At 38.2% G+C, this 144,179-nt stretch overlaps 5 protein-coding genes and 1 pseudogene across 6 annotated transcripts; 3 read left to right on the top strand and 3 right to left on the bottom strand.

The window, feature by feature from the left end:
- Nucleotides 1-3,646: 3,646 nt before the first annotated feature.
- LOC128031103 (uncharacterized protein KIAA0408-like) lies at nt 3,647-14,930 on the bottom strand (annotated as a pseudogene).
- Nucleotides 13,616-21,413, bottom strand: LOC128031101 (protein SOGA3-like). Its single transcript, XM_052619336.1, has 7 exons — nt 20,775-21,413; nt 19,755-19,979; nt 19,421-19,579; nt 19,030-19,098; nt 16,480-17,667; nt 15,323-15,656; nt 13,616-13,644 (listed from the first exon to the last, which is right to left on the bottom strand). Exons 1-6 carry the CDS (start codon nt 21,381-21,383, stop codon nt 15,546-15,548), a joined length of 2,361 nt encoding a protein of 786 aa, XP_052475296.1. The 5' UTR covers nt 21,384-21,413; the 3' UTR covers nt 13,616-13,644; nt 15,323-15,545.
- Nucleotides 21,414-26,720: 5,307 nt separating this feature from the next.
- Nucleotides 26,721-36,779, bottom strand: LOC128031102 (elongation of very long chain fatty acids protein 4). The gene is made up of 7 exons (XM_052619337.1): nt 36,562-36,779; nt 35,874-35,964; nt 34,147-34,334; nt 30,606-30,686; nt 29,439-29,610; nt 29,092-29,219; nt 26,721-28,458 (listed from the first exon to the last, which is right to left on the bottom strand). The coding sequence occupies exons 2-7, from the start codon at nt 35,938-35,940 to the stop codon at nt 28,156-28,158; spliced, it is 939 nt and encodes a 312-aa protein (XP_052475297.1). The 5' UTR covers nt 35,941-35,964; nt 36,562-36,779; the 3' UTR covers nt 26,721-28,155.
- Nucleotides 36,780-41,560: 4,781 nt separating this feature from the next.
- On the top strand, nt 41,561-42,236 carry LOC128030596 (dynactin subunit 3-like). Its single transcript, XM_052618352.1, has 4 exons — nt 41,561-41,720; nt 41,796-41,854; nt 41,981-42,061; nt 42,135-42,236. Exons 1-4 carry the CDS (start codon nt 41,561-41,563, stop codon nt 42,234-42,236), a joined length of 402 nt encoding a protein of 133 aa, XP_052474312.1.
- A 1,583-nt stretch (nt 42,237-43,819) lies between these two features.
- On the top strand, nt 43,820-55,469 carry LOC128031198 (dual specificity protein kinase Ttk). Of its 2 annotated transcripts, none has more exons than XM_052619465.1 (24): nt 43,820-43,940; nt 44,129-44,224; nt 44,983-45,205; nt 45,488-45,594; nt 45,690-45,833; nt 46,933-47,029; nt 47,529-47,607; nt 47,707-47,907; nt 48,001-48,109; nt 48,236-48,455; nt 48,529-48,635; nt 48,946-49,089; nt 49,919-50,058; nt 50,139-50,269; nt 50,347-50,476; nt 51,768-51,860; nt 51,945-52,102; nt 52,186-52,337; nt 52,960-53,084; nt 53,173-53,244; nt 53,322-53,498; nt 53,578-53,662; nt 54,848-54,930; nt 55,150-55,469. In XM_052619465.1, the coding sequence occupies exons 1-24, from the start codon at nt 43,853-43,855 to the stop codon at nt 55,225-55,227; spliced, it is 3,039 nt and encodes a 1,012-aa protein (XP_052475425.1). In that variant the 5' UTR covers nt 43,820-43,852; the 3' UTR covers nt 55,228-55,469. The 2 variants fall into 2 exon arrangements, with proteins under 2 accessions (XP_052475425.1, XP_052475424.1); XM_052619464.1 differs by having other exon boundaries at nt 54,845-54,930.
- A 1,335-nt stretch (nt 55,470-56,804) lies between these two features.
- Nucleotides 56,805-107,093, top strand: LOC128030913 (2-oxoisovalerate dehydrogenase subunit beta, mitochondrial). Its single transcript, XM_052618995.1, has 11 exons — nt 56,805-57,038; nt 57,894-57,971; nt 58,042-58,110; nt 60,082-60,215; nt 61,668-61,823; nt 62,396-62,504; nt 68,664-68,761; nt 68,837-68,947; nt 98,339-98,425; nt 105,355-105,502; nt 106,713-107,093. Exons 1-10 carry the CDS (start codon nt 56,846-56,848, stop codon nt 105,493-105,495), a joined length of 1,176 nt encoding a protein of 391 aa, XP_052474955.1. The 5' UTR covers nt 56,805-56,845; the 3' UTR covers nt 105,496-105,502; nt 106,713-107,093.
- Nucleotides 107,094-144,179: the final 37,086 nt, after the last annotated feature.

Genomic DNA, 144,179 nt, shown 5'->3' with positions numbered 1-144,179 from the left:
AAAAGAAGAAAAAAAAAGAACTATTATTCTGGTTCACTATAAAGATGTTAATATCATGGTATATCATGTTGCAGTTCTGGAGGTTATCTAGATAGATATTCCGATCATTTATAACCGTATCTTCTGGGCATATTAATAGCCTAAAATTGAATGTCATGCCATCTGTCTGTTATATTCAATATGTGAGATTAGAACTAGATAAAAAAAAAAAAAAAACTTTGTAGACAAACTTTTAAGTTGGCTTGAAAAAGCCTAACCAGAAAGTTTGAAGTAGTTTTAAAGGCATAAGTGTGGAGGTTTTCAGTTTTAACCAGCTTGGAATTTAACCCTTGTGTATTGTTCAAATTCACTACCCTTTTGTTATGTTCGGGATAAAAACATCCACTGAATTAAACTGCTGTAAAAAGGTATTAGATACATTTTTTTTTGCATAAATCTATTAATCAACCTCAGTCCTGATCAAACCAACTAATTGTTTGAAAAAATATCCAAGAATTTTACTCTTTAAATTGCCAAGTTCATAAATGATGTCACTGATTTGGGAAAAAAACAAACAAAATGACTTATTTTCAATATAAAAAGTGATTGTGGACTGGACAGTTTTTTACATTTTATCATAGTCTTGGGCATGTCAAAGATTAGTAACAACATTGGCTTTGATGCATTGTTAGTTTTTGTGCAGCGTCAGTTGTAATTTTTTCTCCCTCATTTACTGTTCGTGGCTGTTTTTGCCCCATTGACTTCCATTTTAATGACATTTTTTGATTGCAATGCCATGACACCATAAAATCATGCATTCTTAATGGTTGGTGGTTTTCCCTTTTGGGAAGAGGTTTTATTTGTTATTTTTACAGTTGATCACTAGGTGGGACCATTAACCCTTTAGATAGGCCTGTGAAAAAAAAAAAAGCTTAGTTTCTGGCTTGTATATTGTGTTATATGGAGTATAACAGCAAATTATAGTGTGTGTGTGTGTGTGTGAGAGAGAGAGAGAGTGTGTGTATGAGAGAGACCTTTGTGCACTTACCTTGATGTATCTGAAAAAATCTAAATATGCACCTCATGCTCTCAGAATTACACGGAGTAAACAATAACAAAGTGAGTGTATTTATGCACCTGCTGCCTTTTGATGGTGAGAAGTACAAAAACAAAAACAAGTGGATTTAAAGACTTGCATGCCTCCTGCTGGTCATTTGATGGTGAGAAGAGCAGCAAGCAACACGAGAAAGGGCTTGACTTGTACCAAAGTTTTAGAAATTATAATGTAGCTTGGCCCCTCCAGCGAGCTGCAGGATGTATTGGCTTCTTCCTCTGACACCACAGACTCAGGAGTATGTATGTCATATATATATATACATGATACATTTTTACAGCAGTTTAAAGGGGGGGTGAAATGCTCGTTTTCACTCAATATCCTGTTAATCTTGAGTACCTATAGAGTAGTACTGCATCCTTCATAACTCCAAAAAGTCTTTATTTTTATTATATTTAAATATAAATATAAACTCCATCCACTGGTCCCTTCATGCTGTTTATCTTTTGGTAATCTGTGCAGGGTTGTCTTGCCCTGGCAACCAAAAACACACTTCTTTTGTGACTTTTCGCGACGCTCTCGCTCTGATCAGTGAATGTCCGGCAGAAGTGCCCTTATAAGGAAATTCCACTCCATCTAACGTCACACAGAGCCATACGCGAGAAAAACAAGGGGCAAGGAACTCGACCGGAAGTTGAGGTCGGGTGGGGGCTGCCATCTTGTAGCAGAACTTCACTTGCGTTAGCATTCCCATTGACTCCCATTCATTTTGGCGTCACTTTGACAGCGAATAACTTTACATCCGAGGCGTTTAAAGACTCTGTTTGTCCATTATTTATTTCTAAAGATACACAACAATGTATAAAGGGCTCCATTACCTTCTATGTTACATTATGGCCCCGTATAAACAGTTTTTGTAAAAAATAGGCTAACGATTGCGTCATAACCACTTGGCTCTCTGTCGCATTACCGTACAGACAGGAGGAGAAGCTCGCAGGCAATTAACTTAATATGGCGTACTGGCGTTACATTTTAAAATACTATACAAAATAATTAATCAGAATACTTACTCCTGCTCACTCACGACAAAGAACTCCCCGCTCAAGCTCGCCGTCTCTGCAAGATTAACGATGGCAGTTTGCACGCACAGCTACTAGAAGATTTACATCTGTCAGACAGGTTGCTGACGTCGTCAAGCTTCGTTTGAGTCTGCGCCTCAGAAACTGAAGTGCTAAAAAACACTAAAACTGGGCTTCATTTGTCTCAATTGAGTTCCAATGGGGTCGCTGTGTCCATTTCTTTTACTGTCTATGGAGAAAAACTTTCCGAAGCTTGTGACAAACCGGAAGAGGTTTTTTTGGAACAAAAATACTCCTTCAAACGTACAACTTAATTTATGAAACTTTGTCCATGTTTAGCATGGGAATCCGACTCTTTAACAGTTTAAAAAACTCAGTATACATGAAATAGCATTTCACCCCCCCCCCCCCCCCCCCCTTTAATTTAGTGGATGTTTTCATCCAGGAACATAACGAAAGAGTAGTGAATTTGGCATTTTCCCAAAATATGTATCAAAATAAGATTTGTCACCAAAAATCATTCCATTTGCTGAAACAAGGAGAAAGTTGTGGCCAGACTAAGACTCAACGTTACCCCCTAGTGGCCGCAAACACCTCCAACAACGCATAAGGGTTAAAGTAGTTTTAAAGTTTGTACGTTTTGAAGGAAATACAGAAAAACTGATCATTCTGTGCAGAATCATTCTGTATTCTGTACAGTTCTACATCTCAGCCTGGTTGGCATTACGGAAGATATACAGACCACAGTCCTCTGCACGTGTATCTTTATCTGGCCCAAATATAAGTTCTTTGTCTGAGGAGGAAACAGTAAGCTGTCATTATTAATTACTTCATTTCATGGTTACACGTCTTTAAAAAAGCTGGTGTTTGGTTATAAAGATTACGTGTTTTCAATGACATTGTAGTATCTCCACAGATTGTCCATGGGTTACACTTAAAATATAATTCATGGCAAGGCGAGTGTTTAAGGAACTTAGCATGAAGGTAGCCTACATAAGATTTGATATATCAAGAAACAATGATACAAACCCAAAAGAGTGCAGGAATAAACACGTGGAGCTTTTAGATGACAGTCAAGCGTGGTCAGATTTCAGATTTCTCAGTGACAGGTCGACAGATGCTCCATCTTTCTGTAACACGCCCATGTTGGGCCTCTGGCTTCCTGTTGGGAAAGATGTTTGAGTGAAGCGGGATGAATGTGGAGAAGGATGAGCTGATCTGCGCCTGGGGAAGGTGATCTTTGTCCTGGTATGCCAGCTAAGGTTTTCTGACAGGATGCTGCAGCTGCGAAAACATTATAATTCTGTATGCCACTAAAGAGAGCAAGGTTGAATGTCTAAATGTCTACCCTAGCTGACTAAAAGCTCATGTTTTTGATGTGTTATTGGGTATCGCATAGATGTAAGGTGAAATACAGCCAGGGTTTAATGCTGTAAGTCTTCATTCATTCTCTCTCTCTCTATATATATATATACATACTTTGATTATTACCATCTATAGTAGCTCCAGACATATGAATAAACACATAGACATCTAGAAATGTGACATTATTTTATTCTATAAATGCTGAATACAGTTTCATTTGTGATATTAATTATCAAGAAAAGGGATTGCGAAGGCAGTGTCTAATGATATGTCTTGCATCAGATAAGCACGTAAACTGAGCGCAGAATCCATTCGTTTCTGTAATTACACGAGTCAATCCTTTTGGTTAAAGTTGGTGAAAGTATAAGAAAGAGTTAGATGTGAAACAGCTTTTGGTATTCTCAATCAGACAGCAGACATCACACACACACACACACACACGAGAACGCAGACAGGAAACAGGTCTACATTGGCAGCGATAAAATATAAGGATGACAGATTGAAACTGGTTTATGGAAACAGAAAGCATAATATGCACTTGTAAATCACATTGGTAGAAAAGAAATATACATGTAAACCAGTCTTTGAGAAAAAATAACAAAAAAGGCATTGGTTATAGAAATGTAAACAACAAAATCATCACTTGGACAGTCATTGTTGGTGTTGCACTGGTAATCAGGCAACATGTACAGCTTTAAAGGCATTGTGCGTGACCTAAGGGCGTTTAGATGACGGTCTCTGTGTGGAAGGTGGAGTAGGTGAGTGTTTGTCTCTGGGTGAAGACTGTGGGTGGTGGTGGTGAAGGAGTTGATGCAGATGATACGGACGAACGGCTAGCCCAACGAGAGGGCAAACGTCTCTTTGCTGGACATGCAGGTCGTGAAAAGCTCTTCTTGATCATTACAGAAGACTCTTTGCATTGCTGTTGAGACAAATATTTTAATGAAACCTCAGTGGATTTAAATTTTCCTGTCAACAGCACAATAACCTACATTAGCTCGTGTGCTTTCATGTACAGATCTATCGCCGAACATGTGAATGAATCTAACCTGACTGACAGGATGTTTCCATCAAATCACTTATACTTTGCATTAAAAAAAGAGGAGCCTTATTTTAATTATTCTCATTAATGTACTTAATGCAAACCTATAGTGTAAGATACAAAGAAATTATACATTATTTAATTTGTGGAGTAAGCTGATAAATCTTATTTTCATACAACAAGATGATTTTTATAACTGCAATACAGTTCCTTGTACTTTTATTTCGATGCCATTGCATTTAACGGCAATGGCTGAACTTTTGTCTCCTGCACATGTTCTCCATTTTAGAACTAAGTAAAAATAAAAGAACTGATTCAATCTCTCTAATGCTTTTCTGACTCATCTGACAATCATTTTGAGCCATTTTGTTGTGCAATTTACAAAAGCAGGCCGTCCGTGCAGAGGACTAGTTTCACTAGACTCCTGGCCACGCTACATGTTTCTGTAATTACACCACATACCTTGGCCTCCTGTATTAAAAACTGTTAATTTAAGTTTTCTAAAGAGCTAGACATGAAAGATGTCAATTAAACTTGGTGCCACTAATTCTTTTTATGTCAAGCCTTGAAGGAAATGTCCCAGTTTCAACAATAAGAAGCTTCTGGGCTCCTTGCTTTGAGCTATCTGCCAATTCTTTCTAACAGAAATTCAATTTAAGGAATTTTAATGGTGCTGCTTAGATGGTTTTGTGGGAATGAGGTATTTTAACAATAAATACTAAATATTTCCAGACTTGAACAACAACAAAATATATCTATTTTTTTTAATAATCTTTCTAATCTGTCATTTGACGCTGAGAACAAACTCTGATCGCACACATTCACCAGTTACTGTGTGTATGACTATACAGCCCTCATAGAGAAACCTATAAAACCACCTATTATGTCTGAAATAAAATGTTTTAATGAAAATTTGTGTTCTTAATATTTTTATTATACAATAAGGATTTTTACCTGTATTTCACATCTGAAAAGAGTTTGCAGGTGCTCCAGCACTGTTTAACCAGGTGTATATTCACAATAAAACTGACATTTTCGCAAACGCATTGTGAGCAAAGAATAAATAAATACTACTTAATGGGACTGTTCACCCAAATATTCTGTTATAATTTACTAACCCTCCACCTGAAGGTAGCCACTGACTTCCATAAAATGGGGGAAAAATACTATGGAGGTCAGTGGCTACCGTCAACTGTTTGGTTACCAGAATTATTCCAAATATCTGTTATTGTGTTCAACAGCTGAAAGAAATTCATTCAGGTTTAGACCAACTTGAGGTTGTGTAAATAATTGCACCATGATTCCAGTTCGAAGCAAACATATATAGTATGTTCCATTCAAAGTGCATTGAAGAGTGTGAGGATTGGAATTGAGAACCGCTGCTTCAACACACTGTAGTTATCTACACTTGTACCTCATACACTTCTCCGGCTGAGACATTTAGCATGTATTTGAATTAGGGCTGTCGCGATACACTGGTATTGACGATAACCGCGATATTCAAATAAACAATTATCGATATCGTGTTAATTTAGTGTATGAGGATATACCGGTATTAGTGATAACCGAAAGATTTAAAATGAACAGTTCTCTTTTGATGACACCACATGTAAATAGTTGGTAGCAGTACCTGGTTGAGTGCCCAGGTGGCAGTATCGTGCCTTAACTCTGACACCTGTCACACAAGAAGAAGACGCAGCACTCATAGCTACTCTGAGGAGAGCTGTGTTCATCCGAGTAAGTTATTATTATTTTACTAGTCATAGACTGGGAAATATTATATTACCTATTAACAGCGGTTTTCTGTGTTCATATACTTAAGTAAAGGGTGATTATTTTAATAAGTACCGCGTTTTCTTTACTCGTCTTATTTTTGTATTTGCTATCAATACGGCTTGTGCGTAGTAGCACTTCATTTCTTTCTTTGTTCAAATCTATGAACAGTTACACGATTAAAACGGATCGTGAAAAACTGAGCGACCACATTGCTACATTAAACTCTATAAAATGTTAAGTTGGTCACAGTGCCATGCACTTAATGCCTCATCTGTGGTCATTCTTCAATAAGGTTCATTAGTTAACGTTAGTATCATTAGTTCATTGTTCATTCATGTTCGTTAATACATTAATGTTAAATAATGGCATCTTATTGTAAAGTGTTACCATTAATATTTATTCATCATACTGTTGAACTTGACAGTATTTTCTCTCTTGTTATTTCATAAGAGCTTCAAAGAAGACGGAGAAAGCCAGAGTCTTGTGCTCTGCGTTTATCAGTGTCAATATTATGCTCGTTGGGTGAAAAAGAAAAACTCAATAAACCAGTAAAAAATAATTTGACTGATATCTTCCCCACCCCAAGATTTCTAAAGATATGACGATATATCAACATTGTGAATTATTATGGCCACAATAACTGTGATAGGAAAAATCTAATATCGTGACAGCCCTAATTTGAATGTTTGCAGTTCAGGTGAAAGTGTGTGCTTTTGTGGCTTGAATGGCGTGGGTCTATGTTTGGGAGTGTCCGCAGTACTGACCTGCACCGTTACATGTGTCTCTTTGTGGGCTATGGCCTGGTGGTGCGGTGTGTGTGTTAGTTTCTGACTGGATCTGGGCTCATGTTGCATGTCCAAGATTTCCAAGAGGTCCACGAGGTCTTCCTTCTTCCCTGGACTGTGCTGTGACTGCTGATGCTGCTCCTGAGATCTCTCCCATTCCTCGTAAATTTTGAGAATCCTCTCAACAGCTCCATAGTTGGACCTAGACTCCATCGGACGAGGATAGGCCGCTAGCGTAGAAGGCTTCCATGGATTCTCATCTAGAATCCGAGACCTGATGTCTTTTTTTGCATGTTTGGGTTTTTTGTCTGCTCGTTGTTGGTCTGTACCAACATCCAGAACTTTGCTGGACCTTTCCATCTGGGTTTGCCGTTGTGGTGGACTTAAACTTAGTTCAAAGCGTTTTTCTCCAACAGTTGGGACAAGCTGGTCAGCTGAAGTTGGTGCAGTCTGTAAAGGCTTAACCTCACTGTCTTGATTTAGACTAAGTTCCTGCTGCAGAGATGAAGAGATAGTGACAAGGTTCTTTGTTTCCTTCCTTCTCCCATCATCTCTTGGACACTGTGCCACAAGATCCGATAAGAAATCCTTCGGATTGTCTTCAACATGCTTTGAAGGACTGTCTATAAGCTTGTCCTTTGATATGACCTCTGGAAGACTGTCAGAAGAATCAGTGGATACAGTCATGGAAATATCCTCATCACACCTAACGCCCATCCCTGCCTGGAAGAGTGCACGGTTGAACTCTGCAGTTTTCTGCTCAAGTCTCTCATTTCTGGGAGTAGCTGTAGTCCTGGGATATGTCGAAATAAAGTCTAGCGATGCAACAGACTCTGTAGACATGCTCATGGGATGAGCATCATTTTGCTCATCTATTTGGTTTAGACTGCGATCTGAGGATGCTTCTGCAATGTCCACATTGGAGGGGCAGTGCTTAGCGGGTACATATCTGGATGACTTGTTGCTGCCAAACCTACTTCCATTGCAGGACCAGCGGCTCTGGCAGCAGATGATATTGCACTGGGAATCGACAGGCACGGTGCATGCTACATTCACAGAGTCTGTCAGAACTTTCCCCTCATTTTCTTGAAGCATTGCTTCAAATTTTCGTATGACTGCGGGGCTGGTGTACTTTCTGTCTGGGAGGGTTCCTGGCCGTTGACACTCTTGCTCTGTTCCACTGGTCTCTGTTTCTGAAGCTGAAGGACTGCTTAGGTACCAAGATGTGCTACGGGTCGGTACGGGTGGAGCTTGTTGTCTTATGTTGTATTGTGGCTTAGCCTCACTTTGCTGCGATTTCATGTTACAACCTTCCCAATTCGTCCAGTATTGCTCATCGAGGGATTTAAGGTCTTCACCCATGTTTTTCAAGTACAAAACTGTGTTCTCCATTTCCGAATTATCCTTTACCTTCTTCACCAACTCAGCCTCACTTTGAAAAAACTTAGACTCACTGCGGCTTCTACGAAGCAAAACCAAACAAAGCGAGGTCATTATATAGTTGATCTGATTTCTTAGTGATATATGCAGCACCTGTGTGGACTAAAGTTTACCTTTTAATATCAGGCCACTTCCTTGTTTCATCCTGGTAACTACAGAGTTCTGCACTCGCACGGGCGATTTCCTGAAGTGCCTACAAGATGTTGATGAATAAGAGGACTTAGACCTTAAACCTTAGACCTTGCACCACACAATATAAAATAGCACATCTCTAGCACCACATAGCAGCATCCTAACATGGAACATAATGGATTATTAGTAAATGAACAGTAAATTAACAATTTAGGCTACAGCCCCGTAGGTTTTGTGTTAAGGTGGTTTAGCGTGAATTCATAGCAAGATAGTAATGCTAAATCCTGAGAAATGAACTGTTTGTACCACCATTAGAGTGGTATGAGCAACAAAGTCTCACCGCATTTAGAGCAGTACTGTACTTCTTTCTGTCACTTCCACTGGTTATTTCCATGCTCTGAAATCGTTTGAAAGGGTTAAGGAGGTCATCTTGTCCAGTGAAGCAGGACTTGGTCCCCATTTTCTTTTCCAAACAGCTTTCCAGGATTTCTTCCAGCTCTGCAGTGTCTATAGCCTGTTGTTCAGCAGCACCTTGCTGATTTAATAGTTCACTTTGATCGCTGTTGCACTGGTCACTGGATTCACTGGTGTTGTGACTGAGTTGACTTGGTTGGGAGTCGATGCTGGCATTGCTTCGCTGGGTTAAAGACTCATAATATTCAATGCTCTGGGCATCTGACGGATAGGTTACTACACTCGACAAAGTGCTGGCAGAATACGAGCTGAGCCTCAGTGCATTTTGTCCATCAGTAACTGGTCTCAGAGAACTTCCTGCACGGTTGGACCTCACTTCATTGTACAACTGGAAAAGACAAAACAATTATGTAGTCCTTGGTACATCTTCCAAAACTCGGACATTTATCACTTATAGCTTACCAATACCAATAGCTGGTTTGTTCAGTCCTGCAGAGTTTAGCTCCAGCACACTTGCCTGAAAGTTTCTAGCGAGTCTGAAGACCTTGACAAGCTGGTTTAGATGTGTTTAATTTAGCTTGGAGCTAAACTCTGCAGTACAGTAGCACAGCAGGAGATGGTTGGGACACCCCTGCAGTACAGCATGGCCTCGCAATCACAATATTGTGGGTTTGATTCCCAGGTAATTAGGGATGCACCGATCTGTTCCTCATTCAGACGAGACTGATCCGAATCCTATATTATGCCAATACTATTCTGTGTTATTGTTAAGCCCCGTGAAGGCCACAAAACATCATAAAGCACCATAAAGTTTTGTGCAATATATTCCAAGTGATCTGAAGTTGTTTTATAATTTAATGTGAGGTACAAATGAATATTTAAATCATTAAATTCAAGTTCTCGTAAACTCTTCTCTCCGCTGTCTCCGCTCTGAGTCTGTCCTCCTCCATTCAGCATTAAAACTGTGCGTCGTGTTCGGTTACGACAGTCAAGACCATGAAACTCTCTCTAAGAGTATTCAGTGTTCCTATTATTAAACTTGATCTGTAGATGAAGCATAAAATGACTTTATCTAGCTGGAGTTTAGTGCTGATTCTAAAGCATGTTACTTTCACTTTTATTTGTTTCCCACTAATAAATGTTTCTTACTTCATGTTTTGATTTTATAAAATGACTGTGCACTCTCTAGAGTAACCTTTCCTGCTGAATTATCCACTATCCTAGTTTATAACAGTATTTTTGTCATTGAATATGATTTCTTTTTTTCATTTGTTATTTTTCTGTATAACGAAGTTGTCTATATTAAGTAGATTGTGTTTAACACACAAAACAGTTGTGTTCAGGTCAACACACAGAGGTATGGAAAATCTACATTGATAAAAAAAAATAAAAAACTGTGCTAGTATCAAAAATGGTATCGATGCATCCCTACAGATAATGCATGACCTGATAAAATATATACCTTTAAAATGGCATAAGTCACTTGTTTGCCAAAATGTTTATTTAACGACACACCAAAGTCTGAGTCATGGTTTAGTCTGTTGTCCCTCAAATGCTTTCCTTGATGCCCCCCCCCCACTCCCCCCCACCCCAATAATCCAACAAAGCTTACTTGCAGAGCTTTCATTTAGCATGCAAGTAATCAGGAATACTTAGGGAATGGGTTTGAAACAAGATCCCGTTCTCTCCGCTGAGCTGTGGGGAGTGGCGCACATCTGCAGACTCACCTCCTCAATCCTCCGCTGCATGTCCATTAGCTGGTTCTCCCACTCCTTCCTCTCAGCCTCAAAGTGTTCCAGCAGCTCAGATTTCTCCTTCACCCAGCCCTTCTCACTGTTCTCCAGCCTGCAGCGGAGGTCCATCGCCTCGCTGTGAGTGTCTGCCAGCAGCTTCTTTTGTTCTGCTCTCTCCCGTTTGAGAGTTTCCCTTCGATCTGTGACTCCTCACAGTCTCCACCACCAGACTACATGCTCTGGCTTCTAGCTGTTGGAGGAAAAGGGGCAAGGATTTGCTGACCACCAAAGAGGAAATGGGTGTATGGGACAGTTGAACAGAAAAAAAGAAAACATTAAGCATTTAGGGGAAACCTATCTCCAACAGGAAGTAATGGACCTTGAGTCCTCGCCAAGGCCTCATCGAACGCCCAGCCTAAGCCTACTCACACAAACAGCTCAGACTAGTGCTGAGAGTCTGGCATGTAATGGAGAGGCCACATGGGTATTCTGACCCCCCGATGACAGCAGACACTAAAACCATTTTTGTCACTACTGAACTCTGCAGCTGACAGATGCTGTTGATGTCAGTGAGACCTATACGCTACATGAATCATTACATGTTATTGTGCTCGTTGCTTTTCTACAGATTTCTTAATGCAAGTTTTTTTTTTTTTTAAGAATGCTTTTTAGCAACAATGCATGTAATTGATCAAAATGGACAGTTAAGACATTTGTTATAAACTATTTTTTATTTTATTTATTTTTTTACAAATTAATGCTGTTCTTTTGATCATTCTATTCATCTGTGAATCCTGAAAAATATATTTGCATGTATCACCTTTTCCACAAAAACATTCAGTAGCTGTAAATCATCATATTTTCATGATTTCTGAAGATCATGTGACACTGAAGACTGGAGGAACGATGCTGAAAATACAGCTGTGCATCACAGAAATAAATTACTGTTTACAAATATATTCACACATGAAACAGTTATTTTGAATAGTAATAATATTTCACAATTTTACTGTTTTTAATGTATTTTTAATCAAATAAATGCCGCCTTGGTGAGCAGAAGAGATATTGAAAAAAACAGTAAGACAAAACAACTTTTGAATGGAAGTGTTTATCAAAAATCTCTTCTGAACATATGAAGATTCCACTATTCCACTAAGCCTAAAAATAAGTCTAGCATGTCAAATCAACATCTTAAAATAGCTGAAAAATCCTGTCTTGCTTTGGAATAAACCTGCATGCTCCACTATCTGTGCCACGGCCAAGAGAAAAATAGGTGAATCTTGTTAATGCTTCTCATAACAAGGGTGGTAGGTTGCTGCTGTAGTTTTAAGACTAAAATATAATGACCGCAGTTGGTGTGTGCTCTGTGTCTGGGTAACAATGTCACAGAAACAGCTCTCTATTTATAGACAGCAAGACCAATCCTTTAGCATCTCACATTCCTGAGGGTGGGGCCTGGAGAAACTCATCTCTGTTTTAAAGATCACAAATATGCTCAGAAATATGCTGGCACATACCCTGCTGTGAATGCCTAGTGGGAAAAACTGGGACAAAAATATGTGCTGTGGTAGGATGTGGACGGCAAAGAAAACAACTTTTTACAGTTCAGTTTGACCCCTCCCTGATTTCTGTTCTCTCTGTACCAACGAATACATTGGGTGGATCTGTGCGGGTAAACCTGAATCGTTTTCTGAATTCAAACAAGTGCAGTTGTGGCGAAGCAACACACGAGTCCATAGAGTCACTGTTATAAGGCTATTCTTCTGTATGTTTCTGAAGTATTTCAACTTGGACCACAGCATAACGGAGTAATGTCCAGAGGTGCAGTCAGTCACAAGACACAGCATCACACAGCCAGTCAAAGCTCCTCTTCTCTTCATCTCTGTGATAACATTAGGATAACATATGTATAAAACCCTAGAGAAGACTGAAAACTCACCATGATGATTTGGACTGTGTCTTTATAAGGATGTTATAAACAGAGGGACAATTCAATAAGATGAAAACTAATTAATAGTAGATGCTATTTTTAATTTGGTAACATAGTTTCCACATATCGCTCTTATATTACTGTGAAATGGCCTTTTTTTAATTCTTTGTAGCTATTATCTGATACTGCAAAAGCGCTGGTCTTCTGTCGCAGCTTACCCACAAAGCTCCTGTTGACAGCATATATTTGTGCTTGATAGTGCAAAGCAGTTTCTGAACTATGCTCAATTACTTTTTATTTATTTTTTTTGCTGTCATTTTATTAATTTAATAATTTATTATAGGGGTGGGGTAGTTTGATATTTTTGCATTTAACTTTTTTTCTAAATTGGTTTGTGCCTCATAATTGTACTTTTTTTTCTGAAAAGACGTTAAATATTGTATAATACACCCTTTATTTTATTTATTTATTTATTAATTTATTTATTTTTTACTTTAGCCTACATTTCATTCAATATCTCTTTTTCAAAAGCCAAAAGTCATTCTTCTTAATTCCCTTCTAATCAAGTTGACACTGTGACAACTTGCCCCAAATAGTGTGAGTATGTGTATATTTGACTATATACTACCGTGCGAACGAACTGAATAGGTCTTTTTAGTCAACACTTTAAGTAGTTTTGTTTCTAAACAGTGAAAAAATAAAAACGCCCCAGTCACTGGAGTATAAAGAGATGTGTATTTCTCATACCTGACCAATGCGACTTTCCAGCTCTGACCTCTCCAGAGTCCGCGCGCATCGATCCTCCGTGTACTGCAGCTCCAGTTCACCCCGTTTACTCTCTTCACGCTTCACCCCCGACTGCACCTCCTCTAAAACACACTTCAGATCCAACAACATCCTCCTGTTCTCTCCACCCTGCAAATGCAACGCAGAATAAGAGGAAAGACGTCGGCATTGCACGCTGCTGTTTGGTCAAATCAAATCCCCTCAGGTCGCATGCTTCTGTTTGTACTTGTATATCAACCACTTGTCTCAAAAGCATTTGCTTCTCCACTCTCCACTCCTCCTTCTCCTGGTCGAAGCGCTTCTTTAATTCGTCGAGTTTATTTTTCGTGCGCGTGTGTGGCTCGTGACTCGGAGTTTGTCCGCCTGTCGCATCGGATGCAGCGGTGATCGCGCACGCGACAGCTCCAGGTGAAAGACCGAACCCCGGCGGGACTCTGGAGCTTCTTACCGGGCCTCTCCAGACGCGAGCACGGGATGAACTCCCAGCATTGCGCCTTGCTCACACAGACGCTCGATCCATTTCCAAACGCATTCCACATCTTTCAAACAAAAACCACAGCCTCTTTTAACTATTTGCAGTTGCAGTCCCCATATGACGCACTAGGCGGATTATTAACCGAACCCAGCCGTCTCTGCCCTCTCCTCCTCTGCGCCGCGCGCGTCTGTTGCTTCCATGTCAATAAAAGACAAGCTCAGTCTGTCATTCTCTGGAGCCGACTTCACAGTGAAAATTGATTGACAAACAACAAACTAAAACCTTTTAAAATGACCATGGACTTTTGTAATCTATGTATTTTTAAACAGCAATATTACACTCAGTGTTTGTTTCTAATCAGAATGAACATGTAATTTAATAGCCGTACAGATGGCAGCGGTGACTTTGCTTTATTTTAAAATGTGGCCTACATTCCCCTTTTCATAAGTAAAAACTGTCTTATAAATACATATGAATTATGCCATTTCTGCACCACTGGTGCCACTGGGTAATGCAAACATATTTATAATAATTTATTGTTCCAAAACAGCTTTATGAATAAGCTCCTCCCCCAACTCACATCATTTGTCGAATCGGATTAGATGGGTAGCTACAAGCAAATATGAAAACTCTCAGAAAATTAGACAATCAAAGCCTTACTCATTGTTTTTAAAGCTGCATAGGAGAAAATATTTGACACCAACAAGCTTTATTAACAAGTCTGTTTACATATCAACCTAGGGTGCGTTTCCCAAAAGCAACTATGGTTGTAAGCACTATATGGACGGAACTCGTGACCATAGTTGGTTTTGGGAAACACACCCCTGATTGGGTCACACTAACAAAGTTCAGTTTCAAAGTTTAGGTTAAGTAGAACAGATCCTAAAAATGAAAACTTTAGAGTGTATTTTACCACTTTTCACAAGATTGCTGCAGCCGAAAGAAAAATAGACAACCTACTTCTTAAAGTATTTTTAAGGGTGGTAATGAAATGAAGACAATGAAACAGCTACCCATATTCATTGTTTACAATGTAAAGCAGATCATCAACCTTTAAAACTAAATTATATCACACATTTAATATTCTGAAAGTGTAAGGTTTCAAATGGGTTCTTGATGTCAAATGGTTTTATGTTTTTTTTTTTTTTTTAGAAAAATCATCTAAGAAGTGGAGCGTCAGAGAAGGGCTTCACTTTGTCCTCTGTTAACAGATTATACAATTATCACCTAAAATGCAACATCAAGAACTTAAATTGTATCAACATGTTTGGAAAACACAATTTAAACTCTTTTAATTGTAATATGTTAATTAGACGCACAAACAATACTCACCAATCATACTGTGCAAGCAGTGAAGCGCAGCTGTCATCTGTTTTTGAGAGGAAGCTTGTGTTTGGTTGAATGACTGTAGTCTGTGCCTGAAACGATGACCACTTCCTGTACCGTGCGTAACCTTAATGACATGTCCAAAATCAATATAATAACTTAAGATAACAGAAAAAAAGAAAAGGAACAAAGTAGAAAACCTATAGATGAAATAAATGAAAAATGAAGTCTACAGAACAAAGAAAAGAGTGAAAAGAAAGACTAGCTTGAAAATAGTGGCATATGATAAAGATGAAAATAAGACAAGGATGAGAATAAGCAAAATAATCGGTTGAAACATCTGGGTTGAGATCAAAATGGAGGAGGAAATAGAGAGAGAGTGAAATATTTGTTACACGTCTTCAAGATTATTGAGAAAAAAAGAACACTTCTAATTCATCCATGCAACAAACCATAATATATAAGAAATTAGAGGAAAAGTCTGATTTACAATTTTCCATATTCACTCACGCTTGTTCCAAACTCATGTGCTGTTTAGGAAGCAGTTCTCACTATTAGCTAGTTGCTTATTAGCATGCATGTAACAAGCGTATTGGTTGTTTATAAAGCACATATAAATGCCTCATTCTCCATAACCATATTTTATATCCCTAAATCATTGTAATCCATACCTAAACTGAAGAAATAATTATTAATACGCAGCACATTAGTAGTTTATTGAAGGAAAAATCATAGGTAATATTTAGTTAACAGTGGTAATTGGTCCCCAAACTAAAGTTTGACCAGTTTTGACTGATTTATTTTTAAATGTTAACAAATACTTATGCAGTTTTCTTAATCATGCATCTTATACCAAGACTTTTGATGTCGTACGATTGCCTTGTGTGACAAACAGACCAAAACTGAAGTCATTATTTTCTAAAAATCCTGTTCTCCACCACAACTGTCAAATCAAAATGCCAGATTTGATCTGCAAACATCATCTAAACAATATCGAGGTCAACCCTGGTGCTATATTTTATTTGACGTCAGAATGCAAAGTGGTGAACATTTTTGGTGCAAACAGGGCTTTGAACAACATTATGAGAAGTATTAAATAATGGTTGAATGTTCATATCAGGTCAACTATTTCTTGGGTAAGTCTTGCGTTTATTTGCACTTACTGACAGAGGCTCTTCAGTTTCTCGGTCTTCTGGTTTTGGGACATCCAGGCGGTCGATGAAGTTCTGCAGCTCCTTCCTGAAGGCTTTCATCTGTGCATTGATGCGGTAGAGCAGCTCGTGCTCTCGTATCCGACCGCCCTCGTCATCCTCATCCATTCTTCCGAACAGCTCTCCGTTGGTGGCGTAAACACGAGCCTCTGCGATGATGGTGCTGGTGTCAGCGATGAGTCTGTCGATGGTCCTGCTCAATCTCTCCGCCTCCATGCGGATATCCATCATCTGCTGGCGGTCTCTGAAACCTCTGGATAAATAACGTCCCTCTGGGGTGTAAAGAGAGCGAGTGGGAGTCAGGCACCGGATGTTGCGGACCTCATCGGGGTCACTTTCTCCGCCGACGGGACCCTCACGTTTGCGGTGCGGCGTGAGACGAGAGCAGTCGTCGTCGCTTTCCCTGCGGCCGCAGTCGCTCTCTGCGTCGCTGTCTCTCGGGCTGCTGCGGATGCCGAGGTGAGACGCCAGATCATAGCGCTGCATGTTGGAGAGCAGCACGCGGTTCTCATACTGCAGCTGCATCACTTTCCCACTCAGTTCGTTGATCTGTAGCCTAGCGGCTTTCAGCTCTTCCTGCATGGCTTCAACTTTTGCCCCATCGACTGCTCCACTGCTGAAGCGCGATCCCTCGTGTGACCCGGCCTTGTATTTGAGCTTGTTGAGCTCGTTGGTCATCTTCTTATTCTGCTCTTCCACGTCAGCCAAGCTGCGGCGCAGGAGCTCAGCCTCGTCCTCCACTAACTGAAGCTGCTGCCGGAGTTCGGAGAGCGCTGCGCTCTGCTCTCTGGACGAGGGGTCCATCGTTCCTCCAGACAGCTCATCCCCGCGCATATCCTCCAGCTCCGCCTTCAGCCCACGGTTTTCCACTTCCAGCTCCACGATTTTGCGGCCTAATATATTGGCTTCTTCTTCCACCAGCCGCAGACGCAGCTTCAGCTCGGACTCTCTGGTGGTTGGAGGACCTCCGGCCTCACCTTTGGGGAGAGGACTGTCTACATCACCGTAAAAGGAGCGGTACTTGTGCAGCTCCTGCTCTAAACGGTCCTTCTCTTTGTCTATCTTAGCCATTTTCTTCCGCATTAAGATGGCCTCTTCTTTTATGAAGGCCAACTGGCATTTCAGATCTTCATTTTCCTCCTGTAGAAGATAACATGGTTTTGAAATGGATGTTTAATATGCTTTCAAATTGTTCATGCATTAATATGCATGAAAGAGTTCTATGCTCATTTACGTTCATGCATTTGGCAGCCACATTTATCCAAAGCTACACACACTGCATTCAAAGTCAGCATTGCCAGATTGTCTTTTTTGTATTTCATTGTGCTGGTCAAAATTGCTTAGACGTGTGGACAAAGGTGTAAAAGGGCCTTTACAGATGCATCTGTATCATTATGAAAAAAAAAACAACTAAGCAAGCCCAGGCAAAAAAAAAAGTAACGCAAAGTAAAAAATAAAAGTAACGTCAAAGTAACATAAATGCATTACTTTCCATAAAAAAATTATACAGTTAGTTTATGGAGGACCACAATATTGTAATGCATTACTTTTAAAAGTAACTTTCCCCAACTCTGGTTTTATCATTTAGAATGTATTGGTAAATTGGTTAACAAACGAAGCCTTGGTGTTCATGTACACCATCCAAAGCCATTAATAAAGCTTGTAGCTGTATAGTCAAGTGATGGCTATGCCAAAGTGGCATAAATATTAGTTGTATACATTGGGAGAGTGAACCCAGCTTTTGTTCTGTTTGCACATTATAATATTATATATAATTTTTTGAACACGAATGACATATTTTCCGCTTTTTTGGTGTGTGCATGACCCAAAACACGAGCTGCACTAATTATATTGCTTATCACATGCGATCACATACTTGGCTTTTTTGTCTTGACTTGAATTGGCTTGTTTTTGCTGTTTGTCATTGAAAAAGATGCGTGTGTTCCCTGGACTCCATTTCCCATAATCCTTTGCCAAGACTCATCAATTGCAATCACCTGTCTCTCATCACTCTCGCACTATAAAGGTTGCACACATCCACACACACTTGGCTGATTATTGTTTACCCTGTTTCCTTTGCATCCATGTTTCTTTGCTTTGCCTTGCCTCGCCTCCTTGTTTTTGACCTTGGACTGTTTATCTGGTTTATCTGGTTTGCTGCCTGCCCTGACCTCTGCCTTGGACTGTTTCTGTTTTCGATTTTGGATATCCTTTGACATACTTGACGCCGTTCTTTGATTACTGCCTGTTTGCCAATTCTCTATAATGAAGCCTGCATTTGGATCCTCAACTCTATTGTCACGACATCTCCAATGTAACAGTTAAATGGTTTTGGCTGAAACTGAAATTCAGAAGATGAAATTCTATCGCATTATTTTGGCAGTGAACGTTTTGAGCTGGAAATCATCAACCTGGTCTGGCAACACTGTTCAAGTTACACATGCACAGCTTGCTCTTCTGCTGGAACTACAGGATGGCTCTGGATGAAAACATTGCTCCTACCACTGCTGGGGTTTGTGGAGTCCTCTTCTCTGATTTCTGTACATCTTTTCCTCTTCGTTTCAGAGAGAGCTAAAAGAAATATCATTACGTATTCATAATTTGCAATAAATTGGAAATAAATATAATGGAACTTCATTATCTATAGAGAAAGTATCTGTATTCTCAAAACAAATAATGCTTGATGTGTCTGTGCATATATATATATATATAATATTATTTTCATCTTTCTACTTAAACATTTCATATTTAATTCAATGCCTTTTTTTTGTAATTTGTGAAATTTATTAGCAATTTCTGCGTGAAATGGTTTAAAAAGGTTAATTATATACCTTTTTTGTCCATTGCACTGAAAGTGGCTGTTTGTCATCTGTATACTTCCAGACGTTCTCACCTCTTTGGTCTTTTCCAGCTCATTTTGTAAGGCCTGTTTGGTCACCTCCACTTCAATCAGCTGTTGCCTCAGTCTTTCATTCTCTTCTTCTGTTTTCGTTCGTTTCTCCTCCTCATTCTCCAGTTCGTTGTGCAGACGCACAGACACATCCTTGGCCACCTGGTCAAGGAACATTTTAGAGATGTTGTCTTTTAACTGTCACTGTGTCGTTCACTGTTGTTTTGTGATTGCGGTTTTTAGACTTTTTTGACACTAGTTTGACTGAAGAATGTCACATGACCTGTGCATTACTTGTTTTCGTGCATTATAGTTTGCCTTGAGGATCTGACTCTACCTTTAGGTCTTGCTCCAGGCTCCTCAGCAGTTCTCCGTCAAATTCACCGGTTTCTGCGTATCGCATTCTCTTCCTCTCTGCCTTTCGGAGGCGATACTGAAGGATTCGGCAGTTCTTATGGGCTCTCTCCAGTTCACGCCGCATGTCCTGCAACTGACAGGCGTCTTCCTCGTAGAACGTGTCCCTGATTTCATCCATCTCTGCTCGCATTTCTTCAATTTCATGCTAACAAATCACAAGTTCATATGTCAGTCATGTTTGCTTACAATATGTTACTATATTTAATATGTTAATAAAACCGATTTCCTCCAGCCACATTTCTCATCCTACACTGTAAGAAATTGCCAGGAATTTACAGTATAAAGAGTATTATATTACATTTTACATTTTACATTTATTCATTTAGCTAATGCTTTTATCCAAAGCCACTTACAATAGCTATATATACAGTTTTACCTTAATTTTACAGTTTAATACCGTAATTTAATTGTAATGATATAATATTAATATGCCAGCTTATTGAGGTACTGAAATTTGTTTTGTACCTTTGTATTAAACTGGTAGCCACCAAAAATAGGTGGTGATGAGAAAGTCACGTGATGAAACAAAGCCCATCACAAGCAGCTTTTATATAATAAGAAACATAGAAGGTGCAGAGTGTAATTCACACAGACACTAAACTGAAATATGCAATAAACAGTAATTTAACAACATTATATGTAACATACCACCCTAATAAACATAACAGATAAGAAAAAAATAAATAAGAAGAAACAGTTATTTCAAAGAAAAAATGTCAAATTCAACCAAAATTTGAAATGCAACAGAATTCTGGGAATTTACCTAAGTTTACGGTTTTTCTCTGTAAAGTTTACAGGAAATTAACGTTAACCATTTAACAGGTTTGTAGTGTAGCACATCGTTTTTTTAACGTTAAGATCACTTATTTTTACAGTGCACTGTGAAAGTCATGCAATTATTACCCTGGAACAATTTGACACTAATGTTTTAACGGTGTACCGTCAGGTATTCGTTTTCTTCCTCCAGTCTCTCGATCTCCTCCTGCAGCTCCCGGTTCGGCGGAGGCGAGGCCTCTGAGGGAGGCGGCTGTGGATCCGCTGGCATGCCGCTTTCTTTCTTCAAGCTTTTGTTCATGTGAAACTGTATGAGTTCAGACTGCAAGCACCCCTCCCTCCAGAAGCCCGGCCCGCATCCTACAGCGCTCTTGGCCGCCTGCTTCCCTCCGTCGGCTCTCGCGGTCTCTCTTTTCCCCTGAGAGGATTTCGAGGAGCTCGGCTGATCGGACACCACCCGAGCAGCACCGGAGCCCGGGCCCAACTCGTCTGCGGCGTGGGGTTCCTCAGAGGAGCTGCTGCGCTCCTCGATGCTCTTGTTCTTCTCCGCCCTTCTCAGAGTCGGGCTTTCAGCACCAGTGGCGTGGACAGCTGCCGCGCCTTTAGCCGCGTGTCGCTCTTTGCCGGTGAGGACAGTGACCGGAGAATTACTGCGGCTGCTCTTACCGCCGCCCCGCGACGCGCCGGGTTTTCCAGACGCGCTTCTGGACGCCGCTTTGGACGGCGAGGACGCGCGCTGCTGCTGCTTCATGCTGCTGTTTTCCACAGAGTCCATTCTGTCATCTGTGCGAGTTCACGTGCGCGTTATCCATTTTATCCTGCATGCAGCTGAAAGGGAAGAAGATTCAATAAAAAATGAGCTTAAAACCCATCTAGCAGCTGGTTTGTTGCTGGTCTAACAGAAACAATGACCAGCATGTTAAAAAATTGATTTTTTCCAGCAGTGGGCCCAACCCATCACCAAACTGTCCACTTCAATGCGGACATAAATGGGAAAATATATTTCTGTCGTATTATTTTGGTCGTGTAACAGGTTTGAAAATGTGAGTGCATTCGTAAGGGTGTGTTATAAAGGCAGATCAGATGTTGTCAGGCCTCTTTTTCACGTAGACATTTACAGTAAGTCTCTAGTGATAAAATCAAGACCGACACCGACTATTATCTCAGACTCGTGTCTTTTCAGTTTGCATTTTCTTTCACTTTACCGATTATTTTCTATATAGGCCCGACTGATATTCACTGAGTTGGTCGGGAAAACAAATATAAAATAACAAAGAGACCCATCATAACAGCAGCTGAGACTCAAATCTAGAAGCATCATACATTATTCCCAACTCTATTCAGAGACACTGCTAAAGCACAGACTCGTTCTGTTAGATTCATGTTAGCCTAAGGCTACTGTTAAAATGTCCATCTTAGATTCTACAGTAAACCATCTCCATGTAAACCAAGACTTTATTTCTGTCATCGGGTCGCGGTGAGGTGTTTTCTTATAACGTTTCCAAGGTGAACGAATCTTTCTTTGTGTCCATCCGAGCAACAGACGCATAGACAACATACTTCAACATCCCATAATAACAGACGAACACAGTCCTTACCTTTTCACGTCTCATCTTCTCATCTTCATAGTGCGGGCGAAAAATAATGGCAGTGTAGAGCGTCCAAAACCACCATTAAACTGATCAATATTCACACGTCACCGAGGGGCGGAGTCTCGAGCATCAGAGGCGTCTATCTATCTATCTATCTATCTATCTATCTATCTATCTATCTATCTATCTATCTATCTATCTATCTATCTATCTATCTATCTATCTATCTATCTATCTATCTATCTATCTATCTATCTGTCTGTCTGTCTGTCTGTCTGTCTGTCTGTCTGTAAATATTTGTATTTAGCTCAATTTGTTCAAAACAGGAAATACAACACAGTTTGTTATTATTTATAAATAGTAAATGTAAAAAAAGGAATATTGTTAAGAAAGATAAAAAGAAAGCATACAATTTTATTTTTGCAATTTTACAAAACACACATAAGTTCTTGATTTTTACATCCAGTGAATCCAGTGAGTCAGTTTCAACTTTCTTCTTCGTCTTCTGGTGTTTGGGTGTGGTTTAGTAGTTGTCAGATGATGTCAGCGCTGTGGGTGAGCTGAGGTGAGACTGACAGATCAATACAGCTGAGTCTCCATCATCACACACCATCACTAACACTCACTCCTGCTCTGCTCTCAGTCACACCACCCTACAGAGCATTATTTTTATGAATTTGATATGAATTTTTAGTTTTCTCTGACTCTGGATACAGCAGAGTCAAACCCGTCTATCACAGGACAGATCATAAGACCTGCTTTCAGTCATTGACTTATTATTAACATGCATTAATATGATGTACTGTCAAAATCATTAACATGAGCACATTTGTTTTATGCATGATGTAAGACTGATTTGCCTTAATGGTGGCAGAGTTTGATTGACATATTCACACAGTGTGTGTGTGTGTCTCTCTCTCTCTCTCTGTGTGTGTGTGTGTGTGTGTAGAGGGCGGGGGTGGACAGACGTGACCCTCTCTGTCCAGCTGGTGTCTTAAGGCAAGGTTTCTGATTGCTGCCATTAGCAGAAGGCACCAGCAATGAGTCTATTCAGTGCAATGGACTGGTGTTTCACAGCGGGAGAGTTTATAATAATGAAGTGTGCAACCATAAGACTGAATAAGAGAATGGTGTTTGTAATTCGGGCATAAACCAACTATATGGACTAGAAAAAAAAAAAACAGCCTTAAAGGGACAGTTCACCCAAATATTCAAACTCTGTCATCATTAACTCCCCCACATGTTGTTCCAAACCTTCATGAGTTTCTTTCTTCTGTTGAACACAAAATAAGATATTTTTAAGAATGCTAGTAACTGTAACCAAAGTATGGAGAAATATATATATATATATATATATATATATATATATATATATATATATATATATATATATATATATATATATATATATATATATATTATTGAAGTGAATGGGGACCAGAAGCTATATTTACAAAATATCTTCTATTGTGTTCATCGCAGGATATAAATCCATACAGTTTGGAACAAACTGAGGTAAGTGAGTAAATGAATGAATTTTCATTTTGGGTTGAACTATTCCTTTAAGAAACTCCTCCTGCATCGTTTCTACTGCAGACATGAATGGTTTCTCAAACAATGCATGAGCAATTCACACCAATTGACAGCAACACACTGAGTTGTGTGTACGCTCAAAATCTGAGGTCAGTAAGGCTGCATTTATTTGACCAAAAATAAAGTAAAAACAGTAATGTTAAGGTACTATTAAAAACACAAATATTATTATAATGTAAAACAGCTGTTTTCTGAGTGAATCTCTGTTAAAGTGTCATTTATTTCTGTGATGCTCCGCTGTATTTTCAGCATCATTCCTCCTGTCTTCAGTGTCACATGATCTTCAGAAATCATGAAAATATGATGATTTACTGCTCAAGAAACATTTCTGATTATTATCAATGTTGAACAGAGTTGTGCTGCACAATATCTTTCTGGAAACTGTGATGCATTTCATTAATATTCTTTACTGTCAGTTTTGATCAATTTAATGAATCCTTGTTAAATAAAAGTAATAATTTCACGCTGACCCCACACTTTATTTGTTTTCAGCATACTGCAGGAGTTTGCTGCTATTTGTGGCTGAACTGAACAACGCCTTCGTGATGGGAGGAACAATAATAATAAAAAAATAAAAGAAGATAATTTGTCCGACAGGCAGGAAGAGGATCACATTACTGTGGCATCCGTGGAGAATCAGAGCGAGAGCTGTAGAGAACAGAGACGGCCGTCTGCTTCCACAGTCACATGATCTCTGATTGAGTTTGGACGGTCAGACTCTGTGTGTGGCTTGCCTCCTGGAAACCAGTGTGTGTGTGTGTGTGTGTGTGTGTGTGTTCAAATATTCATTGTGTGTGTTTTGTACACTTCATCAAAAGAGAAGTCATTAATACTAGAATTGTCACGTGTCATTACCCTTCTTCTGATAGCAGCTGAATAAAACACGTCACATTAAAGTAGCAGACACTCGTTAGGAAGAACAGATGGTGAATCCCATCAGTCAGAGAGCAGGCGTGTAACGTTACCATGGAAACATTTGTCTTTGCTGAGGAGGAAGAGAGGAGGAGCTCTGATTGGTCCTCTGAGGATGAAAGAGTGAGGGTTTGGAGCGGAAGCAGAGCAGGAGAGGAGAGAGCTCTGCGCTGCTGCGGCTCGACAGAAGAGGCCTGCACTGGAAGAGCCCACGGAACACAGTCACAAAGAAGAACAGACATAATTGAAATGCACTGATCTTTCTACGGTTACGTTTTTTTTTTTTTTTTTTTTTATGAGCATCATATGTGGGATTACAAATAGCCTTGTTTTGAAAATATTTTTACATGCATTTATTGGCCTGTATTTATATTATACTCTAGCTACCAGAATATGATTTTTAAAATGTTTTTGAAAGAGTCTATTCTGCTCACCAAGGCTGTATTTATTTGATCAAAAACACAGTGAAAACAGTAATATTGTGAAATATTATGACTTAATATTAGTATTTAAAAACCATTGTCTATGTGAATATATTGTAAAATGTAAGTTATTACCGTGATCATAGAAAACAGGAACTGTTCTTTAAATACTAAACATATTTAACAATATTAGTGTTTTTTTTCTGTATTTTATATATATAAATATATATATATATATATATATATATATATATATATATATATATATATATATATATATATATATATATATATATATATATATATATATATATAAACTGACAAAATATTCAGATTTATTTTCTTTATATTGGTTGTCCTTAACCAGGCTAATATGTACTGATAAATTAAATACATTTTCAAAATATGAGTACAAAATATGTAAGTACACAACGGTACATTGTGTCAAATTATTAATTAATAATTATTAATTAAGTAATAATTAAAAACACTCATGGGGGTTCAATTATTTTATAACAACACATATTCCATGTATTGTCTCAAATATTAAGTGTTCATAATAATAACATTTACACACAAAAGTCTTATATTTTTAATTCCCACATATGTGACCATACAGCACAAATATCGAGCATCGCGTTAGTTCAGTCAGGTCACGTGAGTCACGCTTGCATCAGCTGACAGTCAGCTGTTCCTGACGTGTACCAATCCAGTCTTGACACCTATCTCCTGCGGTCTATTTAAATTCCCATTATTCAGTGTCTCTCCATCACATTGCTGCTTGCAATTAACTCCCTCCTCCAACCCCAACTCCACCAACTGAACCTGTAATCTGATCTAACTTGTTCTTTCTTTACAGTGTCTTCATTGGAAGCAGTCTCCATGACATTTTGTTTACAACTCATGTAATTGAGACTTGTAATTATGTATGCTTATGGTTCTGTTCTGTACCCCAGGGGGGTTTGTCTTGCTGCTTTCCCCGCTCTGTCCAAGCATGGCTGCATGGACAGGTGTGTGGAGTGTTGCCCAGAACATAACCATACCGCCAACACTAACTGTATGCAATTATAATTGTCATTAAAAATACTTGACGGAAGTGGTCCTGATTGAACCAGCCTTAAGGTTCAATCTCTCCATTGATGTCTGGTTTGTTAGGAGGACAATATTTTGTATACAACTATTTGTAAATCTGGAATCTGAGGGAGCAAACAAATAAAAATAGTGAGAAAATCATCTTTGAAGTTGTCCAAATGAATTCTTAGCAATGCATATTACCAATCAAAAATTAAGTTTTTATATATTTACGGTAGGAAATTTACAAAATATTTTCATGGAACATGATCTTTACATAATATCATGATGATTTTTGCCATAAAATTAAAATCGATCATTTTTGTAATTTGTAACCCATGCTATGTATTGCTGGCTATTGCTACAAATACACCCCAGAGACTTCAGACTGGTTTTGTGCTCCAGGGTCATATATTACCAGGCAAGATGCTGCTTGAAATGTCATGCTGACCATACATTTCCTGGCTCATGATTCACCGGGAGAATGAGAGGCTTTCTGGGAAATGAAGTGTCTGATAACAGTGACTACGCATTGGCTTTTAATTTATTTTTTACATACAGCAATGTTTATCTGTCATTTGAAAAGAAAACGAACAGTTGATGATCATTGCAGGGTTTTTTTAAAGCACAATGTACAAAATTGCACCGAATATACAACATTACAAAAATTCAAGACAAAACACATGATGTACTTCAGGAACTACTCGTAATGAAAAACAATGAGGTGGAGCTTAAGACTTTATTTATGCCAATGCAGTAATAATGCAGCTACAAACATTTCCCAAACCTGTTTCGTTCAGATGATGTGATGTTGTCATTATCCCAATAAAACTAAAAGCTATTTTATCCCATGAGACACTTCAGATGCTGATGCATGATGCATCCGTCCTAGCCATATCAGTTTCTTAAAGATCAGCTTTGGTCTGATGTTTGATCCATTTCAAAGCCAGGATGCAGAAGCACTGAACTGATATTTATCTTTCCTGTCATTCATGTTGGAGCTTTGACTGATTCTGGACACGTTTAAAAAACAAACAAAACAGTATAGATGTATGTTCTCAGTCACTGGCCTCGGTAAGCTGCATGCTTATTTCTGAGAGAAGCTGAAGCTGCACGATATCTGTTTAAAGGACAGGACCGATGGTAATATATCCTACCAGCAGCTAAACAACTGACATGAAACATGAACGCTTTAAATAAACAGACACTTACATATGCTTTACAGATAACCGATATACAGAGAGGTCCAAAAGTCTGTAAAATGAAGATGAAACATTTCAGACTGAGCTCAACGTGGCTAATCAAATGTACTGTAAGTAAATGCCTGCCACTGATCATGTGACTCAGATGGGTTTTTCTATATCCATTGAAGCCTAAGATGCTTTTTGGATCTCAATCATGCTGGAGACATTCAACTACAGAAGAAACCCCACTAGTGGACGTGTGGACCTCGATATGATAAATGATGGAAATCATAAGTTTGACATCTTAAAGTCTTTCTTATAATTGATGTACACTGGTGAGACATGGGTCTTCTCTGGCATTAGGACAGCAATGTAAAAAAGGCAGATACATAAAACAATGTGCCAAACTAAATGGGATAGATCACCAAAAAAATAATAAAAAACATTCTGTCATCATTTACTCACCTCAACCAGTTGCCGGTAGCCATTGACTTGCATAGTATTGTAGCAAGTCAGTGGCTTCCGTCAATTGTTTGGTTACTAACATTTTTCAAAATATCTTCTTTTGTGTTTAACATAAGAAAGAAACTCATATCAGCTTAGAAAACGTGAGGGTGAGTAAATGATTTTTGGGTGAACTGTCCCTTTAAGGAGGACGGTGAGGAAGGATATTGTTCAGTCTTTCTACATCTAGGCTCATTTTTTCCCTTGTTTGTTCATAACAATTAGTGACTGACTGCAGGCGTGTGATGACCTTTAACCTGTCGGATGTTTTAATCACGCTTGGCTCTGCCCTTCCTCCTCCTCCTGCCGCTCTCGGATGCGGCCGGCTTCTCGTCCGTCTTTCCGTTGCTGGAGCTCAGGGCTCCGTTGGAGGCTCCGTTATGAAGGGCTTTGCTGGGTTTGGCCGTGGTCTCGCGCCGGGGCTGACGACGGTACGTCTGGTAATAGAAATTCCCGAAGAGGATGATGAAGGTGAGGGCGTATCCGATCAGACACCAGTGCATCCACTTAGGGAACGGACAGTCGGAGTACAGAGACAGAGCCGTGTGGCCGATGGTGACGTGAAACTGGATCTGAGGAGGACAATACCACACAACTGATGAGACTGATCACTGGATTAGTCATTAGTCACCTGTGTGGGATAGTAAAAATAAAGCTTCTTTCACATACACTACCGTTCAAAAGTTTGCCGTCGGTATGCATTTTAATGCTCACCAAGACTGCATTTATCTGATAAAAACTAACAGTAATTTTGTGAAATATTATTGCACTTTAAAATAGCTGTTTTCTGTGTGAATATCTGTTCAGCTGTAATTTATTTCACTTTGCTTAAATGTTTTGGGAAAACTGAATTGTTTTATACAATGCTTTATAATATGATGGTAATGGCAGCAGTATTGACAATAGGTGATCTTAGTTTTTTTTTTTTATTATTGTTATAAATACTATTTATACTGTAAATTCCAAACAAATGGAAAATATGCAATGTATGGTGTGCAAAGAAGAACCATTTTAATAAATATATTACATAAGGAAATGTTATCTGGTTATAAGAAAAGCAAAAAAAAATAGTCAAATGCTGGAAATGTGAAATGTATAAAAATGTGGATAATTAATTAAAGAGACACTTTGATATAAAATACTACTACTATCTATCCGTCATTGAGTTGTTTTTTCACAATTGCTTGCAAAACATCACAATTTACCATTTGAATGATGGTCAGATACTTTTTCCACCACAGATACTTCTGTATTTTTGGACCGAAAGCGGCCAGCCCATAATACAAGTACATCAGGACATGGATGGCTGCATTCATATGAGCCCCGAAGAACGCTGCGGAAGAGAGACATACACATTCACTCACAAGTTACATTACCATCTGCTGTCATACAGTATGGACCACTGTTTGTTGTTCTATTTCGAGCTTGATAGATCTGTGGCAGAATTGTTGTTGTGTGGACAGATACTTCAGTATTTCTCCGTTGCATAAAATGCACAGTATGTTTCTGTAATGATTTGAGGGTGTGTAGATGTACGGTGTATGATACTCACACTGTCCACCGGCGACCCATTTGATGCCGATCCACCACAGAGTGAACATGGTGCAGTGGTGATAGACGTGCAGGAAGCTGATTTGGTTGAACTTCTTGCGTAAGATGAAGAACACAGTGTCGAGGTACTCCACACCTTTAGAAATGAAGTACCACCACAGAGCTGCTGCCACCTGCAAAGCAGAATCTTCACTTATGATAAAACTTAAAACATTTTATACAAATTATTTGATTTAGTTGACTTACTATACATAAAGACAACTATGAAACACCTTAACAGTTTATTGTGACGTCTTTATAAAATATGCAATAGTTTCTGTTATATAGCTACTAACAAAAAAAAAAAAAATGCATTCATTAATAAAAGCCAGTGTTTTATGTTTCTATGGGGAGTGTTATTTGCTATCAGACAAACTGAACAAAACAGGTTTAAACTGAAAAACATGATTTTTGATTAGAGCAATCAATAAATGCACTTTAAACAAATGATAGTCATTTCACTTCTTTCAGTGCATATGGCTAAATATTCAGCTCTTTGCAATCATTTATGTCCTCACTCAACTGTGATTTAATACTTGCGCATTGAAAATCATAGTTGGACAAAATCAGATCTCTCAGTTCATGATTGTGACAATTGAAATGACAGCAAGAACTCAAAGAAATGATACAATTGAATCAAACTAAACAAAAAATTGTTCCATTATGATTTTAAGCTAATTATGCCTATTTTTCCAGTGATATATATTTTCTTAGTTGATTACACATATTGATCTAAACTAAGTTTTTTACTGCTGAAAGTATCAACAGACATCAGTCATCCCCCCTGCAATACAGCACAACAGATTAATTAATATAATCATCTCATGTTTCTGAAAATACTTAATATGTTGTGTGATAATATCATGATGGGTAATTCATGCTGAATATGCATTTTTAAAAAGTACTGTTTCAAAGCCGAATTACAATTCTGCATCTGAACTCAGGAACTGTAAATGGTGCTGAAATGAATCTGCTAGTATTTGAGTGTGAAAGTCAGATGGTGTGTGTGAGTGGAACCCAACTCCCTGGCTTTCCCTCTCCAGTGACATGCTTTGGGCCAGTAACTGGAGAGCAGAAGTGCGTGTCTGGTTTCAGAGCACAGTCTGGGACAGAGACTCAGCACACTCACCCTCACTTCATTGGGATCGTCTGAGTAGTCCACAGGCTGGCAGATGTAGCTGTAGTTGGCCGCTCGCGCAGCAAGGAAGAGCTGAAATACAAGACGTTTGGACTCTTTCATTTGACTGCTGTAAAGGGCAATTCCTCATTGTTACCTTCTTCTCTTAATGCTTAAGAAACAAAAACTGGCAAAAGAAAAAAAAAAAGAAAAAATGTGTACAGGTGCATCTCAATAAATTAGAATGTTGTGGAAAAGTTCATTAATTTATTAACTCAAATTGTGCAACTCGTGTGTTAAATAAATTCAGTGCACACAGACTGAAGTAGTTTAAGTTCTTTTAATTGTGATGATTTTGGCTCACATTTAACAAAAACCCACCATTTCATGATCTCAACAAGTTAGATTATGGTGACATGCCAATCAGCTAATCAACTCAAAACACCTGCAAAGGTTTCCTGAGCCTTCAAAACAGTCTCTCAGTTTGGTTCACTAGGCTACACAATCATGAGGAAGACTTCTGATCTGACAGTTGTCCTGAAGACAATCATTGACACCCTTCACAAGGAGGGTAAGCCACAAACATTCACAGAACGCTGTTCACAGAGTGCTGTATCCAAGCATGTTAACAGAAGGTTGACCGGAAGGAAAAAGTGTGGAAGAAAAAGATGCACAACCAACCGAGAGAACCGCAGCCTTAGGAGGATTGTCAAACAAAATAGATTCAAGAATTTGAGTGAACTTCACAAGGAATGGACTGAGGCTGGGGTCAAGGCATCAAGAGCCTCCACACACAGACGTGTCAAGAGATTTACTGAACCACATACAACGTTAGAGGCGTCTTACCTGGGCTAAGGAGAAGAAGAACTGGACTGTTGCCCAGTGGTCCAAAGTCCTCTTTTCAGATGAGAGCAAGTGTTGTATTTCATTTGGAAACCAATGTCCTAGAGTCTGGAGGAAGTGTGGAGAAGCTCATAGCCCAAGTATCTTGAAGTCCAGTGTTAAGTTTCCACAGTCTGTGATGATTTGGGGTGCAATGACATCTGCTGGTGTTGGTCCTGTTACGTCCCAGGCCCTAGAATTTCTAGTAGTCCTCTTGTGGTAGGATTTATTCAGCCCAAACATGAGTTATTTTTTGTTGTTGTTAGAACCAAGGTTTATTTTTGTTTTATTTTGTTTTCATGGGAAGCTGTACCCTTACGAAAGGAAAATATATTTACCAATATATTTCTTAAAATATATTGTGATATATTGTATTATATATTTTTCCCTTTTTATTTTCTAATATTTTATATATTTGAATACATTTAATAATACATTGATGATAAATATATTATATAATATATTGCAAAATATACAAATGATTGCCGCTTTCAATATATTGCAATTTATTGGAAAAAATAAATATATATAAGAATATATGCCTACTGTAATATATTACATGATATTTTCCGATATACTGCAATATATTTTTGTTTCATAAGGGTAAAGAGGTGGTTGCCATTTATTTTGATTATACTCCTGTTTAAGATCAGTTAGGGAGTTAGGGTAATCTCTTGTATTTTGTTTTCTTTTTATTTTGTAGGTTAGTTAGGTTGTTTTTGGGAGTTAGTATGTTCTGTTTGTTATGTTGGCCTGGACCCCTCCTGAAGTTATGTTTGCTTCCTTGTGTTTAATAAATTCTATTCTGTTTCCACATTACTTGTGGTGTTGTGTGAGTCAGAAGAAGGGAAAAACTCCCTCCATTTTTCCACCACTTTCTTTATTACTCCTTCCCATGTCTAGACTGGGGAGGTATGTAATAGTCCATTGTGTTTTTTGAAAACCAAAGTCACTGCACCCATTTACCAAGAAATTATGAAGCACTTCATGCTTCCTTCTCTTGACCATCTTTCTGAAGATCCTGATTTCATTTTCCAGCAGGATTTGGCTCGTGCACACACTGCCAAAAGCACCAAAAGTTGGTTAAATGACCATGGTGTTGGTGTGATTGACTGACCAACAAACTCCTCAGACCTGAACCCCAGAGAGAATCTATGGGCTAATGTTAAGAGGAAGATGAGAAAGAAGAGCCCAAACGATGCAGATGAGCTGAAGACCACTGTTAAAGAAACCTGGGCTTCAGACCACCTCAGCAGTGCCACAAACTGATCCCCTCCATGACACGCCGAACTGAGGCAGTGTTTAAAGCAAAAGGAGCCCCTACCAAGTATTGAGTACATGTACAGTGAATAAACATACTTTCCAGAAGGCCAACAATTCACTAAATGCCTTTTGTAAAAATTTTTACATTTGTCTTATGAAGTACTCTAATTTGTTAAGATAGTAAATTGGTGTGTTTTTGCTAAATGTGAGCCAAAATCATCATGATTAAAAGAACCAAAGACTTAAACTACTTCAGTCTGTGTGCACTAGATTTATTTAATACCCAAGTTTCACAATTTGAGTTGATTTACTGAAATAAATTAACTTTTTCACGACATTCTACTTTATTGAGATGCACCTGTATGTTGAAGGATGTTGAATGGATGCTCTCCAGTGAATGGGTGCCGTCAGAATGAGAGTCCAAACAACTGATAAAAACATCACAATAATCCACAGCACTCCAGTCCATCAGTCAATGTGTTGTGAAGCTAAAAGCTGCATGTTTGTGAGAATAAATCCATCATTAAGATGTTTTTAACTTCAAACTGTTGTTCATAATCCATAATAACGCTTCCTCCAGTGAAAATCTCCTGTTGTTTCTCACATTAAAATCAAGTCACAGATTCGTATTGAACTGTTTTTGCTTGTAGACGTTGCTTGATCTGTGCAGATTTCTCTCCTGATTCAAACCAGACTTTTCCACTGGAAAGAGCAATATTATGCATTATGGATTATTTTATCTGAAAGCAATGATTTGAAGTTAAAAACGTCTTAATGCTGGATGTTTCAGCTTTTGTCTTCTCCAGGTGATAACTGATGGACTGGAGTGCTGTGGATTATTGTGATGTTTTTATCAGCTGTTTGGACTCTCATTCTGACGGCACCCATTCACTGCAGAGCATCCATTGATGAGACACTGATGCAATGCTACATTTCTCCAAATCTGTTTCCATGAAGAAACTAATTCATCTAAATCATGCACATTTTCAGCAACTTTTAACTTTTGGCTGAATTATTCCTTTAATGAAAATAGAAATGGGAGTTATTAAAAGAATGAGCAAGAAACCAAAACTATGAATGTGCATTACAAATATATCAAAATAAGATTAAACCAGAAAACATTACTAAACATTACTAGCTGGTCTGATTTCATTCATTTCTCCAGTCTGACTTGGCTGGATCATAAATACCCAGAGTGATGGAAGCAGCAGTGGGACATGTATAGCTCTTTTAATGTATGGCAGTGTCCTGGTGTTGATCAATATCTCGTTTCTTATAAACTTCTAAAAATAATCTTTGTCAAAAAATGATCAAAGAAATAACTTTAATATTTATGAACGGTTAAAACGTAGCAAACCAGTGACATTTGAGTAAAGCAGTAAACTCGTTGCAGTTTGTGTGAGCTCACCTCCTTGAATATGAAGAAGTTGAGGACAACCATGCTGAAGTTGTAGAGGATGAGGGTCTTCCTCAGCTGGAGGGGCTCTCGGCCCTGCATGAACCGGGGCCCCAGCCAGAGGAAGAGCAGGTACGAGGAGCTGATGGCCAGCGTGGGCAGCGGAGAGTCCATCAACGGCCATTTCTCCACACGCTTGTCTACAAACACACATCAGGAACTATAATGATAACCTCAACTATAAAGTCTAAATGATCGTCCTATATGAGTACACATCAGAGCTATACTGATAATGACACAGAGGAACGACTATCAGAATGTGTTTTTCCCACCAGATGAACGTTAAAAACACTGCCAGCCAATCAGTGTGCTTTAAACAGTTTGTGCATTTAAACCAGCAGACAACAAAACTGTACGCTAATAATAAACAGAACGCCACATCTGTTGATGTAGATGCTAAAATAGTTATCACTATGAGTTTATTTGAAATTAAAGTAACAATACAGCTGCTTTTCAACTTCTTTGTCAAGGATAACATAATAAAATTGCATTAACTTATTTCCAGTGTGGTCCTTAATTTTAGAAATTAAGTCTGATGCAGACGGGTTTGTTGGCATGTATCATCACACTACACATACAACCAATTCACACAAAATAACTTCACAATCACACACATACACAGACAAAATGTAAATCAATTCTATTATGACAACCCATCTAAAAATGATCTTCTTATCCTAAGACCAAAATTAAATATAGTCATTATATATAGTAATTGTTACCATCCTTAGTGTGAACAGGCCTTAAGATTAGCATTGAAAAACACTGCTAATAAACTCAAGTACATTTCCAAAATTCTACATGGTTTTCTTGATAGCTGTGCAGAATAATAACAAATAAATAAATAAAAAATGAAAAAATAAAGACAAATATGTCCAAAACTAAGTGTTCAGTAGTGTGTATGTGTGTGTGTGTGTGTGTGTGTGTGTATATATATATATACACACACAGTTTTGGTGGTCATTGCTTGGAAATTGTGCCTAGGGTCTGGGGACCTTACTATAATTCCTCACTATAATTAACTATTAATTATGACTTTTGCCCCAATAAACTCCTTATTTGCTGATAATTAACAATTAGTACGGTATCTGTTAAGTTTGGTTATGGGGTTTAATGATTAAGGAATCTAAACTATGCTCGCGCAGAATAAGGCATTAATATGTGCTTTATAAGCACTTATAAACAGCCAATATGCTAATAACATGCATGCTAATAAGTAACTAGTTAATAATGAGAACTGGTCCATAAACTAAAGTGTTACCAAGATTTTTTTTCTTTTTTCTTTTTGCATTGATGCCATAGAAGAACCATTTGGGTTCCCTAAAGAACCTTTCAGTGGACAGTCCTTACAAGAAAGATTATTTTTTCTAAGTGTTAAGAGAACCCTTTTCCGCTATAAACAACTGTTTGTGGAATGGAAAGGTTCTGTGAATGTGAAAGGTTCTTCGTGGAACCATCGGTGCCAATAGAGGACCTTTATGGTTAAGTCTAATCGATGATGGCATTACACAGTTCCATCATTTACATTTCCTTAGATCTTAATATCTGCTCTTGTTCACCAAAAGTGAAGCCGGCAGTATCTTCCTCATGGGAAACCTAATAACACGCCAGAGCTGGAGACTTCTGCTTCAGGTTTATTAATGAATCACATTCAGGTCACAGGAGTAAAGACCAGTTACCTGCGATGGTGAGACTCCATTTGTAGAACTGGACTGTGTCGTTGATTATATGCTTTATAATATCCATCGCTGAGACTCAAATCCTAATGTTCTGAGAACACATGAGAAAGATAAATGGTAAAAACACAATGGAAAGCCATGTGGTGATGCTTTATTAATACCATGATGATGAGGAGGGGCTGGGAAGGATTTCATTACGATGGGGAGGTTGAGGAGGTGGGGTGTAATTCAGCACAAAGACCAGAAGAGCACGTGTCAGCACATATCTGCTCCACAGCATCTGAATTATAAAGGCAATCCCCGTATTACTGATGAAGAGACGCACTTGCATCTCTTAAGCGTAACTGTATGATAGATTCGGGCAAATATGTCGTTGAATATCAAACGCCATCTCTATTTGGTAGACCCCCATCACAGCCTCTCCCAAACCCACAATTAGAAGAGCCAAGACTGGTTTTATTAGTTCAACTGATCGACGGCAGGGTATAAGAGATGCGATGCGACGATCAGGGATCAATCGCGCAAACGCGCCGATGCGGCAAAAGACGCCGAATACTCCTGCGGATAGCTATATTCCTCCTCCTCTTACACCCCGAAACACATCTCATCCGGCCAATATCATAGATTTAGCCTTGAACTGACATTTAGTGTCGTAAATCCGTGCGGTAATGATGATTTCCGTTCTTACCGTAGCGAGATTAAAGCCCCTTTCTAAATGACATTCAGCGCAAGGTCGCGCGATCCCGTTATCCCGTGGCGTTGAAAACACCTTTTTACAAACACCAGATTTAACCGGATCCGCTTAAAGACATGTGGCTGAAACAGACGGTGATCAGGCCATCCGTGTGTCGAGCATCCTAGAGGGTTACTGGCATCACTGCGGCGCTCGGGTCGCGAGCAATGAGGGCTGCTCGACTGCGCATGCGCAGAAACAGGTGCAATTCACTACTCAGCCCTTAATGTTTGGGATTTGTAAGTCACTTTGAATAAAAGCGTCTGCTAGATGAGTTGGAAATATACAGGTGTATCTCAATAAATTAGAATGTCCTAGAAATGTATATTCGTCAAGCAAATCCACATAAAACAGACAAAAGCGTAATTATTTAGCAGTTATTTATCTTAAAATATGTTATGACATTTTAAATATTATTTTTTAATGTTTATAGTAGTTATTTATTCTTAGATGCTTATGAACCTTGATAATAGAGAGAACAGAAAAGTACAATGATAAGATTTTCAATTCAATTCAATTCAATTCAAAAGCTGTATTGAGAAATTTAAAACATAAAGCCAAAAAGTCAAACATTTTCCTAATGCAAATAAAATAAGCAACAATAAAATCTGTTGATAAAATATAAATATGTAGTAATGAACAGGTACCATTTAATCCATAATTATTCAAATCAATGTGATCAATAATTACTGAAAAAGCGATAGATCTCTCTCTCCTACTGACTTACAGTTTAGATTCGGTACAGAACGATATTACTATTCTTATGATATGAACATCGATCCTGTTCTTTAACAGTACACTTTTTTATATTCTGAAATGTAAAAAAAAAGTAAATAAAGCAAATAAATGGAATGTTTGAACAAATTACTATTATAAAAAACAAATTAATATAAAACATATTTTTATAAATGCACACATCTAAAAGCATTTTTAGTGTTTAAGATGTATATATAAAAAGTTAATATACAATATGGATACAAAATTAAAAACACCAAGGTCTAACAGTATTCAGGTAAATAATAGCCTACAAAAGAAATTGAATAAATTAATAAAATGTAAATAGCACTGCATAGTGTACACTGCATAAACTGATTTATTGATGCTTAGTCAAGAGCAAAGATTGAAGTTTGCTTGATTATCATTAATGATATGGATGTCTACAGTTTTATTAGCCTGCTGTCTCTTTAAGAACTAATGCGTTGATCATATATATTTGACATATCAAATTTTCTCCAATATATCGCTTTACACCAAACATCTTGTTTTCATAATCCATGGAAGACAAACTCAAAACCAGAAATAAAATTAGACTAGTCCCGCAACAAAAATGTATCATTAGCCCCTTTCACATTGCACGTTGGTCCTGGAAAATTTGCTGGAACATTGCTGGATTGCCTTTGTGTGAACGCAAACATGTCCCTGGATTGATTCTGGGATCAATCCCAGTTTGGGGACCAAGTAGTCTCAGCCTCAGACATCACACGCACGGACTAAATGTCAGATGCATCCATTTGAGGTGATCACAGACCAAAAAAACTAGTAAGAACCTCCAAGAATCCTAGGCAGGCCGGCTGGGCTCTGTTCTTTACCCACTTCCACTTTGTGGTCACTTCTGGGGAGTAAGAACATCAAAGTGGAAGCTCTCTCCACCTACACCAGCCTGATCCAACCCTGAAGATACCAGACTCCATCCTACCACCTTCAGTCTTCATGTCTCCCATCCAGTGGTCACTCGATGACCAAATCCATGGCGCCACTCTCACGGAACTTTCTCCACTAGAAGGGAAAGGTTACGTCCCGTCCACCATGCGTCAGGCCCTCATGGATTCAGTCCACACCTCTCCGGGATCCGGGCACCCAGTCAGCCACCGAATTCTCTTGTTCCTCCAGGACCACTACTGGTGGCCCAACATGGTCCAAGATGTCACCTGCTACGTCAAAGGATGTTCGGTCTGTGCCGTCTCCACCACGCTACATCGTCTGCCTGAGGGAAGCTGGTTCCATTAGCCATCCATTGCTGGCCCTGGTCCCACCTGGGGTGGAATATGCCAGCGACCTCCCTCCTTCAAACAGATTCACCATCATCCTAATAGTTGTTGACCGATTCTCCAAATCCTGCAAATGAATCTCACTCAAAGATTACCTACCGCCCTGGAAATCGCCGAAACCCTCTCCCAACACGCATTCAGGGGCACAGCAGGGGCCCCCAGTAATGTCACAGAATCACCTGCCTGACCAGCCAAAACAGCCTCCTACACCCGTTCACAATCACCTGATTAATCCACACCATTCAAATACACACTCACCACAGTCACTCATTGGCTGGTTTCAAGGTGACAGGCTTCTCAGCGGATCCCTTGCCTATCTGTCAGCCCGTCGATCCTGGAATCCTCTGCTCTCTGTTGAAGGACTAGAGGTTTCAGTTCAGATAAGACTGTTTACTCTGCTTCCATTGCTCACCTCAGTTTTGATTCTTCTACGTTGGAAGCTTCTCCTCAGTTGCCTTAATAAACTTACCTGCTTGTATGAATCTGCCTGTTTGACTCCTTGACCAGCTGTGACACTTTGATGGAAAAACTCTTTCCACACAATGTCCATGTGTTCTTTACAGTGTGCTGATAGCATGAAACTCTTCCCACATTAATCACATGGGTACTGGTTTCTCTCCATTATGGACTCAATATGGACTCAATGGACTCAAGACCACATTTGTTTTTCAAACTCTTTCCACACTGAGTGCAGGTGAAACATTTATCGGCTCGTCTTTGCTTTAAATCTTTCAGTTTTCTTTGGGAGCAGGTAAAATGTTTTTCTCCAGTTTTTAAATGATTTTTCTCTTCAGCTTCAATCGAAATTTTAATTCTCTTGGTTTTCTTCAATCAACAATCGAAATATAAATAAAAATGGTTAATTTTTAGTAACTCTGAGTAACCCTGATGTAACAGTGGAAAGCAGACAGTTGCATAACAAAAGTATGGTCATTTTGATGCATTTTTATAAAGTATATGTCCCTAAAACTTTCCATGAATGAGGTACAATGATCTTCAAATAATTATTTGTAAAACATTATAATCGCAAATCCCTTGTTTGTAATATGTCTGATCAACTACACAAATATATAATATACATTTTCATTAAGAAAAAAAACAACAGAGATTTAGAGATATTTCCTATTACAACTAACAAAAACTGCTTAAAACCTAAAAGTCAGCATTATTTATAATGAATGAAGAATAAACACCAACCTGTTTGACCTCTCATCTTCTCTCTGTCCTCTTCAATGAACTCAGCTTTCCTGATGATTTGATATTCATCTCCACTTGTAAACTGATGGGAATATTCCAGCATTTATTGCTGAACTGCTGAATGTGAGATTGTTGTGTAATGAGATTCACTGAACATCTGTCTGGCTAGAAAAGCAGATTTGCCAAAATTAGTAAATCAGTTTACTTGATTTCAAAAAAAAAATTTATTTACACATTTAAGCATTTTTTTATGTAAGTGAAGCAAATGTCCTCCAAATTCTATTTTAGATGAGACCAGAGCCTTATATAAAGTGTTGGCTCTTTGTAGATCACTATATTATATTAAAAGTAACAGCATCAACACAAAGAGCAGATCAAATTAAAATCTTTATTCAGTAACACTGCACTCACATCTGTGCTAATTTACACAATCTATGCATTTCTGTTTTGTCTTGTTAACATTGACATTTAGTCATTTAGCAGATGCTTTTAGCCAATTAGGATTTTTTTAAAAAATTTCTAAGAAAACAAGTAGATAGACTAGAAAAAAGAAAGTTAGTGTTAGTTTCTAAGGACTCAGCTGCTGGGTCTGAGTTGGGCAGGTCATTCCACCAGGAAACATTTAATTTAAAAGTTCGTAAGAGTGATTTTGTGATTTTGTGCAGAGCCAGTGGTGGTTTTGTAGGCAAACATCAATGCCTTGAATTTTATGTGAACAGCTATTGGTAATGCATACTGATGAACAGAAGTGTGATTTATTTTTGGCTTATTGAAGAATTATCTTGCAGTGGCATTTTGGATAAATTGCAGAATTAATTGCAAATTAATTAATTCATTTCTAGACACATTTATTTTTCATTCTGCCCCAGTATTAACACATAAGAAGATATCGGTCTAGAAATATAGAACGGAATACAATGTAAATTCTTCTAAATTTAATCAAAAGTAAAATTGAAAAATTAAAGCATAAACAGACATTTGATGAAATCCATCTTCATTATAATGAAGTTTATTTAGCTTATATAGTTTATTTTCTAACAGCTGCATTCAGAGGAATTATAGTATGTATAACTACATTATTAACTACTAACTAATTATTAACATGTTATAGTTTTATATGTGCAGTAATCGACAGTGATCATACAATCTTTTGTAGTAGCCTAAGTGATGCTAAAAGACATGCATGAGGCCAGAATATTAACACAACTTCTTTAATTCTTAAGAAAGAATTTAAAGGTAATATTTTGGGTTCATGATTTATTAGTGCGTACAGAATTTGGTCCTTTGTTACTGTCTCGGTACATTAACATTACATCATCACGGTCTTGGTGGAAATTAAAATAAAACATCTTAGTAACGTCGTGAATACCTGCATCTGCACGTGAGAAGAAACGCGGACAGTACAAGAACCAGGATAAATCTTATATGGCACGTCCTGTGTAAATAAATGAATAAATCATTGCATACAAAAATAAATAACGTAATCAGTAAGAATATTTAATAACTTATAATTATAATAATAATGTTTGAATGACACTTCATGCTTCAAAAGCGAGTCAGTGATGCAGACTGCTGCAGTGTGAGCATTTCAATATCCCTAAAATATTTTAGACAAAACTGTCACGCAATTTTTAGAGATCACAGTTCATGATATCGGCTGCTTTCTCTCTCGGTCTTTCTTCTTAATCACGCTCCAGCTCAGTAGGGTCATGGTTCACCAGTTGAGAAACACTAAAGCATGTGGTGTTTATGAAGCAGTCGATCCTCTTTCTTTATCTACAGAGGAGGAGTGTCTGCGATCTCAGGCCACGTTATTGGAGCAGGTGCACAATCTGCAGCCACATCAAAGGTCAGACCCTGACTACTGCTGTACTAGTCACATATAAAAGGACTTCAGTATGATTGAGGTCATTTTTATCACTGTGTGTTCTTTTGGCATCACAGCGCTTCCAGAGCTGACCAAGAAAGTGCAGCGCTTGTCACAAGTCCACATTAAACAACAGGTAACAGCACATTATTTCAAAGTTTTTAAGTATGTGTTAGCATCCATCACTAAATGAGACCATATAGTGAAACATGCTGATTCCCTCTCCTGTGTATAATACACCATGTGTGATTGACTTCCAAAGGACCAGAATGAAGACTTGTCTGCTGAAGTGAAGACGCTGTTTGAAGATTACAACAGACTCAGATTGGATTATTGTGCAGAAGTCCCTGCAGCTAGAAACAGCACACAGTAAGCTCTTTCTCATCATGCCTCACTGTCCTTAACGTCCTCCACAGATCTTTCTCTTATCAAAGCAGTTTTCACAGTGGGATGAAGCTCTTCGGGAGCTGGAAGGACCCAAACGAGGCCAGCAGATGGACACGGATGCTAATGCTTAGATTGATGGACCGTTGTAAAATCTAGCATTTTTCACAATTCATCACTGATATGATTAATAAAACAGCACTGTCATTCCTAAAGACATACCTTGTTATAAGAAAGTGTTGTTTAAGGTCTTTGACCTCCCCTTAATCTAAATCTTAATTCATTACAAACATGGTCATCTTACTGTGTTATAAAGTATTATATGCTCATAAAATTTGGGTTTACAGAAGCATTTCTTGGCTTGGAAAAGACCATTATCCTCCAGTTAAACATATTTTGCTCTTTCATTTATTTATTTGTAAGGATTGTATTGCAATTGTAAGGATGATGTGTGTGTATGAGGGTGGTTTATTTAAATGAAAGGAAGTGGCACTGTAGTATTTGTCCTTTTGTAAATACATCTAGTGTTTACCTTTTTCTGTGTGACTCAATAACACACGCTCACCTTCTTTAACATCTTAAAACATCACAGTGTTACAGGAGACATTGATTCATTCTTGCTAATTGAATGACACAAGTAAATGAACAGTGCACTGTTTTGAACTTTTAACACTAGATTTAGTAAGTCATTCTAACAACAGCTGATGTTTACATGAAATATGGCTAATAATCAGTTGTGATTTTAGCATGGTTTTTTTAGGAGTTTTATTGCATGTAAAGTAATCAGTATAAATAAAAAAAGATGTCTGCGAATATCCACCTCCTTGAACAATGTTTTATTTGCAGTGATGTGCATAGGCTTGCACAGAAATATGATCATGTATTGACTGCGGGTTTTTAGAGAAAATCTGGGTGATGCTTTAAACAGCTTGCAGTTATTGACAACGTAAATCGTCATTTGCATTGAACTAAACTGATTTTTTTATTTTTCCGCGATCATGTTGCTGATTTTTTTTTCTTTTTAAGACTACAAAAAATGTTTTTATCATGAGCAACTTTTATTTTTTAAACCAGTTTTTATGGTTAACAATAAAGGTTGGTAAACAATAAATGTTTAAAAAGTACATTTATACAAAAAGCTAATTTAATTATATGCATGTGTGGATAATAATAATAATATAAGACATGCTTTGCATCAGGGCTATTCAATTGCAGCCAGCCAATCATCTTAATCAAAAACACACAAGTATGCCCAAACAATAAAAAACAATTTATTCTTTATGTGAAGATTATTTTCAGTTCACTTAAAGTAGCTGTATCGGTATAAAAAATGCTTAGAAAAGAGATTAAACATATTTAAAATGTTTTTTTTTTCACATTAGTATGGAGGTTCAACGTGTAATCATGACAATATATTAATATGCAATTAATATGATTATAGATGTTGATTGATTTTACTGCTGAATATGCATTAAAATGTAATTTATTATATAATTATATCATTAATATCAATTATTCATAGTTGCAAGTTGTTTATGTTTATATATTGCATATTATATATCAGTTCTACACATCTTTACATCTACACCGGATGTGTTGAACTAATAGTTAAAAAAATTTTCTAGTTCATATTTTCCAGCATGAATTCTTCACATGTAAACCGGAGAGTGAAAGTATGACGCGGCAGCCCCGCCCCTCCGGTGAGAACTGATCACGTGGAATACAAACGCACCAATAGGAACGCGCGTTTATGGGCACGTCGCGAATTTTGAAACGGTCGCCCAACAAAACATTCGATCAATCCTACCGTCAAATTTACCTCCTTTCTCTGTCTCAGTGTAAGTATACTACCCTAAAATACTCTGTTAGATCGGTCCGGAATGAGAACACTGCGATTTAGTGCGTCAACATGTTGACGGTCAATAACTAAATCAATAACAAACGATTTTCAACGAGAAATAGAGAGCGTTTAGCCGGATAGCTAAAGTAGTAGGTGTGTTGTGTTGATGTGTCTCGTGTTGTTCAGTGTCAGAGATGGATGAAGAAGAGAGCACCGAGAGACAGATGCAGATCGCCATGCTGTGCCAGCGGCTGGCCAAGATCAAGAAGTTATACACTGATGGTAAGAACCTCAGATCAGGGGCATTCATTTGCCCAAACATTAACCTGTTAACTGCCACCCGGCTCCTCGGTGGGACACCTACGTTTACTTCACTATATTACAATTAAATCCTAATCTTATCATGACAAACTATATATTATTGGAAAGGACTCCTAAATAGATATTTTCATTTTATTATTTATTTATTAGGTAGGAAACATAATACATTAATTTATGACAATAGTGCACCTCAAAAATCTACATCATAACAGGAGTTCTGACCTTTGTCAAAAAAAAGTCTTCTTTGTTGCCTTTTTCTCGATCACATTTAGAAATCATCAGAAATTATGTATCTCTTGAAAACATTAAATCCTTTGAAACCCATTTTAAATGTCAAACATTGCATTACCATGAAAATGGTACATTAAAATCATGTTACAAAATGTTTTCAGTCATGAATTATAAAAATTTAGGTTTGTATCATGCACTTTCAAATCTGTTCAAAAATGGTTAACAGGTTTTTAACCCATATATATATATTTGGGAATCCTAGGTCTGTGAATGTTATGAAGATGAATACAGTCTTGAAAAGTCATGAACATTCCTGTAGTTCCAGTATGAATGTTTGTAAATATGACCAGCTCTTCTTTCAGAAAGACATCTCTGAAATGTTTAGTAATGATTCTGGTCCAGTAATCCTGAAAGAATGTAAAGGTCAAGGAAATTCACAGGATCAAGAATCCCGGGAGGTAGTGAAGCAGAGCTTTTCTTCTGTACAGATGACACGGATCACATCAACCAGGCCATCAGCTCTCACTCTCCGGACGCCTGCCGGACGCTTCTGACCAGTCTGGAGAGGAAGGGCAATCCTCAGACAGACCCCGGCCTGCTCTCTAAACTCATCGACGGCTACACACGTGTCTTCTCCAGCATGCCGCTGGGCAGGTACAGCCAGATTGAGAGCTACGCCCAGATGCTGGTCAGATTCGCAGAGTTAAAGGCGTAAGTCATCTCCAGTTTTTGACTTGCAATTATAATTTCATTATTATGGATGTTCTGTACATAACGATTCAGGAGTAGTTCACCCAGATGAGTAACTTGTCATTATTTACTCTTATGTGGATCACTAAACAAAACTTTTTACATCATGAGATATACTTGAGAAAATAAAGACAGGTTTTTAGTTTTGGGTGAACTATTTTTTTGTTTTAAATCAACAGATCTGCTATGAACGGCCAAACATTTCAGTGCATTTTTATTAATTTAGTCTCTCTTTGTCAACAGCATCCAAGATGTAAATGATGCGCAGGCTAGTTTTGACATAGCGAGATCGCACTGTAAGGATTTCGCCTTTGTTCACATTGCTTATGCTCAGTTTGAGCTTTTGCAAGGTAAGGGAACTTTAAAATCCAAACAGGCATGTAGTGAGTTTCTGCCTCTGTCAGAAATGAGAACATGGCCATTAAGTTGCGTTCGTTCTCCCCAGGTAACTTTAAGAAGTGCACTTTGATTCTTCAGAAGGCTTTTGAGATGAACGCTAAACCCAGGCGTGTTCTGGAGGCTGCGCTGAGGAACCTCAACGCAGGCAAACACCAGCTCCTCTCGCATGAAGATAAGGAGAACATCTCTGGTTCGTTCACTTCATCTCAACCACTTTTTACTGTGCTTTTTATGGAAGCCTATTCCCGCTATAGAATAAAAAAAATAAAGAACAAGAATTGCAAGATATAAACACACACCTGTGATTAAAAAATGTCAAATGTGAAAGAAAAAGTTGAAATGTTTTTGAAAATGTAGGTGTAAATTCCCCTTTAGATGGCTCTTATCAAGGGGAATTTTTAATTTGGGAGGGGAGTTTGGGTATTTTTTTTTTTTTTTTGACATTTTTATACCACAATCATCCAACTGAATCCGTGTATCATTCGTTCTTTCGTTTTTCTAATTGAAACCAAAAATAAAAAAAATCTGTTTCCAAAACCAAAAAAAAAAAAACGGATAACGAGTGTGTGTGTTAATGACGGTTGTTCTTGAACGATTCGGTCATTTTAAACAAATCTTTAATGTGACTCGGGAAGAACGAGTCGTCCCGGGGAGTGATCCATTTAGTCGTGCTCGCGCAAAATTATATAGTTTCTGTAGAGGAATTAATCTAGTGAATGTGCTTTCATCCAGCGCCTTCATCCACACTCACGTCTTTCAAGCAGCATACAACGATGGTCTGCATTTTGACCAGTTGATGAGAAAATTAATCTTAAAATGCACTCCAAATTCTGAATAGTTTGTAATATATAATTATTCACGGTATTTAGAAGTGCCCACGATAACAATATTGTGCATATTAATTATCGTGTCATTAACATGTCTAGATCTAATTAACTTTATAGTAATACTGTTTAGTCTTCAATGTATAAACATTAATGACAGACGGCAGCAGGTTTATTTAGGTTGCTGTCTCTTTAAGACCTCAAGCGTTTATCTAACTGCTACACAAAAGTTTTTTTACATTCACTTAATAGCCTATATACCTACTATGTTTGACTGTTTACATGAATACTCTTCAAGATGGGTTTTTTGACATCATTTCGTATGTTTACGCTAATAAGGCTCAACACAAATTAATTCTGTAGTCACACGCTCTCAGATCTGTGATGTGATGTGAATCCTGTAATCAATACTTTTGCTTTCTTTGAATCAAGTGTGTATTTTAAAAGCCTGGTGAATGTCTCTAGTGTCTGCACATGAGGATGCACACGAGTCTGTGAGGAGCAGCTCCAGAAGATCAGACGAATCGTGCGACCTGCAGACCAGCAGCACTCTTCACCAGGGGTATGAAAACTTCTGCTCTTTCAGGAGAATCCGTGAGAACTGTGCAGACCTTATCGAATCAAGAAACATATCAAATATTATTAAAAGTCTATGAATCTATAATAACCAGAAATGTTTCTTGAGCAGTAAATCATCATGTTTTCATGATTTCTGAAGATCATGTGACACTGAAGACTGGAGGAATGATGCTGAAAATACAGCGGAGCATCACAGAAATACATTGTTTTAATAGAGATTCACATAGCAGTTTTTTCAACTTTAATAATATTTCACAATATTAATGTTTTTGATTGAATAAACCCAGTCTCGGTGAACAGAAGAGACATTAAAAAAACTTTCTGACCCCAAACATTTGAAAGATTTAATTGGTGTATGTATCTAGTAATCCACATTACTCACAGTTTACTTCCAGTTTTTGTTAAGGAACAGGTGTTTGTCATGACTCATGACAGGGTTTTTACCATGAAAGAGTTGATGTTGACACACAGTCTGTGTTCAGGAGCGATCAGAGGTTCAGTCCACAAGATGAGAACATGCCTGTGTGGAGAGCAGCGTCACAACACAGAAGAACAGCCATGGTACGATGTGACAAGACCTCCGGCCGTCAGCTAACTGCACTGCAAACTGGAAATAACTGGATATTCTTCCCTTCCTCCTTTCCTGTGTTCCTCCTGTAGGCAGAAAGAGTTCCCATGGTGCCTCTCTCTGTCCCTGAAAACGAGAGCAGTGACTGTGACGGTGCTCAGAAACCAGAAGCTCCTGCTGCACACCTTTTCTCCAGGCAGACGAGCGCTTCAAATATCCGCTCCACGTTCCCCATGTGTTCCTCAAAGAAAGGCACTCCAGATGGAGACTCCTACAGTCTGTTGAACCTGAAGGTATGAGAGGCTTCCTCAAAACAGGCAGATGACTAAAGTAAACGTTCAGTATGTGTGTGTGCAGTCCTGAACAGTGCTGTTCTGTTTGAGCAGCCTCCTGTGATCAGTCCAGATCATCATCTGAGGAGAAACAGTGAAGAGGGCGACACCATCACAGCACTCCTGCAGAGAGCCGAGAGAAGAGAAACCGCTCGGACCGAAGGTAGATCTTCACTAATATCATGTCAGTTACATGGGTGTCCAGAAAACTTGAGTTTTTACCCAGGATGGTGGCTTTGCTCGAGCAATGTTTTTGTTGCAGTGTACTCTTTTCTTCTTTCTTTGACAGAAACCACTGATATCCACCAGCTCATCAGCACCAACTCTCCTGAAAGCTGTCAGATCTTCCTGGAAAACCTGGAGAAGAGAGGAGACCCTGCTTCAGACGCGGCGTTTCTCTCCAAGCTCCTGGACTGCTACTCTAAGGTGTTCGCCCGGTTTCCTTTGGCCAAGCACTGCAGAAAAGAAAGCTATGCTCGAATGCTGGTGCGATATGCAGAGCTGAAGGGGTGAGTGGACTGCACAGAGTCTCATGTGCGCAGCTGATAATCCACAGTCATTTATTCTTGGTCTCCTCTACAGGATCGAAGATCCAGAAGACGCTCCAGATCATTTCAGTATTGCCAGATCGCACTGTAAAGCTTTTGCGTTTGTGCATATCGCACACGCTCAGTTTGAGCTCTCACAAGGTAAAACGTGTCTTGGTTTAGTAAGAATGTAAAAATGCATTTCTATGCCTTTTTGTCCATTTTCATTAGCTTTGCATACAAGTGTTTGTTTGGAATAATCACTTTCTGCATTTACATGCTGAATTTAGCATCAGATAAGATGGACTAAATATATTGATAACTTCTATTCTGTTGTATTTCTGGGTGTTTTTACATTGGGAAGATCTTTTGACACGCGTGGACTAAACCTGGATCATTTCTGTGGGTCTTTGAGAGTAAAGCTGCATGCTATTGCAGTGTGTTTAAAGCCAGTCTTCTTGTAATCTGTCAGGTAACTCTAGGAAGAGTAATCTGATTCTTCAGAAAGCGCTGAGCTCAAACGCACGGCCGGTCGAACTGCTGCGGACCGCCGTCAGAAACCTCAGCTCTGGTCAAACTCACCTGCTTCCCTCGGAGCATGAAGAGAGCGCTGCAGGTCCGTCTCACACTCTTCTGTGTTACAGCTTTAGTGTATTAGTGTATCTGCAGGTGTTTCACACTGACGGCTCTCGCTGGAGACCTGTCTGTCTCTGATCTTCAGTCCAGCTGTCCGTGTGTTTGAGGAGGACTTCAGCCTTGTTCAGACTCTGTTCTGTGTCCTGTCATCAGAACAGATTTACATAGAAATCTATGAGCTCCAAAATACTTAAAGATCATTCTTACATTGAAAACTTTTATGTCAAGGTACAAGACTGAATGTATTGCTGTCGAGTTAAAATGAACTCATTTGTGTATTTCAAACTAATGCACAGAATTATACTTCCACACCTTCAATAATTTCCTGAAAGCATATTATAGTGTTACATTGTGTTACCGTAATGTCTACATGAGCCATTGCTTGTGCCCTGTTCATTACGGTTAACAGCTACATTTAATAATTCATTAGTATGATTATTAAAAAAGATTTATTTAGTCTATGTATGTACACATGCAGTCTGACATCTCTGGTCCCTGCATCGTATTTTCAGGATCTTACAGCAGATTTAAATTTCTAATTGATTTAAAATCAAACATTAATTTGTCTGCTCTGTTAATTATTACGTATAAACCTAAACATGAGCATATTTAATATTGTGTATGGTTAGTTATTAAGGAAGCTGTCATTTTTCGATGCTTAAAGTGATTAACAGTGTACTTGTTACACTAACATGTTTAGGAGAACTTGACTGAGACATTTCATACTTTTCTTATTGAGTATGTTTTAAGGTAAACATGAAAAAAGCTTGTTCAGAGAAGAATGATCCGAATGTTTTGGGGTTTTGCAGGAAGTGTGGAAGCAGTGCGTGACAGAAAGGAAGAAGAAGCTCCAGCGAAGGCTCCTGAGGAGCAGCGAAAGCCTCATGTCAAGGAGACTTCTTCAGACTGGAAGATCCCTGCTGTCATCGACAGACATGAGTCTCCAGAGGTCTGCACACAGCTCACCTGTTTGTGTCTGATACTTGAGCTCAGAGAGATTCATGATCAGTGTGTTTGTGACTCATTCAGGATCGTAAAGCTCCCACAATCCCTGGTTCCTCTTCATCCTCACTTCAAGCTTTGAGAACACCTGCTCCTCCCAGAGTACAGCCCTCGTTCAGCTGTCAGACGCCCAACTACAGAGACCCCAGTGCAAACAGGTGAAGCCCAGCACCAGACGTGTCCTTCACCTCTTCACCTCTTCCTCCTAACACACCCTCCGTCTCTTCCTCACTAGTTTTGTGACTCCTGTGGTGAAGCAGCGGCCCGTGGTTGTGTCTGTTCCCTCCACGGCTCAGAAGATGGGTCACGCTCCGTTACCCTGCACCCCTCAGAGCCGGGTGTCCAGCGTCCCGCAGCCGTCACAGGTGAAGACATCACACACATCAGGAACATGAGATGATATAGACACAACTACAACAGAGAAACCTAATTCTATTATTGGATAGAAAAAGAGCATAGTTTGCTTTTCTTCACATATGTGATCATTCAGATTTTGTTAATTTTTTCACAAAGCAGAGTTATTATTAACTTAACTAAAACCATTAATTTATTATTTATTATTATAATTTTTTTTTACGAAAAATAAAAACTAATATTTACCAGGCATTATTTGTTCAATTAATTTAACTTGAAGTACAAATAAACTAGAACAAATAAATAAATAATGCACCAGTTAAAGTAAAAACATTTTAACTAAGATGAAAATGAAAAAATAATCAAAAACCTTAATCAATATATTAGTGAAACCTATATTAGTGTATCAGTGATACTCAAATCACACTTAAAGTAAGTCAGTGTGATATGACTTGAGTAAATGGTAATCACATTTCTTGATGAGCTGTTCCTTTAAGAGACCTCCATAAATCTGCTTTTTATTTATTTATTTTTATTATTATTTTTTTTGGGGGGGGGGGGGGGGTGTAATTTTGAAGGAAACTGATAATTCAGTTAAAAACAATGTAGTGGAGACTATGGCAAGCCATGTTAACATTCATTAATCTGCAGAATATGAAGTTACACAGAAATCCAGTTCAAAATGAAAGAATGTATTTCAACTTTTATTCTTGATATCTTTAATTGCATTTTCAGTAATAAATTTAGCAAAGTGTCATATCCTTGTAAGCCCATTTGACTTTGCAAGCCTATTTGTCTTAATATTTTTTATGTGAATAGTTCAGTCTTCACTAGTTAAATCAACTGAATCTTTACTTGGATGGATAAAATGGCTTCTTTACTGAATTTTTTGTGTGTTTGTACTAGTAACTGGGAACAGGGCCTGATACTGTGCTCCTGTTCTCATTAAGATGCTCTGATACAAGCAGCCAACAGCAAACAGTGTGTGAACCGTGCTGTGTCCAGAACAACAACAGAACATGAGGGGTCAGAGGTTAAGGATGTCTATCAAGTGCATGTAATATAATGTTCATTCAGTAGTCTTACTGTCAGAGCTGAACTGCTCGAGCTGATCAGCAGATCACGTTGAGTGGATTAAACATGAGCTTATCGAGCTTTAGAGACCTGAATTGATCCATCCAGGATTGATCTGGGTCATGAAATGTGGCTGTGTACCAGATAAAGGGCTTGTGTGGATATTATGTTGCCTCCTTTTGTGTGAAATGTTGATTAATGTAACAATCTGTGATCTTTGACTCTCAGACCCCCGCCTCTGCTTTCTCAAACGAGTCCATCACAATCAAGGGCAAACAGTTCTTCATCTTCAAGATGATCGGCCGCGGCGGCTCCAGTAAGGTACGGCTCAAATACTGCAAGCCTGTGTTTTCTGAGTGATTCATTGATCTCTGATCCATCGTGTGTGTGTGTGTGTGTGTTCAGGTGTATCAGGTGTTTGACCAGAAGAAGCATGCGTATGCTGTGAAGTATGTGAATCTGGAGGAGGCCGACGCTCAGGCCGTGGAGAGCTACAGGAATGAGATCCAGCACTTGAATCATCTTCAGCAGTACAGCGATCAGATCATTAAACTCTACGACTAGTGAGTGTGTCGTGCTCAGAAACACTGCCCTCGCTGATCATGTGACTTCCTCTCCTGATCATGTGACTTCCTCTCGCTCGCAGTGAGATCACCAGCAGCTACATCTACATGCTGATGGAGTGCGGTCACCTGGATCTCAACACCTGGCTGCGCAGCCGCAAGTCCGTCAACCCTCTGGACAGGAAGTGCTACTGGAGGAACATGCTGGAGGCGGTGCACACCATCCACAAACATGGTGACATCAGCCGTTCAACTAGACAAACACATATTGTCTTGTTTAGCAGTAACAGTGTCTTATCATCCTTAATTCAAGATACATTTGCTTAAGAGGCAAAATAAGATAAGCTATTTAGGCTTGTTTTCTGAGACATGTATCAAAGTGAAGTGAGTTTATGCTTTAAACAAGAACAAAACATCCTCTAATGGAGTAAGAAAAATAATCCTGTTTTCCTTTTGAGTTACATTTAAACACTCTTTAATGTTATTTTTTCTGTCTTTGTTTTGCTTACAGTAAGTAACAAGACTCAATGTCTTATGCTTAATGTTCTTATGTCTTATTAATGTTTCTTGATTTAATAATGTTTAGATATTTGCATATGTGCAAGTCACTATTTTAGATGGCACCCAACAAATTTAACAGAAAAAGTTCAATTGAAAGGCAAAGCAAGATATTTTCTTTCTTTCTTGTTGTAAGCACAAACTCACTTATTTTGGATATTCTTCAGAAAACAAGACTTTATTAATAACAAAAATGTTAAGTAACTAAGCAAAAATGCTGAACACTGTTGAAAATGCAATCCCGTTTCTTTCTGTTCATCTGCTGAATTGATTCATTTCTTGGTGTTTTTCATCTGAAGGCATCATCCACAGTGATTTAAAGCCAGCTAACTTTGTGATTGTGGACGCGTCGCTGAAGCTGATCGACTTTGGGATCGCTAACCGCATCCAGCCTGACGTGACCAGCATCATGAAGGACTCGCAGGTCTGGACACCACTGATCTCGTCTCACACACGAGGTATATCTCGAGTCTGTTCTGTGTTGATTTACTCGCTCTCTTGACGTCCGTCAGGTGGGGACTCTGAACTACATGCCACCAGAGGCCATCAAAGACACGTCCTCCAATGGGAAGCCAGGGTCAAAGGTGAGGAGACTTAGATGTATCAGGAAGTGTGTATAGTTAGATTACACCATGTGATCCCATCGTCCTCTTGTCTTCAGATCAGTGCTAAAGGAGACGTGTGGTCTCTGGGGTGTATCCTGTACTGCATGACTTACGGAAAGACTCCGTTCCAGAACATCACCAATCAGATCAGCAAAATCCATGCCATCATAGACCCGTCCCACGAGATCGACTTCCCCGACATCCCTGAGAAGGACCTGCTGGATGTGCTGAAGGTGTGTTCGGCTGTGCTCCGCAGTGGTTTAATGACCCCTAGTTAGTGCTCACTGTCTGTATCTCTGTTCTCTGTTTCAGGGGTGTTTGGTTCGCAATCCTAGAGAGAGGATTTCAATCTCAGAGCTGCTCGATCACCCGTACCTGCAGCTGCGCCCTGAGCCAGGTACACACTACAGCAAAGTCATGTCATGACATCAAACCAATGTCTTCCCCTTAACATCCTCAACTCAAGATACATCTAATTCAGATGCAAAATGAAGGAAAAAGTCTTGTTTTCTGAGAAAATTAACAATTAAGGGATTTTAAAACAAGAACAAGTATGTGTCTTCAGGAAGGAAAATGTGTTTTGCAGTAGAGAGTCAGTCCAATAGACTCCCCATGTTAAAATGCCCAATTTTACAGCAGGAAAAAACATGATTACAGCCTGGTGCAAAAAATCATTTTGGTCTATATAGCTAATTTTGCACTTCATGTCAACTGTGAGGGTGAATTTTTTTTATAACTGATCCGTTTAAATTATATTAAGACTTAAAGTTCTGCATAATTAAGGGCGTGGTCACTTGAGTGACAGGTGGATTGCAGCTGGGTGGGTGTGGCTTCAGCAACCAGCTCCCGCCTTTTTGCCTATTTTTGATTACCCCGGAGTGACGCTCTGCCAAGATGGCGATGGCCCGCTCTGCCAACTTTTAGAGTCTATGGGGGACATCACGGACAATACATCCATGTTTTTATGCAGTCTATGATCTCAAGTAAATGTCTCTTGTTATAAGAACCTTTGGGCATTTGCTCTGGAAAACAGGGCAAAAACACTTATAAAGAACAATACTCTTTTTTTTATCAATATGTACAGTAAAAGGTATTTCTGTATCCTAAAAGTTGTGAGCTGAGGTATTAAAGCCAAAAGGTTTTCTTTTTTTGGTGAATGTTAAAGAGTAATGGAGATCTGTTAGAAGCTGTATTTTTGACTGTGCTCCCTAGACACTTGTGTTAAGAGTCTGTTGATTTATTATGTTCCTTTCAGTTTATTCTTTACATGGCCTTAAAGTCTTAAATGTTCCTCCATAAAGTGTTGCCTACAGGACTTTTTTTTTTTTGGACAATATATTCATAATTTTAAATGCATTTGTTAAGAATTTCTTTATATGTAAAACTTTTGACTGTGTTAAACATTATTATTATTATTATTATTATTATTATTACCGGTATTATTATTATAATTTTTTTAAAGCAGTGTTATATTTTTAACCTTTTACTAAATTTCTTGTATCTGATAACTCAGCATGCATAAAGCAGATTGTGTGTGTTTTAATATGGGGATGATTGTTCTGTGTATCGTCTCTTGCAGCAGAAGCGAGTGCTGGTGATCTGAAGAGGATCCTGAATGAACTGGCAGCTCTTCAGTCTCCCAACAGCATCGCCAGAGCTGCTAGTGTAAGTGAGGATCAGTCGTTCATACAGCACACTGGACCAGTGATAAACAGGCAAAATAAAACACTCTATATCTCCAATAATGTGTTTTAGTAAGATGAGATTTTTTCACTTTGATCATTTAGATTCTTTAGGAGTTTATATAACAAATATAATGCAGTAGGCTTTTTAAGGTTGAAGCAAAAACAGTATTGAAATGTTCTGTCTCTGTTACTGCTGCAGAACCTGGCCAAGATGTGCAACAGCGGGAGGAAGTTAGATGTCTCAGAGTGTGTGAAAGTGTCCAGTCAGCCGCTGTAGAAGTGACGAGGATGACTCAAACCACTGTTCCCCAAACAAGACCAGAGTCTGGCAGCGTGAACGAGCTGTCAGTCAAACCGCTCTCACTAGCAGCCATCGAGATCAACACCTCCCTCCAGATGTGTTCAACTAATCCATGTTTGTGCTCCGTTTCTTCCTGTGTCTGATTCTATTTGACTACATGATGTGATCTTAGAAAATGTACATGACAAATAAACACACCTTGTCAGGTATAATCCTAATGTGGTACTCTTCTGTAACTCTAATTTTGCAAAATGACAGGTGTTTTCACGGCCACCTCATTAGTCCGTGTGTATTGTCTTGATGCCGTTTCGTCAGAATGCTTGATTACTTCTCATCAGCGGATTAAAATACTTTCTACATTTTGCATTTATATAATATTCTTGAAGGTCTCTCCTGAAATATTCCTCTGGAACAAATCCTTCCAAAAATGATGTCTTCCTGTGTGATGTCATCGGGGAATTTAATTTGGTTTAAGATCGACCAAAAAAATTGTTGGCACGAAAACCATAATGACTGAAACAATCTATCCCAAAAATGTGCTGTTTGAAACATTTTAGTTTGTGATATAATGATTAAAGACAACTAACGAATATGTTGCATGTGTAATATTGCATTATATATAAGCACATATGCTTTAGTTTACCCAAACATTTTAATTCTCTCATCATTTCCTCACATTATGCTTATTCCAAACCTGTACGAGTTTCTTCTGTTGAACACAAAAAAAAGATACTTCGAAGAATGTTGATTGACTTCCATTGTAGGAAAAAATAAATGAATACAATGGAATTGGCTGCCGTCAGATGTCTGGTTACCATCATTCTTCATAATATATTATTTTATGTTCAACAGAAGAAAGAAACTCGTATAGGTTTAGAGCAAGTGGAGGGTGGGTAAATAATGACAACAATTACATATTTTTAGGCGAACTATCCCTTTAAGGGGTTAAAAATAGTGACAACAAATAAAGTTTTTATTTATTTATTATTTTTTAACGAAGCCTACGTAAATTCTGGATTTATTTGTCAAGTAATTTCGTGAATTGTAATATTGCAAGATCAAATGATATTTAATAAACTTACGGTAAAACGATTCGGACATTATGGTCTTGTCTCAAACTCTAGTGAGCGCCCTACCTAGACACCATTGTCTTCCATTACAAATCATGGCCAAAACTTTTCCTTTTTTATTTATTTTTTAATTGGAAGTATAAACAATTAAATACAACATTGGATGACATTTAATACAGAAAATAACATAGGAAGACAAAAAAAATAAATAAGACTAAATAGATTAAACTAAGAAATACAGAGGAAGTAAATCAAAATTACCTAACGTTCAGCAGATCATTATACAGTTTTACAAATTGGACACTTTTTTTTTGTTTTTTGTTGTTATTAATATTTTCTAGTGTTCTTATTAACCAAAACGGCATTATATGTCTAGTAGGGGGCTGTATAAAAACAGTTGAAACACGGCACGATTGTGACGTACGCTGTCAATCAAAACTCCTCCCACTCGTCCGGCCAATCAGAGCGGCGCTCGTCCATGTCAGGACTGACGTCAGAGCTCTTCCTGCTTGGTTTCCAGCGCAATGGCGGCGACGCGTCTGTTTCTCAGAGCTTCACCCGTTAAGTCCTCGTTAACCGGGTTAACCGGAGGCGTGCGAGGCAGTTTGGGGTTAACTCTGCTGAAACTGAGCCCTGACTGCACAGCCCAACCGACAGCGCCGAGGAGACATGCAGCGCACTTCACCTTTCACCCTGACCCTGTGCCCACTCAATACGGTAATGCCCTTGTGTACACTACAGTGAGCTGAGCACAGGAGACAATCTCGGGATTAATAACACTCATAATACACAAGTCTGTTTGTCACAATAATGCTTGGCATGTCTGAGGTGATTGGGTTAACGTTAGTTTGCTAAGTTTAAACGAGCACATCATCTCTCAGAAGCTGGATGGGAACATTTTTATGAAAATACTTATTAGTTGTGTTAAAAGCCTAAAAATGATATTTTATGACAGTTGCCTTTATTAACACAGTCAAAACAATATCTTAAGTCATGCTTGTGTGTCATATTCGTATTATTTGAGTATAGAGTATCCAGAACTGCTCACATGCATAATCAATATTTAATGTATTTTGTTACACATTTTCCACATAAAATGAAAATGAGTAGAACATTAATGCTTTTTAATGCTGCTGTTTTAATTTAAATTTTTTAATTATAGTTTCATAATTAATGAAGATGCTACAGTCCAACAGGCTAAATTGTCAAAATTAAGCCAATAATGCATGCACAGATTTGTATATTATGCTGTTTAAAAACCGATAGTGACCAAAATGACACAATCAACATCTCTGTGGTTGGTAATTTTCTGACCTTTTTGCTAAATTATTATATATTTAAACAGGTCGTGACCTGCCTTATGTTGCCTAATGTTTGTATGTTTTCTGAGGTTCACTTATAGTGTTAGTAATATACATATATATCAGTGCAGTAGCTATGTGCATATAAACCAACAATACCTGTATTGCCAATGCATCTGAAAACCGAAAGCAAAGCAGCAAACCCATCTCCTCGCTGTCTGTTTAATAGAAGAGTGTGTGTTTCTAGCTGACACCAGTGTGTGATTGACAGGCCCCACACAGAAGATGAATTTATTCCAGTCTGTGACCAGTGCCCTGGACAACACGCTGGCCGGTGACCCCACCGCAGGTACGAGCTCCACCTGAAGGACCTCAGCGCTTCGGCCGGTGCGATGTATTAACCCTTCTCTCTCCTGCAGTGATCTTCGGCGAGGATGTGGCGTTCGGTGGGGTGTTTCGATGCACAGTCGGCCTCAGAGATAAATACGGTGAGTCTTCTTGAGTGTGTTGAGTGCTCACACTAGATGGCAGCACAGTTAAACCTGCCTAGAGACTGAGTTTAGACTCTAACAGCTGCTTACTGTCCACTTCAGACAGAAGCAGGACATGGCTTAGTGTGAGTGCATTGCATTGTGGGATGCAGTAATTAATGCAGTGTGTCTGTTCTATTCTGCACATTTGGCCATTTGGTGTCTTAACTAGTTGTATGTCAATCGTCATATAAAGAGGTGTCCAGTGAGTGTGCATTTGCTGCTAAAATTAATAATAATATTTTAAATATTAGAAATGTTATTAAAACTGTAAACATATCACTATTACTGTATTTAAACTCAGCTTTGTTGAGTGTTGGAAAGCATTAAAAAATGTTACAAATAAAAAGGTAAAAGTTTAAATTCTTGTTTTGTATTGAGATGATTCTGATGACGCATAAATACAAGCTGTTTACTGTATAAATACTGTTTAAATATTAAGTTGCATTCTTTCACCTTGAATCCTGTCAGTTCTACGGTTTTATCTAAAAGACATCGGACTATTTTCTTTGTTGTAACCAGCTTGTTCTCTAATCTGGTGTGATATGCACTTGATTATTTTTATTCTCCTCTGAATATTCATCATGCACAAACTGCTCCGTTAAAGCTCCTCTGAACCAGATCTAATGTGTGCGTTCAGTAGAACATCATCATGTCTGTGCATTTGAGCTCTTTGTCATTCATTTTGTTGCACTTCATCAATTATGCAAGAGTAGATTCAGATTGAACAGAACACTCTCTACAGTTTTCTCAAGACATAAATAGTTAAATCATGCGGCCGCACAGAGGCAGGAAACAGGAGGAAAACAGACATTATGGTAATGATTAAAAACACAACTGGTTTTGGGCAGAAGTGCTATGTATAGAGACACTCGGTGGTGTTTTGATATAAACACAGACGTGCGACTCCAGGATGACTCCCGCCGCGTCGGTGCCTTTTGTTCGTTATTGACGTCAGACGTGTTGACCTTTGAGAGGATCATTATTTCCCGCGCTGTCTCGTTCGACAGGAACAGGGTTTCGGTGGCACTCGTTTGAGAGCGTCTCTGCCCTCTTTCCCGCGCGGTGCAGGTGCAGCTCAACATGTGAGAGACTGACGCACACACGGCGTGACGCAGTGCCACCGCTGACCGTCTCAACACACCGCTGCTCTCTGTGCATTACTGACTGCGAGCAGTAAACACTGTGTTATCTCTCAAAATGTCCATCAGCAGCCGGTTGAATGAATTCCTTATTCAACAAAGAAGCCGTTTCATTTCAATTCGACTAAAACGTTGAAATGACCAGCAGATTCCTCTTCTTTTGCATTATTTAAAGGATCATGTCCATGTCCTGTAAAGATGGCACGTTTGTTCCCACTATTCATGGAAACATCGATGCCAAGAACGAACCACCTTTATCTTTAAGAGTGAAGGATCTAAGAAAGAGTTTGACGTGTGATTTCACAGAAGCATCTCGTCTTCAGTTATTCTTGATGTGTTCGTGTAGCTTCAGAGGAAGAGACGTCATGTGCTCTGCTATGAATGAACATAACTTTAAGTTTCCACTGTTAATATAGAGACTATTTCATGTGGTTCTTCACTGCTCGGGTGGAAAACAGACTTTGTTTTTGTGTTTTCCCGATCTTGTTTATGTTTGCCCTGTTTTGTCTTGTAATATAATTCTATTATGAAAAAAGCAGCAGGTTTTATGGTTTGAGGTTAATGCTTCCTGCTTTGTACTACATAATATAAAAACCGTAAAGTATCGTTAAAAATATTAAAAACACACGTTCTGCAGAAGCACCACGGCCCATGCTTGACTTCTTCTGTCATGTTTTGGATGAACGTGTCAGATTTGGTTTCTGTAGTGAAGATGCTGATTAAAGGCCTGCTCATTAAGACTGGTTTGAGTGTGGAGTGGGTCAACATGCACCTGTCCTGTCCTCAGGTAAGGACCGTGTGTTTAACACCCCGCTGTGTGAGCAAGGCATCGTGGGATTCGGGATCGGCGCAGCTGCAGCGGGAGCCACCGCTATCGCAGAGATTCAGTTTGCTGACTACATTTACCCAGCGTTTGATCAGGTCAGCTTGTTTCCAAGTCTTTGTTTTTAAATTAACATTGTCCTGGATATTTAGTATAATTAAATAGTGTTAGTTCACCCGGAAAATAAATAAATAAATGAATGCCATCACCTGCTTGTTCCAAACATGTATTTCCAAACCCATATTTTCATTCATCTCAGAAAGAGAAATGAAGGTATTATTAATGAAACCTGAGATATTTATGTGTTGTTACACTAATAGGGTCCTTTGAAATCCTTTAGATATTTTTTCCCAAATTCAGTTTTGTTTTTTCTAAATCCAGTAAAAAAAATTCTAAAATCCTTTTTTTTAAATTAATTAATTAATTAATTAATTTATTTATTTTGTACAAGTTTTCTGGACTCATTTTTGATGGTTAAATGAAGTTTCATTAATTAAAAAGCATGTCTAATTAATTACAATTGTGAAACTGGGGTATTGATGATTTTTTTTCTCACATTATGTTTTATTTAGACCAAACTTCAGTTTGTTCGTCATAAGATGCCGATCACATAGATAAACAAACGAAACCTTATAGTAAAGTGTTATAAAAGTTTTATGTATTGTTCCCTTTGTGTGTGTGTGTGTGTTTCACCCTCTTGATGTTCTGGATTAACCCTTTAATAGCTGTAACCCTTACAACCCTTTTCTTGATGCCACTGGAGTGGTGTTGGCGCCAGGGGCTTGGGCCCGTCATAGCTGCTTGCAGTTATATTGTTTTCTTAGTTTATCTGCTGTTAAAGAATAATAGTGCCTTTGTCCTCATTACTTTGGATATGCGTCTAAGGGGAAAATCTAATTGCAATTTTTCTGCAATTAGATTTTTTTTCTGTGAAGATTTTTTTTATTGAATTTATTTTTTAAATCTAGATCTGCTATATTTACTTCCAGAACTGTGCAACCTGGCTAAAATTTGTAATTAATAAATTTGCCTAATTTCATAATAATAATAACAATAGTAATAATAATAATAATATTGCTAAATAAAGAAGTCATTAAAAAATATTACTACTACAATATTCTCTGTAAAAAAAAAAAAAAAAAAAAAAATTTTTAAGCAAATCTTAAGGCAGCTTGCATGATTCATTTAGATACCCTCCTCCCATAAATGTTGTGTCTGAAAGCTTTTTTTGTAAATCTGGCTCTAAATATATATTTTTGGACTGGGGGGGAAATTTTGCTTTGCTTTGACTTGCATTATATGTATACATTTGAATAATTTCTCTATTTAATCTATTTTCATATCAAGATACAATGATGTCAGTAGTGTTGGACAAAATGGTCATTTTTCAAATCGTCATATCGTCAGTCCGTGAGATCGGCGATACATGATATTATCGTGCATGTGTGGAGCAAGAGAGAGACTCTTTGTTGTTCTTGTCATAGCATAACTATTTGGTGTTTTAAACCACGCAGTCCTTTTTCTGTTTTTAACTTTTGATGCTGTTGTAGATCGTAAACGAAGCCGCCAAGTACCGCTACCGTTCGGGGAACATGTTTGACTGCGGGAGGCTGACCATCAGATCTCCGTGGGGCTGCGTGGGGCACGGCTCCATCTATCACTCCCAGAGTCCAGAGGCCTTCTTCGCACACTGTCCTGGAATTAAGGTCAATCTCGCCATGCTTAACTCACATATTAAAGAAAAGAGGTCTCACTTTAGTTATCACTGTTATCACTGAACTATTCACTATGACTTTTGCCTCAATAAACTAATAGTTAGCAAGGTTGTTAATTAGTTTAGATTTGGGGTTTAAGGATTAAGTGAACCAAAATAGGCAATGCAGTTTATAAGTGCTAATAAACAGCTGAAATGCACACTAATGAGCAACTAGTGAAAAATGAGAAGTGGTTACCGAACGTTCAGAATAACAGCATTAGCTTGAAAATAGAAATCTTGTTATAATGCTAAACATACCAGTTTGAAGTAGATTAAGCAGCAGCTCTTTACTCGTCTCACTCACAGAACAACACATCTTAATCAAGGTGCATCAAAACACTCAGAAATATTAGAGTTCGGATCAAATTCAAAATCACTTTTTCCGTCTCAAGGCATCTTTAAAATGAACCCAGTGGGGAGACACAGTGTTGCCTTTGCAGTCTTAAGTGTCCTTATAAATGTGCAAATGACAAGTTTAATTATTTTTCCATCTTTCTGAAACTCCCTTTCGGTGTCTGTTAGATTGTTGTGCCGAGAGGTCCGGTCCAGGCCAAGGGTCTGCTTCTGTCCTGCATCGCTGATCAAAACCCCTGCATCTTCTTTGAGCCCAAAATCCTGTACAGAGCAGCAGGTGAGAGTGTGCTGACGTTCGCTTCTGTTCTTCAGCATTCATATTCTGATGCGGTTTAAAGACACATCGTCTAAGGCAAATTATGCATGTAGCTTTTATGAGATCATAATAATAATATTCTTTTAAAGGTGCATTTAACACACTGGAGGTAAAGTAAATGGAGAAAAACCTAAAATAATCGGTGATCAGTTAAGGAAGTTGTATAAACATTTATGCATTATCCTTCAATCCTCATGTTACCTACAGAAGTCAGATTGTCACATACACGGATATATTTTGAACGTCATCTGTGTTCAGATTACACTGAGCATATGATGCACTGAAATACAAATCTTGGTAAAAACTAGAGAACTTTAACACAGTGGGATGAAACCCTAAACTTAACATTTTAAATGATCTTTTGTTTGAAATTGCTAAAATAAAAATATTAATTTTGTGAGTTATTATATTGGTTTACTTGGCTTTACTAGAATACAATAAGATTGCTGTTAAAAACATGTTGTACATTTTATATTTTAAAACTTAACCCCCAAAAAAGGACAAAATGCATGATGTCGCATTAAATAGCCTCAAAGCAAGTGAAAATGATGTTTATTAAAGCTCTAATAACTAAAAGAGCAGTCACTTTTGAGAATGTGAACTTAGTTACATAACTGGGAAAATGCATTTAATGATGAATTTTAAGTTTTTAGAGTATGTGCGTCACGTGAACACTGAATAGTTTTTATGGTATGGCATTATTTTCTAATTAAAATAAGTCGCTTAAATTATGTTGAGAGATCAGTATTTTTATTATGTCCATTGCTTTGTTTATAAACATCATGAAATATGCATATGTCATTCCCTAAGCTTTCCGGTGAAGAAAACTCTTCTTCGTTCATCACGATCCACAAAAGCTCTGTTATAATCAGTGAAGCTCAGTTAACTGCACAATGAATCTCTTTATCATCGCGTCTGCACTTTTAAGTTCTAAGAGGATTCACATGTATGCAAAACTGCACCTAATAAAAACTAAAACGTTTCTGATTGGCCATTGCATTCAAGAAATCAACAGATATGTCTGTGATTGGCTGCATCGCTCATCGCTGCAAAAACATGTTGTAAATAGTTATTTTGGCGCAGTCCAGAGTGCAAATTCAAATAAGAACTGGATAGTTGACCAGATCTTCATTTGAGGGTGTTTCGCAGTCTCTGGTACCACAGTAGAACCGGCCTGGGCTTGGCTACAGAATAGTGTTATACTGGCTCTCTATTAATATAAGTGTCATCATTGACCATTGAAAAACATGTTTTATCTACTGATGAAAAACATACTAATGAAAACTTAAAAAAAAATGGATGTGACGAATAACACAAACAGCTACAGACCTGTCAAATATAAAAATGAAGTATGAGCTGCAACTGATATTAGCCAGAAAGATCTGGACGTTTTTATTCGGAAGAAATATGCAATTTAAGAAAAACATTGTTGGTAGTATCCCATGAACTATTGAGTAAGTCAGTGGTATTTATTGATCTCCTGAATGGTTGTTTCAGCTCCCATTTTATCTGCTCATAAATCAGTGTGATCTGTTGAGTGTCTTGATCTTTCAGTCAGATCAGTGAGTATCCTGAATGGTCTTAATATCCCTAGATGCTTTGCAGCTGTTGAATGAAGACATGCTGTACACTGTACATGTTTCACTGAGGTATGGCTCCAGTTCAGTTACTAGTCATGAGAGTAATGTGGAGGGGATTCTTTAAAGTCTGCAAGAAATAAAAAAATCACACTCATGTATTATCTAATTGCATGGTATAGATCTTATTCTGGATGTTTTCATTCATGCACATTACATTTGTTGTAACAGTGTTTTGAACTCGTAATGTTTAATCTATGTAATGTTTGATTTTTCCGGTGAATGACAGACTTCTCCAGTTATTAAATCTGCTTAAACTCCGCCCCTTCACCTCTTCTGCATTATCAAATTATAACATGCTCATTTTATTACTATAACACAAGATATTAGATATTTATGGACTCAAGCAGATCAGACACCATCTAATTTTTGGTTTCTTAAATGCATTTTATTTATACTGCTCTAAAACATTTATTTTTTATATTAAAGAAAATGCTTTTTTTTTTTTTTTTTTAAATATGCATTATTTTATTTTATTTAAACGGGCATTAGCAAAATTATTGTCTTGGGTTTGAATGCCAGGGAATGCATGAACTGATGAAATGTGTGTTTTGGATAAACGTGTCTGCCAAATGCATAAATGTAAATGGGGGAACAGTCTTTTCTTCCAAAAATGGTGTGCTAGCAGCATTCATATCTGGGGCTAAATTGACCGCTGCCCAGACTAACTGATCACACTTTGAGCTATTGTTTATGAGAAGAATCTTTGTTAAAGCATGAGTAAGTATGGCTCTGAATGACACAATCCTCATATCCAAAGAAATGGTTTATTAATGAGATGAAGGCCATGAAGAGAAAGCCAGAGCGAGAGTGGTTTGCCACGAGGATTAGAGTAGATTCATCCACTTCTAGATCTGCTCTCTGTCTGTGACTTATGTGTCTCTCAAGAATTTAGCTGTGACTTTAATTTCCTGACTGAACATTGGAGCTTGTTCTGGGATCTTTGGCTCTTTATCATTATTTGGTTTGAATTTTAGAGCGGTGCTTTTTTTGTGCATTTATTCTTACAAGTTGGGAATAAATCATTCAGCACTGAGTTTGTGTAATTCTTGATTTGAAAAACATTGTTTATTTGATGGTAATCAATGGTTTTCTAAGTTGCCATTGTAACTGGGGCAGGTTTAATTGGCCATAAATACGGTGTTGATTTGTCACAGGGTATTTAGAAGTTCACAGCACCTTCTGTTTGGAATTGGATCTAATTTTCTGAAGTTCTGATTTGTTTGTGGTTGCCAGGATGTTCTTAAAGGGATAGTTCACCCAAAAATAAAAATTTGCTGTTAATTTACCATCATTTGACCATCAGAGAAGCAACACAAGCAACACAAAATGAATGTTTTTTGCTCCTGATGATATATTGAGGTCTTATGAAGTGAAACGATCGGTCTGTGCCAGAAGATGTGCATTATTTACAACATTATTACCTGATATCACTTTAAGGCTTTTAGCATGTGGCAGTGTAGGTTGCTGGGGACAAATCCCAAGACTCTGCCTGAGGATTTTAGCATTGTGAAGAAACTCACACCCATTATAGTCAATCGTATTGTCTACACTGCATCAGATGTCTTCAGAAATATGATATCGGTGTGAGGGAGCTTTCATGTCATTAGTGTAAACATGGACACATACAGAGGTTGGACAAAATAATGTCAACACCCATTATTATAAAGATTAATCTAATTTGTGTAGGCCACAATGAAAAAAACAAACGAACATCGTGATTTATCTTTTCATTGTCTGTATTCTCTAGTTTGTATATGAGTGCAGTTCAGCGGTGATTAGCACAGGCCATAGCCAAGCCTCATTATTGGATGAAAACCAAAAGTGAATAAGGACCACTGGGCACTAAGAAGGATTTTGTCGAAAAACAGCAGCAAAGTGACAGCAAACCTCAATGTTCATTGTGACTGACCACAGATAACTTCACAAAGCCAACATCCATGAAAGAGCTGCAACTTTAATCACAGACAACACTGCTGAAATATGAAAAATATGAAAAAGACATCCTCTGGGTTGAATATCATCAGTCCACCATGGATAGTTTTGGAGACGAGTGTAAAGCAGGTTCACTTAAGTTCAACAGATGGATGACATTCAACTGAAAACTATAGTTATATGAACCTGTTCTAAGAAGTTTGGAGGCTGTATTAAATGCAAATAGTGGTAAAACGCCTTATTTTAGAAATACAGCTGATTTCCCAGGTGTTCACATGATTTAGTCGAACCCCTGTACATCTCCCCATCTCTTCCATTAGATCGAGCAGTAGATTTAAAGACCGAATGCATGTCAGCTGAAAACACACTTCAGGCATCCAGCAGTCCACCACTACCAAGACTTCATCAATCACTCAAACCGCTTTCCACTGAGTGTGCTGCGTAGCATTATTATTATTATACATTTGTGGCTGCAGGAATCTTGCTGCTGTTGGAATCCAGAAACAGGCTGTGAATTAACATTTGGTCACTTGAGTAAAAAGTGAGTTCACTAGATTTTTAGGAAATGAGGATTGACCTTAGTTTGGACAAGCAGCGTTGCATTTACGCTCTCGATTCGCTGGTGGTTGTAATGTTGTGCACATGAGAGATGGGTGTCTTCCGAGTGTCTTGTGCTGTGCAGGTTTGTGTCCGTTGTTGTAGACAGTCTCAGTAGTGAAGTCTAAGCAGTCTGCTCAATCGCCACATCTTGACGGTGTTTCAGTTTTACCCTTGATTAGTACACAGAATGTTTTATGATTTAACTGGTGTGTGTTATTTGGAGGTTTTCATTATCAGATGTGCTGCAGACAAAGTATAGTCCCAAACTCCTGGAGCGGTTTTCTGTGCGTACAGCTGCTAAACATTACTTCAGGGTTCAGAGCCGGTTTGAAGAAAATGATGGGTTTTTTATTAACTGTGAGACTCAGTTAAACACATTGACCTCGACAGTACTTTTTCCAAATATTGCAGAAAATAGAGTATTGGCATGTTTTTAATAATATTTTGAATTAGTTTTTATTTTTGTACTTTTCATTTCCTTTTCCTTTAAATTTAGTAATTGTATGTTCTTTTTGTCTTTTTTTATTATTAGTTTTTGTATATTTTACAAAATACTATTTAGGTTTAATTTTTATATCAGGTTTATGTTTGATGCATCAAGTTAAATGAAGTACAATAAGTGTTTTTTTTTTTTTTTTTTTAACCATACAATGTATGTGGATCTGCGCTAGATGAACTTTAACTTTAGCTAAATATGTTTAGACAAAACCACTTTAGCTGTTGTCATTTAACCAGATCTGCAGTCAACAAATAGCCAAAATATGGCAGTAAAACACTTCTGTCCATGTGAAACATAAAAAACGCTCGGTCTCAGCTCTTCCTGGATCTCCAAAGAAAGTTTTTACTTCATGTATAAGCGAAATATAACCCATACATGTATATATAAAAAAGATAATAGTGGATTTTTCACAAGCTTCTGTTTCTAATTCTGAGCAAAAGCACACTCCTAACCAACCAACATCAACTTCAATCATTTTCAACAAAATTACTTTAAACCTCAATATCAGAACCGTAAGATTTCCCAGAAGACCACAAGGACAATGACTTCACTGAGCGTATAAACTGGGACGAGGAAAATGGCTCTAATTAAACATAATTTAACAATAAAGATAATTCTGAATTTATGATTAAAAACAAGCAGCTCATGAGATATGACGGCTGTGTGGAGATCTTTCTGTGAAGAAAAGTTTACTGATTTTGATCAAGTAAAGGTCAGAATAAGGTCAGTAATATCTCCAGATGAAGTCTTCCTGGACTGAAGCAGCTCAGCTTTACTTGATTCTCCATCAATCATGTTTTAGAGTCAGATCTGATCCTCAGGATCTTTTGAGGAGCGTTTGTTTCTTCATCTCTCAATCATCACTGGATTGCATTGCATTATATGTCTGCATCATTAAATCTCATCTTACTAAAACACATTATTGAAGATACAGAGTGACGACTGATATTAATAGCATTTTATGTAAGTATCTGCTCTACTGCTATAAAGATCTCATTGATTTACATTATAAATATATACATATCAGCACCAGCACCAAATTGCATATCTTTACTCCATTAGAGTACTTGAATAAAACTTTTTTTACATTTTTTTTTTCCTTCACATCCTCTCTGTCAGACTATATGAGCCATAAAAGATTGATGTATCAAATTATGCAAAACTTAAAAACACACATGCAAACTTTTTTTTATTTAGACTAAAGTTTTATTAAACTGTAAAAAAAAAAAAAAAAAAAAAAAAATCACATGTCAGGCTTAGGGTTGCAAACAAGTAGAACATTTCCACTAAATTTCGGAAACATTCAAAATATTTTGGAAATTTTCCAGGATTTTTGAGAATATTCCTGAGATTTTTGGAAATTTACGGGAAATGTCCCACCCCTTTGCGACCCTAGTCAGGCTCCCCAGGCTCTGTGGGTTATGGGTGATGTGTGGTTCTGTGTTGCAGTGGAGCAGGTGCCCACAGAAGCCTATCACGTCCCTCTCTCGCAGGCCGAGGTGCTGCAGGAGGGCAGTGACCTCACGCTGGTGGCCTGGGGAACACAGGTACGTCTGTGAGAGCGTGTGCTCGTCATCTCTGTACTGGTAACTGTGAGTTGACCTTTGACCTCTGGCTGGCAGGTGCATGTGATGAGGGAAGTGGCTGCCATGGCACAGGAGAAGCTGGGAGTCTCCTGTGAGCTCATCGACCTACAGACCATTCTGCCCTGGGACACAGAGACCGTTTGCAAGGTATGACGTGAACACACACGTTTACTGGGTCCTCCCAAACCAAAGGGATACTTCAGACCAAAATGAAGATGTCATTTACTTGATGTAGAAGAGTATGACCTTCCTTCATGAATCACAGGAGGAGATTATATCTTCAGAAGCTCTCTTTTCTACTCTCTGAAAGTGAAAGGTTACGATCAGTCCTATTTATACTCTATATAGAGGAAGACCTTTAGCTAAAAATCAGTACAGTTATTTTTTTTTTCTGCCAGTTTTCTTTTCAGTTTAGTGTATTTTCCCATTTTGGTTCATTAATGGTTGTATGTACTAAAAGTTTTTGGACAGGTAATCTATCAGTTTTATTTGTCCAAAAGACAAGCACATTGTTTAAAAGACCATTCACCCAAACATTACAATTGTTCAGTCGAACAGTACAGAAGATTTTTATCTGAAACAGAGGTCCATGCTAGTTCATAAAATCCAAGAAAGCGGCTGCCATCACTTTAAGAGTCAAAAAAATATTCACATCATTATTGGCCTCTTTAATAATATAATCTTAAATATATGTAATGTCATTGTGTGATTACGTAAACAAACCAATGAACTGAAGCCGTTAATTGAAACGAACTGTCTGAAAGAACCAGTTTGAGAATCAGAAAGAATCAGGTTTCCCAGTTTGCCCGAGACTCTGGATTACAGGTAATAATGTTCAGTTTCTTGCACAGACTGATCGTTTTGCTTCATAAGACCTTAATATATCGTCAGGAGCCACGGGGATTCATTTTGTGTGTCTGTTTATGCTTTTTTATTTATTTATTTTTTTCACTGTGCTGGTAGCCACTGACCACTTTTATGAATCACCAAGGACCTTGGTTTCAGATAATAATCTTCTTTACTGTTCGACTTGGATGAGGATGATTAAATGAACAACACATTTTCATATTTGGGTGAACTTTCCCTTTAGTGCAGAGGCCTACAGAACCCTACAAACTAGTGTTCATCACAAAAGTGCCCTGTCAAAAGGCATGTAATATTGTTTAATGGCAGTGCTTTTCATTGTATGGTGGTTTCTCCGGTAGAACGGGTGATACAGACAGTGATTGTTGTGACAGATCATGCGTTGGGAAGCAGCTTCTTAAAGAAGCATGAAATCCATTACTCCCTGCATGAAACTCAGTAGTGTGTTTACAGTAAAGCACTACACAGTGTTCACTGGAAAAACAGCTTGGAACAGTTTCAACCTTGAATTATTATTATTATCATTTGACATTTCTCTGTCAATTTGTACCTTATCTCCTTCATTCACTCCATACATCTGCTTCTGTTCGGTTGCAATGTTTGGAAATGTAAGTTACACATAATATATGGATGTCATGGATTTACACTTTAAATTTGAGTGTCCATGTCAAATGCAGGATCTTTCACTTGTTTTCTTTGTTTTTAGTGAATGTATAAGCTACCCGTGTAGTTCATCACATTAACTATAGACATGAGCTGCTGACAGAGTCACACAATACTGATCTCATTTCAAATTGTATCTTCTTTGTTCAGAAGTCTGCGTTTTGGTATATTTGGTTTGCTAATCTAATGCAGTGATATTCATGTGTTGTTTAACATATGCATTCAAATGCAAAGCCGCTGTATATCAAACACATGTGTCATTATTTGGTAGCAACATTGAGTAACTTGGTAATTAAGCAATTTGCCCTGAACGGAAACAATTGAGGTCTATGGTCTTTGTTCATGACCAAAGAAAAAGCAGTTGTGTTCTGTTAACTTCTATAAAGTCAATATTAAAGAGCAGCGCAGAAACATTTTGAATCCAGATGTGCATGGAGCTTCACTGAACGAAGCAAACAAACATGCAGATCTCTGAACGAGTTTGTTGTTATGGAACCAAAAGTTATACACACTGACCATTTCGGTAAATAACAGGAGACATAAAACTCCGAGCAGTATTTGAAGATTGATGAGACATTTAAAATGGACTTATAAAATTAAGAAGGCACAAAACAAAGCCTGTTTTGGATCATGTGTGTTCATTTGCTGTGTAGATATGTGTGCGTAATGTGTCTGTGAATCTGATAAAAAAAGGCAAACTTTGAGTTTACAAGCAATTGACTTATTTTCTTTATTTCTCTCTCTCTCCCAAATTCAAATTTCAAATTCAAATGAGTTTTATTGGCATGATTTGCACAGTATTGCCAAAGCGTTGTACATTACACGAATAAGGAATAAACGATTATATAATACATAAACAAAAATAGAAATACACGTGCATCTCAATAAATTAGATTGTCAAGAGGAAGATGAGAAACAAGACCAAACGATGAGATGAACTGAAGACCACTGTCAAAGAAACCTGGGCTTCAGACCACCTCAGTGCCACAAACTGATCACCTCCATGCCATGCTGAACTGAGTAATTAAAGCAAAAGGAGCCCGTACCAAGTATTGAGTACATGTACAGTAAATGAACATACTTTCCAGAAGGCCAACAATTCACTAAATATATATAGATTTTTTTTATTGGTCTTAAAGGGACACTAAGTAGGAATTACTCCCATCTAGTGGTGAAATTGTATTTTGCATTCAAACTAATTTTGCTCTCCAGCGCCTCGCTTTTTCAAATGCGCGTTGCATCTACGGTAGGCGATATGTACCAAAAAGCTTTGACAGGATGTATTCTAATAGCACTTCGTCGAGTTTTCCTTCAGGTGAACAGGTGTGTTATTTCAAACAAACTGCAACATGACAACTAACAAACGAATGTTACAGTATGAATTACTGACTGTGGAAAACATGAAATATTGTAATTAGTAGTTATGTCTTCTTTATTCGTTATGTTTGCTGAATTATGTGCATTGTTAGATGTCATCATCAAACACTGACTTACCTGTCGAGAAGAAAACAGGCCACTTCAGCGTCTCTTTTGAAATCTTTATCCAGCATTAGCTCTTTCCACCTAGAAAAAGCTTCCCCGACATTAACTCTTGTTTTCTGTAATCTACGGTCACGTTTCCTTTTACGTTCTATTTTTGACTGTTTTGGCGACAATGTTTTCTTCTCCTGTGGCGCGGCATATGTATGGTCCATAATAAGAATGCAATCCAGACTTTTAAACTTGCCGGTGCAGTTTCAAGCGCCTCTCACTGCTCTGCACCTGCGTTTCTGGCTCTGACCGAAAACGCCTGTGGAAACGCGTTGGCTTAGTACTTTTTGTCCCTCTCTGCTATTATAGTTTTGCAAGATGGCGGAACTACACGGAAGCCTCCGTCGACCTACCCGTCCCATGTATATAAAGATAATAAATTCTTCATTTACAAGGATTAGTTTAAACATTGGCATAGGTATTTGTACACCATTGAGGGCATATTTATGAATAAAAATATAGATTTTAGATAATAAAATACCTAAAAAGTTACTTATTGTCCCTTTAAGTAATCTAATTTGTTAAGATCGTGAAGTGGTGGGTTTTTGTTAAATGTGAGCCAAAATCATCACAATTAAAAGAACCAAAGACTTAAACTACTTCAGTCTCTGTGCATAATTGAATCAAGCGTGTGAATTTCTGAAATAAATGAACTTTTCCATGACATTCTAATTTATTGAGATGCACCTGTATATAGATATAGAAGTATATGCATTCTTTCTCTTTTTTTTCCACAAACAAGAAAAATATAAAAGACATTTGTAAAAACAGTACATGTAAGAAATGATCTTGCTTCAGTTTTGTCCACTGACTTACAGTCTTAGTTTGTGACAGATTGATACGGGTTTTTCTCTAGCCGATGACAATGTTTAGAGGTCAGGGTCAGCCGATGGCCGATATTTACTGCCGATTTTTAGGGCTGATATCTTGAAGTTTTCCCCTTCATTTGCATGCTAAAATGTCACACTAATAATAAGTGGATGCGCAACATTTCTAAACTTATCATCATTTATTGAGCACTGATTTGAACCATCTCTCGAATCAAACGAAGTTCGTTTTCGTCCTTCGTTTCGGGGCAAAAAGAAGTTCGAAAAGGCTGAGCCGACGGTATACGGTTTCTGAACATTGCAACACCCTTGCGATGAAATGAAGAAGTGTTGGTAATCTGAATATTATAGACAAAAGAATAAGGATTAGCAGCAGTTCAATGTCAAGTATCATGTTTGCAATACAAAAGAACCATAGCCTAATCAGTCCTTTAAGGGAAGTAGGGCTGCACGATATTGGGAATAAATTACATTGCAATATTTTATTTTTCCGTGATGTATATTGCGATATGAAATCTAATCTAATTTTTTCTAACAAACAAAAATGGGGTAAGCACACTTACATTCTCATTTTACATGATTTAAACATCGACACCATCGTGTCAATTGATTAATATGCGGAGGGAGAGAGAGCAAGACGGCGCTCGTGTTGTTTGAAAGTTGAACATTTGCCAGGTATGATAAACCCATACCCACGTTTGACTGAATGTCTCTATGATGTCGAAAAGCTGTTGTAGTCCCTCTTTAGTTTTTGACAGAATGAATAAATCACCTGCAAAGAGGAGACATTTGATTTCCAATTTAGCTAGGATTGGGCGGGGGACAGTCAAATTGTTTAATTCTTTAGCTAATTAATTTATATTAATGTTAAACAGAGTGGGGCTCAATGGACAGCAGTGTCTAACTCCTCGTTGTTGAGAGAAAAATTCAGTTCGATTATTCCCTATTTTTACAGCACACCTGTTGTTTTTATACATGGTGCTGATTAAATCAAAAGTTTTCCCTCCAATCCCATTTTCCAGTAGTTTTAGAAAGAGTCCTTTATGTCAGATTGAATCTAAAGCTTTTTCAAAGTCGATAAAGCAATCAAAGATTTTGGTTTTGTTTTGGTGTACATGTATATCAATAATGGGGTGGAGGGGTATAGATGTGATCAGATGTTCTATGTTTGGGCAGAAATCCAATTGGTCTTTTTTTTTTCAAGATTTTGTGGGTTTTGAGAAAGTTTTGTAAGCTTGCTATCCCAGGTTGCTATTGACACATATGCCTCTGTTTGGAGTAGAAGATTGGTGTAATTAGGCCTTGATTCCAGGGGTCTGGAAAATATCCTACACTCAAAACAGTGTGCTGCACAATCTGACTTTGCTGCAGCCTGGAATTGAACTACTGGTTTCGTCTGGTCAGAGGAGAACTGGTCCCCAACTGAGCCTGGTTTCTCCCAAGGTTTTTTTCTCCATTCTGTCACCGATGGAGTTTCGGTTCCTTGCTGCTGTCGCCTCTGGCTTGCTTAGTTGGGGTCACTTCATCTACAGCGATATCATTGACTTTATTCAAATAAATGCACAGACACTATTCAACTGAGCTGAATGATGACATCACTGAATTCAATGATGAACTGCCTTTAACTGTAATTCTGCATTATTGACACACTGTTTTCCTAATTAATGTTGTTCAGTTGCTTTGACACAATCTGTTTTGTATAAAGTGATGTAGAAATAAAGGTGACTTGACAAATTAAAAACTGCAACACACTGTGTTGAGTGTAGGATATTTTCCAGACCTCTGGAGTCAAGGCCTGATCAATTTTATACAGTTCTTCTTCCTTTAGTAGAGAATGAGTGGAACTGTTCCTCAGGGGGTCTATAGTGCACTGTCTGATGCGATACTTCATTTTGTAGCTGACGGCTCAATGGTTACAATTTTATCTCTAATACTATCGATCTTAGAAGTGAAGTAGTTCATAAAGTCATTACTGCTGTGGTGTTGGGAAATGTCAACACTTGTTGATGCTTTATTTTTCATTAATTTGGCCAATGTATTAAATAAATACAGTGAAAAGTAATCAGATCTAGTGGTTTTTAATGCTTTTCTGTAGGATAGGTTACTTTCCCACCAAGCAATACGAAAAACATCTAGTTTTGTTTTCCTCCAGCTGTTCTCCATTTTCCGGGCTGCTCTCTTTAGTTTTAGTGTATTTGATCATTTGGTCTAATACTCCGTTGTTGCTGGGGTTTAGTGCATGTAGTCTGTCATTCAGCTCTTTTACTGTGATTAGGAAATCCAGGGGATTCTGGTTGTCTTTAATCTTTTCTTTCAGGATTTCTAGTTTGGTTTTTATTTCATTTCTAGCAGGATTTGTTTGAGTTGTTTTGTACAGATTTTCAAAGTGTGTCCTCCATATGTTCTCGTTTTGAATGGCCAATTCTTCCATTTTGTGGTCTATAGAGTGTTTATTTATTGATTCCTCCATTCTTTGAAATAATTGTTCCGTATGCTCTTTCTTTTTTGCTTTTAGAGTTTGTTTGTACACTTTAAGAGCTTCATGATAATGAAGACAGAGTTTTTGGTTGTCAGGATCTCAGTGCGTTTTATTTGAAAGATTTCGTACTGTCATTCGAATTCTTTTACATCCATCGTCAAACCACTTCTCATTAGTGTTTTTAGGTTTTCTTTTTGATTATGATCTATCTCTCTCTCTCTCTGTCTCTGTCTCTCTCTTTGTCTCTCTCTCTCTCTCTCTCTTTAGTCGTATTATTTAATCTTAAATGCATTTAGCTTTGCTCTCTAGATGCTTTGTAATCTCTGGAATAAAAAAAAGTATATTTTCCCCCCATATCAACTTAAATTTGTCTGTTCCTGACAGAAGATGCAAAATCTGTCACATAAACTGACAGTTTTATAATAATTGATTTTGGTTTTTGATAGCTAAGTCCTTTTTCTTTGGAGTAAATAAATATTCCTTTAAGAGTTTTAAAGGTATTATTACATTATGCAACTAAAGATTTTGTTATGAATGTCTTCACTGTCACTTTTGATCAATTTAATGGGTCCTTCCTGAATAAAATGATTTAATTTATTTTCCAAAGCATGTTACAGATTCCACACTTTTGAAGGGTTGTGTACATGACTCAGATACCAATCATCTCCACTAGATGTCCCAACAAGAGTTTCAGGTTTAAGTTTGAGGACTCTTCACAAGCTTTAGAAATCACTGGAAGAGTCAAAAGCCTTTGGATTTGCTCTTGGATTGTGATTTTTGTATAGTTACTTTATGATTGATGAATACTTTTTGGATGAATCCCATGAATAAATACTTGGGCCTTATTTCATCCTCCCTGAAAAAAAAGCACCAAAATCCCTACAAATGCATGAACAATAAAAAATGAAATCTCATTCGCTATACTGAAATACAATAATAAATGGATTTTCATTAGACACAATGTTTTTTTATACAACAATTGTTGTCTTGACATATATTCATGCCAATTTATGCCTGGTAAATTAATAAGAGTTAAAGTAATTGTCTAAAATAGGCTTAATTTTCTTTGTGCAGAACAAATGTGACACGTGTGGATTCATTGTGTTTTCTTAAAGTATTTACTGAAGAGAGCTTTGAGATGATAAAGCGGTAAGTGTGAAGTTTCTGTCTGGAGAAAAGAGATCTGAGCTTTAATGTCATCTTGAAACGCTCGGTCAGAGAGGAGCTCCATAAATCTGTCACATTATAATCACTATTTTAAAAATGGAAATTGTAGCTTATGTCTTCCATTCTGAGGTTTCTTGTGCTCTCATATAGACTGGCTTCCCAAGCCTTCTGAGCAATGAAATTATCCTGATTGCAAATGGATTTGTAAAAATCATTATCTAGAGACGATTTCTAGACTGTGAAATATACATTTGACATGACTTCATTAAATTCCATGACATTTATTAAATAGTTTTGTGTAAATCCATATATTTAGACGTATGTAATTGAAATTCAACTGGGAAGATTCCTGCACTTAAAAATCATTGCATAGTTAATTAACTATTTGCATTTATAATTTTTTTTTTGTAAATACGTTTTTATTTATTTATTGCAAGAAAATACTACTTCAGTCTCTCTACGTCAAATATAATGGTTTGATTTTAAATTCATATTTTTAAAATGCCTTTGTTCAAATTCACTGTAAAGAAAGATTTTTTTTGAAGTTGTAAATGGAACAGATTGAGAATTATGTACAGTATATATTTGTTGTGCTTAGTAGCAGCAAAAATTTGATTGGTTAAAAAGTAGAAAATCGGGTTATATTTATATGAATGGCTGTAAAACGAGTTCAAATTCAATATTCAATTCGTGAAAATGTTTGAGATTAAAACAAATATCTATATATAAATAAATAAATGAATAAATAACCTGGTTATTATACCGATACAGAAATTTAACCCGTTTCATGTTTGACAAATATGCATCACATTATGTTTGTTAGTTTGTTAAAAGTATGTAATCCAGGCAAACAGAAATTGTATATGCAATTCAAATTCATAAACCTTAAATTTTTGCCTAAATATACATAACATACATCACTCATGCATATTAATTTTTATTTTTTTTACTTTGTGTGTCTCTCATATTACATACATTCCTGTTACCTTCTCTGGATGGTGATCCGCAGCACTACTAATCAACAACTCTGACACAGGGAATCGGCTGAAATTGCAGTTAAACTGAAAGCGGTGTGTTGGTTTTTATTGATTCCCTTCTGGGGTCTGGAAGAAATGTAATCGACGTTCATTTAGGAGTAGATTGACATTCAACTTCATGATGTTTCAAACCTCCAGAGAAGAATTTGTATGCAGCTCTTTTCCATACAACCACAGATAGATCAGTAGATGGCTGTCAAGCTCCAATAAAAGCAATCTCTCAGCCTCAGTCTAGATTCAGATACATGTTCCACTGCTGGTGTTTTGTCTGGACTCCCAGTAAGTGACTCAGTCTGCGGTCCGCTCTTCTTCATGAGCAGCGATTGGAGATGGCACTTCCCTCCATGTGTGAAGGCCAGTGGTCAGCAGACCTTGAAAAGGCCGAGTCCTGGTCACAATGGGAGTCTTGTTTCCATATGGGTTCAGCTCTGTATTTAAGGGATATTTTGATTTGCTCCGCTCTCTGGACGTCTCGGCTGCACAGCTGATGTTCCAAAGCAAACGGCACTGCCTCGTCTGGTTAACATGATCAAGATGTGCCCTGAGGCCTGCGGTTCGCTGCTCTTGCACCTAATTAAATGCAGGTTGAGATGTGCTGCATGTTTGTGCAGCATTGCTAAATGTTACCTTTAACATGAAGGTTGGACTTCCTAGAGCTCCTTCCTTGGCACAGTGTTGGTCCTGAGCGTCTACTTTCCTCATATTTTCCAAAGTTTTGGAGGATGCTTATCTTAGCAAAGATGCTGGAGCAACACAAACCAATGTTATGCATATGAACTGAGTGCAGATGACCCACAGAACCAGACCTGAAGCAGTTTGATGACTGTCAGTGTAAATGCACATTAATTCTAATGCCACAAAAAAAAAAAGAAGCCGTGCATCATAAATGACCTGCCAAACCTGAATGAAGAGACCCCTTTTTATTTTTCTGCAGCGTGCTGTGCTTTTCAGCTCTGAAACTGAATTCAAACATATCCAGATTAATGTAGACGTAGCCTGAGACCCTTAGATTTAGGGGTGGACAGTAAAACAAAAATCATTATTTTAATTAACAAGAACAATGTCACGCTATAGTTATTTTTTCTGAAACTAAGATTTTTTTAAATATTTTTTTTACAATGTTAGAATTTTAGATACCACTGAAATGTCATAATTCTTAACAACAATTTCCATATTATAGAGAAAGATAATACTAGCTTAACTAATAAAAGTTAAAATTTCTCATTTTATTTTTAAAGACCGTCAATAATAAAATAAGAACAAGGACACTAACAAATAACCAGGACAAACCAATACAAACTACAAGATACACATGAAAGAAACCGTGCTTTACATTTTCAGGTTAGTCTATCTAACAAGAAAAGGCTACTACAGAAGTCAAATATTCAAAAGTCAACAAAAAAAACTTAATAAAATCTTAATATAATAAAGACTTTATTAAGTAATAAAAGCAATTGAATATTATAACATTTGTTTTACCATAACATAATATTATTAACACTGTAATTAGAATGGTATAAATAATGCTGAGATAATGTTTGAAATTGGCAGTGATATTTTTTATGTTAAATGTGTTATTTTTCAGGTGTTATTTTTTGCATAATTAATCTCACCAAATAAATGTGTAAAACTGACAGCCCTACAGAAGACATTTACTTAGGGTTTGTGTGTGTGTGTGTGTGTGTGTGTGTGTTTGATCCTTTAAGCTCAAAAAAAACTACATTTAGCCTGAAAACAGAAAGCACAAATAGTTTGTAACTGAATTAAATGTTCAGTAGTCAGCACTCAAATCAACTCAGGAAAACAGAGCCATGGAAGCCAGCAAACGCATTGATTTAGAGATTGCAGATTCTACAAGACCTAAAAAGCTTCAGCATCCATCTAAAATGCTCTATGGCCAGAGGCGTATTAAAACACGGATAAATAAACTGATCTACTTACAGTGTACGGCTCGTTGCTTTCAAGTGTCAGTTGCGTTTGTTCCTTTTGCGTGTCCTCAATCTGGCAACCCGAATTTGAGCAGGAAGGGGCGGGAGCAACAAATTCCTCCATTATTTTGAATTTGTAAGGCAGTACCCATTTCAATTCAATTCAAGTTTATTTGCATAGCGCTATTTCCGATACAATCATTGCAAAGCAACTTTACAGAAAATTACAATTATACAATATTTAGTAGTAGCTTATCAGTGGTGACTGTCAGTTTGTGCGCACATGACAGGATTTTTCAGAAATATTAATACAAGACGTAGTCAGCTTGGTACGTGTTATACCTGGAAACAAATCCATAACCTTTGTGCTTACAGGAGCACTTCTGCAGTTTATTAAATACACAAGATCATATCACAACCTCACTTTGAAAACCATATGACAGAGTTTTGTATTGCACAGCAGTTAATAAAGCACTTCTCCTGCCTGCATCATTCACAAACGCTCACATTCAAAAGCACAGAAAGAGTCTGAAGTGTTAAAGCTGTCCGTCTTTGGAGGGTTTAGTGCAGTGTTTGTTTTGGTTCTGCTGTTAAAGACTTTGTTTGGAGCACAACTGTTCCCTTTGCTTTGGAGAATGAGTTTCCCGATGGAGGCTACTTGAGGAGATAATGCTGTTCATCTGGGGTCATGCATCATCAGCGCTCTCGCTGACCCGAGGCCTGTGGAGCCACGGGCGATGCCTAATGGATCCGTGCACAGATGAATAGAGGAGTGACCTGGCTTGTCTTAATGGGATTGTTTGCTCTGTACAGTGAGACGGTGCATGCGTGCGTACTCCATGTGTTGGCTGAACCTGTTGAACCCCACAATGAAAGTGCACGTCATTACATGTCTCATTTCACAGCAAACGCTGCCTTGACTGTGTTGGTGCAATGACTCCGGCACTCTAAAGATAATGAATCCGCTTGCATGCAGTGCGTTTTTGACTTTGGATGTGGAATTGCATGTTTGTGTGCTCGAGGTGGTGTGATGATGACTTGCTTTCATCTGCTGGAGAGAGCGGTCTAGATGAATCAGTCGGCCTCATTTGCTAAGTGCCAAACTCTCTAACGGAGATCTAATTAAAAAAACCTCTTGATTTAGACTGGTGTGTTTGTCTGAATGCCGGATGGATGTTCGGTTTTAATTATTTATTCATTTACATGCAGCTGTACAACCCAAAGCAGCACTTCTCGTAAGACTGAGAGGGTTAATTCACCAAAAAAGGACAATTTTTTTCATTAAATCACTTTGTTTCAAACCCATAGTCTTTTTTTTTTTTTCACTCCATGGACCAAAACCTAAATTAAAACCATAAGTTAATTAGGCAAAAAAACTAAATCAAGTCATTAATCAAATTTATTTAATAATCAATCAATCAAATAAAAACTGTACGAGTTTTATACGAGCATTTAAATGGCACACAAGGCAGTGTTTCTAACATCTTTTCATCTTTTAAAGAAATGGTTTGCTACTCCAGTTCATTGTTGAGATATAAACAATTAAACTGTTTCGGTGATATCTTGTTTTCATGACAGATTTTTTTCAAACATACATTAAATAATGAAGACAACCGGTTATGTAAAATAAATAATGAATATGCATATAGTTTTATTTATTGAGAATGCTAGTTATTTTTTCTAGCAGACTAACGAGTTTATAGACATTGAAATCCATGCATCACTACATCGAAGGAAAAAACACTGATGTATGTTCATGCTGCTCATTCAGCTAAAAACATACCAAAAGCACCATAAAAGCAGTTTATATGAATTATGTGCTATATTTCAAGTGTTTCAAGAGTTTCAAGAGACCCAAATTTAAATGAATTGCTAAAATATTACTTTCAATTCTAACTTGAAGATCTATGGAAGCCAATTTCTGTCCCATAAGAAAAGTCTATGTTAATCGTAATTATGAAAAAAAAAAATTTGAATAATGACTTATGGCATTATTTTTTACATCTTATCACAGATTTTGGATCAGAAACTTTTTAATTCATAATTATGACTTACACTTTTTTTCCCTCTAATGTTTCAGAAATGGACTTCCATGTAACTTTCATTTTCATACTTTTGCATATTTACATTTTCTGTTATTTTTTCCTTGTGAATGATGACTTGTAATTTTGGGATTCTCTGAAATTATGAAACCCCGGTCTGAAGCCTCCAGATCCACTTTATTATAGCGTAGCCTAACTTTTGGTATTATTCAGTATTTTTGTATTTCCCCTGTTAGAACATCTGATCTAGCCAGTCAGGATGGAAAACTGTTCTGCCAAGACTGCAAGACTGTTATGCAACCAGAAAGTGCTTCCAGTGTAATTTAAAGGCGCTACCTCCAGCTTGCACTCTCTAGCGTCTCTAGTCTGTTGGAGTCACGATGGACAAGTGAAGAGGTTAACGGGTCTCTGATCCCATCAGGCACTGAAGCAGTTTTCAGTGTAATGCTGAACTCCTCCATTTCTGTCCCACTTCATACGGCTGTCATGCAAGGAGTTATCCAATACTCTGCAGACCTTCATCTTTTAAGATGAGATCATTGAGCTCGGAAATCACACTGTAGTGTTCAGAACCTTCCGCTCAGTCTAAAAAGACATTTACTGAAACTGCAGGAACAGCTTGTTCTGAGCTCTCTGATGTCTGACAGATGGATGCATTATGACCGTCATATGCTTATGTCCACAAAGCCTGTTCAATGATTTCAGGAAAATAAATGCAACAGAGAACCTTGACTGAAATTACAAGTGACCCATTTATTCATTGATCGTGAAATGAAGCAAGTTAGTGATTACAATCAGTTTAATTTGTGTAAAGTGGACAGGCTGAGAGTTTCACAGAATCTACAGAACGAGATTCGTGTTTTTTTCTGCTTAGTATTTTTGTGAAAACTGTGATTTGTTTTGATTTTTTTTTAGGATTTTTAACTGAATAGAAAGTTTAAAAGAACAGCATTTCTTTGAAACAAATTTTATGTAACATTATAAATGTTTTTACTGTCACTTTTGATAAATTGAATGCATTCTTGCTGCATAAAAGTATTTAAAAAAAAAAACACTTACAGACCCCATTCTATATATTTAAAAAAATATATGAATTTATTTATTTATCAGTATTCTCTAAGGGTGTAATGGTTCATGCATTCATATCTTAATGTTTAAAACAAATACAGCATTGTTTTAACCCCTGCATGTTCGGAACTTAAAGTGAAAACTGCTAGGTTTAATATATATATATTCATTTGAATAAATCAGTATAAATTTGTAAGTCCCAAGATCTAAAAAATTACCGTTAATATTATAGTGAAGTGCAGTAATAGAGCTTCCTGTATAGTTTATAGCATTAGCTAAGATAGATTTGTTATCCTTAAGAAAATGTAAATTATAACCGAATCTATTATAAGACAGAGACACAGTTTGTTCAGAATACCGCCATTTAATCAGAAAGAAAAATATAATCAATTTGGTTAATTTTTTTTTTCTCACCAAGAAACCAAAATGTGACTTCAAACCTGAGGTACTTACCGAGCCATCATCTTGTGCCCCATTACACCCCTAGTGTTCTCTGTAAAACAGCCCAATAATCCTGAGCTAAAGTCTTGAACAGGAAGTGGTGCAGCGCTGTGCTTCACAGGGCTAACGACTGTTTGATGACGACCACAGCACGAGAATATTGTTGGCAGGTTGTGTCTGTAAGTCTCTGGGAATGACTCTGGTGGAGATGGCAGAGGAAGAAAGGCTGGTGGCTTGGTTTGCGTCCTGCATATTTATGACCGACTCTTACACATATAATTACATTATTAACAGGCATCACTTTGGTTTGCAGCCGCTGGATGTTCTGAGACTCGGTGGTTCACTCATATTGGTCAGGAGATGGTGTCGTAACTCTGTCATGTGTGGCCATTGTTTCAGTGCTTTATTTGTGGAAAAGCAGTGGAAAGTTATTCACTTCTGATCCAAATCCAGCGCTTTATGCTTCCCTTCAGGTTGGACCATGTCCTAACCCGGCACCCATTAGGCCTTGGATCCGCTCTGTTCTCATGTGGCCCACAGACCTTTCTGTCTGTTTTTCAAGGTTTTGCCTGGGGTTCACAGTAGAGGGATAGTGTAGCATAATACTGATCAGCGAGTGATCTGATTAACATGATGTATGAGGACATGTGACCGCCTAGGGCTCCATATTAATGAACTACAAATACTGCTGCTACCATAAGTAGTTTGTTTCGGAACAGTGATACTTTTGCACAAATATATGTTACTTATGGCTTTCTACTGGTTCTTGAAAGTGCTTGAATTTTGGATTCCTAGATTTCTTGTGCTTTCAAGTGCTTGATTGTTAATCAGAAAAGCTTGAAACTTTATTTTACTCTTACTTTAGAAGCCTGAGTGTACTCCATTTATACTGGAACTCGATTATAATAGGTGCAGATTTTAGTTTTGTTTGAATATCTAATTAAGCTATAAAACTCAAGTTGGTACAGGTTATCTACATGCAGCAATCCAGCACACACTGATTGACCTCTACAGATTTTGGAGGCAGTGGGGTTTCTTGCTCAGTATCTAAATAATCTGATTCAGTGTTCACTAGGGCTGGGCGATATACCGAATATTAGCGATAATATAGAAATAATTTTGACGACGATGTGAAATCTGAAAATATCGGTAATAGAGAATATTTCAAATTCAAGCATACTTTCCCAAAAGAATGCGCTGAACGTCCAAAAAAGGAACATTTAACTGTGGACTGCTCTACACGTCTCCACTACGAGAGCTTTCATGAGAGCTGTTGCCAGATAACAAGAGCTTAAATCCCCGAATAAGATGGAGTTTAGCGATCTAATAAAAGCATCGTTCAGTCGGTCTGTGTTCTGTCATGAAATCTCGACTGTATTGTTTGAGATTGTGATCGCTGAATAAATGCACTTATTCGACCGCTTATGTTTGAATAGAGAAATATAGACTATGGCCATTTGGAATTACTATTAGGGAATTTAACTAATACGTTTACCAGTTTTCATAATATAGACAGAGGGAATGCAAACATATTTGGTATTCATTTATATATATATATATATAAGAAATAGCTATGTGCTTCAGCAACTAGCTCCCCATCTAAGAGGGTTTTTAGTGTCAGTAGGAACATAGTTTCATGCCACAGAGCTATTCTTAAAACCACAGACAGTTGACTGACTTGTGTTCTTAGCTTAAAAACTTAAAATAAATATACTTATCCCCGTTGCATAGTTTAAATTGTGAATTGCATGCACTAAAAAGTTGACAGAATGCACTTTCTGTACTTGATTTGCACTACTTCAGCTACATATACAGTAGGCCTACATGTTCATTTAATAAAAAGCAGTAAGTGATCACTTGGTCTTTTTTTTTTTTTTTTCTTCTTAATGGGCAAAAGAAAATCATGTTTTTTTTTATTTAAATGCAAATGCAAACATATCGAGATTTATATCAAATATCGTAAAAAAATGTTACAATATCGAGAGAATTTTATATATATATATATATTAGGACCGGGACTTTAACGCGTTAATTGAGATTAATTAATTACACAAAAAATAACGCGTTAACTAAGATGTATTAATTACAGAAAAAAAAAAATCCCGCATTTTTAATAATGTATTTTTGCACCGCGGAACGTTTCTCACTGGATGAGTTTCGGCGGGACCGATTATACTGGAGCACCAACTAGCGTTCGCATATCACTGCAGCACATCGAGTCTCAAGTATCACCTCAACGCAAAACATATAGCAGCTAGCGTGGACTTTACACTTTATGTTGAACTATGTATTATTTTGTTGGTGCAACAGTTTATGTTGAACTCTTTATTGTTTTGGCCAAGGTTATTGAGAGTTGGACTTAGTATGTTATGGCCTCTGAAGCAACAGAGAGATGTTTTCTAATAGTCAGTGTTTCTAATGTTCTGAATGTAATTGACAGTATTGTGTTTTACTTAAAAAAAAAACACTTTACAGAAGGTTCCAGCACCTATAAGCTTCCTGAATTTCTGAATTTTACTATTTCTAAATTGTTTGTAAATATGCTATTGCTACACTTCATGGAAAAAATTGCACTGGTCTGCTAGACTTGGTTGAACAAAAATAAACAATATTTTGTTGCTTAAGCTTATGTATTTAGTCATTATTCATTATTCATCTATAAATCCATGTGAAAAAAAAAAAAAACTTCTCACTGTTCTCAGGTCAAATATTTATATGCGATTAAAATGCGATTAATTTCGATTAATTAATTACAAAGCCTCTAATTAATTAGATTAATTTTTTTAATCGAGTCCCGGCCCTAATATATATATATGTATGTATGTATGTATGTATATGTGTATATATATATATATATATATATATATATATATATATGGCCCAGCCCTAGTGTTCACTATAAGCCGGTCCTGCAGCAAACGCCTCTGAATAAAAGCAGTTCCTCAGAAACCCTCCACCTCCCCCAGCACCACCTGTCTGATCAGTTGTGGGATGTACAAATGACTATTCCAGATGCAGCAACAACATAACTTTGATGTTCATAGCAGTGTGTCTGTGTATCTGTTGGCAGCATCAAGTTCACACTTGCTCAGCAGCATGATATAGATCACCAAGCCTAAACACATTAACATTTTCATATCCGTTAACATGCAAAAACTAGTTGTCATGATTGAAATGAATTATGCAGACTATGATGAACATATTTATATATATATATATATTTTTTTTAATAAACCAAAATTTGAGCATATTTAATTTTACATAGTCAATTCCACTATTTCATTTAGATTACCTGTTCATCATCATGCATTTAAACACTTATTTAATAAGATTGTCAAAATAGATGAGACACACTTTTCATACTGTACAATACAATCATTTTGTGGTGCCTAAATGTACTTGTAGCATTTAAAACGATTGCTTTTGGTGTTTCCTTTAAGGCAGGTATTAGATCATGGTGCTAATGAAGCGTACCAAGTTTTGTTTCAATAGATTGAATGGTTGCTGTGATACAGTCTTTCATCCAGTTTCAGCTCAATAATCTTGTGACTAATGATTCCAGAGCTGCAGGAAATTATGTCATGACAACACTGATTTCACCATGTGAGACTGTATATGACTTTGTTAAATGTTCCATCTGGATTTGATTTATAAATAAATGACCTGTAAAGAGGATCTTTACTATCTTTAACTGGTGCTTGAGCATTTTTCTTCAGTGGACTTCCGTACAGGTGCGTATCTGTAAGACTATTGGCTGGAGTCCTGATGTGTCATTGGCTTCCGGCATTCAGATACTGAAGATTTATTGTGGTTGGTTATGTGCCTCTCTACTTTTACTGCCCTCATCAGATCTGCTTTTCCGTTCATTCCTGCAGAGTTTGCATTCCTCGGCTCGGTGCTCGTTAGATTTCTAGAATTCCTCTCTGTCTCTTTGTCACTGCTTGGACGAGAGCAGGAGAAATCCACACAGGCTCGTAAAAAGCAAAAGAGGGATAAGTGGCTTTTTTATTCACTAAGAGTTGTTGTTTTTCCCCTCCCTCATTCTTTAGAGTGTCTCCCGCCAATGACTGAATCATTTACTATGGAGTGATGTCACTATTTACAGCAGTGCCGAGACGTAACTGTGTTTTCGATAGCAACGCATATGAAATAATTTCTATGTCAAATCACAACATGTACGCATTTGAGCTTCTCTTTGTGTAGTAGGTGATGGTGGGATGTGGTGATTCAAGAGGAGTTTCAAATTCTTTGAAACAAATGTGAACCAGTATCCAAGCTGTTTGGGCATGTTTAGCATTCTAAAGTTATTTTTGGCTTTGACTTTTTACCGTCCAATTAATTCAAAATGGATAAAATCAAGGCACACCATGTTAATAGGACTGCACAATAAATCGACATGCACTTTTACAAGTTGTGAGATCTGAAATGTGTGTTGGCAGTGTGTACACAACCACCCAATAATGATAAAAATTCACCTAGTGTTTTTTTTCTTCCTTAATCTACTAAAATCATTACCCCTTTCTCAACTTGAGCCGATCTCAGATGCCTGTCTTTGTGACGTCACACAGAAAGGCCCCTCCCACTTTAGTTTGATTGACAGTAGCGTTCCGCCCTGATTGAGCTGTCATCAGTCCGCCATTGTTTCATCGTCGGAGCAGATGTAGACAAGAATGACTCCTCAGTGATTGAGGTGTTCTGTTGTTGAATGTAATAATGAACATAGCGGTCGTCATTTACTCCCTACATCTGAGCCACTGAAGACGCAGTGGATTACCTTTGTTTTCGAAGAGAATGCACCTCCGATCTACATAAATGCATCCATGTTCGCGCAAATCATTCGTGATCCAGCTTCACCTACTTTGCAAATCACTCTGTGCAATTGAATGGAGGTTTTGTTGGACTGAAGTTAGTTCTGGTTGGTGCAGTGAGGTCTGGGTTGGCTCTGCTCGAGTGTAATCATGTGGCTCAATGATTTGGAGTCCAGGTCACACAGACTCCAGAGCTAAAAGTGTCCCGCAGGGCTAGTGTCCAAGTCTTTAGGAGATGTTTTTAAGTTTTGCTGTTCAAAAAATGTCTTTTTTCACACCAGCAAATTAACTCGTGTTAATAACGTGCAGAACGGCAGTAGACTTAGATGTTCAACTTACAGAGACGTGGTGGTAACGGTCACTTACAGAAGGAAACTCTGAGAAGGATTCGATTTTACACATAAATAATGTAGAAGGTGGTTTAGGGACAGAATCACAAAAATACAAGAGCACTCCAAGATCCGAACACTATGTTCCAAGTATTGGTGGTGGTGGTTGTTCTGCATTGGCTATTAGTGTAGCTAGTATTGTTCTTTTGGGAATAATATATTGGTTTGCATGGAATTGGCTGTAATGTTATGTTGTTTGTTCTTTTCCATGCAATTACAAAAAATGGAGACTGACAAATTCATGCTTTAAAAGGGATGCAAAAGCACCAAAAAAGTATCATTAATCTACACAACTTGTGTTCTAAACCTGCTGACGTTATATCATAGCTTAATATGATAAAACAGGAACCGATCAGAATGATCACAGTATTATTTTTTCCATAAGAATCAGTCTGAAAGAGCTGTTCACTCATCAAACAGACCTGTTTCTAGAGTTCAAGATTATTTGCAGTATTTAGGATTAATTTTGTTCTTTTTGTTGAAGTTTGAAAGCATCTGCAGCCATTCATTGTAAATGTGTGAAAAAGTGTGTCTAGCATAATTATTTAACAATTCTCCATGTAAGAATTTGCACTGAGTTGGAACGATCCGAGTAAATGATGACGAATGCTCCTCTTTGGGTGAACTATTTTTATATATCCTTATTTCGGTTGGCTTCCTATAGTTTGAGCCCAAGTTTATTTGTAGAGTTCATTTCCAAACATACTTGTAGTTTCAGTTTGGCTTGGTGTTTATAATAATGGTTGTTTATGATGAATCCCACTGTAACTTATTTTTGTTTGATACTATATTTTCCATTCCTGTTCTGTTCAGAATGCTATTAAATTCAAAGGATTTGTTGTCAGGGGAGCTAAAACACACATTTATAGCATTTTTACTGTTTGTAAATGTTTGTTTTTTTTCCATTTTTTATTAACCAATATTTGCCCATATTTTATTACCAATTTTTATTTACCAATGTGATTTTGTCTTTTTTCTCTCTCTCTCTCAACAATGCAGTAAGTTTAATTCATTTTATTGCCATTTATTCTTTATCAACAATTGGTTTTATTTTCTTGCAGTAAGTTTGCAAACTTAAGTTCTTGCAATGAGTTTGATCACACCCAAAAAAAAGGTCCAGCTCAAATGTGTGAACGTGTGTGTTTTAATTTTTATTAATCCACCAATTATAGGACTGAATAAATGAAGCGAGGTCTTGTTAAACTGTTTATAGACGTTCCTTCACCATTCTGCATGAAGCGTTCGTTTGCCCATGTGCTTCTGGATTCCCTTCTCTTCCGCTCTTCAGTGTTCAGCTCTGAAGGTGTTTACGGTGTGTTTTTGATCTTGTTGGTGGTCTGTTTTGAAGGATAAAGTCAGGTCAGGTCTTCCTGACAGAATCTGCTTTAATTCTCTGGCTTGTTTAGAGCTGTTTCGGTCTGAGGACATCCCTGGCGTTCAGGCTTCATGATGGGCAGCTCTGAGCGAGGCCCTTTCGCTGTTATATGCGCGTGCATGAATTATGCTCCAGCGTTCAGTTTCCAATGCATGTTAATACAGTTTGACATGTTGAAGCTCTGATTAGGAATTCAGGCTGTGCTTGAAGCCCATTCATCATGGAGATCACGTGGTGTTTGTGTCCATGTGGCAGCCTCTGATTACAGATTCAAAGAAACATTTGGAAAACAAAGTAACGAAATCTGTATTGTGGGTCGGATGTGTAAATGCTTTCTTCGTGTAATTTAGTTATTTGTATAGGCAGCTTGTGGGCAGCTATTTTCATCCTGCTTTCACCATTTAGAAGTGCAGCTGAAGACGAGTGGCGGGACTAATCGACTAGTCTCCTGCTCTCTCACTGGAACACACTGAGCTCAGATGCAGTGATTGTCCAGCAGGACCCCTGGCACCGCGCAGGCCTCGTAATGCAGGGTGTGTATGGGAACGGCAGTAAACATGACATTTCCCTCCAGCGAGCGGCCCGTCCTAATCACAGCCCTGCTGCACAATATGCAGTAAAAGAGCCACCACCGTTACCACCGAGCGAAGGGCAGAGAGGACATTAACCCCTCATTCTCTCCATCTAAATCTGCATCTGGCCTTTATTGTGCTTCTTGTGCATTATTGTGTGCAGTGTTGTGGGAAAGTTACATTTAACAGTAATGCATTACCATCAGTGTTGTGAGGGTGATGAAATGTTCCCACTGGTGAATCAATGTGTGACAAGAGTGTAATACTGCTGTCACCGGGGGGTGGGGGGCTTGTGTTCATTAGAGCTTTCACACTTTTCCTCACTTTCCTTCACTTTTAAATTCAGCAGCTTGAATAGACAACAAAACAGTTCAATGACAAACTCACTTAAACTAAACACAGAACGTTTATCAGCAAAACGAAATTGGAGGCATGGCATACACTTTGATGTAAATATTCAAAAAAAAGATAAAAACTTCCAGAATCACCTCATATACGACAAAGGTCAACTGGGTTTTCAAAATTCAAAATATTGCTCTTTGGCATGCCGTTTCTAAACTAAATGTTCACTCTTCCAGTCATTCAGCTCTCCTTACTCGCTTCAGTTTTTAATTGTAGTGTCTGTTCTCTAACTGTACAAAATAATTTTTATTACTATTAAAAAACTAAACGACGGCACCATAGTGGGCGAGTAACGTAACCGATGTTGTGGCATAACACTGTAAACACAACGGTCGCAGCAAGCCTAATTACAGTATTGCATTACTTTATAAAAAAGTAACTAAGTAATGCATGTAATTGCATAACTTACTTTTTATAGAAAGTAATGCATTGTTACTTTTGAGTTATTTACTGCATTTTTGTCACATGTGCTGGGCTTGCTTATTTGATTTTCATAACAAAAATTGTACATTTTTGCAACTGTAAAGGCTTTTTATTATCAAAAGTGAAATTAGAAAATCCTCAGGATAAAAGAAGTGCCTCTGCTTCTGTACTCCACGCCCGATTCAACTGACAGTGAATAAATCAGAAATCAAAGTAACTTTCGTTATTATTTGAAAAAGTAACTCAGGTATTTCATTGTAAATTAAATAGTAATGTGTTACTTTACCGGTCTCTTGGAAAAGTAATCTGATTGCATAACTGGCCCCCAACACTGATTTAATGTTTATTGAACAGATAGTTGAGAGATATCTAATGGATATTAATTAGATTATATTTTATTTTAAGTAACAGAAAGTTTTTTGTTGTTTCAGTTAACTATAATAACCCTGGGCACATGTTGGAAGTAAAACGAGCTCTGAATGTAATTTCATGTTGACTTATTATATGACAGATAAAAGTGACCGAATTCAGTAAGAGTGTATAATTATCTCTAATGGTAAATATTATGTGTGAAATGTAATATCTTTCTGTTGTACTTTTAGACCGTGTTTAATGTTGAAGCTTCTCTGATCTTTCTGTAGATGTGTGATATCCTTTTCAAATGCACTGCTAATAAAAACCATTTCATCATCATTATGATCCAGTGTGCGTTAAGAGAGCTGTGTTTTGGCCAGGCTTTTATATAAAGACTTTAGACGTTGTGTGTAATTTCTGCTTCCTGGGTAAAGTGATTATTTTGGGCTATTGGGATTCTGTTGTGCAACTGTGTATTTCTGTCACTGTGGTCATTTTACATGATGGAGCCCATTTTAGGAGACGAAGATGATGAAGGGACTGCTAAAGCAGCGGTTCTCAGCTGGTTTTGCTTCAGGACCCAGAAATATCTTGGGCATCCAAATATGGTACCAGAATTGTTTATCATAGAAAAATTCACTGAATAAATCAATCATGATTTTTTTTTTAGGACTATCATGAACTGTGAAGCCCCAACAATACACAAAACTATCAGCATGGGGAACAGTTCACCAAAAAGTGAAAATTTGCTGAATTTGACTCTCCCCTAGGCCAACCACGATGTAGAGGAGTTTGTTTCTTCATCAGGTTTGGAGAAATGTAGCATAGCATCAGTGTCTCATCAATGGATTCTCTGCAGTGAATGAGTGCCGTCATAATGAGAGTCAAACAGCTGATAAAAACATCACAATAATCCACAGCACTCTCCAGTCCATCAGTTAACATCTGGAGAAGAGAAAAGCTTTGTGTTTGTAAGAAACAAATTCATTATTTATTATTATTTATTTATTTATTAATACATTTCAACCCATTGTTTCCAGCAAAAAAACAAGCCCGTAATCCATAATAACACTTCCTCCAGTGAAAAAGTGTTTCTGGTCTGAATCAGGAGAGAAATCTGCACAGATCAAGCAGCGTTTAAACAGCTCTAAACAAATATGTGACTGGATTTTGATGTGAGACAACAACAATAGATTGACTTTTTCACTGGAGGAAGTGTTATAATGGATTTTTAGCTAAAAGCAATGGTTTGAAGTTAAAACGTCGTGATGTATTTGTTTCTTACAAACACGCAGCTTTTCACTTCACAAGTCATTAACTGATGGACTGGAGTGCTGTGGATTATTGTGATGTTTTTATCAGCTGTTTGGACTCTCATTCTGACGGCACCCATTCACTGCAGAGCATCCATTGATGAGACACTGATGCAATGCTGCATTTCTACAAACCTGATGAAGAATCAAACCTGTCTGCAAAGAGATTGTTCGGAAGATTGTTTTCATTCTTGGGGGAACTATTCCTTTAAAGTCTTGTAAGAAATGAAATGACATGTCCCGTGTAAAGAGTTTTCCCGTGAGTGTCCAAGAAAAGCCTGCTCCCTGTATTCATCATGTGTCGTGTCTCGGGTCAGGCGGTGTTGGAATTGAGTGTGTTGAACTGCTGCTGTTTAGAGGTCAGCTGTAAATAAGCAGTTAGATGACAGCGCTGACCACTAGCTCAGTCCTTTTCAGAAGGATGTCGTTCTGAATCCGAGAGGCAGTGAGAAACATTCATCTGTCTGGGATCCATACGCACGGCACACTGGACAATAAAATCGTCATCCGCGCTGCAGGTCAACACATCAGCTTCTCATTAAGTTGTCTCTTCAGTTCATGAAGACAGAGACATGCGTTTTAAAATGCCACTGGAACCTCATAAAGACTAAATAGGATGACTTCATTTTGGACCTGCGTTTATGCTCCTAGTTTTTCTTCCTTGAGTTGTTTTCCTGGTCAGTTGAGGGCTGTTTTGACAGACAGCGTGTGTGTGAGAGAGCAGGGACTTGGGTTTGCAGGTGCCAGATACTAAAGGGTGTTTTGTGAAGCTAACAAGACAAACCAACATGTACATTACTGTTCAAAACTTTGGGGTTAGTTAAATTGGACAAAAGTGACATTTCTAATGTTACAAATGATTTCGCTCTCAAATACTCTTCTTGTGGAGTTTTTGTTAATTAAAGAATACTGAAAAATATAAATATATATGATCAGAAATGTTTCTTGAGCAGTAAATCATCATATTTTCATGATTTCTGAAGATCATGTGACACTGAAGACTGGAGGAATGATGCTGAAAATACAGCGGAGCATCACAGAAATAACATGTATTCAAAAACAGAAATCAGTTATTTGAAATTGCAATAATATCTCAGAGTATTATTTTTAAACAAATAAACGCAGACGAGACTGCTTTCAAAAGCATTAAAAATCTTACATCAAACCTTTAAATGCTACACTCATATTTTCTAAATGAGTCAGTGAAGTAAAAGTGCTTGCTGTGTGGCTGTTATTTGGTGTCTGTTTGCTCTGAGACATCTACAGCGGCCCGGAGAAGTATTTGCACACTTACGTCACATTTAAATGGGTCACAACACACTTTTGTTGTATTATTTTACTTATAACTCGGCATATAATTCAGTCATTTGAATCAACACCCACTGCTGTGATTGGCTAATATCATTGCAGTTGGAAAAACACTTCTGGCATGACGCGTGTGGATCTGTCTCGCTGTCATATTATTGAACCTCATAGCATCCATTAATGCTGTCATTAGTGTTTCCAGTACGTCACATTGGCTTTGCTGGATAACCACCAAGCATTTCTTCAGCCGTCACCGGAGACTCTCACTAGTGACGTTCTGTCCCAGGATACAGTAATAACAGTGGGTTGTTTGTGTCTGAACTATCTGCGGTATGTGCTGTGCCTCCTCAGGACTTTCCTTCACTCTGTGAACTGGGTTAGACCGGGTTAGGTAGTGCCACATTATTTTGACTGGACTCCTGTAACTCCGAGGTTAGCTTATAGAAAGCTACATTTCCTCTGGTGAACTTTTATTTTACCAAAAAACACTTGGTGGTTTGAGATCTGTCAGTGAGTTAAATCATATAATAGCAAGAGCAATAATACTAATAAGAGTCTGATTCCCAAAACCCACACAGTATCAAATAAGATCCTACTTTATTATACTGTATGTATTAGAAATGCAACAATACAGTTAGGCCATGGTTCAATACATATCTCGGTTTTTTTTTAGCCACAGTTTTCAGTTCAACTAAAACTCACTTCTGTAGACTGGAGAAAACCATGAATTATCAAATGTCTACTTTCAATTTCGTTTTAGAGAAGTATTTTTCCTAAATCTTTTATTTTATTTTATTTTTTACCCCAAAATAAGATGTCTCGGCCATTATTGAGCGCCAAAAACATATTTAATGTCCGTTTCATTCATACTGGTAGCCAGATGGCGCCCTCGTGCAGAAACTCCACATATGCATCACAGAAGTAATAGAACCGATGACTTTACAGGAAATCCCTCAAATCTCGAATAGACAAAAATATCCAGCTATTTCTGCGACTGAGTAAAAACAAGATGGAAACACTTGAACTGATCAAACGTTAAGACAATAAACACTTGACTACAAGTGTGTGTTCTTCAAGCCATCTCAGGTATTTTCAGAATTAAGTACATTTAAAATGCATTGCTAATAGCCTTTTTTCAGCCTCATTCTGTGATAAGAAGCCACATCAGATCACAAAAGGAAGTTATTTCAAATATGTTCATGGTGTAAAGGGGAATCTCTTCGCTGTATTTCCTCACTAGGTCTGTCTTAAGAATCATTTAACACTAGCACTACCGGAATTCTATAACTACTAGAACTGCCAATAGCGGTCATTTTGACTGTTCATACCAGACAGCAGTGAATGTCATTTTTGTCATGTTATATTTACTTCAAAGCTTCTATGGTCATGTTTTATGAAAAATGTGGGGTAATTTAAGCATACATAATATAATATGTTCGTGATATTATTGTGTAAGAGCTACTAGACCTCCCACAAAAGTGCATGCCGCAATTTGCTTTCCGCAATTTGCATCCGGCAAGCTGGAGATCTAAGTTTTTCACCGCAGTTAAAATGTTGTTTTTGAAAGTCAAAATGTCAACAAATATAAAATGAAGCAGAATATTTTGTTAGATAAAAACATATTGTGAATTTTGGAAATGATTACTTCTGTCTGTATTCAATACATTTGGCTTTTGGAGTTTACAATGCTTTAGCATTATCGGAAATGTTTGGACCACACGAATCGGAAACAATTTTATGCAGCCGCTAATGAAATCTAGAATGAATAAATAGTTCTGTTATATTAGGACAGATAATAAACTCTGAATTACTCTCAGAATCAGTGTCAGACGAACTGTCAAGAGACCAAGAGACATCGCTCTCTCTGCTCCTCCATCAGACTCTGCATCATCAATGTTCTCAAGCAAGGATAAAACCTCAGTGACAGTCATTTTCTTTCTTGTTGCCATTTTGACGGTAAAGCTAAGTTTTAGCTTAGCAAAAGCATACAAAACTGCCAGAAAAAGGTTGCTAGGCAACAGCTACGCACATCTTTAACGGTGGGAAAAAGCGCTGAGGAGATACAACGCCTGTAATATGTGCGGTCAAATTGACCGCTATGGCCATTCAAGGTAGAAATACTAAGAACTCTTTTGTGTTTTGTAATTTTAATAAAATAACAATGTTAAAATAAAATTTACATTAATTTAAGAAAAGTCATGGATCTGCAGTTATATGGGTTTTATTTCAACAAAGTTATTACATTGCAAATCTTTAAAACGGTCAAAATGACTGCCTTGGTAGTTCTAGTGTTAAATTTCAATCAGACAGAACTGGTTAATAATGATCAAATGTGTGCAGTGTGGGACAGCTGTAAGGTCACACCCCTGCATACCTTCTGTCTTATTGAAATCTCACACTCTTGATAGCACACCGTCTCGAGATTCTGTCTCAGTCCGCTGGCCTCGGAGGCATCACAAGCAGTATCAGAGCTGTGGGATTATTTTGAAATCATTCATCATTCTTCATTTAACTGTCATGTCCAAAGTAACCAGTAAAGTTTTTAGTTTTTGTTTTGTTTTGCCAGATCCATTTTGGATTGCACAAAGAACCTTTCAGAACCAATCCTGCCCCCCCCCTCCCCATTTATTTTAATTTGAACATTTTATAATATAATATATATACTATAAAGAACCTTTAGTTGAATGGAAGGACTCTGTTGATATTCAAAGTTCTTCATGGAACCATCAGTGAATGGTTCTCTCCTTTTTAGTTTTTTGAGTAACATTGAAGGGGACATCAGAAGCCCATTTTTCACAAGCTAGTATTAAAGACTCATTTTTAAACCCTTGCATTTGAGTGATGCTGTGCACGGTACTTTTGATGTACTGTATGTTTTGGCATCAAAAGCAAATCTTGTTTCTTTCTGACATACTCCAGTTCTGGTTAAAACACACTTGACATGCTTATTCTGTACATTTTTTGCACTTTTTGTATGAAATCATTTATTTTGTCCATCAGAAGTGTGCGGTCACATTAATTGAGCTTGAGTAGTGCCGTAAAATAGACTCCATACCGAATCCATCTCTTCGGTGGTGCTCACGTGATGCTCCTGCTCCCAGTATGAGTGCACTCATTTGTTAACATACTCTCTGAAAATATGCTTGAGGTGTGAAAAAAAGCCTTATGTTATTATGGCCTTATTTTTGTTTATTTTTTTTTTCATATAGTTGCGAGCCAATGGCAGCCTTTTTTTTTTTTTTTTTAGCATTTTCAATGTTTATTGGATTCCAGAATATTTTGTTGTATGAAAGATGCCAATGATACCTAGAATAACATTTTAATTACAACAGTCGCACACACGGCTCACACATTGGTTAGGGTTAGGGTTAGTTTCTTCTCTGTCTTTGTGAAGTTCCTGAGAAACACACTTAACTTGCAGTTCATTATCCAGACCTCGTCACATTGTTCTCAGCAGATGCACAGCCATGGCTTCTCAAGGACTCAGATTACAGAACGATTCCAGTATCTTTCTGCAGGAAATGCCTGATCACCAGCGCATAGACGAGTTCTGTTATAAAGTGCTGTTTTGCACCTGTTTTTCTCCTTTGAAGAGCTGACTTTGCAGCGTGATCTGTCAGTTTTATATCTCATAGAATGTGTCGATTGGTCAGTGCTCCACAGATGTGGCCTGCTGTTTATTAAGAAACCGAACAGAAAGATTGTTTGCCTGAAGACCATTGACACTGAAGTATGAACATCAAACTAAATTTATAATCAGCAGCAAATGGTGTTTTCAGTCTGCACTAATTAATAAACGCAGTGGCCACGTGTTCAAATACATGAGCTGCGGTGCTTATGTGGATATATACGAGTACATGGACTTACTTTCATCAGTCCCAATAAATCCAGTCTGATTTAATATTCTGAAAGTTCTTTATGAACCCTAAACGGTTTGATTCCCATATACATTTTCATGTGCATTTTTGTATTCTGAAAATAATGTTTTATTTTATTTTTTAGAAAATAACCTTTAATATTCAGTCTCATTTACTGACCAGTTCTTAAGATGTACTAATCATGTGCATGTTGGTTATTTTCTTAAACTGATTGAGAGGATAGTCTTATTCAAGCATTTGCATGTTTAGTTTTTTGATCAGAACGATTGAAGTCTTTTCTTTAAGGAATATGTGTATGTAAATGTAGCTAATCCAGCTTGCGATATTTCCAGATTCCTCCGACAGGAAGGTTTTGATGTGACATTTTGACATTCTTTGCCTGATTTGACAATGAAACTCTGTCTTCCCTGCGTTCCTACAGCTCAAACACTAGAGCAATGGTGCTAGCAACACCAAGGTCATGGGTTCAATTCCCAGGAACTGATGAAAGTTGCTTTGGATAAAAGCCAAATATGTTCCTGTAAATATATGCTTTGATTTCATATATAGATTTTAGTTTCAGGGGCTGGAATTCAGAGGCAAAATTATAATATTTCCCAACAAACACAAAATATTGAGGCTTGTGCATGTTTCCAAATAGACTTCCTGATAGCTGATGTTGTCTCTCTTCCAGTCGGTGGTGAAGACGGGACGGCTGCTCATCAGTCACGAGGCTCCGGTGACCGGAGGATTCGCAGCCGAGATCAGCTCTACGGTTCAGGTGAGAGTCCCATGGGAAATCAAGGCTCTTGTGGAGCTAATGATTTATAGATTGATTTAAGTTCAAGTGTTCAAAAACTGGAAGCTTTTTCTGGTTTTTGACACTTTAACTAAATAATGGTGGAATATGGAATAAATGTTTTATTAGGCTAGGACATTGTTTGTGAAGTTATTCTGTATTCATCATGCATTTGCATGACGGTCAGTTCAGTAACAAGATCACAGCGCACCTCAGTTCTCATAAAGATGAGCCCTCGATACCTTCCTAGTTAGTTCTGGCAAGACCGCGCTCTTCACATAGATGCAGCTCCATTCATTCAGAAACAGACTGTCTGACCAGCTCGCAGTTAGCCAGGGGTTATCACTCTGGTTCTCTGGATTCATATTAGACCCATTTTTATGTAATTGACTTAAACATATGACCAATCTTAGGGAAAAAAAATTTATGAGAACTTGAAAGTCTAGTCTAAGCTTTTCATGCAAATGACTACAGATATTAAATTATTCGACTCTGTCTCGCTTTTGATCATCGTCGATCTTTAAAAAAAACAAAGGTTACATTTTCAAACTATAAACCCGTCTATAGAAACCCTGATCCGGACTTCTGTTGTCAAGCCAACTAGTGTAATTTAGTCATCAAACTGATGCTTGAAGTGTGAAAGTAACAAAGTAACAAAAATAAACAACGGAAACTGTTCTTCTAGGACTCTTTGCTGTTCTTTTGAGCTTTCAGTTCATAATTGATTTAAAATAGGAATCTTTGGTTACATTTTAAGTGTCTACACCATCACTTTTGATCGATTTAATGCATCCATGATGAGTTGAAGTGGGTACTGACCTCGAGCTTTGAACAGTGGGACTCGGATTCATGAGCGTGTCGGGCCACGGCGAGCCCGTGCTGATGGTGGACACTTTATCAAGAGACCGGTCCATGCATAGATGCAGGGCTGGTCTTCAGACACAAACATCAGTCATGTTTCCATTGACGTCAAAGTTTGTTGAAGCACCTGTGAGCACGCTGGACACGCTGGGCACTGATGAGTCACAGATAATGGCACTGAACAGAAAAGATGCATTGTGCTTGAGCTGTGGTCAAGCTACTGACGTCTGTGATAACGGCAGCTAATGCATGTCCTCCACCGAAACACACGCCATTCTGCAGTCTAGTGTCACAATACCAGTGGATTTCACAGCTCTCAGTCACTATTTCAGCACTGTAGCTAAAACTAGGTTTCTTTTAATGTAACGATTAACTAATTATAAACATTAACTATTAATAAAAATGTATTATAGCTAACTATTAATAAATATGTAAAATACATGAAGTTAGTTAATAATCATAAGTAAATAAAACATTAGCATATTGCCACTGTGGAAGGACAGCATGGTAAAAACTCTGACCGTGTTTCCTGCTCTGCTCTTATCATCTGGCTCACTTATTAAACCACAAGTCACTTTCCTCAAGATGAACTCGGAAAAACAAGAACTCGGACCGAGCTCTGTTGTATTTAAAGGGTTAGTTCAACCAAAAATGACAAATCTGTCAACAATGACAGTATTTCCCAAATTCACTTTATTTTATTTGTTTTAGTCCAGAAACCCCATATAATGCACTAAACATCAAGCACGGAAAGCACATTACATACAAGTTCTAGAATTACTAACTTGACATCGCAACCCATTTATCATCAAACCAGTAAACCAAAAATACCACAATTTTTTTTTTTTACATGGATTCTGGGATGTGAGTGAAGTACAAGCTTGCATAATAAATAATAGTTTAGCAACCCAACATTACACTGTGAATATGGAAACATTTTGATTTTGATTCACTTATTTTTTACTTCCAAAATCCTCACATTTCATCACATATTTGTATTTATTTGTTTGCTGGAGATCTGTTTTATGCCTTTGACTCTCAAAAATGCAGTTTTCACATAGCACACCTTAGCAAACACAGGTAAAGTGTTAAAACCCACCCCAGACGCAGAGAAATGTCCTGCCTTCAGCAGCTTCTTTTCTTTCTGCAGAAATGATAAGTCTAGTTGTGTTTTTGAGTCACAGTAGAGACACAATCATACGAACTGTTATTCCTGGAGCAGATCTCTGTGTTCCTGGACAACTCCATGGAATACTTGGAATAATATTCAGGATCATCTTTCTTGCTCTATGTCTCTCTCTCTCTGTGTGTGTGTGTGTGTGTGTGTGTTAATAAAGCAGCCAGATTTCCCTGGAATGTGATAAGTGTGTGTGTGTGTGTGTGTGTGTGTGTGAGGTGTGAAAGGGTTTGTGGGTGATGTTCTCCTCTAGAGTCGTGTCTCTTTATGATACAGGCATGTTTTAGACCGTTTCTGATCATGTGTTTCCCAGAAGAGTTGAATTGGCTCATTATTCATATGAAAATGAGTCGGCACACAGGATTTTGAATAGAAATTGCAGTTCACACAACAGATGAGTTTTATTAAAGTCGTGATGAAATGAAAACTCACCGTCTACCGTCTCCGTTTAGATCATCCTTTGATTAATCCATGCATACGTTTAATTCTTTGACCCCATAATGTTTAATCAAAATGTGATATCAGACTTCTCTTTTGTGATTAATGCAAGACTTCTCCAATCATGGCATCTGCTTAAACCCTCTCTTACAATCAGCTGTAAGCTCACGCTCATTTATCAGAGCCACGCCCACAGCCCAACAGCCAATCAACAACCGATGCACAGAACCAAGCCCCGCCCTACACTTATTTCTTTAATAATCAATTTCACTCAGATGTATTTTACTTTGCAGATTAAAACACATCTCTACTTCAATTACATTGTAACTTAAATGCAAGGTTTTATTAATGCCCATTTATTCTCTATTATATGAATGGCACATTTTCATGTAAACTAACTGAAATACTGTCTGAATAGTTAGCAGCCATTAGAAGCACAGGTTAATTTAGCAAAACTGCATCTCAAAACTTCTACCACACACACACACACACATATATATACAGTGGGGATCGAATGCTTGGGCACCCCTTGCAGAATCTGTGAAAATAAGAGTAATTTTATTAAATGCATGTTATATTTTATTTAGTACTGTCCTGAGTAAGATATTGTACATAAAAGATATTAACATTTAGTCCACAAGACAAACAAATTGCTGAAATTATTAAAATAACCCCACTCAAAAGTTTGGGAACCCTTGGTTCTTAGTACTGTGTTCTGTCACCTGATGATCCTCGACTGTCTTTCTGTTTTGTGATGGTTGTGCATGAGTCCCTTGTTTGTTCTGAACAGTTAAACTGAGCAGCGTTCTTCAGAAACATCTTTAAGCTCCTGCAGATTCTTCAGTTTTCCAGCATCTTTGCATATTTGAACCCTTTCAAGCAGTGACTGTATGTTTTTGAGATACATCTTTTCAGACTGAGGACATTTGAGGGACTCAAACACAACTATTTAAAAAGATTCAAACATTCACTGATGCTCCAGAAGAAAACAAGATGCATTAAGAGCTGGGGGTGAAAACTTTTGAACACAATGAAGATGGCCAAATTTGTCTTATTTTGTTGAAATATAATTTTTTTCCATTTAGTTCTGCCCTTCATAAGCAACAGAAGGTACTTGTATGTTTCCCGGTACACAAATTAAGTACAATTTACCTTGATCTTCAAATTGCAAAAGTTTTCACCCCCAGCTCTTAATGCATCTTGTTTCCTTCTGGGGCATCAGTGAATGCTTGAACCTTTTTAAATAGTTGTGTTTGAGTCCCTCAAATGTCCTCAGTGTGAAAAGATGTATCTCAAAATCATAAAGTCACTGCTGGAAAGGGTTCAAATATGCAAAGATGCTGGAAAACTGAAGAATCTGCAGGACCTTAAAGATTTTTCTGAAGAACGCTGCTCAGTTTAACTGTTCAGAACAAACAAGGGACTCATGCACAACCATCACAAAACAGAAACACAGTCGAGGATCATCAGGTAACAGAACACAGTATTAAGAACCAAGGGTTCCCAAACTTTTGAGTGGGGTTATTTTAATAATTTCAGCATTTTTTTTTGTCTTGTGGACTAAATGTTAATATCTTTTATGTACAATATCTTACTCAGGACAGTACTAAATAAAATATAACATGCATTTAGTATGATCTCTCTTATTTTTTGAAAATTACTCGCATTTTCACAGATTCTGCAAGGGGTGCCCAAACTTTCGATCCCCACTGTATATTGTTTTCAGCGTCATTCCATTTGTAATTCAGTTTTGTTCAATTCAAATTGCAATTTTTCTGATTGCTGCTTCAGTTCATATATAGGAATTGTGATTTAAAACATAATTGATTTCTGAATGTCACACTACCTTGATTTGCAGGTGATCATGGGTAAAAACATGAGGAATATCCCGTCGTGACATTAGTTCCTGTGCTGAGGTGATTTGATGGCTGTGCTCTCAGTGACAGTGAAGACATGCTCTAACACTGACCGGGTTACCAAGAGATAAATAGCATGACGTATAGAATGATCTTAAAAATGGCCTTTGAGATCAGTGTTTCAGATTGATGTGTCATGCTTGGTTTTCAAAGGAACCAAAGGATCTGAGTGACTCAACGGAGCTTCTGTAACCCTGTCAGTGATTTTGAGTGACTTCTGGAGAAGATTTACAACTTTTACTTCTTCTGTTAAAAGCTAGAAGATAGTATGTGTCCCAGAACTTAATGATTTCCATACTTCGTTTTATCACTAATGGCATGTCATAAACATCCTTATTGATGTTGACTTTGGTAACGTGGGAAACATGATAAATCACTGGCACCGAACCTCGTGTCAGCGGATTTTCTGCTTTTTTGAGTGTAATCTCCAAATGTTTTATCTTATTTCAACTACCATGCAAAAGTTTGGGGTCAGTAAGTGTGTAATCAATTTTTTATAATACTATTTTTCATCAGTGACACATTAAATTGATGTGTTAGCAAAGACATTTATAATGTTACAAAAGATTTTTCTATTTCAAACAAACGCTGTCAATTTAAACTTTCAAAGACCACAAAATAATGACTACGATGCAGCACAACTGTTTTGAGCCATAAATCAGCATATTAGAATGATTTCTGAAGATCATGTGACACATCACAGAAATAGATTAAAGTTTAACAAACATTTACATAGAAAACAGTTATTGTAAATTGGAATAATGTTTCACAATCTATTTCTGATGAGATCCATATATGTGCACAGTAGCCATTACAAGTATTTAGATACTTAAGTCATATGTACAAATGAATCATCATATTATATAACAAATTATGAAAGCAAGTAGCGCATGTTTTTAATTTGAGCTTTACAGAACATTTATATTACATTTACATTCATGCATTTAGCAGACACTTTTATCCAAAGTGACTTGCAGTGCATTCAGGCATGTGTGTGTTCCCTGGGAATCGAACCCACAAGCTTCTGTGCTGCTAACACAATGCTCTACCACTGGAACACTACAGAGAACTGTCTAGTTATCTTTAATATGGTGATGATATCAGATTTAAGATTTTTATTTGTCACGTTTTTATTTATTCGTATTTTCCTGCATTGCACAAACGTGTTGGAGTGAACTGAAGCAAACAAATGCATTGCATCTAATTTTAACTACGGTCTATCGGCCGATGTCCTGATTTCCAGCCATTACAAACCGCACACTTCAGATTAGATAAAGCTATTTCTGAGCAGCAGAAGCACCAGGTTTGTTTCCCGAGCGGTGATTATGTGTAGCCAGGCTGGTTGAAAACAGACCGGACTCGAGTATCCAGGACCTGCAGTGCCTTTCCTGACATCTCTGCTCAGAGCTGGAACTGCCTCCTGATGCAGATCCGAAACACATTTCTTTTGTTTATACAGGCCATCATGTAAGGCAAGCACAAAGCCCTTTTAATGAAGCTTGACGCGCCTTTGTAGCCACTTCAGAAAACGCCAGCAGACGAAGGGGTTCACCAGAAGTGCGGCTTGTTTCACACTTAGCTCATGCGCTCTCCGTGTTTGGAGCTGAATAGGGAGCATCCATGAAGAGTTGGAGGTGACCGTCGTAGATTTCAGCATTGGCTTTGTATGAAGTGGAAACATTAGACTCTTTTAAAGGTTTTTTTTTCTTTTCTTTTTTCTGATGGACAAGTTTTGATGGTTCTGTGCAAATAAGTGTAGTTTTTCTTTTTTTTTTTTTTTGTGGTTTGTCATTTGGCAGTCAGGTTTGTTCAGCTTCCATTTGGGACTTGATACCGTATTGTATTGTCCTCCAAATCTGCTCTACAAGCTTAAATAGAGACAAACTGCTCGCTGGGATCACAAAATATAGTCCAATTTTTCCATTTGTTGCTGTTGATCATGTCACTCTTGATTTGGACACCGTAATAGCTTTCTTGTTCCTCCATATTAAGGTCATGTTCTTTCGTTCAACATTGGCTCTGAATATGTCTGGGTAAATCTTCCCATGACAAAACAACAGCAGGATTTTTCCATTGGCTTTTGGATTACTGCATACAGAAATGTCAGATTCGTACATGGTTTGTTCATCACGGTAATACACAACTGAACATAACTTTTATTAGTTTTGAAACATAAATATAATCACCAGAAGTAAAAAGCCAAACATAGACTATAAACAAAATACATTAGTCACATGATTTGCCATAAAGCTTCTGGTCAGTCTTTCAGTATTGAAGCATTGAAAGCTTTATGGTGTGATGACGTTAATGTACCAACAAACCTCTGTAGACATGAGTTTCATCATCTCTGTATGAACTTTTTGAAGCATCGATTGAATAGAATCCTTGTCTCTTTAATGTCAAAGTGAAGTCAGATCTCTACAATGTGAAAATAGTTGATTTCATAAATATTTGACACACTTTTTTCTAGGGTTATGTGTATGGTACAGACTGTTAATGGAGCTGACTGTTTTCTGCAGGAGGAGTGTTTCCTGAACTTGGAGGCTCCCATCAGCAGGGTTTGTGGGTATGATACGCCCTTCCCTCACATCTTTGAGCCTTTCTACATCCCTGACAAGTGGAAGTGCTTCGAGGCTGTGAAGCGTATGATCAACTACTAAAGCACAGGTCAGTCCTTTCTGTCCCATGTAACGTTATTGTTTAAGCCTGTAAGCCTGACATTTGAAATACATATATATATAATTTTTTTTTTTTTTTTTAAGTGGAACATTTTAAACCATATTGAATCTTTAACTTATATATATATATATATATATATATATATATATATGCTGATATAGTAAGGATATAAAGGAAAAAGAGCTCAGTTTTATTTAGAGACTCAAAAATGGACAAGATTATGCAGGTGGTGATATTAATGACAAAAAGTAAAATGAAATTCTGATGCTTGTAATGTAAATCAGTAAGATCTATATAACAGTACAGCAGACAACTTACATAAAATGCTATGAATATAAGTCGTCACTCTGTATCTCCAATAATGCATCTTAGTAAGATGAGATTTAATGATCCAAAACTATAATGCAATGCTATCCAGTGATGATTGAGAGATGAAGAAATAAACGCTCCTCTAAAGATCCTGAGGATCAGATCTGACTCTAAAACATGATTGATGGAGAATCAAGTAAAGCTGAGCTGCTTCAAGTGTTCATCTGGAAATAATACTGCACTTATTCTGATGTTTACTTGATAAAAAGCAGTAAATATTTGACAGCAAAAACTAAAGTCATGTGATGCTGAAGGAGGAAGTTTTTACAATTACACTAAAAGACCTTTTACTTGATAAAAAAAAATAAAAAAATAAAACTATAAGCTATCAATCAGATATCAGGAGGCATGTACTGTAGTAGATTGTTTGCCAGAGGTTTTTCCAGCAAAGTTTTGATAATGTTCATCATTTAAAGGCATTATAAATATGCATATTAAATATGGTACAGTAGACTTTATAGTGTTAAACTGAAACCACATCAAGTACATATTCACACACACACACACACACACACACACACACACACACACACACACACTCAGACTGCATGTGTTCAGAATCGGCGTGCAGCATCAGCGCTCTTTACTGTTTCTGGTATTACCAGATCCATGGTGCTTGCATTCATGCTCCAGGAACAGTTTATTTTCACTTTTGTGCAATTCCATCTATATTTGGCTGTAACAGGTCATTACACAGTTGGGACACAGTTTGTAGATGCTGTTGACATATAGATCCAGCAAAACTGATGTCATGTGATCCACAACTACACAGAACTTTGTGCTGCTGCTATGAGCATTTGAACCAACATTTACTGCTTTTTGTTCACAGGCGACACAGATCAAGAACTCGTCCTCCTCTAGTGAATCAGTGAACAAACCAGTCAATAACAATCACAGCTAACTAGGTTTCTACCTGTAGATGGGACCATGTTAACGGACAGGCTGTAATCTTTGGGAAACGTCCTTGATCATGTGTCTAGAGGATGAAACATGGTTTCTGAACACTAACATGTGGACATCACACGGGTGTCTGTCTGTACTCTCATTGTTACCCGAATGTCACCATCTTCCTTTAGTTTTTTGTTATTTAACTTTAATTGAGGCCGGATCTTGTGTGTGTTACTGTTTTATTGGTGATTCACTGAATGCTCTATCCTGTTTGTTAAATCTTTTCTTTAATTGAATAAATCTTCTCTGTTCATAAAACCAAGTGAGCTGCTTTACTCTCTTTTGTCAACACAGCAAAACTTGAACCACAAGCCGAGAACAGAATATAGCGATAAATTGGCATCTTTTATTTTGGTGGTGTGTGACCGCAGTGGCTCAGTGCTGGGTGCGGTGCTCAGATGACCTCAGGTTGAATGCATTCTAGCGTCCATCTTGCTCACACACTGTCATTACTCACTTAAGCATATGAAATCTGGCCCCAGTGATCTTCACACAGATGCTCTGCTGAGATCAGCTTGTTCGGCTGGATCTACACTCCTCTCTGAGGTTTGTGTGATGCGTTCCTCCTTCACAGAGGAGCGTGCATCACGTCAAGCACGTAGATGACTGACACGCTTGGATTAATCTGTCAGCGATGGCTTTTACAGATGCAATTAAGATCTATATGCATGTTTTTTACTCGGCAGCTAACCAGAATAATACACTGAGCAAAATTATAAATGCAACACTTTTGTTTTTGCCCTAGAAAAGTCTTTTTCTATGTTAACAAAAGGACTATTTCTCTCAAATATTGTTCACAAATCTGTCTAAATCTGTGTTAGTGAGCACTTCTCCTTTGTGGATCCACCTCACAAGTGTGGTTTATCAAGATGCTGATTAGACAGCATGAGTATTGCACAGGTGTGCCTTAGGCTGAACACAATAAAAGACCACTCTAAAATGTTTTATCACACAGCACAATGCCACAGATGTCGTAAGTTTTGAGGGAGCGTGTTATTAGCATGCTGACTGCAGAAATGTCCACCAGAGCTGTTGCCTGTAAACTGAATGTTAATTTCTCTACCATAAAGGCCCCGATATACTTCAAACGAAAGCGAAGAATTAACTATGACGTCATTTGTTGTTGACGTAGATTGTGATATGGAAATACGCATCAGTTAAATCCACTGATGTAAACCAATCTCTGGGATGCAGAGAGCATTTTGAACTTCTGAGGTGCCTGGTCAGCTGTCGCAAATCCAGGATTGGCTGTAAGCTCCTGCATGTCTGCGAACGCTCAAGGCAGACAGCAAGGATCACCAGCATCACCTGGGGATCCCTCACATCATCTTTTAAACGTTTCTGGATATAGACTCAGCTTCCACACAATTGCCCCCAGCTCCCTGCAGCCTCCTAAAAAATGGCCGTATCTAAATGTGCACCTGAGGACAGGAGCGCACAGTGTCACGCCGTTCGAGTGTGGAATGACTGCCAGCAGTACACGTGTGGTCCGGGGTTGGAGGGGGCTAACTTGGCATGGACCATCTCCAAGCGACAGTGCTTTTGAGTATACTTCAGATATTTAATTTTTTACATTTTTTTCAAGCAAAATGTCGAAGCACTAGAAAAGTTCTCGACCCTGTCTTATGTACTGATGAGTACATAAGACAGGGTCGAGAACTTTTCTAGTGCTTCGACATATTGCTTGAAAAAATATCTATATATTAGCGAAGTTAAACTTAATCTTAAAAAACTTGTAATTTTCTGGCTTAGCTTTAACTGTAATCACCACTGTGGGCTCTTTCTTGTGAAAGAGTGTGTGAGAGTGTTGTAGCAGCTTGGTGAAGAGCTGAAGAACAAAGGGAATGAGCATTGGTCACTCAGGCAAGAATAAAGGTGTCTTCACTAAACAGAGCAAGAGCACAACATCCCATAGTCACGCGACTGAAAGGGAACAGTTTCTTTCTTTGTTCCTGAATGAATCAGCCGTTTCGGATGAATTGATTGAATAAATGTATTATATTTGGCTCTTTTGAAAAATAAAGCAACTAGGCCAATGTAATGCATACCTATTTTTTATTTAAAGTGTATTCCATGTATTCTAGCACAGTAATGGCTGTCTCTGCACTAAGCCCGAGACATTCACTCATCCTAGAACCACCTCTGTTGAGGATCCTGTAGCCACACTCACATGTGTGAATTCCCATGTTAGATAGAAAAAAAGGATCATCTTAATTGAGCCTGAGTCACCCGGACTGACCCCTCTACCCCTGTGGACTCAGGGTCAGCTGTTAATGCTAACTAATGGTTGCTAGGGAGAGACTGAAACACTGGGCAGTGCAGGTCATCATTTGGCTGACAGTTTACACACGAATGCCACACGGTTGGAGACCGAGCACAGCTGTCTCATATGATGTAAGTGCTTCTAATTGCATGTGGCAACAAAATAATTTCCACCTCTAATTTAAGCATCCTTTCATATAACGCTGTGCACTTAGGTGTAATAGCAAACCAGCTCAGGCCAGTGAGCCGCACGCATGAATTCCATTGACCAGAGAGATTTACACTGCAAAATAGCGATGTGCTGGGGAATTACATTTATTTCTTCTGTGACAAATGTGTTTTATGTAAAATTTACAATGGACTAGTGCAGGTAAAATAAAAGGAAAAACTAACAAGTGCTTGTAATGGTGCTTTAGATACAACAAATACAAAACGTGATTTACAATATATAAAACAATGACATGACATGAGCAATAACACACACAACCATGATATAAAAATGTAACAGTCCATATATTTATAGATTTGGAAAATTTCATTCCCAGATATAAACTCTAAAAGAACAGAAATATAGAGCAGCCTTGGAATTGATTCAAAATCAAGATCACTTATGAGAATGAATGAAATGGAAATTTAAGACACATTATCAATGCTAGGGGTGCTCCGATTGATTGGCTACAGATCGCTAGCACATCGCGTCTGCACTATAAGCAAAGTACACACTACACATTTGACACAGGAAATGTCACTTGCACAATCATCATTAAAGTTTATCATTTGCATTTCTTCTTAATTATTGCCAGTGTTTAAACCACTCAGCACTTGCATGGTCTCCTAGCACACACACATAGTGCCAGGTTCACACATACTCTTTCTTATAATTATTACTTATATTTATTAATTATATAAAGAGAATCACAATACTCAAAAATCATTTTCAGTGCCTTTAGGTTTGAAATCAAAATGGATGAATGTTGTGTTTGTAGTAAACAGCCATGGATCAGTAGTGGACTCCTGTGTGAAAGCAAACATTTGGGTGAGATTATATATTTTTTTTAAATTGAATTCAGGCCCTGAATGAATGTCTGTAAAAAAAAAAAAAAAAAAAAAAAAATCCTTACTGGAGCATCATTATAGATAATTCTACACAATAAAAACAAGGCTTCAAAAAATAAAACATGGTATCGGTGATCAGTATCGACAGATACCTGCGTTGCACTTCATAAGTAATAATAGTGCACCCTCTTTTGTGTCTTTTGATTAGATGCAGATAGGCTAGTTGTATAGTATAGTTTGGTGATGCGAAGATGAATAATTTATTATTGTTTGAATCTGTGCATTTTTTGTAGTTTGATTTTTGTAAATTTTTAATTTTTTTTTAAATGCTGGTTTGAAATGCCAAGAAGTGCATAAAACCATATAAAACTGAGGCAAATAATTAGTTATCCCATAAGAAAAGATGCACATAAACCACAGTGGAATTTGCTAAATCATTTCATACAAGCACAAACACAAGAATTAACAAAAAATACATGCACAAAAAATGTTGCTCACCAGTGGACTCATCTCATCACACAACAACTAAAATATTGTTTAAGTCATTCTGAAATCCTTGAGCCAAAGTCTGTCACCAAAATGATTTATAAATACCTTCCAGAACGGTCTCACACAAGTGTGTTCACAAACGGCTTTTGTTATCGTTTCATCTGCATTTTCTGAACAGCTAGTCATTTCTAATGTAGGAAACAGGAGTCACAAGCTTCCCCGGTAGCAGAAACTTTCATTTGTATTATTAATACTTTAGACTAGTTTCCCAGGAAGTCACAGTTTTGTGCTCCTGAACACATGGGATGGAAACAAATGATTTTACAAATTATTTATGAGATATTCAAATTTTCTGCACAAGTTAAATTTGCAGCATTGCAATATGGAAATGCTTTAACAGCGAATCAGTATTAGAATTATGTCCAAAAGAATACCTCTCTAAAATTTACCTGTGTCAGTGTAATTTACATAAAAATAAGAGTAGATAATGCGCATGCATGCTGTAGCTACTTTAATGCACTTTTCACCTTACAGTATGCTTCAATAAACACACACACACACACACACACACACACATATAATGTGGAGTCTTCAATCCCATGGCAGTTAAGGCAGGATTAGTTCAGTGATGAAGAATGGACCTGAATTATTCAGATAAATTGTCAAAAGCCCACACTTATGTTCTAATGGAAAGAGTCTATGGCAAACTTCAGTAGGTGTATGGTGGAAAGTGAGTGAATGAATGATGCATTTACAGTATTGTTCAAAATAATAGCAGTACAATGTGACTAACCAGAATAATCAAGGTTTTTCGTATATTTTTTTATTGCTACGTGGCAAACAAGTTACCAGTAGGTTCAGTAGATTCTCAGAAAACAAATGAGACCCAGCATTCATGATATGCACGCTCTTAAGGCTGTGCAATTGGGCAATTAGTTGAATTAGTTGAAAGGGGTGTGTTCAAAAAAATAGCAGTGTGGCATTCAATCACTGAGGTCATCAATTTTGTGAAGAAACAGGTGTGAATCAGGTGGCCCCTATTTAAGGATGAAGCCAACACTTGTTGAACATGCATTTGAAAGCTGAGGAAAATGGGTCGTTCAAGACATTGTTCAGAAGAACAGCGTACTTTGATTAAAAAGTTGATTAGAGAGGGGAAAACCTATAAAGAGGTGCAAAAAAATGATAGGCTGTTCAGCTAAAATGATCTCCAATGCCTTAAAATGGAGAGCAAAACCAGAGAGACGTGGAAGAAAACGGAAGACAACCATCAAAATGGATCGAAGAATAACCAGAATGGCAAAGGCTCAGCCAATGATCACCTCCAGGATGATCAAAGACAGTCTGGAGTTACCTGTAAGTACTGTGACAGTTAGAAGACGTCTGTGTGAAGCTAATCTATTTTCAAGAATCCCCCGCAAAGTCCCTCTGTTAAAAAAAAGGCATGTGCAGAAGAGGTTACAATTTGCCAAAGAACACATCAACTGGCCTAAAGAGAAATGGAGGAACATTTTGTGGACTGATGAGAGTAAAATTGTTCTTTTTGGGTCCAAGGGCCACAGGCAGTTTGTGAGACGACCCCCAAACTCTGAATTCAAGCCACAGTACACAGTGAAGACAGTGAAGCATGGAGGTGCAAGCATCATGATATGGGCATGTTTCTCCTACTATGGTGTTGGGCCTATTTATCGCATACCAGGGATCATGGATCAGTTTGCATATGTTAAAATACTTGAAGAGGTCATGTTGCCCTATGCTGAAGAGGACATGCCCTTGAAATGGTTGTTTCAACAAGACAATGACCCAAAACACACTTGTAAACGGGCAAAGTCTTGGTTCCAAACCAACAAAATTAATGTTATGGAGTGGCCAGCCCAATCTCCAGACCTTAATCCAATTGAGAACTTGTGGGGTGATATCAAAAATGCTGTTTCTGAAGCAAAACCAAGAAATGTGAATGAATTGTGGAATGTTGTTAAAGAATCATGGAGTGGAATAACAGCTGAGAGGTGCCACAAGTTGGTTGACTCCATGCCACACAGATGTCAAGCAGTTTTAAAAAACTGTGGTCATACAACTAAATATTAGTTTAGTGATTCACAGGATTGCTAAATCCCAGAAAAAAAAAATGTTTGTACAAAATAGTTTTGAGTTTGTACAGTCAAAGGTAGACACTGCTATTTTTTTGAACACACCCCTTTCAACTAATTCAACTAATTGCCCAATTGCACAGCCTTAAGAGCGTGCATATCATGAATGCTGGGTCTTGTTTGTTTTCTGACAATCTACTGAACCTACTGGTAACTTGTTTGCCACGTAGAAATAAAAAATATACTAAAAACCTTGATTATTCTGGTTAGTCACATTGTACTGCTATTATTTTGAACAATACTGTATATTGCACTTTGTGTATTGCTGTACACCCAGTAGTTATGTACATGACGTGTGTGCACTTTTGAAGCATTGTTTTGATTCTTTTGGCATAAATTAGCCTATGCCCTTGTTGAATCTGTTCATTGTAGCAGCTGACATCCCTCATAAGATAGGAGGATTTAACCTGCCTGTGTTCAGACTTGCTTCAGCACTTTTCCATCATCTCTCTACACGTTTGCCATGTCCCTTTTTCAGTTTGATGAGTGAAAGAAAAAAAAATGTTCAGGAACTGCAAGAAGGATCATGTCATCATGAAGAATTGATAATATTTATAATATAGCTCTGTCATCATTCGGTCACTCTTCATGTCATTCCACATGTTTATGCTGGTGTTTTTTTATTTTATTTTATTTTTCTGTGTAAACAAGAGAACCACTGACGAATCTCTACATTGCTCTTATCCATAACGGTTCATAGATTTGGGCAAGCTATGTAAAAAAAAAAAGCTCATAAAACAATCATAAAGTATAATTCATTTGACTATTATGTACTACAGTACATATTCCAAGTCTTTGTGTAATAGCTTTGTGTGAAAACATGTTTCAAACAGCCCAGACACTCTGAAAACGTGTCTGTGGTGACATTGCTACATAATTATATTAAGTTGCTTGCACTTTTTGGGACACTTTCAAAGTGAACTGGCCAGTAAGTTGTGCTAAAAGCGTGTTCAGTTTTATCCAAAACAGATGAACATGAATCTGGTTTTATGATGTCGGTTGTTTTATATGTTGTGACAGTTTGCAAATGAAATATCCAGTGAGTGGCACTGAGGTTAATACTTTACTACATTGAAAATAATGTAGCGCCCACACTACACATACATAAAAATGAAATTAAAACACATCTAATGAAACAATAATATCAGATAAGTTTTTGAGCTCTTGACTCGTGTTTCAAGGGACTCATACTCATAAAGACTATGTGCTCCACATCTTAAATACAGTGCTGTACCGGGTGCGCTAACGAGCACGTTTATTATGTCAGAAAAGCCATACATATGGAGCTGATTATATAATGCAAATTTCAAAATGTATTAATTTATTAATTATGCACTATGAGAAAATGGTTTTAAGGTCATAACATAATAATTTTCAAGGAATTTCACAAAAATAAGTCTTTATTCATCATTATAAAACAGTTAGTTCCAGTGATTGGCCAGCGGTTGTGTTTTATTCACAATAAAGTACGTCTCTGACTGCTTCACCCAATACTTCTGTGTGTCACTGCACAACACCCTTAGCAACATAAACAACCAATAATATAGTGTCAAAGATGGTCCATGTATTATATATCTGATCAAAATTAACAGTTTTATTAACTTTTATTTGAAGGATGAGTGAACACTGCTGGCGTTATGTTGCATCATTCACCTTTAATTTGGAGATCACACCCAACCCCCGTTTAAACTCTTCCTATGCGGGACGAATGTTGATGTGTGGGTGTCTGTGTGGAAGTCCACCGCTGACGAAGAGTGGAGGGAATATTACTGTATTACTTAGTTTTCTGTTTTAGGTACGATTCTGTTTGTCCATGAATTTACAAAGTAATGACGCTTGCAAACTCACTCTGTGTTGTGAATCGGTCATTTTTAACCTTTATCAAGAATCTCTCTTTGGGTTTGAGACTTAAGTCTTTGCAAGTTCAGGGATCTTATCTATACACCAGCAGCTTGTAACACTCCATTTTTGTAACCATTTTTTTTAAAGCTATAAAGTACTCATGGCATGCTGTTTTGTGAATAATTCACAGCTGAAAGGAATTGCAGTGACTGCACTTTGCATCATACCTAACAATGCTTCTTAGACACGACTTATCCACAATACAGCACATCCTCTCATACTGTATTGCTTACATAAAATGTAATCATAATTTGTGTAAAAAGGAATAAAAGTTGTTAGAGTTTTACTGCCTCTTGTGTTCATTTCAGCTGGAAACTGTGATGAACTGTATGCATGTTTGTTTTTCAGTCAAAATGAAGATCTGAAAGCCATCATGAGACTTTTGTACTGTTCCAATGTTCTTATTCTTTCCTATTTAGAGAGCTTGACTATCCATTGGATGTTTTATGGAAGTTTTTTTTGCATGAGAATTCTTCAAAGAAAAACAATATAGAGAGTTGGACCTTTTTAACATGCATATGTACAGTGTGAAAGACACAAATGACACCCAGCTGCTTCTCACTTTTTCTGTGTAGTTCTTCTGAGTGCAATGGCAGTGGAAGGTGCTGAAGGATCCAAAGCAGTGGAATTTAAGTTTGGAGTGAACATGAGTCATTTGAGGTCAGTCAGGGAAACATGTGAAGAGGGAAGGCATTTTTTTCTTTCTTTGGAGATTGGATGAAAACACAAACATTCACACAGAGAGTGGCTTCTATCAGTCCTGGAAGCAGAACAAGTCCAGACAGCCAGTGTAAACGGGAGCTGCCTCACTCTTCTGCTCAGATCAGGACCCGTTCTGATGTGCGCTGAATTAAAACGTGTACAACTTTGACGAGTGTCTAGTGTCACGTCAGTAAAATGTGATGATATTGATACATGTGGAATCAATTTTCTCGCAATATCCAGTGCGGAGCTGTACTGCCAAGTGTGAACTGTCCGTTGTGACTTAAAACACTTTATTAATGCACTCCATCAGTGATGATGAGTTTTGCTTTTGAAACGCCTTATAATGAAACACAGAGTAAAATATTGTATGGCCCATTGCTGTCTACCAGTTACCTTAAATCTTTAAAGAAAAAAAAAGATTACTCTTGTAATTTAAGAATTCCTTTCCATCAAATAGCAAGACACACGTCCTGAAATCTCTTCTGATCAAGCTCTAACTTGATAAATTATAATCTGATTAATCTTACATTGGCATGAACAGGATGGAAATAAAGAGCTAGTTAGTCATTGACAGTTACAATAGCTTACATAGCTTGTCAGCAATCTTTTTTTCTTTTTTTTTACTTGAACATTTGATACTTTAGTACTATACTGATTTCTGTTATGTGATCAAATGATTACATGTAACACAAGCCAGCTCTAGCACATCAGAATTCATTGAATGAGTTGCTTACACTTGGCCTACTGATGTTTGTGCTGTTGTTCGCTCATGAAAAATTATGTCACTTCCTGGAGGATGATGTCATAGAAGACCTGCCTTAGTCAAAGGGTTTTACACCGCAGTTACACTACTTTAAGTGTGTGACATTTCTTCAGACACTGCAACAAGCAGAATAAAATACCACAGCAGTCAGACATTCAATATGTGCAAATATACGAATCAGAATGAATGAATCAAATTGAGCTTTCTTAGCCAAGTGTGCACACACATGCAAATAATTTGGTATATTCTCCAGGAACTCTGGGTACATACTGTATATGTGACCCTGGAGCACAAAACCAGTTTTAAGTCACTGGGGTATATTTGTAGCAATAGCCAAAAATCCTGTATGGTCAAAATTATTAATTTTCTTTTATGCGAAAAATCATTAGGATATTAAATAAACTTTATTTAGTGATATGCATTTCTAAGAACTTCATTTGGGCAACTTGAAAGGCAATTTTCTCAGTATTTTTTTTTATTTTTATTTTTTTTTATATATACCTTAAGATTCCAGATTTTCAAATAGTTGTATCTTGGCCAAATATTGTCCTCCTAACACAGCTTATTTATTCAGCATTTCATATGATGTATAAATCTCAATTTCAAAAAATGGTTTTGTGGTCCAGGGTCACATATACATACAGTATTGTTCAAAATAATAGCAGTACAATGTGACTAACCAGAATAATCAAGGTTTTTCGTATATTTTTTTATTGTTACGTGGCAAACAAGTTACCAGTAGGTTCAGTAGATTCTCAGAAAACAAATGAGACCCAGCATTCATGATATGCACGCTCTTAAGGCTGTGCAATTGGGCAATTAGTTGAATTAGTTGAAAGGGGTGTGTTCAAAAAAATAGCAGTGTGGCATTCAATCACTGAGGTCATCAATTTTGTGAAGAAACAGGTGTGAATCAGGTGGCCCCTATTTAAGGATGAAGCCAACACTTGTTGAACATGCATTTGAAAGCTGAGGAAATTGGGTCGTTCAAGACATTGTTCAGAAGAACAGCGTACTTTGATTAAAAAGTTGATTAGAGAGGGGAAAACCTATAAAGAGGTGCAAAAAATGATAGGCTGTTCAGCTAAAATGATCTCCAATGCCTTAAAATGGAGAGCAAAACCAGAGAGACGTGGAAGAAAACGGAAGACAACCATCAAAATGGATAGAAGAATAACCAGAATGGCAAAGGCTCAGCCAATGATCACCTCCAGGATGATCAAAGACAGTCTGGAGTTACCTGTAAGTACTGTGACAGTTAGAAGACGTCTGTGTGAAGCTAATCTATTTTCAAGAATCCCCCGCAAAGTCCCTCTGTTAAAAAAAAAGGCATGTGCAGAAGAGGTTACAATTTGCCAAAGAACACATCAACTGGCCTAAAGAGAAATGGAGGAACATTTTGTGGACTGATGAGAGTAAAATTGTTCTTTTTGGGTCCAAGGGCCACAGGCAGTTTGTGAGACGACCCCCAAACTCTGAATTCAAGCCACAGTACACAGTGAAGACAGTGAAGCATGGAGGTGCAAGCATCATGATATGGGCATGTTTCTCCTACTATGGTGTTGGGCCTATTTATCGCATACCAGGGATCATGGATCAGTTTGCATATGTTAAAATACTTGAAGAGGTCATGTTGCCCTATGCTGAAGAGGACATGCCCTTGAAATGGTTGTTTCAACAAGACAATGACCCAAAACACACTAGTAAACGGGCAAAGTCTTGGTTCCAAACCAACAAAATTAATGTTATGGAGTGGCCAGCCCAATCTCCAGACCTTAATCCAATTGAGAACTTGTGGGGTGATATCAAAAATGCTGTTTCTGAAGCAAAACCAAGAAATGTGAATGAATGTTGTTAAAGAATCATGGAGTGGAATAACAGCTGAGAGGTGCCACAAGTTGGTTGACTCCATGCCACACAGATGTCAAGCAGTTTTAAAAAACTGTGGTCATACAACTAAATATTAGTTTAGTGATTCACAGGATTGCTAAATCCCAGAAAAAAAAATGTTTGTACAAAATAGTTTTGAGTTTGTACAGTCAAAGGTAGACACTGCTATTTTTTTGAACACACCCCTTTCAACTAATTGCCCAATTGCACAGCCTTAAGAGCGTGCATATCATGAATGCTGGGTCTTGTTTGTTTTCTGACAATCTACTGAACCTACTGGTAACTTGTTTGCCACGTAGCAATAAAAAATATACTAAAAACCTTGATTATTCTGGTTAGTCACATTGTACTGCTATTATTTTGAACAATACTGTATAATAATAAATAAAGTAACTGACTATTGATTGATTATCTTTATTGATTGATTACCTTTATTGTCATTGTAAAAGTAAATTAAATTTAAGAAAATAAACCTATAAGGTGAAAAAAAAAACACTAAGTACATTCACATTTTTGCATAATTGAAAACTGAGTCTTTGTCTAAAAACTCTCCACGTCCACACTATCATTTTCAAAAATTTTCCAAAAGTTGCTCATCTACACTGAAACGTATGAAAACGCTTACATCCCCCTACTACACACGAGTAAAGCTTCGACCTGCGTCATTTCTGCTAGGCGTTTATTTACTTTCCGGCTCTTTGAAACTTTGCGGCAATGTCGAGGAAAGGCACTGAGTTTTTTAAATGGACTGACAGTGAGGTGGAGTTGTTTCTGTGAGTAACACAGGAGTATAAAGTGGCAAAAACAAGCGAGAATATAGACTGGGACACGCACCAAAACAAATACAGCGAAATCCAAAACAACTGCTGTACAATGTCTTTCACCATCTTGCCTGAATTGGTCATATTACTGCATCGCATGACTAAAAATGCGTCATCGTATTCAAAAGCCTCCATTTTCACAGTCCACACTACGACGCGAAGACGGCATTTTCTAATTTATCCGCTTTGGAGAGCGTTTTCCAAAAGCTACGTTTTCATTGACTTAAAATGCCATCTCACGGAAGGCCAAAACGGAGAGAAAAATATACGTTTTCATTTGAAAATGTATTAGTGTGGACATGGCCTAAATCTTTGCTGTGTTCAGTGCAGTTATGGCTCTGGGGTAGAAACAGTTTTTAAGTCTGTCAGTCCAAGTTTTCATTGTTCTGTAATGTCTATCTGAGGGCAGCAGTTCAAAATGTATGTGTGCGGGGTGAGATGGATCTCTGAGAATATGTTGAGACAGTGGGAACTATACCGGTCTCCCAGGGAGGGAAGGGGGAAACTGATAACCTTTTGGGCCATGTTTTCGACCCTCTGAAGTGCCTTCCTCTATGATACTGTGCAGCTGGAAAACCACACATAGATGCAATATATGAGGATGCTCTCTATGGAGTAGCGGTAGAAGGACAACAACAGTTTCTGTATAAGTAGATTTTCCTAAGAGTTCTCAGAAAGTACAGTCTCTGGTGTGCCTTCTTGATGGTAGCAGTGGTGCTGGTGCTCCAGGTCAGGTAATTAAGGTAAATGCCCAAGAATCAGAAGTTGGAAGTCCTCTCCACACAGTCCCCATTAATAAACAGGGGGTGAATGTCCATTTTCTTTCTCCTACAGTCAATAATCAGTTCCTTGGTCTTGGTAATGTTCAGAGCCAGATTGTTTTCTATACACCATACTAAGAACTGCTCCACCTCATCCCGGTATATGGATTCATCTCCCCCAGAGATGAGTCCCATCTGGGTGGTATCATCAGCAAACTTTATGATGGTGTTGCTGGAGCGGGTGGATGTGCAGTCATGGGTGTATGTAAAGAAGAGGTCTCAGCACACAGACCTGGGGAGATTCGGTGCTGAGGCGAAGGCATGAGGAGGAGTGATGGCCTACTCTCATCTTCTATGGGTGATCAGACAGAAAGTCCTTAATCCACAGGCAGATGGTGTAAAATATTCCCAGGTCTAGCAGTTTGGTCACCAGTCTGTCGGGGAGTATGGTGTAAAATGGTCCCCGGCTGCTCCAGGTGACATAGAACCGAGTGGAGAGCCATGGTGATGGCATCGTCTGTGGACCTGTTGGCTCTATAGGTGAACTGGTAAGAATCAAAGCTGGGTGGGAGGGTTGAGACTATGTTGGTCCGGACTGGCTTCTCAAAGCACTTTGTAATGATAAGTGTGAGTACAACAGACTGGTAGTCATTCAGACAGCTGATGGTGTTCTTCTTTGGGATTGGGATGATTGTAGAGGCCTTCAGACAGTATGGAAACAACAGCCTGAGAGAGGGACTGGTTAAAGATCTTGGTGAAGACCCCTGATCGCCCGACCTAACATCAACATTAGCTCCAAAGAAACACTCAAATAACACTCAACATTTAACCACTCACAAGCTGTAGATACTGTGCAGATCTAAAAATAAGCAATGTCAAGATACGATACAGTCCATTATACTGTAAATGAAGTAAATTTAATATGGTGTTATGGTGTCATAAATAATCATACTATTAAACGTATAACCACGTTAGTATTATGATGTATTATAATTGTTGTTACGATTATTAACGAGTTGATATAACATATTATACATTAAATTAAACATTAATAAATTAAACATATAAATTACAAAACAGTCAGTCCACAGTAAAATGCACACAGCCTGCATAAAGTAGCTGTGATTTTTCACAAATCATTGTGACTTCTGTAAAATGTTGATGTCAGAACCACACAGTCACCTTCTTCAGTCACCACCCCGATCACCGCCCACTGTCCCACTCTCCTTTTGTAAAACCCCTGCACAACATTGCGTCTGTGCCATTGCTGAGCATTGAGCAACACTGAAACATTTCGAAAAGGTTAAATTTAACCACGAAACCAGATCGGCCGGTAATTATACCGCAAATATATATTCTAAAAGACATCAAAACCTAAGATAACACTTCAGAAAAGTGTACAATATGGGACAATCGTCACATAATAAATGTCATATTATTATTATTTTGCATGGTTGAAGTTGTTATAGACTTGTAAATCTAAAGAAAACATTTTTATAAGATAAGGGGTGAACAAATCCATAAGTGGAAACAATATTAGCTTTTAAATTTAAGTAAAGATTATTTTGGACCACAGATTACTACCAAGGACAAAAATGGCCAGTTCTGTTGATTCATGGTTTTGAGGTAATTAATGGACAAGCTGGCACTGATTGATTTTTAAACTTGCTTCAGCTGTTAAGCAGATTAAAGTTTCTTCAAACATATCATGTCCAACCATATTTACATACTGAATGAATAAACAAACAAAAAACAAAAAAAAAACACCACAGTCGACTACAAACCTAAAGGCTACACTTACATTAATAGTCAAAAACATTAAAGTAAGGAACATAAACATGCCTAGACAAAGGATATTGTTTTTGCTTTGCATATTGTTTGTTTGTTGTTTCACCAAATTTCATGTGTTTTGTTTTCATATTTAGCCTGTCTTGATGTCAGCTCCGTGCCCAGCGAGGAGAGAAAGTCTCTAATTAGAACAGCCGAGTCTCGTATATAGAGCTCTGTGCGGCTTTGGGGAAAATTTCAGGTTGAAAGGACAAAGAAATAAGCAATTCCTCCAGTGGGGAGTCTGATCAGCCCTTCAGTGACAGACATCTGTCGACTACACACACACCTGATCAAGTTCTACTTCAAACTGTCCTTGTTAATTATTCTTGTACATTGGGGTACTTAATGTCTATTTATCTTTGCTGAATCTTTATTCATCTTAATTAATAAAAATACAACTGTTCATTGTTAGTTCATGTTAGATCAGATCCACTAAATAATATTAATCAATCCAATGTTACATTTTGAATAATGTATTAGTAAATAATGAAATGAACATTATGAGATTAGTTGTTAGTTCATGTTAACTAATTTACTGTAGTTAACTAATGGAACCTTATCGTAAAGTGTTACCATAATCTGTGTTCCTTACAGGATGTTACCATGGTAACGTCTCGGTTACGTATGGTAACCCTCGTTCCCTTAAGGAGGGAACGGAGATGCCACGTCAGTGACCAACGAATATGGGATATCGCTTCGGTAGACCAATCTACTTCGAGTGTAAACTAAACGAGCCAATGCACATTGGCAAGCAATTTTTGCATCCAGCTGCCGCTAATCACTGCATGAGTATAAGAGGGCAGCAGGTGCAATGCATACCAGTTTTTCACTGAGGAGCCGAGCCGGGGACCCGGCAGCTCAGCGGCGGTACAGCAACCATGGCGATGGGACATGGCATCTCCGTTCCCTCCTTCAGGGAACGAGGGTTACCATACGTAACTGAGAAGTTCCCTTTCATTCGGTCATTGTCGATGCCACGTCGGAGACAGACGAATATGGAATCCCTATCAAAGCGCCATGGGTGCTGCTCCTTCCAGTGCCCTGTGCGAGCCGCCTGTGCCCCTATTAGGTGTAGGCCGGGGCTCAGAACAAGTAGCTCCACTCACCGTTGTCAAAGCATTACCTCACTGGGTGAGATTGGATAACACTGGGAAAACATACCCGGTCCGTTTGGAACCGGGACGCTGTGGAAGCCCCATCCTTCCCGAAGGAGGTCTCGGAGGCAAATACACATATAGCATCCATTTAGGAGTATACAGAGAAATTTGAGATGATTAAAAACCCTCTTGGGAAGGCAGAAGTCTGCCGGGGAAACACGGGCTCTAAGGGTATACCGTGGACTATATGGAACCCACCCTTCCATGGTTCTCAAGGATACATCATAAAGGCCTGGTGCCAAATGTTCCGCCGCGTCCAGCTGCTTAGGGTGATGGAGGATCTCAACAGGGTCTACAGTACAGACACTCTGGAGCAGTTTAAGCATTCCGAAACTAACTGGGTCCTCTCAGTGCCACTGCCCATTTGAGGTGAGAACACGGGAGGATACCAGCTCTACATGAAGGCTATAGAACCTAGCGAACGTGTTAGGGGTCGCCCAGCCCGCAGCTCTACAAATATCTGTCAGCGAGGCGCCACAGGCCAGCGCCCAGGAGGATGCAACAATTCTAGTTGAGTGAGCTTGCAACCTGAATGGGCAGGGCACATCCTGAGCCTGATAAGCCAGGGTTATGGCATCCACAATCCAGTGGGCCATCCTCTGCTTAGAGATGGCACTCCCCTTCTGCCGGCCTCCATAACAGACAAAGAGCTGGTCTGAGGTCCTGAAGCTTTGTGTCCAGACTACGTAGCACCTTAATGCTCAGACGGGACAAAGCAAAGCCAGGCCTGGGTCAGCCTCCTCCAGGGGCAGCGCTTGCAGGTTCACCACTTGGTCTTTGAAGGGTGTAGTGGGAACCTTGGGCGCGTAGCCAGGCCAGGGCCTCAGGATTACCTGGGAGTCAGCCAGCCCGAACTCTAGGCACGAATCGTTGACCGAAAATGCATGCAGGTCCCCTACCCTCTTGATAGAGGCCAGTGCAAGCAGGAGCAGAGTTTTCAATGAAAGAAACTTTAGCTCAACTGAATGCGAAGGCTCGAATGGGCCCTGCTGTAGTGATTTAAGCACTAGAGACAGGTCACAAGAGGGTATACAGGGGGGCCGGGATGGATTTAACCTCCTGGCCCCTCTAAGGAACCTGACGATGAGGTCATGCTTACCCAAAGACTTCCCATTCACGGGGTCATGGTATGCAGCAATAGCAGCAACCTGGACTTTGAGGGTAGAGGGAGACAACCTTAGCTCCAGCCCTTGCTGCAAAAAGGACAGCATGACCGCAATCGAGCATCTTTTGGGGTCTTCTCGGCGAGAAGAACACCACTCGACGAACAGGTTCCACTTCAAGGTGTAAGCATGTCTCATAGACGGTGCTCTTGCCGAAGTGATGGTGTTCGCTACCTCTTGGGGTAGATCACCTAGAACGTCCACGTCCCTTCCAGGGACCAGACATGGAGTTTCCAAAGGTCTGGACGCAGGTGCTAAATGGTGCCCCATCTCTGAGTCAGTAGATTCTTCCTCAGAGGAATTGGTCAAGGAGGGGCTGTCGCAAGGAGCACTAATTCGAGGAACCAGGTCCGCGTGGGCAAATACGGCGCTACTAGCAAGACTTGCTCCTCGTCCTCCCGGACTTTGCACAGTGTCTGTGCGAGAAGGCTCACTGGGGGAAACGCATACTTGCATAGGTCCCGCGGGCAGCTGTGTGCCAGTACGTCCATGCCGAGAGAACAACTGAGAGAACAACTGGCAGTGAGAGGTCTCTGGAGAAGCAAACAGGTCTACCTGAGCGGCTCCGAACCTGGACCGTCAGGGGATAGAGTCACCATTCTCCCGGGAGCATTGCTCGAGACAGCTCATCGGCTGTACGACTGAGCACGCCTGGAATGTGAACGGCATCAAGTGACCTCAGAACCTTCTGACTCCAAAAGAGGTGGCGGGTGAGTTGCGACATGCGACGAGAGCGCAGACCACCTTGTCGGTTGATGTACGCAACAGTCGCAGTGTTGTCCATTCGTTTGGTTTGGTGACAGGCTGGTGTAACTTGGACCTCAGGACTCGGCCATAAAGCGGATCGCCTCAGTCTGCTTCTGGGCAGCCGGAAACTGCTGGGCCAAGTTCTCGAATGCGTCGGCGAAGAGGCCGGTCTGGGACACAGGGGCATTGAGAAACCGGACCTTGTCGGTGTCCCTCATGTCTACCAGACCCAGCCAGAGATGGCGCTCCTGGACCACTAATGTGGACATTGCATGACCCAGTGAACTCGCGGTGACCTTCGTCACTCGAAGTGTAAAGTCAGGGGCGGTTCGGAGTTCTTCCAGAAGCGCTGGATCGAGACCACCCTTGTGCAGGTCCTTCAGTGCCTTAGCCTGGTGCACCTGCATTAACGCCATAGCGTGTAAGGCAGAAACAGCTTCCCCGCAAGCCGCATAGGTACTGCCGGCCAGACCAGACAGGTGCCTACAGGCCTGGGAAAGGAGCGCCGCGTCTCCACAGCATTCCTGAATACACCCTTCGCTGCACCGCCATCGAGGGTGGTGAGGAAGGAGGAGCCCACCGGCCGGTTTCTGGCAGTAAAAGGTGATCATCTCACATTGCCATGTAACGACTGCACCCAGAAACGAACGGGTGAAATGGCATCCTTATAAAGACGATCCGTCGTCTTTACAAAGACGCAACCGTGAAGCTCTTTTAGAGAAATTTGCTCTTTAGGAAATGCTCTTTTAGTGCTGAGGCGCACAGGGGAATTGGCCGCTTGCAACACGACAGGGGTAGTGAAGCCTGAAGTGTGCAATCTACTCGAACACAGGAACGACCGCCGCTGAAGCGCCGTCTCGCCAACACTCAGTGCTGAACTCGTAGTTCACAGCAGACACAGTTGAGCAGAGCGATACTAACGCTCAGCCCCGAAGTGAAAAGCTGGTATGCATTGCACCTGCTGCCCTCTTATACTCATGCAGTGATCAGCGGCAGCTGGATGCAATAATTGCATGCCAATGTGCATTGGCTCGTTTAGTTTACACTCGGTAGATTGGTCTATCGAAGCGATATCCCATATTCGTCGGTGGCGTGGCATCGAGAGTGACCGACTGAAAGGGAACTATAGTTAGGTTTCTGCCAAAATTGCATTTGTCCTAAAGTAATACATTAAAACTGTGATATCCACTGTCATGCATTCATTTAGCAGAGCAAGATCACAGTTTCAGTTCGAGGGAATCCATGAACAGATAAAATACAGAGCCTCGAAAGCAGTGTTGCTTTGGATAAATCCCAAATGAATTAGATAATAATATTTGATAAACAGTAATATTTGAGAAAAAAAAAGTTTGTCTGAACACCAGCAGTAATTCTCACCAACTAAAACCCTTTAAAAAGCAAGACATCTTTAATAAATGTCCCCCTCACAGACTGTGTGTTTGCATTTCTAAATTAAAAAGCAGGAAGGATTCTACTGCTCTGTAATTGGGCAAATGGTTCATTTTAATTTGCATCATTTTTATTTCTCACAGCCTAAAAGTAAAAAAAAAAAGTGTCATGGTTATGACAGATTTTAACATTTTGCATTTAAGTAGTGGTAATGTACAATTAAAAAGCTACAGCTAATGCACCAAGCCAGAGAGTTGTATATTTAATTGCTCGTGAGTGCTTTTTATTTTTGTCCAAGGCTACAGCATTTAACTGGCCACTCTGTTCCCATCATAAAGGTTTCATGTAAAGCATCAGTCAGCACATGGTCTGGCTGCCCGATGTGTGGCACAAACATGCTGCCAATTATGGCCCTCACAGCCTCTGATCTTACACTGAAGGGAATGCTTCATCAATGATGCATCCTCACATTTCTCTCACTCTTCTTGTGTATGCGTTTTCAGTCCAGGGTTCAGTTTGAAAGTAAAATATTTAGGTTAATGTCATACTTCCAGGAGGATGACGACATTGAGAGTGTGCAGCTGTTTGCTCAGGGAAACCCTGAGGCTCCTGGTCTTCTGGTGCTTTATCTCTAGAGCTCCAGATCAGACAGGTGTTGAGATGTCAGAACATGTGTGTCAGGAGGTAGTGAGGAGAAAGATGCTGTTTGATGTTTAGCTGAAGGTGGACTGTCATAAATTGATTCGGAATAAGTAGGAGTCTGGAATCTATGTAGTCTAGAAACATTTTTGTTCCAATTATGAAGGTCAAAATTTAAGGCATCTCATGCACATCCTGATGCAAATCCTTTTCCAAAGGTAGGAAGGAACGTTATGCTTTTTACATGATAACTTGTTTTGGCAAAATACTTTTGCGAAGAATCCCATAATGCAGATAGGTGACCACATGTCCTTATTTTCCCAGATATATTGTAGCTGGGGTTTTTAAATAGCTAAAAATGTCTGGATTTTGGCTTAGTTTCATGCTGGAGAAGATAATGACTGCAAAGTAGTTTAACCAATAGCGTTTAAAGGCATAGAGCATAATTGACCAATCGTGGAGTGGTAGAAGGTGGGATCTACAGAGAACTGTCAAAAGAACACAAAATCTCATACACATAATTTATGAGGTCTGTCGAGAGAATGTTAATAGGAAAACAAAGCCAAAACCTGCACATTTTAGGCATAGAAATCCTGGCGGGGATATGTCCAGTCTGGGAAAACGAGGATGCTTGGTCATCCTAATCAAAGATAGCAGAAGAAGTGAGTGAAATATTTATTATAAACATAAAAATTCACTTGCATGTTGCACCTGGTCAAAATGGTAAATGGACTGCATTTATATAGAGCTTTCAACAGACCTCATGGCCATCCAAAGCGCTTTACAATTTGCCTCACATTCACCCATTCACACGCACATTCACTCACCAACTGCGGGGTCAGCCATTCAAGGCACCATCCAGCTCGTCGGGAGCAGCTGGGGTTAGGCGTCTTGCTCAAGGACACCTCGACTATTGGTCAGGTGGAGCCGGGGAATGAACCACCAACCTTCCGTTTTGTAGACAACCTACATGAACCACTGCCGCCCCATACTTAAATATTGTAAAAATTGCATTGTTGCGAAAAAAAAAAAAAAACACACACACAAATTTAGAAATTCTGTCATTGTTTACCTAGTGCACAGGAAATTTTATATATATATATATATATATATATATTCTGACATAATTTGTTAACTGGGTCTCATTTCATTAATTACTACATTAAAATAATGTAAAATATTGGTAAATAAAAAACTCTTAATGCTACACTAAGGTACTTTAGTTCTCTCAGAACATGAATACAATATTTAAGTATAAAACATATATAAATCATAGGGATTTAATATGAACCACATTTATTACAATTGACAAGCGTAAACAAATTTATTTTAACATGTATCTGAAACTATGGGCATGTAGGCAATGCACTATACAGTACATATACAGAAACTTGAGCCTACATTCTCAATAGCCATACATGTGTGTATGTTTTGCAAGCTTGAATTTAATTGTATTATATAAGTCTCTTGTTTCAGATAACAATATTTTTTTTAAAATAACACTATTTTACCAAACATTTAATGAGCTATATATCAGGGTATCACATTGTCCGAAATGTGTGTGCTGCAGTTGTGGCAATGCTGACAATGCAATAAACTGCATAATGAATTAGGTTTGCAGACACAATTGTAGTACTTGTAACTCATTTTCTTATTACATTTTTAAATGACCTTGATCTTTTCATGATTAAATGTATTTGAACAAGAGTGCAATCAGTACATTTCCCAGAAAAACAGTGTTGCAAATAAATCTTCAATGGATGCAGCCTCTATGTTCAGATGGTCACATGAACCTGAGCTGGTGCATGTTGGATCACAATAACATCATACTGAGACTTTACACAGCAGATTAGTCTAATGAGCTTGTGGTCATCATGAAGTTCCAACATCTGTAATGATGGTTTGGTTATTGTTTATTTCACTCTATACATATGTTTCTAATGTTGTTGCTAATGTTTCTAATGACACGCACCAGCTGTTTTGCACGTTTAAAGCTTAAAAACCCATTACAATCCCCTTTAGTGGAGTTCCTCCACTAAAAAAAAAAAGGGTATAAATCTGTCAGAATGCTCATCTGGGAAGTCACTAACAAGCCCCTGCTGAGTCGGTATGTCATGATGTCTTGTAATAAAGAGATCATACTCTTCCCTTGATACTGTAACATAACTGGCAAAACTACACTCCCATCCAAAATCTTCTGCAGCCCCCCATGCACGTAATCTAATTTTTTATTCTTTCTTTTTTATAGAGACATTGAGAAATCAGGCTGATTCTTCTACTTTGTCCTGGATGTAGACGAGACCAAGATATTTTGTATTTGGTAATAGAGGAAGAGGCAAGAGAAATTAAGTCTGAGAAATCAATATCTAATAAGATGGACCTGGGTGGAAAATATCAAGATGAGAAAACGGTGATCAAATTCATAAAAAGTACCTACTTCTGAACTTTCCATGAAGTGCAATGGTACTTCCTCCACTGAAGATTGCTCTGGGGTGCGTTTCCTAACAGCATTATTACCCAACTATGGTCACAAGTTTCGTTGTTATCAGCATAGTTCAACAAATCGTTGTTTTGCAAAACTATAATTGTAACGAACATTTACAAACGTGTGCAGTTAGAATGACATCTTTCAACCTGTGGTAAAAAGCACAGTTTCTGGTCTGTATGACATGGACTTTATAAATCCTTATCTTAGGCAAAATAAGCAAGCAGACATTCACCAGAATTTATATCTTTCATTTTAATTTATGTATCTTAGTTTGTCAAAGATTTTTTGAATGATGTATATGTGCTTAAGTATGCCCTAGTACACAAGAAAGAGCTGATGATTGAATCTGGAAATAAAGCAGAATAATTAACGGAAAAAGAGAATTAGCCATCAGATGCCATGTCTGTAATATAAAGCAAAAATGAATTCAATTAATTTATTCGATTAATGCCATTAATTCAATCATAATTCGATTAATTTAAAGTTCTTAAATTGCATTACTCTCAGACCCTTGATGCATACAGATAATACTAAAGGCTGATTAATACTTCTGCGTCTGACCTACGCCGTAGCCTTTAGCAGAACCTGATTTTACCAAGTTAGACATGTTGGAACAACATTGTGATTAACCAATCAGATTTGAAGAACCAGTTTATAGATTTTGTGAAGTTTACGCTTAAAATCACTGTTTGGTGCTTGTACATCAGTGACATTCATCTATCATTTCCTCTGATTTTAGGGATTACTCATGGTTAGGGTTAGGTTTAGGTGTAGGGATATGGTCAAGAATATATTTTTGGAGTAAAATGTTGTTCCAGGATCAACAAAATATGTTGACCTAGGAACACGTCTAACTCAGCAAAATCAGGACGTGCTAGCCTTTACACCGTAGGCTATGTTGTGATTTGTTGTGTGTGAGGCAGACTGAGAAGGTTGTGACAATGTAAGAGAGTGTGTTTGTGTGAGGATGAGAGTGTGAGGATGCATGTTGTGACTGTGTGTGTGTGTGTGTGTGTGTGTGTGTGTGTGTGTGTGTGTGTGTGCGAGTATGGATGTGAGAGTGTGTGTATGAGTGAGGAAACGTTTGTGAGAGTGTGTATCTGAGAGTATGTAAGTGTGAGGATGCGTTTGAGTGTGTGTGTGTGTGTGTGAGTGAGGATGCATGTGTGAAAATGTTGATGTGAGTGTGCGAGTGTGAGGATGCTTTTGTGAGTATGTGTATGTGAGTATGTGTGAGTTTGAGGAAGTGTGTGTGATAGTGTGTATATGTTAAAGTGTGAAGATATATCTGTGACTGTGAGTGTGTGTGTGTGTATGAGAATGCATGTTATAGAATGTGTATTTGAAAGTGTGTGAGTGTGAGGATGTGTGTGTGACTGAGTGTATGTGTCTGTGTGTGTGAGAGTGTATGAGTATGCATGTGTGACTGTGTGTGAGTGTGAGGATGTGTGTGTGACTGTATGTGTGTGAGTATGTGTTAGAGTGAGTTTATGTAAGGATGCGTAAGTCAATGTGTTGAAAAAGTGTGAGTGACTGTGTGTTAGGACACGCGTGTGAGTGTGATACGTGTGAGAGTGAGTGTATGAGTGTGTGTTTTTACCTTTGCACAATCTCTTGCGTTTCTCCTTGGTTTCCTGGGTATGAAATGTTCAAGCAGTAGTATGATGCAAACATCAACTTCAGAGCGTAGCAGAAGATGGTGATGTGGTCGTTAACTATGACTTGGTCAACAGAAAACATCAAGTTCTCTGTGGTCAAAGAGGGAACTTCCTGTTGTCATGCATAAGGAAAAGAAGAAATCAGTTACACTGTGATAAACTTACTGCAAATATTAAATAGTTTTCCTTTAAATATATTAAAATATACCACACGCAATTATGTTTCTGACAGCTAGTAACCTAATTTATAATTTAATAATTTATGCATTTCACAGACGCTTTTATCCAAAGCGACTTACAGTGCATTCAGTTCATCAATTGTTTACATATCATGAAAACATGAAAAGGTCCCTGCCTGTGACACAGAAGATAACTGCTGATGATGACGGTAAACATGACTTTTAAATGCATTGTAATTTCTAAACCGTAAGTGCAAACTGCTATTCAAAAAGCTAATAGGTATTGTGCCTCATTTCTGTGTAGCCCTTGATGTTGTGAATTTTGAGTTTTCAAAGAAACACCACAACGATTATAAGTGTAATGGACATCTTTGCATTGTGCAACTCACCCTTTCATGTTGACCTTGGTTTTAGCACTCACATAATTTATCTGTAAGGGGGGAAAAAAAAGAATGTAAATGTGAAATTTTAGGAAATCTACAAAAATACAAAGAAATATATTGATAAATGTATTATATCTACAGTTCTGAACCTTATCTGCATCACCTGTTCATCCCTATCAGTGAGTCTATCAATAAACCCTATAAGCTTCAATAACAGTCTTTAATTATAGAAGGGTAATTAAAACTGTTATGAAACAGAAGTTGTGAAACTTTTTTCCCTAGGCGTAGATTACAAGATTACAAGGTTATATGAATTCTCAGATGACACACTGCAGACATTGTTTTTTCATTCACAATTTTAACTGGTCAATGGTTTTAGTCACCAGTTTTTTAAAATACTTTTAATATTTTTTATATTTGCTTAACTGATAGACAGATATAAAGGTTCACCAACAGAAATAATTTATTAAAAAGTGATTTAATACTGACTAACGATATTTCAGACCATCAGTGAGACTATATCTGTGAGTAAAAGAGTAAAACATGCAGACAAATTAAAGTAGTTAAGTGAATTTCATTATACAAGCGTAATAACCAGTGCTTGAAGAGGGAGAAGTGCCGACGAACATAACATTACCAACATTTCAAACCGCGCGTCACTTTAACATTTCAAACCGCGCTGGTCCAAATTAATCCTTTTCTAAATTCAAAATTTTCATCCAATCTCGCCTCGGAAAATATTATTTTTTGAGCTCTTAGATTTTATATCGATTATATGTATATAAAAACTGATTAAAAACACTGCATTATTCGTCGAAGTTCTGTAAAGTTGGCAACATATCTACATATTTGAACTTAACGTTACCTGAGCTAACGATTAAATTCATGAGCTCTTAAACCACAAATGATAATAATATTTAATAACAGTATCGTAGACAACCAGCTAACGACTTTCCTCAAAGTCAGCCTGTTTTTCCCTCAGGGACAAAATAACATTAGAAGTTAGCCACACTTTGCAACTAACGGCACTGGTCCCTGTCGTACGAGTTCGCATGCAATTTTTTTCATTCGTGTGGAAATCGCGTATGCTCGTATGGTCGCGGCTCGTATAATTTGCGATGAATTACTAGCAGAGTGACTTACGAGCACTTCCCGTCCTCCCGATCATTTTTAAACATGTCTAAAAAGTTTGTGAGCTGTCGGTTTGAATTCGTGACATTGGTGCGATTAAACGAGCCGATTAGTTGATTTATCTGAAGTTGACCAACCACGAACAAGCACCACAGCAAATGTGGACTATTGAACAGGAGGATTGATTTAACGGTCCATTATTTGCTAGAAGATCTTGTATGTAGCTCTTCACCTCATCAAACAAGGGTTTTGGTACTGAGGAATATGCCGTCTGAACCGGGATGTCATCCTTAAGTGTGATTGGCATCTGCAAGCTGGGTATGCATCTTATGTCATTGTCATCTCTGCTAAAAGCACCAGACCCCTCATACAACATTCTCTGAACTACCTCTCATTGACCTTCTTTCAGATGGTCCAGGTTGACAGGTGGGTGCCACAATGACTTTGCCTCACCTTTCGACTAGTCGCAGCTTGGATCATTGCTGTCTGTCTCGGCTCATTTGTTTTTCCAGACTCTGCTAACAACTCCTCTCAATCCTTTGTAGAGTTCCAATTACTGTGCCACAGGGCAGGGTCACATCTTCCACTATGTTATTTCCAATGGGTATGAAAACACAAGGGTTACTTTGGGGTTGTTTTTCTAAGAGTCCCTCCCCAATATCCAACAATCTTAAATTATCACTATTTTCATGAGGCTCAAACAAGACCACCGAGTCAGACTGTGCAGCCTTTAAAGGGATTCTGCACTTTACCCAATCCACCTGTCCTGCCCGGATAACTACTGCTCTCGGACCAACCTTCAAGCGCCCATCTTCATCATCATCTTCAGCAGCTTTGATCACCTTGACTAAGGTTAGTGCCTTTTCACGAGGGATGTCAAGCCAGTAGTGAGGTAAGTGTTGGCATCAGTTGCTCAGACTGCCCATGAATCAGTTCTTCAATTAAGTTGAAACCCAGTAGTGGTCTCTCAATTGGCATTTTACTCACCAGGAATGGGACATTGATAAATAAACTTGGGTCCTCATTTCCTAGCAAGTTGACTGTGATGACTACCCAACCATCAAATGGGATAACTTCTTCATTTACAGCATAGACTTTCAGATCATCTTGACAAATCGGAGAAGCTCCCAAATTGGCCTCGATTCAACACTTGGCAGATTCTTCTCTTTCCACACACGGTCCACCATGCTGACTTGGGCGCCGGTGTCGAGTAATGCTCTTACTGTCAAGCCATTCAAGTTGCACTGGGTCGTGACTCGGATTGAGTTCACTGTCATTCCACCAGTAAAGAACAGTTAAAGCAAAAGTCTATGAAACTGTTTTGTGATTTAGGGTGTACTCACACTAGGCACGGTTGCCATGAACCGGGCCCGAGTACGATTGTCCCCCCTCCCCACTCCCCCTCTGGCCTGCACTCACATATAGCGTTTCAGCATTCGTGCCGGAGCACGCTTACGTCATTATGGTGCGACGGTTTCGGGATAAACAGGAAGAGTGGCGCTCTCTGAACGCAATGGAGTACATCGCTCTGTTTTCTTTGTGGATAATTTTGTGTCGTTTGGTCCACAGCCCTCTCACAGCCTGTTGTTAAACAGATGTGTCGCCTCAGTGGCGCGAAAATTTTCACGTAATCGCGCTGCTCGTATGAGGATGTTTGCAAGGTACCAGCTGAAGTGCAGCAAGGACTTTGCAGTTTTTAGTTTTTATGCGTTTTGCACCTCTGCCGTAGACCAAAGCGACCCTTTCCCTGCCATGTTGGTTTTGGAGCGTCGCAAAACCGTGACGCAATGCATCCTTTTCCGTGCTCCGGCACGGTTAGCGCTCACACTGCATGCGAACCGCGCCCGAGTCCAACTGAACCGTGCCCTGGCCCACCTCTTCCAAGCGGGCCAGGGCCGGCCAATCGAGCCGCGCCCGGGCACGATTCGGAGCACTCACACTAGTCAAACGAACCGCGATTTGGTGGTCAAACGCACTCGGGCACAGTTCAAACTGGCTAGTGTGAGTACACCCTTACTGACTGATTATCAACCCAATAGATCACATTGGTCTTCCAACCAGGATCTATTGGTTATTCATAAGCCGAGGCTGAAGTGCAGGGGTGATCATGCTTTCTGTATTGCTGCCCCAAGGCTTTGGAATGCCTTACCACTCTCCATTAGACAAGCTTCTTCTGTTAATAATTTTAAGTCCAGACTAAAGACATTCTTATTTTCTAAAGCATATGGCTGATGGGATATTTGTATGATTTTAAATTGTATTGTTTATTGTGTGGTTTTCTGTTTTTAATGACTTACTGGAAAGCACATTGGTTGACAGAAGTTGAAATTAATTGTGCCATATAAATAAATTGTCATGGTCATTGCCTGTTTGGGATGGCACTATAATGCGCCTTTTATTTGCAGAATGCAAGCTTATAGAGGGCACATAAGTCTGAAGTAGCAAATTAAGGTAAAAAGGTGCTGAGCCAGTGGTTGTTTTGTAGGTGTAACATGCCTTTTTTTTTCACACGCATAACCTCTGCACTGATCATTTACGACAAAGAAACACTTTTGGACATTGGACACCGCTTCACCCATCGTGGCCATCTGAGATTCTCCGGAACGCCGAAATGGAACAATGGCAACCTGAATAGCCACCCGAGGCGAAGGATCAAGAAACACCGCGGGAAACACGCTGGGATCCGCAACAGACTGAGAAAAAGAGCTCACAGTCCTCCTCTCCCTCTATCTTAGAGCTAGGATAAGTTTTCAACAGGACATTATGGACTGTAACATCCTTTGTTTGTCGGAAACGTGGCTCACGCCCTCGGTCCCGGATGCTTCTGTGCCGTCTGAAAACTTCTCTATTTTATGGATGGACAGAACAGCCAAGGCCGGCAAATACGAAGGTGGAGGAGTGTGTTTCATGATTAACAAAAACTGTTGTGACCCAGGAATATCTCCACTCTTTTGTGCTCATGCTCACCTCATCTGGAACATTTATCCATTATTTCCCACCCATTCTATCTGCCCCGGGAGTTTTCATCGATCATCATAACTGCAGTTTACCTCCCACCACAAGCTGATACTGGCTTGGCTTTGTCTGAACTTCACGATGCGCTCAGCAGCAACATCAACAAACATTCTGATGCTGCTATTATCATCGCTGGGGACTTTAACAAAGCCAAACAAAGACAAGTTATGCCTAATTTTTATCAACATGTATCTTGTCCAACCAGAGGACTGAATACACTGGATCATTGCTACAGTCAGTTTAAAAATGCCAACAAAGCACGCTCACTACTGGCTTTCGGCAAATCGGACCATGCCACCAATTTTCCTCACACTGGAATATAAACAAAGACTCGTTCAAGAAGCCAGAAGCCATGCTACAGGCGGCCCTTAATGATGTAGACTAGGACATGTTTCGGGCAATTTCATCTGACGTCAGCGAGTTCACGGATGTAGCATTAAGCTTTGTAAACACGCTAGCCGAAAAATCTCTTGGGAAAAATTAGTACAAAGCATCGTGCTATCGTGCATCAACGTTTCCTTTTAGATGTCAAAAGGTAATAGCCCGTTAATAGGTTAAAGATGATAAAAAGAGAAAACTTTTTTTTTTTTAATCTCTGGCGGCACCTGCCGCGAAGCAGAAGTTTGGGTGCATGAGCACTGCTTGTGTACCGGCTCTGCACAGACAGCAAAATCACCTACTTTCCTGCTGTTCACAATTCGAATAGAAGTTTTAATAAATGAGTTTTGTCTACCTGATGTAGGAGAATATATGTGTGATTTGGGTCAGGTACGGAATTATAGTGTTGCTGTCGGATGACGAGTTGAGTGCTCTGTCAGTTACTGCGGGAGCAGGTTTATCAAACAGTGCACGTGCGGACTGCCACGACTTCCTATGTTGAGGGAACAGCATTTTCCCTCTTGGCCACGAGTTTAATGCGTAAACAAACTGTGTGATCATATAACCTGGGATTATCAGAAATGCATAAACCATTTTTGTAAAAATCCATTATATGATCTTGTATTTTTATTTCATATTTGTATATTATTATTATAAATATTTGCAGGCTAATACCAGAATAAAGTATTATAGCCTAATAATTATATTAGCATTATATTAGTAATTATTATATTAGATACAAATATTATATCTTTTTATCGCTTTTAAACTATTAAAGGGCAGAATATTAACAACCAATCAAACATTTCACTGAGCTCATGTCTATATTGTTGAAAGCATCATGATAATTTACAGTGTAGCTTAATGGAATTCCCATTGTATGATCCATAAAAAATATTTTACAGAGTACTAAATAAATAAAAATGCAGAGCAAGAGTGTGCGAGTTGTTTTGACAGGTAAAAATACAATTAGGCTATGTGTAAAACGTCATTGTTAACTGTGTCTGATATTAAAACTATGCTAGTCATAGTCCAATGACATGACAAATAGCAAATAACACATATACTGAACTTCCGTTATATGTTTTGTTTATTTTTTAGTAAAAATCAAATGTGACCTTGTTATTTGTAATGTCTGCCCCAAGACCGCAAAAACACTTCCACTACGAGAGAAAGCGGCAGCCGCGCAGTGATTCCTGGATGTCATAATCTCCATAAGATTATCTCGACAAAATTATCTCGTAGCCAGGGCCGTAGCTAGTGGGGTGAAAGGTGGTGACGATTTTAGGGGCCAACGGCTGAGGGGGGCCCCCAACTATCTCAACCGACTGGTTGAGGCCAGACTGAAAAGACGCTCAGGACAGTTGACGGGCCACTGCTGCACATCGTCACGAAAGCTTATCGTTTTCATGTGTTTCATTGGCCGAAGACCTCTTAGCCTTAAGTACAGTCCGCAGATCCGACTTAGACTTAGAAGCACCCGACCCAGAGCGTTGGCTGGACCCATGGCTCCGCTTAGCTGGAGGAGCACGTGAGGCGATGCTCTGTTTTTGTGCCTCCCTACGAGTAGCTGGTACTTGCTGGAGGCTGTCCCCGCCCGGCAGCCTCCAGATTTAGAGAGTGACGTGGGAGGAACTGTTGGAACACCGCCGCCTGCTTGCAAGCCTCCTGGTACCTGTCGACGACAGAATTAACAGCGTCGCCGAACAGGCCCAGGGACACAAGCGGGGCGTCCATGAGACAAACCCTGTCCTTTTCTCTCATGTCAGACAGGGTGAGACACAAATGTCTCTCTGCTGCTACAATGGCTGCCATGGACCGCCCAATAGCACGGGCGGTCTCTTTGGTAGCACGGAGAGACAAATCAGCGGTCCTCCTGAGCTCTGTGATATCCTCAGATCTCACATGCTCAGCGCCGGAGCCTTTAATGACGAAGCCGCGGCGGGAGACAGATAGCTCGCGAGCGTCTGTTCAACCCGGGGCATCGCCTTATAACCACGCTCATTCATCCCCGCTACGTTGCCGTAGTGATCAGAAACGGGGATGAAGACGAAGGCCGAGAAGGGTTTTTCCCACGATTTACACACCTCCGCATACAAATCGGTAAAAAAAGGCAGGCTTCGGCGCGGAGGTGGCAGCTTAGTTCGAAGAAAACGCTCATCAAGTTTACTCTTCTGTGGTTCAGCCTTTTTCTCGGCTGGCCATTCGATGTTTAACTTGGCCACAGCACGAGTACGAGTAACCATGCTTTTGGGGGATGACAAACAACACTAAATAAGACTCACAAACGTAAAAGTTATTTGAACAGTACACACACACAGAGAGCGATTGCTGAAGACAGAAGGCTGGTGCCGGCTGTGCCTCTCCGGCTTTTATGCTTCCTGTTTTCTGACGTCATCCGCCTATCACGTCTCGCCCGTCCATTGGACTGATTATACACATGATTCAGAGATGTCACGCTGGGGGCATTCCCCAATCGTTCTCGACGCAGCTCGAGTTCCTGAAGAGGAACAGTTGAGGAAAAAAAATGGGATGTGTATTATATTGGATGCATTCATCATCTCTTACTCTTAAAGTGACCGCTCCTAATTTAGCTACTAATCCAAAGAAAATGAAAGAAAGAAAATCACTCACTGCTCTTGACTGAATTACTTTGTAGTTTAACAAGAATTAATGCACAGTCAATCCAAAAATTATACAGACACCAGATATAATTTTTTATATATATTTTAAAGTAGGTACAGGAAACTATAATACATTTATGTAAGTGAGTATAGCAAAATTAAGTGAACTGTGACATATTATCCAAAGAATCTTCATACAGTGCACTACTAGTGAAATTGAAAGAAATTGTATATCTATCTATCTATCTATCTATCTATCTATCTATCTATCTATCTATCTATCTTGGGACCAAAAATTATTCAGCACCTTATAAAGCACCATGTTTTGAATATGTGTGTTTTTTCTTTTTTTCTGAATTGCTAATGCAACCTTTACACACCACAGTCTGAACGAAATTAAGCATTGCTTGTTAATTGGTCAACAAAGTATTGATAGTTGTGTAAATATTGTAATAATAACAGTTGCCTGTAGTTTTGGTTGATTGTAATTCATTACATACATTTCTATCAAAGTTATGACTTTATCAAGACGAATTTGTTCTGACACAGTTTAACTGTTCTTGTCATATTTTATAACCATTTTACAAGTGATAGCAAATAAACTGTAATTATGTGAGATATGTTGAAGGTGTCTGAATACTTTTTTGTTTATTGTATATTTCATTTTTACATTGTTTCACATTTACATTGGTACAACCTTCACCGGGGCCCCGCAAACCCCAGCTACGGCCCTGCTCGTAGCCATGACACATTATCATGCTTTCAGATGACATTCCCAAAAAATAAATATCTCATGGCCACGCATGATGTATTATCATGTTTCAATCAGGACCACTTCCGTCAAGTATATTTAATGACAATTATAATTGCATACAGTTAATATTGGCGGTATGGTTATGTTCTGGGCAACACTCCACATGCCTGTCCATGCAGCCATGCTTGGACAGAGCGGGGAAAGCAGCAAGACAAACCCAGGAACAGCTGACTGTCAGCTGATGCAAGCGTGACTCACGTGACCTGACTGAACTAACGCGATGCTCGATTTCCATGAGTTAATATGTTGAGGCCATGACAAAACTAGCCTAAGTTGCCATAAATGCTTTGTTCGACTTTTCGGAGATCATCTACTGTTCCCTGTGGATAACCTCTGACCTACTTTCTCTTTGATCTGAATTTCACGTATTGAATTTTGAATATTAAATCTGATGTTCTGAATTTCTTTTTCTTCTTGAAAACTTGAAGCTGTATTTTTAAAAACTGGATATTTATAGTCCAACATTTCAGAAAAAAATCTGCTGTTTGAAAACTCGTCTTAACAAATTAAGTTGGCATAGATTTCATATGTTCAGTATTTAAGTAAAAAAAAAAAAAAAAAAAAACCTCTAATTCAGAACTATGTTAAATGCCAAATAAAATACAGTTTTGTTAAATGAAAGTTGTCGATAATTCAAATTTACACAATTCAAATTAGTTTTGACATATTATAAGCTCCATAATATGAACAATATGTCATTCCAATCTGTAAAAGATCTACTTTTACACTCATAATAACAACAAGATGCTGTGCTTTTGTAAAATAAAAGAACTTTCTTCTGTCTTGGTGTCTGCAAACTTATGAGAAACATATCTATAGAAAGCTTGAAGTGTTTAGTTAGACCTTTACTTTAAACATGTTTAATAATTTGTGTGGCCCAGATCCCTTTTGAAACAGTTCAGAGCAAATACAGTATATAAATATCAAGATAATAAATAATATTCTTAGCTAGCCAGCATTCTACCATTCTTTGGCATATGAACTGCCCATCTGTTTCATCTCTTGGACATCACTGAGAGTCTGGGGCATTAGGACTATAAGGAAGATGAGTGAGCCAAACAGTTGAAAAAAGCACTGACTGTCAATGCTCCTCTCAGCCACACAACTTCATGATGTGGGTAATGTGCTCATATCCCACATGGAAAAAAACCTATTTAAACATATATGTTTCAATATAGGTTTTGATATAGATTTTTAATATATGTGAAATATATAAAATTATCCGGTTTCCTATATTTACATATATGTACACATATATGAACATATATATATATGTACATACATGCACACATATATTTACACATATGTACACATATAATGTACATATGCACATATATATTTACACATATATGTACACATACATATGTGCATACATATACCTATATAGGTACATATATGCACGTATATATGCACCTATATGTTCACCTATAATAGTAAAATTAAAATCCATTGCTGCTAGGCAACATAAATAAAAGTCCAAAATGTAGAAATGTAAATTATTTATTTACAAGAACAATCAAATAGTACCAGAACAAAAATAAGACAAAAAACTGAACAGAAAAAAAAAATCTTTATTATTCTTTGAAGGTCTGTCATGACGCGCATCATCATCCTCCTCCTCCGCCGCCTCCTCCTCTTCCTCTTCCTTCCTGCACTATCCAATGACGTTTGACAGGGTGTCCGAGATTTTTATTTTTTCCTATTAGTTTTCGGCGCACAAATTTTTTAGCGGATAGGCATTTTCGTCCACACGGATCTGGCATTTTGGAAGAGTGAAACCGATGTTTTGAAAGCGGATCCCAGAGTGGATATATTTGAAAACGCCGCCTTTGCGTTTCGTATGGATGGCGAATCCATACATTTTCTGAAATATAAAATCAGCCCACGTCTCGCCCCTAGTCAAACACCACGACATCACGTAACAGCAACAAATACATGAACAAACTCTGAACGATTATATTTTTTATTAACTAACATTAACATGGATTAATAAATGTATTGTTCCATGTTCGTTTGTGTACCACGCACAAGGTTTATCAGCAAATCCATGTCTTCTTCTCCGTTTTAAGTGTATCTCTGTGGCAGAATTACAGTGCCACATGCTGGTCTGGCATGTATACTACATTGGTTTCGTGTGGATGTGTATATTTCTTGAGATGAGGGAAAAAAAAGATTGAGGGTTCGTCTCCGTGTGGACAGGGTCGAAGAAGTAATGGGTACTTACGGTTATGGATAGAAATGTAACGGAGTAAAGAGTAAAATATTTGCCTATTTGCCTAGTACAGATCCCTCAAAATTGTACTTAAGTACTGTCCTAAAGTAAATGTACTCCGTTACTGTCCGGCTCTGTATATCATGTTAATATATTGCCATAGTTAAATTCCATAACATGCCAATTACATGTGATACAAATTTCACGTGTTCGCACATACATAAGTTCTTGCATAATTTATTTCGTTAATTCTTAGTTTTTGCCTTGATAATAGAAAATATGAGCTAGGTGTCATGTACGACAGTCAAAAATGAGAAATGAGCTACAAAATGACCAGATCCTGCCATTAGAAGACATATCTTGTATGTATAGAGCTTATATGTGGATATGAAGAAGCTATACAGGAGACCCATATTTCCTGTATATGCACATATATGCACCTCAGTTTTGCCGATATGTGGCATATACACGCATATATACAGCATATATGTAGGGCTGTGCAAAAAAATTGAATGCGATTTTCATGCGCATCTCATCAGTAAAGATGGTCCTGTGATTAGAAGTATATCTCCAGCACGTGCGTTCAGATCAGGGTTGCCAGGTTTTCACAACAAATCCTGCCCAGTTGCTCATACTAGTCCAAAACTAGCCCAATCGCGTTTCCAGGAGGTTCCCCGATAAAAATTGCTTTCCGGGGTTAAAATATAAATTTTTTTGAAAGGTTTGCCTTGGTAAAATTTGCCTTTTAGGGGCGTTATTTGTATTGGGGTTGCTTCAAACCGCGGACATGAAAAACAATCGAAGACTTGGCAACACTGGTTCAGGTGGAGCAGCAGTTACTACACAGAGCCGTAGTCTACGGACCACTAACACAAAATTGTTTTCAAAATCGACAAAGAATCGTCTGCGATTTTAACATCAATTTTGTGTAGATCGTCAGTGAATTATGGCTCGGTGTAGTAAATGGCAACCAGTGTTTCCAAGTCTATGGTTGTTTTTCATGTCCGCGGGTGGAAGTGACCCCAATACTAATAACTTGATATTTAGCACCTAAAATGCGAATTTTACCAAGGCAACCCTGCTAAAAAACGTATATTGTAACCCCGGGAAGCAATTTTTATCGGGGAACCTCCTGGAAGCGCGATTGGACTAGTTTTGGACTAGTTTTGAGAAGCAACTGGGCAGGATTTGTTGTGAAAACCTGGCAATCCTGATCCGAACGCATGTGCTGGATATATACTTCTAATTACAGGAGCGTCTTTACTGATGAGATGTGCATGAAAATCGCATTCGATTTTTTGCACAGCCCTACATATATGCAGTATATATACGTGCATATATGCATATATATTATCATATATGTGCATATATGCAGCATATATGTGCATATACACTGCATATAGGTTTCATGTATGTGCATGTATCCAGATATAGGTTCTTTCCGTGTGGGATTAGCCTTTGCCACTAGCTGAGCGCAGTTTCATGGGTTTATGCCCTGCCTTATTGGCCTCCATGTCTGCATCTGCACATCGGCCTTGTTTATGTTACACTCTTGCTCAGTTTGCCACGGCCTGCAATACATATGGTCTTAAAAAACAAGAGATAACACATCTACAGTCATGCGTTTTCACTTAAAGAATTTTGGATTGAGGTTGGTCATGTACATAAAGAACACATTTAAATTCCAATTCCTTAAAGCAAAACACAGAATAATGAGCTGTCAATAGTCAACTGGCAGCAGAAATGAAATGTATTACTTTGTTCTATTATGGCTGATATCTTTGACCTAATGAGAGATGAAATGTTCTGTCAAACACGTGGCCTGTTTTTAGACATACATTTTGTGGTCTACAGCATGGAATTTCTAATGGCATAAAGTAGATTAAAATGAAATTATATTAGGATAAAGACCGGTGTTAGATGAATGATACAAAACTGGAGGAATTACTTACCCAATTTTCTTTTTTATGGCTATAACGGACAAATGGACAAGGATATATTTTTTTCCCATATTTAAGGTTAATATAATGTGTGTGTTTCAGATCCATGTTTTTACCTTCACCAATTAATTTTAATTATCTTGCTGTGTGACAAATTAATATTAAGTACAAATATACTCCCTGTAAAAATATGATATGATATGATAAATAAGTATAGGCAACATGTTTTTCCATTACTTAAACTCAAAGTTTAAAAAATCGTCCATCCATCCATCCATTCATTTTGGCAGCAGGCTGAGTAAGGACACCTGTCCTTTTCCCAGGCCACTTTCTCCAGCTCAAGGCATTTCCAGGCCAGCCGAGAGATAGAATTCCTCCAGCGTGTCCAGGGTCAGCACTGGGGTCTCTTCCAAGATTGACATGCATGGAACACCTCCACTGGATTGAATAGAGAAGGCATCCTTACCAGATGTGAACACAGGACACAAACACAGCTTTCACACTGGTTGTATAGAGACCAGATTGCACATATTAATGAACCTGGCACCCCATAAGTTACAAGCACCTTCCACAAGTGATCCTGAGGAACAAGATTATAAGCCTTCTCCAAATCTACAAAACACATGTATACTGGATAAGTAAACTCCAGTGCCCCTTCCAGGTCTTTTGCTGGTCTATTGTTCCACATCTGGGACGGAATCTGCATTGTTCCTCCTCCAGTTGAGGTTCAACAATTTGTCTGATTCTCTCGGTACTCTGGCATAGGCTTTCCCAGGCAGATTCCTCTATAATTGGAAAACAC

The sequence above is a fragment of the Carassius gibelio genome, chromosome A16 (assembly GCF_023724105.1).
Source record: "Carassius gibelio isolate Cgi1373 ecotype wild population from Czech Republic chromosome A16, carGib1.2-hapl.c, whole genome shotgun sequence".
NCBI classification, from domain to species: Eukaryota; Metazoa; Chordata; class Actinopteri; order Cypriniformes; family Cyprinidae; genus Carassius; species Carassius gibelio.
The sequence above is the reverse complement of the archived record's forward strand: the minus strand, read 5'-3'. Positions and strand labels throughout refer to the sequence as shown.

Coding starts and splice junctions, on each gene's coding strand:
- LOC128031101 (XM_052619336.1), bottom strand. CDS start 21,383: ATGGACTCTGTGGAAAACAGCAGCATGAAGCAGCAGCAGCGCGCGTCC. Junction 19,580..19,754: donor GCCTGGAGCAAGACCTAAAG/GTAGAGTCAGAT, acceptor TTCCTTGACCAG/GTGGCCAAGGATGTGTCTGT. Junction 15,657..16,479: donor AAACTGAAGAGCCTCTGTCA/GTAAGTGCAAAT, acceptor ATCTCAACCCAG/ATGTTTCAACCGATTATTTT.
- LOC128030913 (XM_052618995.1), top strand. CDS start 56,846: ATGGCGGCGACGCGTCTGTTTCTCAGAGCTTCACCCGTTAAGTCCTCG. Junction 57,972..58,041: donor GGCCGGTGACCCCACCGCAG/GTACGAGCTCCA, acceptor TCTCTCCTGCAG/TGATCTTCGGCGAGGATGTG. Junction 68,762..68,836: donor TGGTGGCCTGGGGAACACAG/GTACGTCTGTGA, acceptor TCTGGCTGGCAG/GTGCATGTGATGAGGGAAGT.
- LOC128030596 (XM_052618352.1), top strand. CDS start 41,561: ATGGTTCACCAGTTGAGAAACACTAAAGCATGTGGTGTTTATGAAGCA. Junction 41,721..41,795: donor GTCAGACCCTGACTACTGCT/GTACTAGTCACA, acceptor TTGGCATCACAG/CGCTTCCAGAGCTGACCAAG. Junction 41,855..41,980: donor AAGTCCACATTAAACAACAG/GTAACAGCACAT, acceptor TGACTTCCAAAG/GACCAGAATGAAGACTTGTC.
- LOC128031102 (XM_052619337.1), bottom strand. CDS start 35,940: ATGGATATTATAAAGCATATAATCAACGACACAGTCCAGTTCTACAAA. Junction 29,611..30,605: donor ACGATCCCAATGAAGTGAGG/GTGAGTGTGCTG, acceptor TCTGCTTTGCAG/GTGGCAGCAGCTCTGTGGTG. Junction 28,459..29,091: donor ATCTGACCATCATTCAAATG/GTAAATTGTGAT, acceptor TGTCCTCCTCAG/ATCCAGTTTCACGTCACCAT.
- LOC128031198 (XM_052619464.1), top strand. CDS start 43,853: ATGGGCACGTCGCGAATTTTGAAACGGTCGCCCAACAAAACATTCGAT. Junction 52,103..52,185: donor ATCATTAAACTCTACGACTA/GTGAGTGTGTCG, acceptor TCTCGCTCGCAG/TGAGATCACCAGCAGCTACA. Junction 54,931..55,149: donor GCATCGCCAGAGCTGCTAGT/GTAAGTGAGGAT, acceptor TTACTGCTGCAG/AACCTGGCCAAGATGTGCAA.